Genomic DNA, 142,038 nt, shown 5'->3' with positions numbered 1-142,038 from the left:
GATTTTCTAATGGTAGTTGATCATGTCATGATAACTGCTGTCTTTCTCTCTTTGTTTGCATTTTTTAATCTAAGGGAAATAACTATCATTTAATTGTGCTCTTCATATATTCCAAATCTTCTTCCTTCAGATCCACTTTTAATTTGTGTTTGTAAAGATAAATTGAGCATGGTTATCTGATGCTCAAAATCATGGCAGTTGGAATCTGTATCTTTCGCTGGAAAAAGAGCAACTCCTCGTTAACACCTATTGTGGCCTGTGGATATTTTCTTTTGAAGCTTAAAATCTATGTATCCCATTTCTTCTTGTGAATTAAGTTACAGTTATTATTGGAGCTGATTTTTTCAGTTGGTCGAATGGCTAACCCAAAGGAAAGGCTGAACTTGATTATCTGATTCTCAAAATCTTAGAAGTTGGAACCAGTATCATTTACTGGAAAAATATCAGCTCCTCTTTAACACCCACTCTACGCGATGGGTATTCATATGGTTTTTTTTTTTTTTAAGCTCACAATCTTTGCATTTGGTACTTGTCATGAAATAAGCTACAATTTTTTTTTTCTTTTTTCTGATAGGCAAAGAAGAATATATATATATATATTAACAGCACCAATAAAAAAGTGTGGACACAGTACACAGGAAGGAGATAAGCTACAGTTATTGTGGTTAATTTTGTCAATTGGTCACATGGCTAACCCAAAATTCAGATTTAGCAAAGGCCTTCTGTTATTTGCTTCACCAGAAGTTCTTATTTGCTGGACTAGATGTTAAAATGTTGCTGTTAAAATGCTGCTGCCATGTGCTATAATCTATGTTTCTTCATTATTTATAATTTTTTAGCCATCATCATTTTAGTAGTTGAAGATCCTAAGGGCCTGTTGCCTTGCCAGATATCTCAGATGGAAGAGAGGTTGGAAGAGAAGCAACAACTTGTTTTGGACTTACAGAAAAAATCCTTGGTAATACATGTTCTGATTACATGGTACAGTTGTAGTCTCATTTGGGTTCATAAAATGTTCCATTTCTGTCCTGCATATCATTTCTCTCAGACCTCTTAACGTTCCTAGATTGAGCCTGCTTCACTTCCCTGCTGAGAATTTAATGACTGCAGAAACTGGAGGGCGCATTGACTGCTGCAAAGAAGCTATCTTCACAACGTCAGTTGCAGTTGACCAAGGTAATCCTTGTTTACCATTTTCTATACCTAAATTATGCTCAACAATGCTTTAATTAAGATAATGGTTGTGCTCTGTTAAAACTCTCAGCTGCATAGATGTTTTCTGCAAGTAAAAGAGAACACTGAAAGACTTAAAAGCTGTGAACAGGAACTCCAGGTTAATCTCTCCACTTTGTGTTTTTCATGATTCCTTACAGTTATGGAGCCAGGTTTACTAGATGATTTTTGGAATCAGATGCATGCTTTTGCATGATGTACACAATGTTGTAAAATTTGCTGCATGAAATGCCTTAGAACTGAACCTCATATGTGATAACTCATGCAATTGTGGGAATTTGGTTTTTCCTTTCTTTTCTATCATTTGCATAATAGGGCCTTTTGGTTCTTTAAATTGCTCCCAAGATCGATCATTCTATTTTGTAACATCTCTTTTGCAGAGTCACATAATTTCTTATTTTTATACACATTTTAATCTTTAAGAAGTTGGCATCATTTTTCATTCCATGTATTATATGTAAGTGGTTGGTAACTTGCATATTTATTCCAGTATCGGTGGTAGCACTCATATGTGAAGCAATATATAGTCCAAACAGGTTGAATTGTACAATCCTAATCTGTCATAACAGCATATGTACATAGTACTTGACATCCTCCTCAAAGTGCTTTATGTTATAATAAATTAACATGCAATACCCTTTGTGATCTTGATCACAATCAATATTCATTTTCTTAGGTAAGAAGGTCATTCATGATCAAAGGGTACAAAACTTCCAACTCTTAAGGTCTCATTGGATACTAGGGAAAAGTTGATGTCAAAATATTGGATTTGTTGTACTGCAGATTGTTGAAATGGGTAATCAGTCAAATTTCCCAAAATGTGTTAAACCAGGAAGCTTAATTTTGTTCATAATCCGTGAAGGCATGAATAGTTTGTCACTTTGAACTCTTTAATTTGCTGCATGGATGAGGAATTAAGGATGCCACAACAGTTCACTTATAAAACATTTTTTGCATGCAGACTGTTCTTGGTGCAGCAATGATGGAAATCGACATTGTTGATGATGTTGGCTTAAGAGATGGTATCCTAGAAAAAGGCAGAACATGATGTGGCAGTGAGCAGTTATGCAGGCTGTAAAGTATGCAGTTTTGCCTTTGGTAATGAGTATTCATATTTTCCTGCCAATGTTGGCACAAAATCTGCTGGCCTATCAAACTTATTATCAAATTCTAGATGCAGGCTGTAATGCATTTGATGGGGCATTTGTGTGCAGTTTTGCCCCCCGTTGTCAAAAGTCAGATTGTCCTGTAGATATCTGTTGTGAAATTGCCAGTATGGTAACTTACTATTACCAAACATGATCTAACATCGAATTTTATGGTTGACAAGTCTCTCCTGTTTTAATGTTGTTTTATGGAAGGCCCATTTGCTGAATGAAGGGTTTACACATGGATGTGATTAACGTTTCACTTTTTATTTTCAGGATAATGTTAGGCTACTTCGTTGGACCTTTTATACCCTATCTTCCAATATGAAGATGAGGTCACATGGAAGAAGGCTTAAGAGAGGAAAATTATATTCAGTAGGAAAATTAAATCTTTATCAAGCTCTCCCTTTAACTAGAAGTAAAACACTTTTTTTAAGTTTTAACACTAAGATTAGCCCATGGTGTGAATTCTAAGTGGGTGGGTGCTCAGCGTGTTGGTCAATTAAAAGAACTGTTTAAATAAAACAAGAAAAAGAAAAAATAAAGAAAAGGGAATGAGAAAGCAGTGGGAATGCTAATTCGTTATGTGCAAAGCTTCTGAATGAGATGTGGAAAGAAACCCAGTCCACCACTTTTGGGTGCCCTGCTCTGCGTTCCTTCTCTCTTTTTGTGGCCCAATTTCAACTTCCTCGGTCCTTGATATGTGGGAAAGAAAAGAAACACCATAGGATTTTATTTATTTATTTTTATTTTTAATAATAATTTCATATTAACACAGTGTTCTGTAAAATAAATTCTATGAAAATAAAAGGGCTTTTATGAATGAATCATCCACGAGAGTTCTAGGCTACAAATGGGATACAGACGAATGGTCCTTATCCATAAAGATATGGGCAAATCTGTCCATCTTCGCAAAAGACGAAGATCTCAGAAAAACGCCAAAATCCATATAATCCAATGTTCAATCTTTTTTAAAATAGGACATGAAGCATATTTGGAAAACAAAACAAACACCCACTTTTTCCTTATGCCCTCTTTACCCTCTCTCACATATTTAACATTATAAAGAGCGAGGGGAAAAAAAGAAAAAAAGAAAAAAAAAAATTAGAAACCCTACCTCTGCTCCTAATCCTGACCCTAAACCTAGCCGTAGAATGGTAGAAGCCTAGAAGGCTTAGAAGTTAGAAGTTGAAAGTAATCTTACTTCCATCGCTCTATTACTCTCTTCTCCATCATCTCTCAACGTAACCAACCCTTTTCTCTCTCCTCCATTCTCACCACTCTCACCCTTCCAGCTACTGCTCTCCGACTTCCCATCTTCAATGCTCTCCGAACGGTCGCCTGCCCCCCTCATGTCGGAGTCCGGAGAGCTCTGTGTCTGGGGAGAGGCCTTGTACATGTGGAGCTGGTGGTGGAGGCTGTGGTGGTGGGGCTGGGCGGGTGCTGCGTAGAAGTCTTGGGGCACTGGGGGACCGCAATAGTGTGGGGAAGTGTGGGACGGCGGGTGGGCACCGTAGAGGGTGGTGCCGCCGGTGTGAGCTGCGGTGGCGTACTCTGGTGGGACCCATATGCCTCCTAGTCCTACGACCACCAGCTGAGGGGCAGCGGCTCCGGTGGCTTGTGGGCTTGGGCTAGGTCGTCTAGTGTGGAGTCTGTACTTCTGCAGATGAAAGAAACAAAGCAATATCAGTCTATCGGTCTATCAGTATTGGTTACTGAAATATTTCATACGGACCCGTACCCACAACTTTGTCAGCTTCAACCCAGTACGAAGACGTTGCCATGTTTCACGCATGTCTACACATTTGATATGAGGATCAAAGAAATAGAAAAAGACAAGAGAAGAAGAGAGAGATTTTACCTGCAAATGGCTTTTAACTTCATCATTGGTCAAACCGTCAACTTTCATCAGCTCTCTGATTTGCTTTGGGGTGGCCACTGTTTCCATTATCACAACAAAAAAGAAAAATCAATAATAGCAACAATGATGATTCGCTGATGATTGTTTGACTGTCATTTTAGGTTTTTTTTCTCCTTTTTCTTTTCTAAGACCATAGTCACCATATCATAAAAACAAGCAAATTACCTTGAGAACCACCAAGCATCTGAAGGGCATTTACAAATCGCCGGTGCAAGTCCGGCGACCAACACCTCCTAGCTTTCCTGTGAGTTTGAGTATTGGCGGTGGGAGCTGCAGCTGTGGTCTGTGCTTCTGATGGAGTAATTGCTGCCTTTACTTGCTCCATTGTCGCACCTCCATTCACAACCTTACCGCAATTCTCCCTCCTTGAGAAGGCTATTCCGTTTTCCGTCTCAGAACATTTCTTATCTTCTACGTCCTTATGATCAGCAGAATTAGCAAGAGCCAAGTCCGGAAGAACCCGTAGATTTGGACTTGGGCACGAGTTCCGTTCTTTTGAGAATGGAAGGAAGGCTCCTCCATTTCTCTGTTTGTTATCGAAGCCCAGCTTTGGACTAACCGTGAAGCCAATATCGGGTTCCTTGGAAGATGTTAGCGTGGATTGCTGCTTGGTTTCATCGCCTGCTGGGCTCCATAGTTGAGCAGATGTCATCCAATTGGCCTTGTCGGACATGTTTGATGTTTTTTCCGAGCCTTTCGGGGTTGAATGCTTGAGGGGTATGAATTCTTCAAGAAATGGTCTTGCCCCTTGATTTGCTCTGTAGGACTGCAGCTGCTGCCTTGAAGCCTCCACAGCTATGGGAAAAACAATACAACTTCATCTTAATAACAAAAAATAACATCTACAATAATCAGCTACAAAGAGATGAACTCAAAAAATAAAGTTCCAAGTTCGCAGAAAGCTATTTCTCATTTCCCTTAGTGAAGAAAAGATAAAGAAAGAAAGAAGAAAAATATTAAAAGCTAGACAGGATTTGCGGAGGGAAGATGAATATCAACAGGTATGCATTAAAATAATTCTTCTTTTACGCTCTCTGAATCTTATAAGGTCGGGGATCATTCTAGGTCATATGCATCCATCATCAATAAGATTGTTACTAAGCTTCATATGATATCTCAAATTCCATAGGAGAAAAAAGGTTACCATCCGTGAGAAGTTGCATGCAGAGAGGTAGCTCGCGCTTGAAGACCTCGATCTTGAGGCGTTCTTCTTCGAGACGAGCAAGGAAGTCTTCAAGCTTTTGGGTCTGGTCAGGCTGGTCTCCAAAGGATTTTAGCAGCAAAGAATAGCTGTGGGGTTTGCAGTCAAGGCTTAGTTCGGAAGGGGATGCCATCATTTACGTGAAACTGTAGAGAATTGTATATATATTCTAGCAAATGCTCATGCTCATGTAGGAACAGGATGTGTGGGAACAAAGAAGAGCATAAGAGGGTTGGTGGCCTATTTCTTTATAGGTTCGAGTTCAAGTAGAGAGATATAGAAATGAAGAGGGAGAGAGAGAGAGAGAGAGAGAGAGAGGAGAGGATACGTTATTTGTGAACACAAGGAGGATCGAGGGAGGATCGTCTTCTTTTTAGGGGTGAGTTCGAGGGAGAATAAAGTAGGGTTTTGAGAGGGGAAAAGAAAAAGCAGGAGATAAAGCAGAGGGATGGTAACTTCTTGCAAAGAACAAAGGCAAAAGCTAAATGTGTGTGTGTGGGAGTGGTCAGAGAGAAGGGAATCAATTGGCATGACACACGAAGGGTCATGTGCTTAGACCCTGGTTTTAGAACCTTTGGACTACTCTTGGTACCATTATATTCAAAATCACCATTACAAAAGGTGATTCTTCTTCTCCTTCTCTTCCACATCTTGCCCCCCATTTTTTTTACCCTTCTCTTTCTTGCATTCTAATTTTTTTTTTCCCTTCTCCCCACCTCCCCCCCTTTTTTTCTCTTCTTACGCTTTGTTATACATGAGTCACCAGTTACCATCAATTTGAAAAGAAGTTTTTCATGGAAAGTTTCATTAGATCATTAACGGAAGAACTAATTGATGGCTAGGATCAAGTGATGATCATGTGAAGATCAACCAGCAAGAGGTGATCAGATGTTGGACAGGTACATCAAAAGTTGGGTGCATGGTACTTGGGTGGCATCCTTACCAAAGTATTCTTTCAACGTTGGAGATATAAAAATGTGTTAATGATTCTAGCATTGTTAATTAATCAAATGCATAGGAAAAAAAGGGCATATACCATATGTTTTACAACCATTATTCAAATGGTGTTTAGTATCAATGCACCATGAAACTTTCTTTTTTGGCTTCAAAAGTTGCACAATTGTGTTGTACATTTGAGTGCATTGAGAGAGAAGAGAATATCTAATCTAATTGAAACATTCACTGTAAAAGAATATAATATTTTTGGGCCTAAGGAAGGAATATCTTAGTTCCAATTCTACGACTCTAAATTAAGGGAACACACCCACAAAGCTTAAAGACAAAAAAAAAAAAAAAAAAAAAAAACCCCAACCCCAAAAGAATATTAAAGCACCCTAAGCGATGGGAATCTTCTTCTGCTACTCACTTTTGTGAAGTGGCTAGGAAGGTAAGAAGATTCTCCTCCATTTAATGCCACGACCTTCAATTCCCATTTTCCAACCTGGGCTCTGAATCTTTCCACATGAAATTCAGTCTATGTAAATTAATTTACTTTTGTGATTAATGAACACGTAGAAGATTAAAGTAGAATGAATTGTTTCTTTTAGCAATGATTGGGTGAAGATGGAGGAGGAAGCTGTGGGAAGGAGATTAAATGGACCCAGAGTGATGTTTGGGGTGACAGAAACCTTTTTATCTGGGGAAAACGAAAATTAAAGGGGAAAGAAAGACTGCATCGAATTCCCTGAAGGAGGAGGGAGGAAGGAGCAATAATGAAGGATGGTCGCTTTCTAAAATGAAAAATCAGTCGTCTCGTACAAGCCTCCAACCCACACCTTTTGTGCAGATTCTCTCCCTCCCTCTCTCTCTCTCTCTCTGCATGCCAAGAGATTCTCCTCGTGACACGTGTCTTGATATTCCCCCATATCGTCCTTCTGAATATCCCTTTTGTCTGGTGTAAAAACAGACGAATATTCCCCTCCCATTTCAATTAATATTTTTTGTGTATAATCGAAACCGACGCCTCCACCATTCTCCACTGCATTCAGATATTAGTATTAAGGAAGAAAGATTGGATAACAAGAATGGTGGGGCTGTGCTAACCTGAGCCACTTGCCCACAAACTCTTACGGTCTTACCCTGCGCCAATAAGATCAATCACTTGCATGCAATCAGAAAAGGCCCTTGTATTTAATCTCTTTCATATATTTTCTATGTGAAACTAAAAAAAAATTGTTGGAGGGTTCTAGACCCTGAGCTTTTTAGCTGTGCATGCATGCATGCATGCATGTCAATTTTTTTAAGGGTTTATACTCTTGCTTTACGGCTATTTACAAATACCATACATACTTTAACTTTATAACCTCATTTCTAGATTCTCTCTTTTCCTTTTGTTTTTCTTTTCTTTTTCAAAATGGAATACCAAAATTAACTCTTTATTATTTCAATACACCAAAGGTAAAATTTAGAGGCAGGAGGGTATCTTCAGTCCTCACAAAAGGTGGCAAAGCTACCCATGAAAATGCAAAATGATAAAAAATATCCATATTTTATTATGCCTTTTCTTTTGAGAGCTAGGGTTTCAAATGGGCCAAAAATATCCTCCCAATAGGCGGCCAATGAAATACTTTAACAAGCCCATCACATGCCTTTTATCACAAAAGCCCAAAGCCAGGACCACTCTCTCCTTCAAAAAATATTCTCTCACTCCCTCAAAGGCCAAACCATTTCCATGGTGCTCCCAATTCTGATGCATATGCAGTTGAAAAAGGGCCGTATTGGGAGAATATAGAACACCCACAAGCAAAAGTCTTCTGCAAATTCATCAATTTAAAATCATTATCATCAGAGTTGAGGTTATTTTAATTTTCTCAGTACTTGATCAGCAATCTCATGACTAAAGTGGATTCGTTTATTCCAAGTTGGTACTGTTTGGGTGAACATGAATCCTGCTCACTCATTCTCTGTCATGACTTGGACTAAAGCATGAAATTCCAAGAATCCTCTTTCTGCATTCCCTCTTTTCCTTCTTTCTTCTATCTCATTGTATACCACATTCACCCTGATCTTTTTGTTGATGTCCAAAGCCATATATTCTTTGGACATGGGACATGTGAAGTTCATCTAAATATTGCGACCTTACCTATTTTCCCACTCCACTTAATTGTGTCACCTACAGGGTATATCCTAGATTTTTCTTCAGAATTGGATGCTTCCCTTGACATTTTTATGCATTTCTTTTCTTAAATTTATTCATGGCTTCAAAATGTAAGGTCTAGTTCTTAAAAATCATCATTTTTATATTCAACCCAATACTCAAATCATTGATTTTTTTTCACTAACTTTTGTTCCTAAGATTCAATGGAAAGACCCTTTGGAGGAGTATGAGCTTTAATAATTCTAATCATTTTGTCATCTTGATTTGGGTTATGGCTAAATGGGGTTAAATTAGATAAAAGGGTTTCCCCTTAGAACATGACCATTGGTCTAGGTTTGGACATGCACCTTTAGGAAGGGTAAACCCTAGTATGGAGCCAAAAAGCATTAAAGGATGGTCCATTGTGATCAGTAGGCTTTTGTTTGAATAGACGGTAAGGATGCAACCTTTCCAACCATCAAAATAGTAGTATTCTAAACCCTAAAAGAGTTGGAATCACCAGACATCTCACCCAAAAGAAAAGTTTTAACCTTCAAAATGCCCATTAACAAGGGGTACCCATCATTCATGCCTCTTTATTTTTTTTATTTTTCCCCTTTTCTAACCAATAAAGATGGGCCACCTGGCACTAATCACGACGTGCCATGCCATTGATAAAATAAAAAAAATAAAAAAATAAAAAAACCCACATCAAATAAATAAATTATTGCTAAAAAAATTACAAAAGAATGTAAGCAAGCATCCATATGCTTTGAGAAAGGTTAAGATACTAAGAATAATCAATAAAGTTTGAAACAAAGATGAGAAATGTAAGATTCTATTCTTCTTCATCCAATTCAATTACCAAAAGGCTTCTTCATTTGATTATGAAATACACCAACAACTCCAAAATTCGAAATTCAAAATTCTAATTCAACTGGGTTTCAAAGAGAGAGAGAGAGAGAGAGAGAGAGAGAGATGGTCTTTATCTTGCATTATATGAAATATTCTCCAGCTTTGCGGAAAGCTAATGATGGATACATTTACGGGCTGTAAGGCTTCTTTATAAGAATCATCAACTAGGTAGGGTTGGTAATGAGAACCCAATTGTGCTATAAATTCCATAATTCATCGAGGATAGATTCGTGGCTTAGGCATCAAAACTTGAACATACCTATATATCATTGTTAGCTGTTTGGATTTGAATTATTTGGATGCTTATCTTAATGAAAAAGCTTTTTTTTTTCCTTGAGGACTTTTAGACTATTCTTCTACTTCTACGTCTCTTTTTGAAAAATAATGCAAAATCAAAAGCTTTCTTTTTTTTTTTTTTAATCCATATCAATAGCATATGCATGATAATATTGGATATCATTATTGATTTTTCACCATATATATATATCTCCTAGAAGCTCCCGTCAATCAAGCTCTAATACCATGTCGAATTACCAAGTGAAGTTTTGTAATAAATTATTTTAACATAAAGTTATTATTTTTATTTAACTTTAATATGAATAATAAAAAATAATGATATATAAAAATTATCATTGATAGGATTTTTTATAAACCACAAATAAAGTCTTCTTTGTGTTATGAATATATTAATGTTTTTTAAACTATGATCAATTGAAAATCGCTTCTTAAAAACACAATTTAAGCTTAAATATGAAAATTATTTTTTCAAAATACAATTTTAAATTTCAAAAAATAATTTTTAATTAAATTCCTTTAAAGTATCGTGGATTTGAAAATATTAATTTTTGAATAATCACATTTAAAAAAATATATATTTTTAAAAATTATTCAATATTTTTCAAAATCCAGGGTAGATAAGGTGTGACATGGAAGGTTCCGTATTGTGGTATTTGGCATGGCATCAGTCACATGAAATCATACCCCTCATACTGAAATATCCGATGGTACTTTGACCAGCGAAAGCATATAGCATCTGAGGATTGAGAGAGTGGAAAATGGAATTTGGAATCACTTTGGTCGGCCTCTTAACGAAAGAAATATATGACTTGTTGTAAAGCAGGCATATAGAGTGTTTTTGAAGACATAAGTTTGAGTAAATTCTAAGTTTATTTTTTGCCATACCAAATCATCAAAAACTTTCCTCTCAACAATTTCTTCCTATACATGGACTGTGTTGTCTAAATCCAAGATTGAAAAAACAATTCTAAAAATTAAATATAACATTAGCATTCAAAAAAATATCAACGATTCAATTCTGCCACTTCAATACGACTATAATTTAACTTTAATATGAAACTAATATTAGAATTAAACTAATAATTTAAATTATCTAAAATCATTCAAATTGTATTAATTAAGTGATTAATTTCAATTGAACTATAATTATAATTTATAATATTATTAATTTAGAACCATGCCTTAAGTAATAGTTGAGCCTTGGTTTGTAGTTAATTCATAACTCTAACTAAAATCCCAATTTATAGAATTTGGAGAGAAATCAAAAATAAAATTGGAGCAACATAAGATCAAACAGAGTTTCAATTGAATTGTGGATAAAATGGAATGAGAATAAAGTATTTTGTAAGAAAATTTTGGGCCAAAATAGTCGTTGGAGGGCTGTATAACCATTATAAATCATTTTCGACCATTGGATGGCATCTAGATTGAAATTTGGTGAAATCTAGTCATTGGATCATCCCTATAGATATTAAGAACCCCTTTCTAGCCATTGGATCACATCCAAATTTAATTTAGGCTCTTTGATCCTCAATATTATTGTTGGAAAGGCTTTAAAAAACAAAAGAAATCATAGTCGTTGGATCTCAACTTCAAATCAGGGTTGTTGATCAAAATTCTTATTATTAGAGTATACGAGAAAAATAACCAAAAAAATCACCAATTAGTCAACAATATATCCATGATATACTAATCAACAATTTTTTTGTTGATTCATATCTACCTAAGAGACCTCCACTTGTTTTGTTTTAAAACTCGTCAACACATGATATTTTGAGAAAATTTTATTTATGAATCATGATATTTTCATCTTTGGTAATGAACAAGGAAACTTTTTATTTTTTATGTACTTTGAAGAATTAACTCATCACCTCATTTTATTATAGAATTTATGTGGGTTGCACTTTATATTCATCTTTATTTTTATTTTACCTATAAAAATGGGTATGGATGGTTTGCTAAATTTGAAGCTTATTTGTACTAGGTTTAGGGCCAAGATCAAATGCTAAACTCTTAAGTGACCAATGGTTTCTTTTAAATATAGTTATATAAATTTGTTAACTCATACATACATAATGATTTACTAGAATTTTGTGGTTTTAATGTAATTAAATAAATTTACTTAGGTTACTATCGATGGAGTTAGATCTAGTTGACTATGTTAGTCTAAAATGTGTGCATGTTAGAGCAATTTAATACTTCGTAATGTATATTTAGACCCATTAGAGGTACTATTTATTATCCCCAAATATTTTAATTCCTCTAGATAAAGTGTGATGTACCTTGAAGAATGCTCACATATATTTTGTCCTTGAGTGATTGTGCATGTGTTAGAACCCTATGTGTGCACTAAGGCAATTTCTATATTGGAAGACAAAATTTAACCCATAAAAAATATTTAACCCATAGAATCTATGCCCACACTAAAATTAGCAAGATATATAAGAACAATTACCCAAAAATAAAAAAATAAAAAAACCCTAAACAAGAGAATAAGCCAATTAGTCAAGGATTCTACCAAGTATGACTTATTATAGACTTACAAAGCCTAATAACTAAATTGATGACTTTTTATTAAATTAATTAAGAGAATTAAATTACACTATGTAACATTGACCGATCTATGCCACATTGGTTGATGTTCCCTCAAATGAGTAGTCAATGAAAGACAATGTGTTGGATGCTACTTTATATAACACTCTAGTTATAGTTTGTCAATTATATAGTTTCATTGTAGCCTTAAAATCAACCTTTATAGCATTGATAAGTATGCACCTAATGACTAAAGAAAGTTTGCCTTAAGGCCGATCTATTGTCCATTCTTCGTTAATGTATGCATTGGATGCTACCACAATGGTAGTTTACTAGGCTCATGTGATATGGTCCATACTAGAGAACGCATCCTTGCATAATTCCCTAACAATGTGCCAAATTGACTGGTTGAGTATTAATCAAGAACCTTCCTCATGTTGATTTTGGAGTGGATGCTACACCTCCCTTTAGTTCATTGACTCACACGTAGGAAATAGGAGCATGAGCTGACATACTCCTTCATTAACACAACTATGACTTAACCTACTATTACTCCACTCCTACTAAAAAGATGGAAGGTTGATATAATTGACATGAAAAATATAATTATATTGAGTTGGTGTGATGTATGCTAGTTTTTCCTGATGGTTCTTTTATTCTTTTATACCTAGGTAGTAAAAAACTTCGGAAAAAATGCTTATGCACCCAACATGAACATGACACAAACTTCCCTCTTTAACTATTTTTTTTGGATATTAACTTCTTTTTCCAATTCAATATAATTCAAATAATGCAACCTACCAGCCCATCACAACTAATATCTTATCAATGAATCTTTATTATCACTAATAACTAACCTCATTTAAATTTCCAACTCATTCATTCAAAGCCTCTTTCTATTACCCTTAGTCATCTATTTTATCAACCAACAATGCAAGTATAATTGAGAAATCTTAACTTTGTCCCTTTACTTGCATTGCCTTTGACTTGTTATCTCTTAATTGAGAAAAGATGAAAAATCGGTTTGGTTCTTCATCCTGTTATCTATATATTAATTTTCATTGTCCCATTCTTTTCCCTTAATGGCTTGTAACTTTCCCATGCCTATAACTAAGTATTGGCTTGGAAAACTTATTAAGGTCCCGATAAGATGCCAAAAATAGGGTATTGAGCACAATCTCTTATCTCTTGATGAAGAGTGGCACTGAATCTAATTGAATGTGTTGATTTGATATGCAAGCATGTTAAAACAACTTAATACTCAGTAATACAATCTAAACTTGTCAACCGTATTAGTCATCATTCGCAAATATTATAATTCTTCAAAGCATAATGTAACTAAACAAAAGACTTTTTATTATATTAATTAAGAGAAATTATATCAAGAACATTATGTAACATTAATCAATACTCTACACCACATTGGTGTGAACCAAACTTTTTCAATGATTTAATTTTCCATTGACTTATTTTTGTAATTAAATCTAATTCAAATAATGTAACATGCAAAATATTATTTTCCCATCATAACCATTATTTCTTACGAATTAATTCTATAGTGACCAATAACTAATCCTATTTAAATTTCCTAGTTTTCCTATAATTTTTATGGGTTACCATGGCCCTTATTTCTGAAGTTTGTCGTTCTATATTGTTGTCAAAAATAATGTTTTATATTAGTTATTATTAATTCATTATTCTTCTAATTTTATTTTTTTCAATAGCATCACAGCATGCCTTGTGTTCTTATAAACACAACTCAATTTCTGAGGCCACGAAAGTACCATAACACCCAGCCCACCATAGTTGAGATTGAAAATCCTAGGGCTGGTAATGGGCCTGCAGAAACTTCTGGACCAAGTCTGAGGCAGGCTTAGCCATGTATGCAGGTCGAGGTACACGAGAAGTTCTAATTCACACTTGGGCTTCATCATTTTGCCGACAACCGAGTCTACAGCCTTCTGAGGGCAATTAAGCAAAAGTTGTGCTTAAATATTTCATCATTTCTCTGGTATGGTTCTATACGAAAAAAGTGGGGTTCGATCATGAAAGGCAACACTTAAGAATGAACTCTCCTTCTCCATTGGAGATTGGGAGCAGGAGTCTGACTACAAGAGCAATCCGTGGAGAAATGAGAATTTTAAATGAAGAAGGAAGCTCTAAATACTTCGATCAAGTTTACGTAACTTCTCATTTGGGTCGTAAGTCATTTTAGTACTAAAGGGCTTGAGTCAATAACTTGCGCTCCATATCCATATCGAGAAGAATTGATGGAAGATAGTGTCAACTTGTTAAATGGCTCTAAGTTTTGTACAATCCTTCAACAAGCCTCAATTGAAACTTTCCATCTTGCAAAAAAAATTGGAAGTTTCGTGGTAGAGAAGAATGTCTCGTTACATCTCATATTCCAAGAAGAACCGATCAAATTTACCCTGAAATCTTATAAAACCACGACTGCTTTGCTCTTGGAGGGTCTTTATGACCCCACTTGTTGGTGAGATGTATCTAATTGGTAGCATGAAGATCATGGTTGATAGCATCAGAATAGAACATGGTAGAGAAGTCTGTCCTTCCTGTTTGTTTATTTAGTTATTTTGGAGGGTGGGATGAAGCTGGGAATCATTAGTTTTTTATGATTCAATGGTGTGATCATTTCCAACTCATGATGGTAAAAATAAATAAATTAATAAATATATTTTGGAGGACCCTAAAGAAATCTACTAATCTTTGAACACCCTCAAGAATATGATACAGTCTTATCTCATGCATGTTCTCCCCAGTAGCCTCCACTCTTCCAGAACCCTTTCCCAATGCCCAAACCCACAGGACTATTGCAGTTGAAGTGCTCACTTTAGGGTCATTTTTTGGAGGCTACTGGTCCCAGCAATATGGGCATGATCTGAAAGTTGAGAAGCAAGTCCATTGTAATGCTGAAATGATTGAGATTTCAGGACACCTCACTATCCTTTGAAGGTTTACATGATCCAACTGTTGGGAAGATGTATCTGGTTGGGTGCAGAGACGTCCCAGGTTCTCAAAAGTTTACAGACATACATGTTTCAATAATGGTTAAGTCTTAAAATTAAACCCCAAATGAGCTATGTAGAAGGCAAATAAAAGATATCCTTTCCCTCTTGTCTGCTCTCTATAGCTTCCTTTAGGTAGTCTTATAGTTAAAAATATACGAAAGTATATACAAATTTCGAAGGATTATGACCCGGATAGTATTCGGACGCATCTTATTACGTATAATCATACATAGAGATTATGATAAAGATCATGTCTATGAGAACCAAGATAATGTTTTAAAAACATTTTGTCTTATAATAGGATGTACACATTAATTGTCTCCCATTTATACTCATGATCACGTTTTAAAACTATGGTCTTTCACAAAAAATTTCAGTGCTAATGTCTTTTTCAAATGGCTTCCGACGAGCTACATTTATAGACATTTAAGACATTTACGTCTTCTAATTAAAGTAGGATATTCCAATTCTGATTTTAATGGCTTCTGTGTCTCCTCTTAAAAGTCAAAACCAACTTTACTTTTCATAAAACAGCTTTGCCATGTTAAATGCGCACCATCGTTTCTCCTCATTTCAGTTCCAACCGCACAGTATGACTTGAGCACTTTTTCATTTATTAAAACAAAACACTTTTTTTGTTTTTAGAAAACAAAAGCATCAAAATCAAGAGAGAAGCACCATCTAAACTTTCTATAATACTAACGCAAAATACCATTGCTAAAGAGAGAGGGAAATATATGCCGAACCCATATATTAAATTCATTTTTATAGATGTCGTGAATCCCTTGTCATCTGATTTCTTTTAGAATTAATTGTTTAAAATGGATGAAATTATTCTTATATTTTTAAATTTATATTCTCTTGTGTGTTGTTTATTTGAAAAGTAACTCATTTTTTACATAAATGTTTTTTAATATTTCAAGTAGTTACAAGATATTTTTAAAAAAATTGTTATTTTTACAATAAAACAATAAGAGTATTTTTGTCAAAATAAAGACAAAAAATGATGAAGGGTTAGATTTTTAAAATTGGGTTTTCAATTAATCAAATAACCCTTTCTTTTATTTATATCAAAATAAAGTTTGAAAAAAAAAGTTGTTAAAGTGAATTTTTGTGTTTTGAATTTAACATTAGGATATAATTTAAATTATTTTATTTTGTTCTATTTTTATATTTTAGTACATATCAATAATAATATCACTTCTAATATTTATTAAATAAAATAAAAATTAAAAAAAAAAAACAAGTTTTTGGATACTAAAAATCAAGGGAAAAGTGTGTTTTTATATCTTCGTATAAAAAAAATCACAAAATAGGATTCTGATTTTATAAAATACAAATTTTAAGTAGTTAATCTAAAAATAATTAGCATTTCATACACTTTTTTGTCAAATATAATAACTTTGACCATTCAGGTACTATACTTTAATGATATAAGTATTACCTTTGATCATTTTAAATACTATATTTGATTAGTAAGTGCATGAAACTTGAATTATTTTTAGAGAATTCTTATTTTATGAATATTTTTACATGAGTGTATAGAAAATACTTTATTCTTAAAAAATTGTTTGTATCCATATATGTTACTTTTGTAGAAAATAAGACTTTCTTTCCTATCTCGAATCTAGGGGGAGTCGGTACTTAAAGACAAAGAGGATTTAGATTTGTTCCTTGATTTACCTACTCTTTAAGACGCCAATAACTTAGAATCCATAATACCAAGTCTTTTAATTAATTACTGTTTCAACTAGTGGCCCTCTACCAATAGTCAATATTCCTTTCAAAACAGCCATTGACTTACATCTTGAAAAAGAGGAAGAAAGGGTTTATGATACACTACTATTGTGAGTTTATTCAAGAAATAGATTGTTATCTTCCAATCCGATGCAAGTCCAACACTCAAAACCACCAATAGATACTAAAATTTACCCTTATTTTTCTCCATCGTCTTTTAAGAAACGAAACAAACACAATAAAAAAAATGACTGCAATTAATCTACTAGTCTCTAAGGATTTGTCTATACCTATTGCTCTTAGGAAAGGAATAAGAAAATGTACCTAAAATCCTATATCCAACTTCATTTCTTTTAATAAATTATTCTAATCACATCGAGCCTATGATTTTCAATTAAATCATGAGCAAATCCCTCAAGCAATATAAGAGGCACTTAGGAATAAGAATTGGAAGAAAGTTATGAGTGACGAGATAAGAGCTCCTGAAAAAAGCCAAAATTAGGGGATTCTTGAGCCTCCTAATGAAAAAAGACTAGTTTGATATAAATGGGTGTTCACAATAAAATATAAGACTGATGGAGTTTAGAGAGGTATAAAGCTACATTAATAGCCAAAGGATATAGTCAGACCTATAGAGTAAATTACTAAGAGATCTTTGTCCCTATAGCAAAAGCGAATACCATCTGTGTGTTAATATCTTTGTCAGCTAATCTTGATTAGCCTTTGTAGTAGTTTGACATTAAAAATGCTTTATAGCATGATGACTTAGAAGAAGAGGTAAATATAGAAGCTCCTATAAGATTTGATAAAGTTTTTAAGACAACAATATGAGTAGGTTGAAAAAAGTTATAGGTTGAAGCGATCCCCTAAAGTGTAATTTAGAAGATTTGCTAAAGTTATGCTTGATATTAAATTTCAGTAGAGCCAAGGAGATCACACTCTTTTTGTCAAACACTCGTCATTTGGCAAAGTAACAACTTTGATTATCAATGTAGATAATGTAATTGTGACAGGTGATGATCTTCAAGAAATAGACGAGTTTAAAAAATAAGTATCCAAAAAATTTGAGATCAAAGACTAGAGGAGACTCAAATATTTTTTAAATTAGGTATTGAAGTTGTTCATTTAAAAGATGGAATGTTCATCTCGCATAAAAAATATATCTTTGATTTTCTCAAAAAGACAAGGATGTTTGGTTGTTAACTTGCTAATACCCCCATTGCACCAAACCATAAGCTTAAAGAAGTGAATGAAGATATAATTGTAGATTGTAGTAGATATCAGTGTCTAATGGGTAAACTTATTTATTTGTGTCATACAAGACCAAAAGCCTATGCCATGAGTGTGGTAAGTCAATTCATGCATTCTCTAAGAGAGGTTCATCTAGAAGTTGTCAACAAAATTCTTTGTTATCTGAAATTCATCCTAGGAAAAGGAATTATGTTTGAAAGAAATGAAATGTTAAGTTTAGAGGCTTATTCAGATGCAGATTTGGTAAACTCTTTAGTTGATAGAAGATCAATGTCATGATATTGTACATTCCTAGGGAGGATTTGATGAAATGGAAAAGTAAGAAATAATCTTATTTCTAGATCAAATATAGAAGTTGAACTCAAAGTCATGCCACATGGGATTTGTGAGTTATTATGTTTAAAAATAATATTTGAAGACCTTATAATTCAATAAAAAGGAATTATGAAACTATATTGTGACAATGAGTCAACAATTAATATTGCTTACAATCCAATCCAACATGATCTCACCAAGCATATTGAGGTACACTTTATTAAGGAGAAATTAGATATTGGCCTAATTTGAACTTTATACATTTAACAAATGGGCAACTAACAAATATCTTGACTAAGGGCTTGGCCAATAAATCATTTCAAGATATCACTAGCAAGTTGAGATTGGATAATATCTTACTCTCTAATCTTTGATTGGTAATGGAATCAAATATTCAATGCTTTACTCTAGGGTGAAGGGGGAATTTCCTAATTGATACTCAATAGTGAGGTTTTATGATACTTAAAACATGATTTTTAAATGTGCTTGTAGTGTTAATAAATGTATCTTGACTTAAACATGTGTTAAGTCCATTTTGAGGACTAATAATTTAACTTAGTGAAGAATATAGCAAAAGGAGAGTAAAAAAATGTGATTTAAATGATTTCCATGGAATCATATTATTTCGTGGGGTTGATGGAATTGAGGCTAAAAGTAGTAAGAAAGATTTGGAGTTCAAGTGCAAGAGATGAGATCCAAAAAAGTCTTAATTAGAAGTTAAACCAAGGTCAAAAAGAGCTAAGCAACACAACCTATGCATGAATTCAGAATTTTGAACTCCAAACCTTCAAAACCAAAGTGAAGAAGACATGAGGGGAAGCAATGGCCTTCAAAATTTTCAAAAGCAAGGAAGCCACTTTGGATTTGCAACTTCAAAACAAAGCTTAATTAAGTTTCATTTACAAAATGAAGAGCCATATTTCATTTTGCAATATCAGAATCATTCTTATTTTTGTTCCAATTCAAAATTTTTGAACTTAGCACTCCTGTTTTGATTTCCTTGAGTGTGCTATTTTGAAAACTCTAAACTCAACATAGTGACTTCAAATCAGCAATTTGAGTTTTGGCTTTTTTCTTTTTTCTTTTTCTTTTTTTTTCTTTTTTTTTTTTTTTTTGAGTTTCATTCCCACCTTTCCATGATTAGTTTCATTTTGAAGGCACAAAAACATTAATTCTTTCATATTTAACATTAAACCATCGTACAAATTTAAAGTGTGTTTGATAGTATTTCTATTCAAAGTGTTTTTAGTGGAACCATTTTGTCTAAAATTATTTTTAAGAGAATCACCTATCAAGTGTTTTTCCAAAAAACACTATAAATGAATTTTTAACATTATAAGAGATTTTTTATATTTTAAAAAATGTTGCATAAATTTTATTAAATATTTAATTTTTTTTAAAATCACTATCAAACAGACTCTTAATGTTATTAACTTCTCCATCTACTTTGACACCCATTTATATAAGTTCCAACTATGACATGAACTTTCTTTATTTACCAAAGTAAAGACTTTAAGTTGTTTTTAGGAAATAAAAGCAACAGTCACAAAGAAGTGTCACTATAGAATTTCTACAACACAACACAAATTATAATTGTGAAAGAAATTGGGATGCTTTGTGGACCCCATGCATCAAATTTATTTTGATGGATGTCCTTAATTCCTTGTCTTGTAAGATCTCATGAAATTCAACTTTAAAAAAAAAAAAAAAATTACTACTTAAAACCATCCTCTGCAACATTAGACATCAAATAATGTATATTTGAAGTATAAAAAGAAGTTCTGAATTCTATAGAAAATGAACTTCTCACCACATAGCTTGTGTCTTACCTATGAAGTCAAATGAATGTGAGCATTTATATCTTGCTTGGAACTGTAAGAAGTGCTGATTTTCATTTCAATTACCAGTATTTTACTTTGAAATGAGAGAATAGAGGAGGGAAAATGAGTCAGTTGGCTTGAACTGTTCCTGTAACGTTAGGAAAATGCATGCAAAGGGAACATTCCCAATTTGAGGTCGAAGTCCATTTCCATAGTAAATGAAAATCCTCTGAGATTTTCTATCTATTTCTCATTGATTCTCTATATAAGCCCACATAGATTTTGAGTTTTGAGGTTCTGGTGGCCTGCTGTTAAGCGTTGAAATGGAGTTAGGACAGCTCAGAACAATTGACAATGTGGAAGAAAATGGTGATGAGGAAGCTCTCAAATGGGCTGCTCTTGAAAGACTCCCCACTTATGATCGAGCCCGGAAAGGGATCTTTAATGGAGATGCAGGAGAATCTAAAGGAGTTGATCTTCGGAAGCTTGGATTTCAGGAGAGGGAGGAGTTGTTGAACAGAGTCATTAGACATGCAGATGATAATGAAGAGTTCTTACGGAAGCTCAAGAACAGAATGGACAGGTGAGAGCTATATTCTTAACCTTTTGTTTGGTTTGCTGGAAATCTGAAGAAAAAGGGGATAACAATTCTTTTACTTCTATGTCATTTTTATATGATGGAATCTTTTCTTGCATGGAAACAATCTTGGTTGTTCTGTGTTTTCTTCTTTCTTGATTAATTCCAAGTTCCTGTGATGATTGGTCTTTTTGAAACAGGGTTTCTCTGGACTTACCTACAATTGAAGTTCGATTTGAGAATCTAAATGTTGAAGCCGAGGCCTATGTGGGAAGCAGAGCTTTGCCTACAATCCTCAACTCTTATTTTAATCAGATAGAGGTAGCTAAATCTCATACCAGAAGCAATAATTATCATTTTCTCATGAAGTTTTATTTGCTACTGACTTGTTATCTTTCAAAGGGTCTGTTAAACTTTCTCCATATTCTTCCAAGTAAGAAGAGGAAAATATCGGTACTTCACAATACTAGTGGAATTATCAAGCCTGGAAGGTTAGAATACTGGAATTCCTTTGAAATCTGGGAACTGGGTTTTCTCTTTGAGCTATGGTATCATGAAATTTTTTAAACAACTTTAATTTCAAATACATGTTTTGTAGAATGACTTTGCTTCTAGGACCACCAAGCTCGGGGAAAACCACCTTATTGTTAGCCCTGTCAGGTAAACTTGATTCAGAACTGAAGGTAAGAAATCAGACTTAAAAAATTTCTACTTTATGTTCTTGTAAATCATGATGTTTATCGAGTCTTCTAATTCAATTGTTGTTGGTTCTTTTTGAATCATCAGTTTTCTGGGAAAGTAACATACAATGGCTATGAAATGCATGAATTTGTCCCTCAGAGGACTTCAGCGTATATCAGCCAGGAAGATGTCCACATCAGTGAATTGACAGTGAGAGAAACACTAACTTTTGCTGCAAGATGCCAAGGAGTTGGTACTAATTATGGTATGCTACTGAAAAAGTGATTTTAACCGAATAAATCGTTGAGAACCTTTGAGCTAATTCAGGGGCTGGGATTATGTGATATTGCAAAAGTGACATTATCATAAAGTTTCTATCAATTTTCCACAGATGCACTCATGGAGTTGCTGAGAAGAGAGAAGGAAGCAAATGTCAAACCAGACAGCGACATAGATATGTATATGAAGGTAAAAAAGAAACAATTTGATGAAATCTCTCTTTTGATTTATGCATCTAATTGTTGTCAAGATACTACATGAAAATCTTTGTATATAGGCAGCAGTTTTAACAGGACATAAGGAAGACATAGTTACAAACTATATTCTTAAGGTATATGATCTACAAGTTTACATCTGAAAAATCTTGAACTTCCAATCAACAAACTTAGATTATCTTCTTTCTTCTCTTTTTCAGATTTTAGGACTTGAAGTTTGTGCTGATACCATAGTTGGAGATGTAATGAGAAGAGGTATTTCTGGTGGACAGAAGAAACGCGTTACAATAGGTAGAAAGACAGTCCTGAAAGCAATGAGCCTTGCAATTTTCACAAGGAAGTTAGCTATTGACATGAAAGATTCAACTAAGAGTTACTTGGATTGGTGCAGGGGAGATGCTGGTGGGACCTTCCATGGCATTCTTCATGGATAATATATCCACTGGTCTTGACAGTTCAACAACTTTTCAGATCATCAACTCTATCAAGCAGTCAATCCATATTCTCAACAAGACCACTCTTATCTCCCTCCTCCAGCCTGCACCAGAAACTTATGATCTCTTTGATGACATTATTCTGATCTCAGAAGGGCAGATTGTGTACCAGGGCCCATGTGAATATGTCCTTGAGTTCTTTGAATCTATGGGTTTCAGATGTCCTGAGAGGAAAGGCATTGCTGACTATTTACAGGAAGTAAGTCTGCACGTATTAATGATTCTTCGAAGCCAACCTATTTCCATGGCCTGAGCAATCTGATCTTTCCAATTTTGTAGGTAACATCAAGAAAGGATCAGAAACAGTACTGGGCTAATGAAGCCAAACCATATAGTTATGTTTCGATCAATGAGTTTACAGAGGCTTTTAAGGCATTCCATGTTGGCAGAGCCATCCAATGCGAGCTTGCAACCCCGTTCAACAGGGCAAGGAGCCATCCAGCAGCTTTGACAAAATCCAAATATGGAACTAGCAAGAAGGAACTATTGAAAGCTTGTTTATCAAGAGAATTTATTTTGATGAAGAGGAACTCATCTCTATATGCTTTCAAGCTACTTCAGGTGAGAAAAGATGGTTGTTTAATGACCCTTAACAGAATTGTAATCTTTCAAATGTAACGATTTGTACTGTGATTTCAGTTTGTATTTACGGCAATCATTGTGGCAACAATCTTCACAAGAAGCAATATGCATCACAAGGAATTAAAAGATGGAACCATCTATCTTGGTGCTCTCTATTTTGGGCTCACTGTAACTCTCTTCAGTGGATTTTTTGAACTTTCAATGACAATTGGGAAACTCCCCGTCTTCTATAAGCAAAGGGACCTCCTGTTTTATCCTTCATGGGCATACTCATTGCCTACACCGATGCTTGGGACTATTCTATCCATTCTTGAAGTTACCCTTTGGATAGCCATAACTTATTATGCAATAGGCTTTGATCCCGATCTCAAAAGGCAAGCAAGAATATATATACATATATTCATGTTAATGGCTTCTCTTAGTTTCTCCCCACTAACCCAGTTCATGTTTTCTTGCTTCAGGATGTCTAAACAATATCTTATTCTCGCAATGAATGGACAGATGTCTTATGGATTTTTCAGGTGCATTGCTGCATTAAGTAGGAACTTTGTTATTGCAAACACAAGCGCGCACGTTGCACTTATATGGCTACTAATATTCAGTGGATTTGTCTTAGCACGAGGTATGGATGTATCAGAACATCTCTTAAAGCTCACGACTTCTTATATAAAGTTGTAACTTCTGGTGTACTGACTGTGCTCCCAATTTCCCACCCAGAGAATATAACGAAATGGTTGAGCTGGGGGTACTGGACATCTCCCCTCATGTATGTTCAAAATGCACTTTCAGTGAATGAATTCCTTGGGGAGAAATGGAAGGCAAGGATACCTGTCAAAGAAAGCTAAATCTTCAATTTACTCAATATAAAACTGAATTTTCTGTGAAGTTTGAATGTGAAAATCCTATTGCAGGTGTCTACTGGATCAACAGCACCATCACTGGGAATATCTGTCTTGAAGTCACGTTGTTTGTTCACCAATCCAGATTGGTATTGGATTGGTTTTGGTGCACTAATCTGTTTCATCTTCTTATTCCATGGGATCTACAATTTGGCTCTTGCATATCTCAATGGTGAGCATCCTCATTTTTAACACCCAGTGGGGAGTTACTGATTGTTGTGTTCCTAGTCATTTTAAACTGAATTTCTCAAGTGATGATGTTATTGGATTCCTGCAGAATATGGGAAATCTCGAGCGGTCTTTTTATCTGAAGAAGCTTTGAAGGAGAAGCACATCAACAGGACAGGTGAGGAAAACAGGACCTCAGAGTATGGAGCACACTCAAATGGAAACAAAGCATCCAGAAGTAAGTTCAATGAGCCCCCAATTTATGGTCTATTTTGTATGATCGATACACATGGCTGGCCATTCCTTACAACTTCAGCTTGAAATGACAGAAGCTGGTGATGTTGGAAAATACCAGGAGAAAGGCATGCTTCTCCCATTTAGACCTCTTACCATTGCATTTGAGAATATCAGATATTCAGTTGATATGCCACAGGTAAATAACAGTAGGTGACTGATATTTTCCAAACTAACGACACATGAATGGAAGTTGTATTCTGAAAAGATACTGAATTTGTAGGCAATGAAAGCGCAAGGTGTTGAAGTCAATCGATTAGTACTTCTGAAGGGACTGAATGGAACTTTCAGGCCTGGAGTGCTTACAGCACTGATGGGTGTTAGTGGAGCTGGGAAGACCACTCTCCTAGACATGTTGTCGGGAAGGAAAAACATCGGATACATAGAGGGAAACATCACAGTCTCAGGCTACCCCAAGAAACAGGAAACCTTTGCTCGGGTTTCTGGATACTGTGAACAAAATGACATTCACTCCCCACTTGTTACAGTGTACGAGTCCCTATTATACTCAGCATGGCTAAGGTTACCTGCAGAGATCAACCCTGAGACTAGAGAGGTTTGTGGGGTAAACCAGAAAACTGTATTAAAGCCTTCCCTAGTGTTTCTTTTCATCTGAAATCTTTGTGGCTGCAGATTTTCATTCAGGAAGTTATGGAACTGATTGAACTGACACCATTAGGAGAAGCATTGGTTGGATATCCAAATGTGAATGGGCTCTCCGTTGAGCAGCGCAAAAGGCTAACCATTGCAGTTGAGCTTGTTGCAAACCCCTCAATAATATTCATGGACGAGCCGACATCAGGCCTTGATGCCAGAGCAGCATCCATTGTTATGAGAGCTGTCAGGAAGATCGTGGACACTGGAAGAACGGTAGTGTGCACAATCCATCAACCAAGTATTGACATATTCGAGTCTTTCGATGAGGCAAGTGACTGCTAGAATTGTTACTCATGATTTCTTTAGCGTATCCTCTTCTGGACTTTGGGCCTTAATATTTGTCCCCATTACAGCTTTTTCTACTGAAGAGAGGAGGTGAAGAAATATATGTGGGTCCTTTGGGACATCAGGCCGGCCATATGATCAAATACTTTGAGGTAGGCTTAAAAACAACTTGTTCGGTGGAATCAGTTCCATCAGTTCATCCTACAATATATATAATAAAATCTTTTTCATGCTTGAAGGAAATCAATGGAGTTGATAGGATTAAAGATGGTTATAACCCAGCAACATGGGTGTTGGAAGTGACTACTGATGCACAAGAAGAGTTTCTTGGAGTCAAATTTGCAGAAATATACAAAAAATCAGATCTTTTCCAGTACGTTAACTAATACCTGTTCTTGGATCAAAATTTCTACTTGTCAAGAAGTTAAAAGGGTTCATGGGAATTCCTACAGGAGAAACAAAGCTTTGATCAAGGAGTTGAGTACACCTCCTCCCAATTCACAAGACCTCAACTTCTCTTCTCAGTATCCAAGGTCCTTCCTTACCCAGTTCAAAGCCTGCCTATGGAGGTATTACAAGTCCTATTGGCGCAACACAGCATACAACTCCCTTAGATTTCTAGCCAGCACTATGGAGGCCTTCATGTTGGGCATTACATTTTGGGGCCTTGGGTCCAACAGGTAATATTGCAGGCACCATCTGCTCAAGGTCCATTCCATTTTGTTTCACTGAATTCAACAACAAAAAAATCCAAGATGTTGAAATTTGCAGGAGAACAGGACTGGATATTTTCAATGTCTTGGGTTCTTTACACACGGCGGTTATGTTCTTGGGCACACAGAATGCTTCAATTGCGCGGCCGGTTGTTATCATGGACAGGGCGGTTTTCTACAGAGAGAGGGCTGCTGGGTTCTACTCTGCCTTGCCTTGTGCAATTGCACAGGTATTCAGAGTTTGCTTTTGACTGATCCCATCTCTTTGCTTATGAATATATATTGCTTTTGACTTACCACTTGCATTTGAATAATTTTCATCAGAAAAAATCCATTTACTTGTGAATATAATGAAAATACCTGACAATTCCTCAAAATAATTCTCCTTTCCTTTTTCACATGCATTATCTAATTCAAAATCTTAATTAGTCACTGAATTCTACTGAGCCTTTTCATGATATTGTTCATGACTCTTGAACTCTCCCAGCCCATTGTTTGAATCTCAAAAACTTTCTTACTTTAACGTCAACATCCGACTTTCATATCGGGGTGTCAAAGTTTACTACGATTCATTAATACGACTTGAACCCAACAAAATTTTCATGAGTTTGAGTTTAATCCGATTTTGGTTAAATTTGTATTGGTCTACATAGCTATTTAATAACAGGGTAGTTTTTAGTCAATCAGCATAATAAAAATTTGATCCAAATTGATCTAATTATAATCCTATTTATTAGCTTAATTATAACTTTAATCTATTTGACTTGTTCTAAATTTATTTTTGAATAAACATGTCAATTAAATTATAAATATATTTGATTAAGACATTAATCATAATGACATATAAAACCTAACTCTTCTCAATTGTGGAAGGACCTAGTTACTAAATGGGTTTAAAAGATTATATGACGTATTACCTATTTAATAATTAGGTAATATTTAGGTTTATAATTTTACTATAATTATTAAACCGTGGTTGATCTATGTAATAAAAATATAAAATGCCTAAACTTTGACACAACAAAAATGACCTTGACACAACAAAAATGACCCTGCCACCTATACTTGCGGCTCATTCTCTAAATCATCTAGGAGCTTCTTACCGATCCCTTTGTTTTAATTTGACCTTGCTCATTTTCAGATTGCAATTGAGATCCCATACACTTTGACTCAGGCCATTATATATGGGATAATAGTGTATACCATGATGGGATTGGAACTGAAAGCTGCAAAGTTTCTCCTGTACCTATTATTTCAGATCCTCTCACTTCTGTACTTCACATACTACGGAATGATGATTATAGCAGTGAGTCCTAATCAAGAAATTGCAACCCTGTTGTCTGCTCTCTTCTACACACTTTGGAATATCTTCTCAGGCTTTATAATTCCCAGAAAGGTAAGTTTCCCGATTCAATTCCATCTTTCCAGCTTCCTGTTCAAAACAGAGCTAAGCTAGTACAAGGGTTTTGAATGATTGCAGAGAATCCCTGTGTGGTGGAGGTGGTATGCTTGGGTGTGCCCTGTTGCATGGAGTTTGTATGGATTTGCTGCATCACAATATGGAGACGTGCAGACGAAGATGGAAAGTAGTGAAACAGTGGCGGAGTACATGAGAAATTATTTTGGATACAGACACGACTTCTTAGGGGTTGTTTGTATGGTGCTGATTGGGTTTAATGTGCTCTTCGCTTCTGTGTTTGCTTACTCCATGAAGGCCTTGAACTTCCAGAAAAGATGAGGAAAGTTTAGTTGTCCAAAAGTGAAACAAAAATCATAGTCTTTATAGGATTAATTATGGGATTAATGTATGATACTTTTGTAAGGAACTTGACCGATATTACTTGAAAGGAGGGTTGTGGGCCTCTAGTCTTAGCTCAGTTATGATGAATGGTGAAGTATTTGCTTGTTCTTATCACTCACTAGAGGTGGAGCAAAGCCATGTTTGGGAACTCTTTTTAGTTTAAATTGTCTTCAAAAATTATTTCAAAGGATATATTTCCTTAGCAGGAAAATATTTCATATTTGTTGATGGACTCCGGATAAAATCATAATTATTTTCTTTTGATGACGGAAATGCCCTTCCCATTTTCTATGGCACCCACCACCACGCTATCTTCTCTCCCTCTGCTTGTGGTTGTACATGCATGGCTTCTCTTCCTATTACCACCACGCCAAACCCACATACATCTCATTTCAAACCTAGAAAATCTTCAAAATTTGCATCAACCCGTCTCGCAAAACTCCAAGAAAAAGACGAGAATCGTCGAAGTTTATACAAATCTTACTTCCACCACATCTCCTCGCTATGTAAAGATGGACACCTACAGGAATCCGTACACCTTCTTTCTGAAATGGAGTTTGAAGATTTCCAAATTGGGCCGGAAATTTACGGAGAGCTCCTTCAGGGATGCGTCTACGAGCGTGCCCTTCACACGGGTCAGCAAATTCACGCCCGAATTCTTAAGAACGGGGATTTCTTTGCTAAAAATGAGTATGTTGAAACGAAACTAGTGGTTTTCTATGCCAAATGCGACTTTCCGGAGGTGGCCGTACGTTTGTTTCACAGACTCCGTGTGCGGAACGTCTTCTCTTGGGCTGCCATTGTTGGGCTGCAGTGTAGAATGGGTTTTAGTGAAGATGCTTTACTGGGTTTCATTGAAATGCAAGAGAATGGGGTTTTTCCGGATAATTTTGTTCTTCCGAATGTACTGAAGGCTTGTGGTAGTTTGCAGTTGATTGGTTTGGGGAAAGGAGTTCATGGTTACGTATTGAAGATGGGTTTTGGAGCGTGTGTCTTTGTTTCAAGTAGCCTTGTTGATATGTATGGGAAGTGTGGGGTTTTGGAGGATGCAAGGAAGGTGTTTGATAGTATGGTCGAGAAAAACGTAGTGACTTGGAACTCGATGATTGTAGGATATGTTCAAAATGGGCTCAACCAGGAAGCTATTGATGTATTCTATGACATGAGAGTGGAAGGCATTGAACCAACAAGAGTCACTGTGGCAAGCTTCCTTTCGGCGTCTGCCAATTTAGATGCTCTTATAGAAGGTAAGCAGGGGCATGCAATTGCAATTTTAAACAGTTTAGATTTGGATAATATTTTGGGTAGTTCAATTATAAACTTCTATTCAAAGGTTGGTTTGATTGAGGATGCCGAGCTAGTTTTTAGTAGAATGCTTGAGAAAGATGTGGTGACATGGAATTTGCTCATTTCTAGTTATGTTCAACATCATCAGGTTGGTAAGGCATTGAATATGTGCCATCTGATGAGATCAGAAAACTTGAGATTCGACTCTGTAACTCTGTCATCCATATTGTCTGCCTCTGCTGTTACAAGCAATATAAAACTTGGCAAAGAGGGCCACTGTTATTGTATTAGGAGAAACCTTGAATCGGATGTGGTTGTTGCGAATAGCATCATTGATATGTATGCCAAATGTGAAAGAATTGATGATGCAAGAAAAGTATTTGACTCCACAACTGAAAGAGATCTTGTTTTGTGGAATACCCTACTGGCTGCTTATGCACAGGTGGGTCTAAGTGGTGAGGCCTTGAAATTGTTCTATCAGATGCAGTTTGACAGTGTACCACCAAATGTGATATCATGGAATTCGGTAATTTTGGGATTCCTGAGAAATGGTCAGGTTAATGAGGCAAAGGACATGTTCTCACAGATGCAGTCCCTTGGGTTCCAGCCTAACCTCATCACTTGGACTACCCTTATCTCTGGTTTAGCTCAAAGTGGATTTGGCTATGAAGCAATTCTGTTTTTCCAGAAAATGCAGGAAGCAGGAATCCGACCTAGTATTGCCAGCATTACCAGTGTACTTTTGGCTTGTACAGATATACCATCATTGTGGTATGGAAGAGCCATTCATGGCTTCATTACAAGGCATGAATTTTGCTTGTCTGTTCCAGTTGCAACTTCTTTAGTGGACATGTATGCTAAATGTGGAAGCATAGATGAAGCAAAGAAAGTGTTTCATATGATGTCAAGCAAAGAGTTGCCTATCTATAATGCAATGATTTCTGCTTATGCATTACATGGCCAAGCTGTAGAAGCTCTTGCACTATTTAAACATCTGCAGAAGGAAGGTATAGAACCAGATAGCATAACCTTCACCAGCATTTTATCAGCATGCAGTCATGCTGGGCTCGTGAATGAAGGTTTGAATCTTTTCGCTGATATGGTTTCTAAACACAATATGAATCCAATTATGGAGCATTATGGTTGTGTGGTTAGTCTTCTTTCACGATGTGGTAATTTGGATGAAGCTCTTAGGCTTATTCTCACAATGCCATTTCAACCTGATGCACATATATTAGGATCATTGCTTACTGCTTGCAGAGAACACCACGAAATTGAACTTGGGGAGTATTTATCCAAACACTTGTTTAAATTGGAACCCAGTAATTCAGGAAACTATGTAGCTCTTTCAAATGCATATGCCGCAGCAGGAAGGTGGGTTGAGGTATCCAACATGAGGGATTTGATGAAAGTAAGGGGCCTGAGGAAGAATCCTGGATGCAGCTGGATTCAAACTGGAGGCAAACTTAATGTTTTTGTTGCTGGGGATGGATCACACCCAAAAACCGAGGAAATTTATGCAATGCTGGCTATGCTGCTAAGTGAAATGCGATTTATGGGATATGTTCCTATTGCTAGTAATGAAGAAAATCTCTGCTCTAGAGCGCAAAAGTTCATCCATGGATTCAAATGAAGTGATTTGAGGAACTCCAAGAGATAGGCAAGTTATTGAGAGGAAAATAAGGGTACAACGATTGCTGCAGACAACTCCAGGGCATTCTGAGATATCTACATAGATAGGCTGCTTCTGGAAGAAAAATGTGTTACATTAATAGCCTGGAAGATGAATTCAAAGTTTCTAAGGATAAGGAAGAGTCTCGAAGACCTGAGTGGCAAAAAAAACATTTGTGTAACTCATGACATGGAGGTTACTTGTGAGAAGCTGAAAAGACTCTCATTCCTATCGACCAAGAGCCAAACATTATGAAAACCATATGGAAGCTGTTAGATGTGAATGGTGACTTAAAGTTCCATTTGGATTCTGCTCAAGGCGGTTCTTGTATATATGTAGTTGAGTTTAAAGGTGACTATCATTCTCAAGGTTGTTATGTAAATATGCAGTTGAGTTAGAACACACACCAATTAAAATTTCTTGGTTAGAATTGCTGTTCATCAGCTCTGACTGATCATGACTGGCTTTCCATGGAAGTGATGTGTCTTGTAGTAGACAACTTTTGAATAAAAAGGTGAAAAAAATAAAGTTGATCTACATGATTGCATTTTAAGCTTACACGTAATTTAAGTATAGATGAAATGTTATGCTCTCAAGTGTGCTATATTTTCATAAAATTTATGGTTGGAGACAAGAAATTCATGTTCAGTACTCTGCCTGAAATTGACAAGATATGCCAACAGTGAAAAGATCCAGACTAAATGTTTTGAATTGTACTCCAATTACAGGTTATTGCATAGGCCTGTCAGTTTTCAGAATGTCCTCTTAGTCTGCATGTAGCTTTTGTTAGGTTTGTTATCCGTATACCCCTCTTTGTACATTTTTTAACCCATCAATGAATTATGTACAGCCCTTACTTCAACATTATGTTACCAAATTTCTTTCTGTGTAGTGTGTGCATGTGTCAGGACCTCCTCATTCAGCAGTTTTTGCAGTTTTCCATTCATGACATGATATGATCATGACCTTTGAAGTTTTGCTTTATTAAATTACTTTCAGAAAAATTGGAGCACTTGACCATCATTCTAAGAAGTAAAATTGAACTGCTTACTTTCCATGTACAATAAAGTATTGTATGTGAGACCCACTGTTGTACTCTCCCTGGTTGAGATATCCTGAGCAATGAAAGTAATATTTTTGCAATTGATCTTCTTTATCAGAACTAATGGTTAGCAGCTTTGCGTTTGCAGTAAGTCAGGTATGGTCAACTCAACCCAAGTTTTTTTTTACCCTTTCTATTTCATTTGCTTGTATTCATTTCATTTTGCAATTGACAAGATGCAGAGTAGATCCTTTCATAGTAATCTTTTTTTTTTCTTTTTTTTTCAAAGGTAATTTTTAAGATCTATAATCTTAGAAATGAAGGAAGAAAACCACTAAAACTCACAAAATTTAGTTAAATCATTGCAGCTTTCTCCAAATTGAAAGCTTAGAATCCTTGAAGCGAGAATACTCAAAGCTAGATAAAAGCATGAAAACAGTTGATGGACCTAAGTGTCGTTTATCCATTACAAAAGAGATTTGTTTGATATTGAACAACTGTTGCTACCTGTTTCATCTAGCATAATTATCATTTTAGAATTAAACAGTAGTGAAAATTAGAATAGGCAGGCTATCCTAATCAGAGAAAAACTTTTTCAAGGATTTGTTGCAGCTCAGTGATGGCATGTGAAACTAGTGCCCCTTGTTTCAGGTACAAGCAAAGAACATAGAGGTTGGCGAAGTTCAATCAAAGGGAATTTCTTATCATGAATCATTGTATCTCCCTTCATATGTTCCATCAAGGATCAATCAACAAAAACATTCAAGGAGCGCTTCAGAAAGGTTAGTAACCGTTTGTTGGAATAAAGTTCAAATAGATAATATACTTCAGATGAGGGAGATTGTCACTTAACAAACTCCATTCCCTCAGTCTACAGTTTTAGGTTTATTTCTTTTTCATCCTCCTCAAACTTTGCTTTCTTGTGTTAAATATTATGCCTTCAATCATTTGGAGACTTCATTGTAACAAACTGTGACAGGTTCTTGCTGTCTTGAGTCTTGACCGATGTAACTAACACCAAATCGAGATGTAGGATGAAACTAACTGCTGCTAAAATGAATTATTGATTTGTTGAGTCTTGTAGGTAGGGTATGCCTCTAATCAGGTCAAGCCTTGGAGGACTTTACAACTCTAAGTAGGTCATAACCAATCTCAGATATCAAAGCTGAACTTCAAAGGAAAGGAAACTACTTGGTCCTAAGGTCCACCCTAAAACTAATCATTAATTTACTTTATCAGCTAACTAATTCTTCTGTGCTCTTTCTCTCTGTGGTGGAGAAGCACCAAAAAAAAAGGGGCTGTAGTTGTAGTTCGTTGAACAGTTGCTTGAGGGACACTTCACATACCAATTGGGTTTTTCCTCATAAATTTTTTTTTTTTTTTTTAAATATTAGTGGGTATGTCATTAAACCCACCAAAACATAGTAAATTAAGAAATCAGTATTAAAATCAAATACCATAGGCAGAGAGCTGTACACAAAGAGAAAAAACAGAGTCGTATGCAGTCTGCATTACCTTAAGAATATGAATTTAGGTGAACTGTATATGATAAAATAGAATTAGGTGAACTATGTTTGGGAACAAAATGAGTCCCAGAATTGTAGTGTAGTTTTAGAGAGTAAAAATTAAAATTAGGTGAACTGTGTGAAAGACTGTGATGCAGCCAAAAATGTATTTGAGCATCCAATGAGAAGAGCCATAAGCCCCCAGGACTTTTGAAAGAGAGAAACTTTCCTTGTAGGAGATCCCTTATCTATAATTGACCACAAAAAATAATTCAAGTAAACTGCCAGTACACATAATTCAAATGAGCAGCGATATAGTTGTTGTATTGAGAGAGTCCTAATCTCCCCTTTTGCTTCTGGGCTTTCTCAGTCACACAACCATTTTGAAAAATTTCTTTTTCTACTGGGTCCTTTGATCAGTATATGTTCTCCATGTTCCCTTCTCTGGTTCTCCCATATATCAATAGGCTTGATATGAATGGCAGAGCCCCTTATATACGTACATAGTGGGCCTTGTGTGTGATATGGCCCTACATAGGGGTGGCATCAGCCCCCATTTGCGGATTTATATATCCCAGAACCCTGGTCCACATCTTTAATCTTCCCTTTCTTTTTTTCCTCCTTTCTTTTGAAGATAACATTTTTCAAAGTCCATGGTTGCACCCACCTATAAAGGGGTTAATGAAAGGTGTAAAGCTGATGCCATCAATTAGGTCAAATAATTCTGGAATACTTAACTAATGAGATTCCATGTGTGACGAATGTGCTCTTTGTCAACAAGTTTTGCAAATTTTTTTTTGGTTAGCACAAAAAAATAAATAAATAATTTGATTTATTCGTAATCTGAAAAATGATGGGGATATTTCAGTAATTTACTATTTGAAAAAGTAAAGGAATACACGAGTGAGGTGGACAATAGGAGTGAGAGTGGTATTTGTGTGTGTATTATAACTGCAAATATTGACTGGTTTGTATGAAAAGATGGGAAAGTTGTGATAGAGAAGAGGGCATTCATCTGTGAATGGGACCTAGACCCCATTCCGATTAAGGGCGACTAACCCAGATTAGGATATCCTGAACCTGAAGTGTGCCTTATTTATTTTTACTTAATTTGTTTTCCGAAGTGGGCATTAGGGAAAGGGCAAAATAGTAAAATGTGGATAGGACCAAAAAGTGGATACTAACTCCCACTTTCGGTGCACCAAACCAGAAAATGTGTGTTTTCCCAATGAGTCACGTGCTTCGATGGCCCCCCGGGAAGCTTTGTCATTAACCCTATTGTGTGAGGGTAATTCCGTCATAAGAGGTTACAGAGCGCCTGTCGTGAGCGTGGGGGAAAATGGGAGTGGACTGGAGCTGTGCACGTTAGCAAAGCTGGAGTAGGACGATAGAGTGGCGCGTTGCGCACTTCTCGGAATCGGATGCTTGTTGGTATGGGTGGGGCCCACTTTAGTTTGATTTGTCGAGAAGATCTCCGAGCGGTATCTCCGTTCATTTTCAATTTTAAATTTTGAATTATAAATTAATTATATTTTTGAAGAGCAAGTATTTTGATTTAACAAATGTGGTATGTAATTATTTGTAATCTTACGTGGCACTGAAGTCACTGGAACAACAATTTATTTTATAGGAGTGAGAAAATTGAGCAGGAGGGGACAGCGGAGGAAGAGGACATAGTGAGAAACAGATGGGTGGGAGCGGATCCAGAGTGGCCTTGATCGACGGCTGTCCATGTCTCAAAGGTCAAAGACTGTGTCAGAGACTTTGCTTTTCTTTCGCCGGCCAGCCTGTAGCCCACCTCCCTTCCCATGGACCCATAAACAGACAAACACTATTACATTCTCTCTTCCACGTCCCACCATTCACATTCTGGGTCTGCGACACGTGGCTTTTCATGGCTCACCCTTTGGTCAACCCCACACCGCTGACTGCGCTCACTGTTCCGTGATTTTTGAATAATGTGTTGTGTCCGTAGAGGGACCCACCTACTGATCATTCTGCATGAGGGTCAAGTTCATTTATTACCATGATCTTGGGCGTACCATAGTCCGACTTTTCTTACCAAGCAAACAAGATCAACAGTGTTTTTTATGGTGTTTGTTTGGCTTTTGCACTTGCACTGGCTTTCGGACTAGAAACAACGAAAATTTTCAACTCTAAATAGTTTCTTACATATTTTCCTATAGTAACTTTAATTCAGAGCCATGTGTTAAATGTCAACACAGTGAGCTATAAAATATGGAAAAATAAACCAAATAAATCCACTTCCAAATAGTCAATTCCAATCAGTTCATGGAACTCCCTCCCAAACAATTCAAACCTCCCTGTAAAAATCATTGCACAGAAAAAATAAAAAGAAAAAGGAAAAAAAAATAAAACGTAAAAAGATTAAAAACACAGTGTTGGGTGGTGGGTCACCCTGAGCTCCAATCGGCTGCTGCGCAGTTCAACCCGCTTACTTACGCACCGAGCGCATTTTTTGGGAGGCCCACCGCCACAATTTTACTCCCCCATCTATTTACCGGGAATATTGCTAAGGTGTGACCGCCGCAGGTGGGGTCCGTGACTCCGGCGGAGGCGTGTGACCGCCCGATCCCTTGGATGGGTCATCGGACGATTGTCGTAAGCCGTCGTCCGTCTCGCCCCTGTTCATATCCTCAATCATTCGGACCACCTCCTGCATGGCGGGTCTCTGATCTGGTACGGTGGAGACGCAGGCCATCGCGATTTGCAGCAGCTGCACCATCTCCTCCTCGATGTTGTGGTATCGCATCAACTCCACGTCGAATACCTCAGCAGTCCATTCCTCACGGACCACCGACTGGACCCACCTTGGAAGATCAATCCCCTCCTCCCCCAACGACGCTTGATTTGGTGCCTTCCCCGTCAATAGCTCCAACAGCAACACGCCGAAACTGTATACGTCCGACTTGAACGTGACCTTTCGGGTTTCCATCACCTCGGGCGCCCGATATCCCGCGACCCGATTGGGCGGCGTGGAGTTTCCAAAGAGCGGGTTGAGCCCGAAATCGGAAACGCAAGCATCGTGGTCCGGGCGGAGCAGGATGTTGGAGGACTTGATGTTGCCATGGACCACCTTTCCCGACACGTGTAGGTGGGCTATCCCCCTTGCGGCGCTGAGCGCTATTCTCATCCGGTTGTCCCAGTCAAGTGGCGTACGGCCCGATCCTCTACTGCCTGCAAAAACAACCACCGGCTGTTGCGGTCACCTGTCCCCAATTTTCATCACAGTAAAAAGGAAAAGGTTTCTCATCCCCAAGGAAGGGCACAGAAGGGTAAAATGGGAAAGCAAAAAACATAAGGGATTATGGTTTTATCGGTTTTGGAAACATGAAATATACTTTACAATCATTATAAAAGATGGAAGCAAAAGCATGTCGGTGGCGAATCATGGTGGTCTGTGGCCATGTTGGTGGCATTTACGTAAATACCAACAACAGTATCAAACCTTGCGCATCATGCGCACTCTTGCCACTTGCCACTTGCGAATGCTGCAAGTAAGAGAGGTATACCATCTTCTGCACATCATGCGCAGGTTAGAATTTAGAATTTAGAATTTTAGGACCGATTTTATGCCGCCTTTTTAAATGTCCATAATACCCTCACGATATTAATTATTAAAAAAAAACTAGGATTTTAAAACAAAAATAAAAATAAAAAATATAGTGAATTTCCATAGCCGCAAGAAGTGGAGCTTCAGTCCTGGAAGAATGAAGGAGAAGAAACTAGAAACTGTACCGTGCAGAAGGGCAGACAAACTGCCGGCAGCCATGAAGTCGTAGACTAGCAATTTCTCATCCTTGGAGAAGTAAAAAGCTCTGAGAGGAACCACATTTTCGTGCTTAATCTTCCCTAGAACGTCAATTTGCATTTCGAACTCCTTCTTAGTGACTGTAACATCTTTCAATCTCTTCACAACCACCGTAGTACCTTCCTCCAACACTGCCTTGTACGAAGTCCCTACGCTTCCTTTGCCCAACACCTCTGCTGAAGCCCTCAGCAAATCTTCCAAATCAAAGCTGTAGACGCCGCCCTCGAAGAAAACCAACTTGTTTCTGTCTGCTTCAGCTGACCCGCCGGTGATGTCGTCCTTGGAAGAGGAGGTGGCGGTCTCAGCCACTATGGATCGGGTTGTTTCGGGCTTTGGTGGCTTCGGGGGCTGCCGGCGCTGGCGCCTGCGCAGGCAGAGGAGGAGGAAGAGTAAGAGGAGACAGAGAATTAGAGCGGACCCAACTGAGATTGCGATTATAGCTGCTGTCGAGAGCTTTTTCGACTTTTTCTGAACTGGGTTAGATGGAACAATTGAGGGAGATGGTGTTGGAGAGGGGAAAAATGGGTTGCATGGCGGCAACGGTCCGCCGCAGAGAGCTAGGTTTCCGGCGAATGAAGAAGACCCGAACTTGAATAATGTCTGGGGGATTGAACCATTGAGCCTGTTGTTGGAAACATTGAAATCATCCAATCCATCAGAGTTTATGCTGGGTATACTGCCAGAAAAGCCATTGTTCTGCAAGAACAGTCCAGTCAATTGGTTCAAATTGTTGATGGAAAATGGAAGCTCTCCGGTGAAGTTGTTGGACGAAAGATCCAACCGACCCAACCGAGTTAACTGAGTAATACTCCCCGGAAATCCGCCGGAAAAAAGATTATCCTGAAGGTAAAGGCTGCGCAACAACGTCAAGTTTGCAAAATCTCGGGGGATATCACCGGAGAGACGATTCGACCTAAGACTGAGCACCCGAAGTTGACTTAAACGGCCGATAGTATTCTCTGGGATCTGACCCACAAGCCCCACGCCTGGAAGACGAAGAGTGTAGACATTAGAGCGATTAGCATCACACCCCACCCCGACCCAATTGCAGGCGGAGTCTGAAGCGTTCCATTGGATGCGATTCTCATGAGGAATCTGAGAGAGAAAAGCAAGGAGGGTTTGCTTGTCCTGAGTCGGCTCGCTACTCACTCGTCCACTCAGTAACACCACCCAAGCCAACAACACAGTAAGAAAAACAAACCCAGCGTCAGAACCCACTGCCATTGTTGTTTCCTCAAACCCAAATAATAAAACCAACAATTTGTTTCTTTCTATCCACCGCTCCCCAACGGCGGTTTGTGGCGGCGAAAGGTTTTCCGGCGACACCTCATGAAAGAGAGGAAAAAAAAAAAGGGGGGGAGAGCACGGTGCGGGAATTGTGAAGTCAGGGGAACGACTTGGCTTTGTAAGGTATCACGAGGTCACAAAAGTGAGAGAGGCCAGAAAAAAAGAAAAAGGAAAAAAAAAGCTGAAAACACAGAAGCAGCTTCGCTGGCACCAGTAAAAACGTTTTTTTTTTATTAATCTTACCGTAAATCAAAATTAACGTTTTTCAACACACTCCCACGCGCTCTCGATACCCCTCCGACGTATGCGATTCATTGATCATTGATTGGAGAGTGTAATCCACGCGCCACCGCTGAGTAGGCTCCGATTGAGTGTCTTTTGTGTGTACAAAAACAACTTACAAGTTACAACTTACAAGTTTACAACTTACAACTAAAAACCTTATCCCGTGCACAGGAAAGGGACGGTGGCCCATCCTCATCCTACGGTCCAAATCACCCACACGATGGTTCACATCGTTGAGTGAAACGCGTCGTTTTGACGAGGTCTGTATTCTGTACGGCCCAAAAACCTTACATTTGGCCAAAACAAGCACAGCTGGAAGAGTAATGTGATTTGATTTATTTATTACTCATCACTCATGGAGCCAGCACTAGAGAGAAGAATGTCTAGTTTCTATATTTAATTCTGATTTTTTTATTTTGATTTATTCCATTTTATTTCCAATTTTCTGTTTTCTAAAAGCATTGCTCGGGGAAATGTCAAAAGCGTATTATCCAAAACCCAATGAAAAGTCAAAAGGAAAAGAAAACAAAAGTAGATTTTTTAAATTTAATTTTGCTTCAGTAAAGTAATAGAATTTAGTTTGAATATTATTGACAAGACCAGTAGCTACCTTCAGAGCATCCTGGCATATATACCGCCTTTTCCCTACCGTGTATAATTTTGACCAGTCCACTACCTATCCATACTCGACACGTTGGCTACATGTTTTCCAATAATTTCCTGGCTGCATGTACCTATCAAATTTATAATTTTGATAAAAAATATATATATTTATATATATAGGAGGAAATATAGATAGTTAAAGGGTATAAATAATAAAATTAAAATATAAAAAAAATGGGATTATGTATAAAAAGAAAGATTAAGATATAAAATAATGAGACAAAAATCTACATGATTGATCATATTTTTTTATAGATAGATTTATTTGATGTGATTGATCATATATTTTTATATATAGATTTATTTGATATGATATTTTATATCGAGAAAAAAATTCTTTTACCTTATATATGTATAAGTTCCTTTTAAATTTATAATTTTGTTTTAATACCATAATAATCAAGGTTTAGAGTGTAAGTGAAAGGGTATGTTTGGTTTGTAATAGGATGATAATAAGGCGTGTTATGGACAATTTGCCCCTATTCTAATTTTACCTTTTTTATTTAAAATAATTATCATTTTCATCCCATTAAAAAAATTAAACAAGATAGATTTGGAGCGAGATAATTTGTTCTCATTCTAACCTTACCTCATTTATTTAAAATAATTATCAATCCATTTCTATTGCATTAAAAAAATTAATCAAAGTGGGGTCAATGTGGGTACGAGAAATTCTTGTATCCGACGCCATTTAACTTTTTAACTTTTTTAGTTTTTTATAATTTTTAATTATATTAGAATCAATATATTTCATAAATAATAAAAATATTATAACTTATCTTATTAAAAATATTTATTATTATTATTATTATTATTATTATTATATATTAAAAAAAACATTTTAAATTAATTTATTTTTATATATAATCATGACAAAGCGTGATGAGATAAGACAATACTCACACCTACCTCGAACTCATTCAACTACTCATTTTCAAACCCATGAATATAAAAAAAATTCACCTTCATCTCTAATCTCTAATCATTTGAGATGGAAACACGTTTTTCTATAAAAGGTTATTAAGCTCAAAGCCCTATCAAAAAAGAAAAAGAAAAAAAACTTTTATTGCTCGAAATTTTAACATCAAATAAGTTATATTTGTGAACTAAAATTCTTTCCACACAATTTTGGGTTTTCTTTCCCTCTTGAAAACGAAGGTGCCGAAAGTGAACATGAAGACACGAGAGATGGGTAAGAGCGTTGCATTCATGGAAGTAGAACCGAGTTGAAGAGAGCCCAAAATTGGAAAAGATGAGAAAGTCGAATAAAAGGGTAATTGATTTGAGTTGCATTGGAAGGGGTGTGGATGTGGAATTTGGGCAGCATCCGTACGTGTTAGAAATGTCAATTTTTCGAAGTTTCCTTCCCTAATTTGTGTTGCATAAGCTTGTGGGTGTGGGTGTACACTTTTGTTTTGCCATTGAGCATAACAGATTCGTAGTGCTTGAGCAACACGAAAACAAATTTGAAAGAGGTTTTGTTTTGTGGCAGCATGGATGGAATCTCTGAGATGACGTTTTATGGCGTGTTTGCGTGTGCCTTCAAATATGAGTAGGAATGGCAATGGGGCGGGTGACCCATCTCAGCCTCGTTCCGTTTATTAAAAACAATTTTCATCTTCACCCTGTTCGTTTAGCTTTTTTTTTTTAAAAAAAAAAAAATTACTTTTAAATTTTTTAATTACATTTAAATAAATATATTTTATAAATAATAAAATTATTATATTTTTTAACTTATTTTATTAAATTTTTTATTATTAACTATATATTAAAAATAGTAAAATAAAATTTTAAATTAAATTAATTTTATATGTAATCGAAACGGGTGGGATGAGGCAATACCCGAACCTGCCCCCGATTTAAAAAAAAAAAAAAAAAAATCTCATACCCATCTTAAACCCGTTTATTAAATTTAAACCCCGTCCCATTAGGGACGAGGTGGGTACCCAAAAAAATCCGCCCCGTTGTCATCCCTAAATATGAGTAGAAATCAGAAATTCATATTTAATTAAATTACCAAAAATATTTCCCTTCGACCACATAAAATAATGAAAATATTTGAACTTATGTCTTTTATAATTTGATTGAATAAAACAATTAAAATATTTGATTTTTTTTTTAGTTAAAAGTAATTTATTGATGTCGACCAATATGACTAAGAATGCATTTGAGATTGATTATAAAAAATGTTTTTAACATTTTTAACGCTTAAATAATGAAAATTTTTAAGTATTAAAAATATTAAAAACGTTTTTTAAAATCACTGTCAAATGGGTTTTAAATTAAGAGCTCGTTTGGTAGTGATTATAGAAAACGCTTTTAATATTTCTAATACTTTAAAATTTTTATCATTCAAGTGTTAAAAATACTAAAAACGTTTTTTAAAATCACTCTCAAACGCATTATAAATTTATTAATGACAAATTTATTTTAATTATATTAGTTAATATTAATAAATTACTTTTAATGAATAAAAAAAATTAAATATTTTAACTTTTTCTATTAAGCTAAAAACCAAACATTACCTATTTATGACAGGGGTAGAACTAACTCATCATGCGGTTATGTAATTAGTGTCTTTCTTTTTTTTCCCTTCATTTCAACTTTTAACTATTACAAGTGGGTAAAAGATATAAAAAATGAGATAAACATCATGTATTAATGATAACAAATATATGAATAATTGCAAGTTGATTGATGGGAAAAAAATTTCAAAGATAAAGACATTGATAATTTGATATACAAAATTTAATAATAATAATAATGTTTGAAATAAAAGGAATACAAGTATCTACTTTTAAATTACAATATCAACAAATGAAATTTATGTAAATAATAATACAGTTCATTATCAATTTTATATTCATTTATAATACACGTTTACATCTCTAAAATATCGTATCATATTTAAAATATATTTGACAATGATTTTAAGAAGTATTTATAATATTTTCAATATTTAAAAGATAAATTTTAAAGAACTAAAAATATTATAAGCACTTTCTAAAATTACTACTAAACACGTTCTTAGTGTAATTAAAAGCTACTCATAAAAAGTAAAAATAGTGAAAAATTTTGACAAAACTAATAAAAGAATTTAAAATAATATCAATATAAACATAGTAAAAATAAGGAATATGCAAAGGCTTCATAACCCATCGAAGCTTAAAATTTTGAAGGAGCGAGAAGGACTAGTCCGTCTTATAAGGATCGCTCATAATAATAGAGGATGCATCAACATAATTGTTGTTTACTTGACTTATTAATTGTAGTTTTTTTATATAAGTAAGCCATATGGTGCATAATATGTTATTAATGCATGCCTTATAATCCAACTTAATTGAAACCTATAAATGTATTGTTAATGCATGCTTTATAAGTATAGTCCAAGAAACTATACATTTTCTGGAAATTCCTCCAATAGTTGGATTATAGGGCATTATTGAAAAATGAGGTGAAAACCAATATGTTTTGTTAAAAACATTATTAAAATTCTAACCATTCTTTCGTATTTCTTGATTTTATAAAATCAACCGATAGCTACTACATGTATTCTCCTACTACAAAAACTTCCTCAGGCCAACCAATTCTTTTGTATTTCTTGATTTTATAAAATCCTCATTTTTTAGCTCAAGAATATGAGGGGAAAACGACTAAACAAATGCCTTGAAATTAAAAAAAAAAAAATTACATAAAAAATTGCACTAGTTTTCTCATCATCCAAATTTTGAAGAGATTAAGTTAATTTAAAAAATGAGTTAATTTCACTCATCTCCCTTCAAGATTTGGTTAAATACACTTGACTTTTATTAGTTTAAAATTTTATCAAATACCTCATTTATTTTGAGTGAGAGTGGAGATGGTTGAAAATAACAAATAAAAATTATAAAAGAGGTATTTGATGAAATTTCAAACCAATAAGAGTCGGGTGTAAGATTGATAGATGAGTTTGTTGAAATTAACATTTTAAATAATTGATTGATGGATGAGTTTTAATTGGTCTTTGAATTGTTAGGTGCCTTAGAAAATGTTTTCATACATACCAAACATAGTGCATCTCAACCTCACAGTTTTGAGATCCTAAAGTCAATCTCAAAGAAATCCTTCTTTTGATGTCCTCTTTAGCTCATATCTTTGAGTTGCATAACTTTTTTCTTGAATTATCCAAGATGATCTTCTTTCATATCATACTTTAAATTAAATGTTAAAGATAAAATTTATTTTATCATCATCAAAACTTAGGTTTAGTTAAATTGTAGACTAACATTTTCTCTCTTTTTTTTTTTTTTTGGTTGTTGTGATGATAAAACCAAGATTGTTAAAATAGTTCAGTAATCATCTTAGAAAGGGATTGAAAAGGATGATGATTACTTTTTGTAAATTTTAAATTTAGAGAATCCAAATAACAATTATATACAGTTATATAACAAATATATGGAAAAATAATTTGTGTATAAACATATGCTTTTAAGTTAAAGAGTTCTTGAAACACATGCTTTTTTTTTAGTCTTTTTTTTTTAAACTTTGACATGATAGATCAAGTGACTTATATCATCCTTATCAACTTTTTTTTTTCTTTTTTCATATTAACTTTTTCTCATATTCTCTTATAAAACATTTTTATTTTTATTTTTATTCACTCTTTTATCTTTTCATAGGTATTCATTTTAATTATTTATGAAAAAATTAAACACAAAATAATAATATATCATAAATCATTAATGGAAACAAATTTAATATAAACATAAATGCATAATAAACAAATTTAGAAATTTAGGATATAATATTTTTTATATTCATATTAAATAAAATATTTATTTATTTATAAATCTTATGACATATAGATTGAATAAAAATATCTTTGTTATGTTATTTTATAGTTTATATTATTTTAAATTTTTATGTGAAAAATAGAGTCAATCATCATAATTTTAGTTTTTTGTTTATGGTTCTAATTGTTTGCTTAATTAAAATGTTTAATTTATTTTATTTATATAAAAATATTTTTTTTATAAAAAAATTATATTTTATATTTTATATTAATTTTTTCTTATATTTATTAGAAATTATAATTTTTGCAAACTAAAGTTATGCACCTTTCTAGTGCACAAAACAAAAATAGTGCACCCTCCTGAAATATTAAGTTGATGCATCTCAAAGTAATGTGTAACTTAAGTTGCACATCTAAGAACTCTTGATTGCTTACCTTAGAAGTTGTGCACTTCTAATATCATTTATTACATGCTTAACATCAATTATAATAAAGAAATAACGTAAAATGCATGAGTATTATTGTATTTAATCTAACCCTTGGAAATAAGGTACGTACCACTTTTATTTAAGAAAATATTACTGATATATAGGAAAAGTATTACCGATATTGATAGGATGTACCGCATGTAATGAAGTATATACCACCCTTCTTTGGGTTATGGATGAGGTTAATATTGTCCATTACATGCTCATGAACATTGACCATAAAAGTGAAAATAACATGAAATATGTGAGCATTATTGTATTTAAACATTATCTATTTAACGTACCCTTGGAAATAAGGTATCACTTTTGTTTAAGAAAGCATCACTATACAAATAAGGTATCATTGATATCTACATGATGTACCACATGCAATAAAGATGTGTTACCCTTTTTTAAGTTAGGGATAAGGTTAGTGTCGTCCATTATGTGCTCAACATCAACCTTACTAAAGAAATAAAGTGACATGCGTAAGCATTATTAAGTTTAAACATTGTGCATATAACCCTTACAAATGAGGTATCATTTTTATTTTAGAAAATATCATTAATGTATAAAGGAAGTATCATTAATGTCTACAAAATATACGATATGCAAAGAAAAATGTATTATCATTCTTTGGGTTAGGGATGTGGTTAGTACCGTCCATTATATGGTCAATGTCAACCATAAAAAACGTGAAATGCATAAGTATTATTGTACTTAAATACCGTGTATCTTATACTTACAAATGGAGTACTAGTTTTATAAAAGACGTACTACATGTGATGAAGGATGTATTGTCCTTATTGAGACATGAGCGATAATAAGCTTGATTTATGTCCCAATATGGGTGGTACATCATTCATTACATATGGTACATCTCATAATGATACTACTAGATCTTTAGTTAAAACCGATATTTATTTGGATATGGGTTAGTTTTATTGAAGGTGTGCTTCTTTAGTTGGAAAAGGATGACAATTTAAGTGAACTTAGAGTTGCACAACTAAAGTAACGTCAGGGATACATAATTTGATGCTCAATTTGAATAATGCACAACTAAGAGTCCTTGAGTGCACAATTTAAGTTATACATTGCTTTGAAGTATGCCAACTTAGTGATTTAGGAGGATGCATTATTTTTACCCGATGTTCTTGAAAGATGCACAACTTAAATTTATAAAAATTATAATTCTTGATAAAATTAGAAGAAAATTAATATAAAATATTAAATACATTTTTGTATGAACAAATATATTTTATAGTTTATATAAATAAAAAATTAAAAGTTTTAACCAAGCAAAAAATTAGAATCATGATCACTGACTCTTTTTTCCACATGAAAATTTAATATTTTAAAATAAAATAAATAATAAAATAACATGATAAAGATATTTTACATATTTAATCTATATGTAATAAGATTTATAAAATAAATAAACATTTTATTTAACATGAATATAGAAAATCTTATATCTTAAACCTATAAATTTGATCATTATATATTCATGTTTGTTTTCAATAATTATTTATTATATTTTATTATTTTGTGTTTAAAATATTCATAAATAACTAAAATTGATAAATATGAAAAGATTGAAAAAATAAAATTAAAAAAGTTTCATAAGAAAACAGGTAGTTGACAAATTTTAAAAATTAGAAAAAGAAAAAAAAAAAAAAAAAAAGAGGGGGTTTACTACCCCCAACTTGAAAAAAATTTTATAGATAATATTAAAAAAAAAAAAAAAAAAACAGTAATATGTGGTCACCTCATGTATATTCTTATTTTTTCCTATCTTCTCAGTTCTCTCTTTAATTAGTTGGCCGACTGGTACACTGTTGAAAAATCTGACAACCCCATCTCTTTCCAACTAGTCAGACCTCCTTCATTTGTTCTAAAAAAAAAAAGAAAGTGACGTTAAGTGGGCCTTTTTTTTTTCATTTTTTCCTCCTGAAAACTTCTTCTACGGGGCTTCAAGAAGCCCCTTTCCGAGCCTGACTTGCCAATCGCCCTCCAAACATTAAATTCTACGTCGGCCATTATTACTTGAAGATAACACGGAGAAAAAGGAAAAAAAAAAAAAGGGAGGACATGCATAATATGGGCCACTAGTTATGTTATATTTGGGGTGGTTGATTGGTCGATGTTAGGTGAGAAAATTTATGTCGTAATCTTAAAATTGTCGTTAGATTACGTTGGAGTTCATATGAAGAAACTTTTTCTCCAACTTGTGCTTCTTATAACTCATAAGTTAAAAGTTACAATTATTATTATTTTTTTTAATGGTATGTGATTGCATATTTTCCCTTCTGTTTTTCCTAAACAAATCCCGTACAAGTTCGATTTTCACCCATAGGATCAAAAAGAAGAAAATAATACAACTGAAGGAGAAACACTATAAAAATGGTGTGCCGGCGGCCCATACCATATCTGGACGGAGTCTGAGGAATTATAACCGGCAGCTCTATGCTTCTCATCATGTCTCCACTCTCTCTACAGACTCTACCCACATGCCCGTCTATGATGTGCTTCGCTTTTCCTTTTGGCCCCACCCTTCACATTTTTTTCTTCCCATTTTACCCCAACAAAAAAAAAAATAATAATAATAATTAACTGCTAATTTCTTCGTAAATCTGTGTCCCAATTTTTAAAACATGACAAAATATGATTGAAGAGGTCCCCGCTCAATCATTCATCAGACTCATAGATGAACACATGATGCTGATGGAGTACAACACGCTCCAGAATTGGGTATAAGTGTCTGGCATCACCAGCTCTATCTTCTTAATTTTTCTTTTCTATAATTACAATGGTGTGCCTTTTGGGCTTGATTATTTTATGTGGACCCAGTTGCATAGCTTTGGTTGCCCACGCCTACACGCAATGTGATGTGCTTGCGAGGTCAATGTAGTGTTTATTTTTTAATTGAATTTTTTTATTTAATTAAAAATAACTTATATCAATCAATGTAGTTAAATCAAATATATTGATAATAAATTTTTTTTAATCATGTTAATTAATGTCAACAAATCACTTTTAATTTAATAGAAAAAACTAATTTGGGACTAATATTAAAAAATAAATTTCTTTGATGAAAAAAATATAATTTTTTTTAAAAATAAAAAACCTACTTTGAACAATATAACTTATTTTATGTGTAAAATTAGTCAATTTGACCCAAATTTATAGCTAGAGGCCTGCAATGAATTTAATTTAAGGGGAAGAATTGGAAGGTCATGTCAGTCAACTTACAAAATTTGTTGGGTCTTGGTGGGCATGCTAATTTTTGTCTTCATCCCCCAAGTTAGGAAAATGGATTGTTTTTATGTTGTAATATTTTATGGAGTTTTACCCGAAATCAAATGGCTGTTCATCTACATCTAATAATTTATTGAAACAGTTGAAAGAAGGTTTATCATTCGGCTTCTTCTTCCAACCATTAATCAAATGACTTGTTCAATAAATTGGGGCAACTTATTACCATATAACATGCATGTTCAGAAAAATAACGAGTTAAAAATGCTTTAAAATTTTATTCTTTTTGTTAACAAAAATTTTAATACAAACAAAGTTAATTTAAGAATATAAAGATAAAACAATCATAGAAGATACATAATATTTTAACATGATTCGATCAATCATGTCTATATCTATAATAAGAGATAAATTTTTCGAATATTATACAAAATAAAACTAGATATAACTATTGAGTTTCTAAAACATCTCATATTTCCTCATTTATTATATTCATACTTTATCATGAATTTATGATTCCATCGGATGTCTTTCGTTCTCCCTCACATCTCTATTCGTTTTATACAATTTCTAACACATCTTTATCTTATACTTTTCCTCTTATAATTATAATTTTTTTAATAATTTTTCTTATTTTGTAAGAAAATATAATATTACATTCGAAATATTGTATATAATATTAAAAAAAAAAAATCTTTACTAGTAAGGAATTTAATCCACTTCCCAACATTTTTTTTCCTATCTGTCAGTCTCTTGCTGATCCATAGTGGAGAGGTCCACCAACCAGAATGCTTAGCTCCCTCCATGTGCCGGTCCACGTAGAGCCCAAACAAAGGTGCAGGTGCATCTAGCTGTCAAGCAAGCCTATCTTCCAATGGTAGCTTTTATATATACACTATTTGCCACGTACTTTGATCGCTTCCACCATCAATGGCCTGCAACAAAAAAAAAAAAAAAAAATGAAAAATAAGAGTGAAGGTCAAGGAAGATAATCAGCTAGCGAATATCTGTAGAAGCATGGTGATATATAGCAGCAGAATAATTTTTCCAAGTTCTGGCTGGTTGGTATTGGCTTTGGATTGACGCGGAGACTTGGAGTTGACTTACGGTGAGAGTCCGCTGATCATTAATGAGTTTCAGATTTAGGACTGGAATTGCATGGGAAACCTTGATTCAGTAGTGTATGGTATTTCATGGATGAATACGAAGATTGGACCTGCCAACTACCTTTCAGCAATCATTAGACAGAAATCATTGTTTAGCAATAAGTGAAGGAAACTCACCCTTAATAAATGATTATCCTCCAGCTAAAAAGGTGATAATAGGGAAATGACACTTTCTCCGACCAAACTCCCCCAGTCTGTTGGTGAAGGAGAGTCTTACCCTTTTTTTCTGTCATGGGCCTTCTATGGCCATTCTCCCATGAAAGAAGCAACATTTTCTTCTTCTTTTTTTATATCTTTTTCAATCTTCTCTCGCAAACTACCAAAAGCCATCGGAGATTTCTTTTGAGCATTAGGCAGGAAACGAGGTTAGCTCTACAGGTCTTTTCTTGGGGGGACCTTACTTACAAGTGCGGTGAATTTTGGCATCTTCAGTACCCCTTAGCCATGATCTCTTTCAAGAGTCTAGAGCTTATTTTTCTGATTCGGGTTACGGGCCCATAATGGCCTTGTGAGTGGTTTTTGCATTGACCGACGGTAGTTCACTGATTGCAATTTTTTACTTCTAAGACAATTGTGACAATGTTTCTCATGTCCTAAGGGTCAGACTGTGCCACATGGCGGTAATCAACTTCCTCCCAATAGAAAACACGTCTTTTTAATTTGGTTTAATTATGCTTTTTTCTCTCCTAGATTTTGCCTTAATGTCTTTCTGTAGAGGACTGATGAATTTTTTTATCTTTTATTTATTTCCTCCAATTATTTTTTCTACCTCCTCTTATACCTTTAATTTCTTCTTTTGCGATGACAAAGAAATGGAAAAGGATTAAAATTTCTAATTTGTTACGCATTGAGTATTCTTCATGAGTGGTACTTAGTCATCTTGCTTGGGTATGGGCGGTTTTATTACCAATGCACCTTTGACTAATAAGGATCTCTACCATGGCATTGTCATCATGTTAGGCAAGTGTCAAGCTTTAAGGTCTTTTGAGCATTCCTAGGCTTCACGAAGCACAAGGTTCTTTTCCTTTTCCTGGACATTGACGTTCTTGAGATTGAAGACTCTTATTGAGAGAAAATCTCATACTAGTTTAAGATTGACAGTATTCTTTGTAACCAAAAGATCCTGTTGAAGCCCTCATAGCTGTATGCCACGTTCATTTCTCTAGGCTTGATATTGTCAACTCCTTGCCTTTCTTTTATCAAGTTTGAAGGGTGACCACCTTTGGATAAGTTCTCATTGCCCCCTTTGCTATGAGCAGCTAATCACTAGAAGAGGAAATGCGAGCAATTTCCCTACAAGCTAGTCTCTTTGAATAGGAAATCTTAGAATATTGGTTCAGGTACAGATGGTTTCATCGATCAAGTCCCTCATTTTTTAGTGTATTCATAGTAAGATCCACTTAAGTAGTAAGGTGACTATATCTTCTTCTGGGGTATATTTAAAAGTAAGTGGATGTTATCCTTGTCCCTGATTAATCTCATTGAAGGTTTTGCGGTTCTAAAAAAGGGCTTTGGAAAGTTTGAGACCCCTGGATCGACAACTAATCAAGTTAAGGTTACCATTGCAGGTGACCATCCCTACCTAGAAAAGTCCCTAATTAGGTTGCCTTCACTTTCCAATATGGGCATGGAGAAGGGGAAGGTTATAATGGCAAAGGTTGTTGCCATGAGTAAGGATTTTTTACCTAGTATTGAAGTTACGAGACAATCATCCCTTCAAACAAACTCTAAATTTATCTCTAATTTGTGCAACTCATCTACTATGACGGATAAATCCATCAAATTATGAAAATAAACATAATTCAACCTATCTTTAGAGATAAGCCAAAACAAAGTAGTTTAGAAGAATCACATAACATTTTGAAATTTAGGTACCAACTAAAATGAGGAGAAGGAAGAGGTACCAATACTACTTGAAAAAAGTAAACCAATAATGGTATATTGTGACAAGTACTACCTAACAAAGATAACCCAAAGATAAAATGCAATAAGTTAGAATGTAGAAAGACAAGTCGAACTTTAATCTACGTTGATAAAGAAACTTAAAACTAGCAAAGGATAAGTTAGATCACAAGAACCACTTAAAAAGATACCATAAAAGTCAAAAGTGTATATCCAAAAATAGCGTACGACATGTTATTATGAGCAGTATGACATGAAAGGCCGAAAATCAATCATTAATCACACATAACACCTATTTCAAAATAAACTATAGATACCCAAGGAATGAACAGAGAGGGGACCTATCCTTTTTTATTTCTCGCTGATCTTTACAAAAGAAAATTTTTTCCCCTTCAACTGGAGAGACATTCAGAAAAAGTAGCATTATTCAGAGTGATACCTCAATGAACATAGCAGTGAACTCTCCCTAAACCTAACGCTAGCTGTTGATTGAATGTCCGGATAGCAGGAGGCAATGAAATTTTGCTAGAGCAGCAAAAATATAATTTTCAGTACCTACCAATCTGCATGCTGGAGTTACATTCCTTCTAAACTATTCCAGCATGGATGTTCTGCAGAAAATAAATCTCTTGTCTGGAAAAGCATCACCATCATTTCATTGATGATGTCTGTTCTAACTTCTAAACAAATCCTTTTGGGATTAGCTGCAAAAAGTTTTTTTTTCCCACCATTCTGCTAAAATCCAGCAGGCTCATACTTAGGGCTCGTGTCTTCTACTAAATCGCAGGGCAATATGGAAAAATCCCCCAGCACAAGGTTCAATGCTCCTTTCTCCAGGCTTGGGACGGATTCTGTGAGGAAGAAAAGGCCTTAACCCCACATAGAGTTAAGCCAACTAAATGAAGAATAAGTCAAGCTCTGTGAGCAACTATAACCACACAAGAAGATAAAGGCACAAGTTTCTTCTGCACGCTTGAAACAAAACAAAGGGTCCAAGAACCATAATTATGAAGCTGAATACAAATATTATGGCCAACTAATAACAACTAATCCAACTCAAAGGGGTCTCCCCATCTACTTTTTTGCAGTGGACCCACCCCTATCAAAGACTAACATTAACCTCCAAACATCTCAACTTCAAGGTACAAATAAAGAGGCATGCTGGTCATTTCACTGCAAATAAAGAATAAAAACAGCATACAAAGGCACTGTTGTCCATGGCCCAGGCTTATAATGGAGACAACTCCATTGTAGAGGACCCCCAACCCATCAAGCAAAATAAACTAAACTGGAAACTTTAGCTATCAATTGATCGATTATCAACTCAAGCATCAGTTATCAAAAGCAGTTAAGAGTATGTGGACCATTATAGAAAATTCTTGACTAGCAGCCAGACTCTCTAGTCCACAAGAGTAGTCACAGACTCGCAGCCAAGGAAGAGGTCGAACTATATAAAGTCCATTACTTGGAAGTTAGCATTCAACGGGATAGGGACATGTAAGGGGATTCCCATTTAATTGAAAGGAGTAAGAGACAGCACAGAATGTCCAAAAACAAAGGAAAAAGCTTCAACCAATAGGATATAGAAGGAGATGGAACACAGCTTTAAAAAGGCATAGATGAAAATGGTGGCTCAGGGGAAAGACAAATAAATAATTGAAGGTGGAACCACAGAGCATCACAGCCATAGCATGCTTGGGAGAATGAGATATGAAGGATATACACAACGGTTTGATCATTCAGTAGCCTCAATTTCTAGGCCATGCATCCAGTAAAGTGACAACACCCCAACACAAATTAAGCTTGACAATGTGCAGACACCTTCACTGAAATAATGGGAAAGACAATATTTCCAAAGCTGTTGTGATCTCTTACATATATTCTTTCACATAAAATGTCTTATTATTTGCTTGAAATAGTCGTGAAAGCAACCAAATATCGTTAGCAATAAAGCTGTTCTTATACTTTTCGTAAAGTATACTTGGGTCTGCTGGCCACAATATATTGAACTCCATACCACAGAGTTCTGGTGTGGAGCCCTGCAATCTTGCCTCCAACCCAATGTTTAGATCCCCAGTTCCCCACAACGTGCTAAACCCAACCTGAAGCACATGGTCATAAAGCTATTGAGCAACTCCTTTTGGCAAAATTTCATCTGGCAGCTGATCATGTTCAGTATGGGACAGTTCTAATTGCAATACAGCTCCCCTTATGCATTCCCAATACATTCTCGTTAGGGAGGGAAAATGCAAATAGAAAGAAAAAAATAAAAAATAAATTTTAACTTAATAAATAATTTTTATATGATATTTTAAATTTATTCATTTATTTTAATTCGATTAAATAATTTAAAAATATATGTGTCTAACTAATTTAAAATATATTTTATTTATTTTTTATATTTTCTATAATACAACTAATATAAGAAAATTATTTTTCTTAATGATGATAATATTAATCCGACCATATACCTAAGTGGAAATTCAATGGAAAGCGAGCATAAATATAGGATGAAGTGCTGTGAATTTTGCCTGGACTTTTATATAAAAATTAAATAATATAAGTTCTTAATTAAATAATTTAGCTTATTATAAAAAAATTAAATATAATTAAAATTAGTTAGAAATTATATATTTTTAAATTATTTAATCTTTATATAAAAATAATAAAAATAAAAATAAATTTTAAAAAAAAAGTATAAAAAAATAATTTATTGATTTTTTTTTTTTTTCTAGTTAATTCTAAGATCTTTTTGTTCATCAACTTTATCACTAGGTGAAAAGTAACAGGACTTGAGTACATAGCAATAGCAACTGCACTACCAATAAAACAAGGCAAGGTAGGGTCAGATGAGGCTCTTCTGGCCTGATTCTGGCTTGTAAAATTATTTCCTATCCTTACCTCATTCCTTGTTTGGTTGTTTTAGACTTGACAAGATAAGGATGGGGAATCCTTATTGGTAGAATAAATTCTCTGTCCTCAATGATGAATCCTTTTATTTTTTAATTTTTAAATATATATATATATATATAAAAAAATTAATATATTAAATATAAATATCTATTCTCTAAGATTTTAAATATAGTCGGGCCAGTCCACACCATTAGGGTGGATCCACCATTGGTTTTTTTATCTCTTTCTAAGGTTATGTTAGATTCTTATAAAGTTTTAAGAAAATAAAAAATGTTTTTAAAAAAATTATTTTATTATTTTTAGTTATTTTATGAAAAATATTAAAAAATCAAATATAATTAAAAATCATTAATTCAAAAATGAATTTTTACTTGTTAATTTGAAAAAAATATGAAAAAAAACCCTTAAATTTTTTAAATCAATATTATTTTCATCAATTTAAAATACACGTACTTTTTTATGAGTCAAATAATTGTTTACTTAAATAACTTTTTACTTTCCTTTTCTTTTAGATCTCTTTATTGTTATTATTAAAAAATTTCTTCACAAACAAACATGAAAAGTTAAGATTTTATTTTTTCCATGAACGAACATTAATAATAATAATAAGTAAGAATTTTGTTGTTAATTAGTTTTATTGATATGATAAGTTAAATGGTGATTTTAGAGAATAATTATCTTACTCATAATTTAAATTACTTTTAAATGGTTGAAAATATTATTAATTTCAAAAATTGTAAAATTAGATTCTTTTTTTCATATTTTTTTGAAATTATAAAATTAAAACCTATTTTTCCCTTAATTAAAATTTTATAAATTTTAAAATTATTTATTTTTCGTTTATATTTATTTTCTTTCTCACCCAAACTTAGCTTAAGTAAAAGTGGGAAGAACAGCTTTGGTGGAGAAGCCGCACCCCTTGCTAATATTCAAGACAGCTGCCAAAGGACCATGCCAATGTCTGACAATATGGCCATGGGCAATTCACTATTTCTTGGCCCAAAGCTAAGCCTTGACCTCAGATTCCAAAGTAGCCCATGTGAGACACATACTAGGGATGATTTTGGGCATGTGCTCTAGTCCACTCAGGGGAGTTTCAAATTTGGCCCAATATCATAGGACATCATCCACTACCAATATCTTCATGAGAAATAAGAATGTAGCAATTATAATGTAACAACAATCGAGCAACATTGAAGACCAATTTGGAATAAATGTTCATCTCTAATTTATATTATATAGTATGATTAAGTTGATACTGCCAATTTTCCTCATTTATTAGTGTCAAATTTGTAATATTCCTTTTCTTTTGCATATTATATGGTTTCTTATACTTTTTTGAAAATTAAATGTAGGCTTAATGCACATTAATTCCACAGTCATATCATAGCTTCGAATTAAAATCTCAAGTACGACAAAAGTACAAAAAGGTTCAACCAAAGGACCATGCACAAATTTTTTTACCACCTCATGCTTATCATTAAGCCACGTAGGCAACTGTTTTTAAATTTTTGAGAATAAAAAAACACATGTTTTAAAACCAAAAAAAATTATTGTTGCACAATATATTTTATTTATTTTTAATCATGTTTTTAAGGATTATTGTGAAAAAATAATTAAAAATTAAAATATTGAAAACAAATTAAAAATATTATAAGTTTTTAAACAAACTTTTTATCCTAAATTTTGTTATTATCAAAATTTAGATTTAATTATGCGGTTTCACCTTTCATGATTATTTTTATATGAAAAAATTAAAAAAAATTGTTGATCTAGAGAGACTTGAAGGTTGTTATTATCCACAAATTATTTTTATTTTTATTTTTGACTTTCAAGATTAAAATTAAACGTTTTAATTTTTATTCTTCTTAAAGTTTCAAGTATATTATAAGAAAACTTTTAAGCACTTAAAAACAAATAAATAAATAAAAATTTGTGAATAAAACCAAAGTTTTATGGAAAAATTAAAGAAATTAGATTTTAATTAGAAAAATTCTAAGTAATCAATTTGGTAGTTATCGAATTAATAGACGATGACACAAATAAATAAAGTCAAAATATAAAATAATTAAAATAAATTAATTAACATATAATGGATCGTATCAATTACAAAATAATGACTTCTTATTACGTATATGAATGAAATTTAGATATAAAAGGTATAAAAAAAGTACAAGGTGTTATTATATTAAAATCGCTTAATTATAAAGTCTATTTATAATATCAATTTATACTTTTTTTTCGTAAGTACAAAAAATAATCATTAATTAAAAGTAGTGTTACATATATATTTTGAAATCTTGTTATTTATACCATAATATTATTTATTTATATATTATACCATAATGTCATTTGTTTGTATTTTTATTGAATGATATAAATCTTTTTGTACACGTTTCATGTTACAAATATGAAGTTGGATAGCGACCATATAGTAACTTAGTATTTTCCTTAATTATACTAGAATTATTTGCTTCTTAATTACACTTTTCATATAATAATAATAATAATAAGTAAATAAATAAATAAAAATGGAAAAGCAAGGGTAAAATCCCAATTATCAATCAACCCGCAAAGACCTAAACGACGACGTTTCTTTCCTTTTCGATTTCGTTCTTTCCCCGTTGTTGGGTGACGGTTAGAGCTGACGAGATGAGTGAGCTCCATACCTATGGACTCAAGGTTGCGAAAAGGACAACAAAGGAGACTTTATTTATGGAATTCACCAGGAATTGGTTACAAACAGCCATCGAATTTGGATATTAGCAATTAAGCATTGTGTTTGTGTGTGTTTCATCGGGTTCCACGACTCCCTTATATATCCACAGCTGCTGTCTTGGGACCCTCCCCTCTCTCCCTTTCTCAGCCTTCGCTTTTCAATTGTCAATATCAAACTCAATCCATTATTCCTCTTTGATCCTCTTCTTCTGGGTTCATTGGTTTTTTCAATGGCGTCCATGTCTAGATTTGTGCTCAAAGACTGCAAATTGCAGCCATTTGATGCTCTTTATGGACCAAGTTCATGTTCTCTTGCAAGGAGGATTCACACCCGTGTGGGTATGCTTGATTTCTGCTTCTTTACCATTTTCTGCTTTCTGGGTGCTTGTTGTATGATTATTGGAGAAATGGGTCGTTTCTATTTGTGTTTCCTATCTGCAGTTTCTGGTGTTTCAAGGACATTTTTTATTTGTTGAGAGTATTTGAGTTCATTTTAGGTTGTTTCTAATAGTTGCTGTGAGTAGCCACTCATCTATTACTAATTCTTTTTCTTTTTTCTATTTTTATTTTGTTTATCTGTAGAAGTAAGGGGTGGATGTTCATTACCTGAAAAGGGTAGAAATTTGGCAATCCAAAACAAGCAGCACAGTTCAATTGTTGCTCTTTCGGGCCCTTCCTCGATTATTCAAGCTTCAAGGTATAGTTTGAAAGCCTTCAGGGTTTTGTGTGTGTGTTATTAGATTTAACTTCATTTTCATTTGCCAATTGAGAATACACGTTTTTAGTGAATTTACCATTCTATCAATATTATTGCATCAAAGCAGCATAGAGACATTTTTTACTTGTATGATGATTTAATTATATATATATATGCATTCACTTGAATGTTGGAGGCAGGAATTTACTATATCCACATATGTTTTTTGTGTAGTTCTAAAGGAAGAGCAATGAGCATGTATTGATACTGCTCACAGGAAGGGCAATAGTTAGCTAGTTTATAATATTTGAATTATTTGATTAAAAGGGATGGAATGATGAAATCTAACCCCTCCTACTTGTGACATAAATGCCTTTCAACATTTCGATTATATTCATGTAAATTTTAAAAGAGAAGGTTACTTTTATTTATAAAAAAAAAAAGGTCATTTTATACCGTGAAAAATGTAGAGGATTAGATTTACAAATTTGGGATTATTTCATCCATTTTAATCAAACAACCCTTTATATTTTCAGAACAAGTCCCTAGGTATTCTAATGGTATTGCATGATTGCATGATCTTTTGTAGTCATCATTTGGTGATATTGGTCCATGGTATTATTTGTTTCACTTTCATACATAGGTAGGTGAACTCTTGTTATTACTATTTTTTCCTATGTATAGCTAAATTCTCTCTGACAATTTAGGACTCTACCATTTTTCCTTTTTTGGTTCCTCAAAGGGAAGTACCTGCCAGTGGCACTATTTGCTGGTATAGCATCCTCATTTCCTGTCAAGTGTCACTGAAGCAGATCACTCTTGTAGATGTGTTTTGTTTTATATTTCAGATGTGTTCATCTAAAAGAGTTCTGCACATCAACATCCGTTTTTTACATTTTTGAGATCCAGTGTATTAATTTATTTGGTTGACTGCTACCTTTAGGAACTCCCATATTTTGTGCAAGGCAGCAGCAAATGTGTCTGGAGATGTCCCTGGTAACACTCCTGCTGGAATGAGCCAATATGAGAGAATAATTGAAACATTAACAACTCTTTTTCCTGTGTGGGTATGCTTTTCATTCATCAGATCATTCAAATGTAGTTCTTGTTCATTTCTTTTCTTTTTTATAAACAATGTCTGTGTAAAATGCTCGAGTTTGCCTTAAGAATATGTTCTTGTCAAGGTCAAGTTTCATATTTTGAATCTAATTGCATTGGCAGGTCATATTAGGCACCGTTATTGGCATCTACAAGCCTGCTGCGGTAATTTCATCAGTTAGATTCTGCTTCTTTGATAGATGACAATTCCTCTTTGCTTAACTGATTCACTTTTGGGGTCTTCCTACAGGTAACTTGGCTAGAAACAGACCTTTTCACAATTTGCTTGGGCTTTCTAATGCTCTCAATGGGATTGACATTGACATTCGAGGATTTTAGACGATGTCTGCGGAACCCATGGACTGTAAGAACTAACCCTCACACACCTAAACTTAAAAGTACTACTGATTGAGACAATATGATTTCCTATTTGTTTTACATATTGAAGTTGTTAACTTTCATTTTTGTAGGTGGGTGTAGGATTTCTTGCTCAATACTTAATCAAACCCATGTTAGGCTTCTTTATTGTGATGGTATGTTTTCATCAATATCTGTAGCACTTTTGTTTGATTTCCTAGTTGCGGAGTCTATTTATGCTTGAAATGTATGCCCTACTGATTGAGTATAGGATTGTGCTATTTTTGGAAGATGCTATATCAGATATGTGCCATCTTTTTGACATCTTGAAAGAAATTAATTTCTTACTTGACCTTTTGTCCAGGAGTGTCCACTGGGGGAAGTCCAATAGATTTTGCTTTACATTTAGTTAAAGGGTGGTTTTGTACTGATTTTGGGGATCTATCAATGACAATTGCTCAGTTCCAACCCAACAACTTGCAGTCTGCTGCATACTCATGTTTCACTCTCAGTATTAGTGTTCTTATATGTTGACAGGACGCGACCCTTCCTTGGCCATTCAAGGGACTATTAATACGACTGCCAGAGTTAAATGTTGGAGATTAGTAGCAGTGGAGTTCTTTTTGTTTTTTTTTTCAACATAAAAAAGAACAGAAATAGAACCAGGGAGATTCATTTTAAATTCCATGTAGTATATAGTTATTGATTTGGGAGCTTGGGCTCTGTCAACCTGATATCAAGAGTTACCTCCATTGACATATCATAATAGCTACCTTAATTTCCTTTCCATTGCTTGGTTGATACACTAATTCTGATGATTTCATTTGGAAGGTATCCATCTACCGTGACTGATCAAATGATTCAGGCTTCTTTGCTAATATACCGTTCTATCATTGCATTGTCTTAGAATGATTCGATGGAATTCTATTCCTTTTGGGATCCCCATGAATCATGGCATTGAAGTTTGCCTAAAACATACAATTCTATCTCCTGCTCCAAATATTATTAAATGACCCATCCTAATCCATATCTCATTTGACCATCTACTATAAGCATAGTATATTTATCTACACTTAATTATACCTATATCTATATATACATACTTAATTATGGGGCATTTCTTTGAATTATGGTCAGTGTTGCTTAGAATATGGATCCTTATGACAAGAGATGAGAAAGCTGAAGGATGCTGCATATCACTAAATACTATGGAACTTGTTATATCACTAACTACAAGCAGAAGGAGGGCAAGGTTTCCTGTTTACATTTGCTATTGATGTACTATGAATATTACTCTTTTGGTCCTGGAGCTCTCTAAATTACAAACTGGGGATAAGAATTTTTTTACTTCTAAATTTCTAAATCGAGCTTTTGAAATGATAACCAGGTATTGGATAATATGATTAATGATACAAATTTCCTGCATTTTGTGCTTTATGGCAACTGTGGTTGAACCTATAATTGCTAATTCTTATCTCTATGATTTTCAGACTCTAAAACTGTCTGCGCCTCTTGCAACTGGTCTTATTTTGGTCTCATGCTGCCCTGGAGGCCAGGCATCCAATGTTGCAACCTATATATCTAAAGGGAATGTAGCACTCTCTGTCCTCATGACAACGTAAGATCAATTTATTGTGACCTTTGCTGCAGATTGATATTTTGCACTCTAACTTTGTTTTACCTTGACTTGGTTGGGCTGCTGATCCCTTCTCTTATATTTAGAATGTTTTATTTAGGAAGAAAAGTTTTAAGATCCTTGCATGTGAAACTAATCTGCCTACATTTTCTACTTCATTTTTCAATGTAGAAAATACATTTTGTGTAGAAATACATTTTATGGAAGTCTTTATGTAGAAATACATTTTGTGTAAGTTGGGCCTTGATTTGCAAGATCCATATGATGTATCAAGTAATCTGTAATGCATGAACTTGAGTACTGTTTTCGGTGGTTGGTGTGTGCCTATGTGCTAGACTCATTTAATTCCCTGATCTTAGAATGAATGTTATACCTAAGTAACCCAATTTCCATTTAATGGCAAATTGAGGAGTAACATAGGATATGTGGCATAGGTACTTCACTAATATCCATGCAACAAAGAAACAGATTATGAGAGTCTTAAGGTAACTTACAATGAACGAGGAAGTAAAATTTTCCTTTTCTTCATCTGACACACCTGTTGTTTCATATCTGACTAATAGGTATGTTTGACTTTGTATTTCACATACTATGGAGTGTTGTACCAATTAATAAATTTCTGGGAAAGGTTAGATGCATTATTAGTCTTTTATTTGGAGATTTCAATTTTCATTTCTGCACTACAGTCAAACCCACCAAGTTTACACTCTTTTCTTGGAATTTGTACTAATAAACTAATTACAGTAATTTGCAGTGTAAATTCCTATGTACTGTGGAGACTGCAATATGTCTGTGTATATAATTTACAAATGTTAATTAACAAAACATTCTGTATGCACTTTGGTGTTATACATGTGAAGTATGAAGATATAACTTTCAAGGCTCCATAATTTTTCTGTTGAATTTTCTAGTTGTTCAACTATTGGAGCTATTGTTATGACACCACTCCTTACAAAGCTTCTTGCTGGTCAGCTTGTACCAGTTGATGCAGCGGTAAGTACACACATGCTTAATACTAATCACTTCCTAAATAATTATTGATTTGAGTCAAACGAAACATAATACTTAAGAAACCAATGTACTTTCTCCCTAGGCTACATGGCAGAAGTGTGCAATCCACAGATTACCAACAAGTATAGATATTTGTTGAGTAGGCTAAGACACCCAACCAACTTGTACATGATCTTATATGTTGCTTAGGCAGTTAATGGGTTCACTTTGGAGTTTTCCATCCCTAAAATAGATGATCAAATGGGTTGGTGTCCAATTATTCAGGTACACTGGGAAAAAAAGTGGTGTAGGATTTATGCAGAAAAAAAAACACACACACACACAAAATGATTCACAATAACCCTAATCAGCTCAACTTTAGTGTCAGAAATTTATGAGTTGAAATTATTTAAAGGCTGTATGTAGGGGTCAAAGATTTCTTAATAATATCTTGTTTGCTTAATTTGATTTTTGTATTCATTTTTTGTGTTCCCTTTCCAGGGCCTGGCGATCAGCACTTTCCAGGTTGTTTTAGTGCCAACCGTTATTGGAGGTGATAATTTATTTATAAAATAATTTTCCATTAGAGTCAGTGCAGAAATTTGATATTTTCTCTGGTACAGATCATAGCTTATCATAAAGGGTCATGTATCCTGACTTATATGTTTGACTCTAAGTTGCTTTTTGTGCAGTGTTGTCAAATGAGTTCTTCCCCAAATTCACATCAAAAATTGTCACTGTAACACCTTTAGTTGGAGTTATTCTTACTACTCTACTTTGTGCAAGCCCTGTAAGTTATCAAGATTCTCAGTGAAGTATATCTCATGTTTAGCTGCAGAAGTCCATTTAAATGTTTTCGTAACAGTTGTTCCACAGAGAAAGAGCTGATCTTAGTAATTTATGTCTCTTAAGATTGGAAAAGTTTCAGATGTCTTGAAAACTCAAGGGGCACAACTAATTTTGCCTGTGGCCATCCTACATGCTGCTGCATTTGCACTTGGTTATTGGGTTTCAAAAATATCATTTGGGGAATCCACTTCACGTACCATTTCCATCGAATGTGGGATGCAGGTAATTATCTTCTTCACAATCCCTTTATTGTGAAATTGTTTGACAAGATTTAATAGGTGCATAAACATTCATATCATTTGAATCAGACCATTCTATTCACAATCACAAGGTATTTTGTCATACCTAAAATGGTATCTATTTTAAACACTAAGCAGGCATCTTGCTCTAGATTCCTATTATTTTCTCTATGTTTTGGTGTTTGAACTTTCAATAGTAAAGAGACCCCTAGGCCTGGCTCAGGTGGCATGGGTTTGGGTGACCATGGGGATGAGGTTCTATTTTTCAATTACATGTAACACCAAAAAATAAAGGGAAATGGAAAAAAGATACCTATTAAAAATATTAAATAGTAAAGAAATATGGAATTAAGACAAAGGAACATATAATTTGATTCTTTTAGATGCTTACCAATCATGGTGGACTGGAATCGGTACAATAGCACCATGACAGGCGTGAGCTGAGATGGTGGTTATAAGATACTAAGCTAATACAGATTATGTAGGTTTAGTACATAACCTCAATGTTTAACTTGGTCTTCCTTTGATGGTCTCACTATCATTGTAAGTCATAACAATGTGCCTTGAGACTGTCAATACATGTAAATTTATTAGTTCAATTGTAGTGCATAGCCAAGTCCCCAAGAAACAGTTGGCATGGTAGAACCTTGGGTTTTGATGTCTAATACCTAACATTTTCCTTGATCGATCCTGTTCTCTCTGTAATGCCTAGAGGGTTCTTGGATCATCCTAGCAATGGAAGTAAAACGAGGATATCTCCTGGCCCAAAAAACAAACCTAAAGGAATGGCCTCAACTTTCTATTAAATGGCTTGTTCTTTTCTTTCCTTTTATCCTTAAATAATAAATAAACAGAAAGAACGCAGAGAGAAAGGCTTAGAATGGTCCCTTTCTTTTGAGACTGAATGTTTACCTAACCATGAAGTTGCTGGTTCATGTATGTTATTGCAATGAAGTTGGTGATTTAACTTAATTGAAAGCCTGAATTCATGTTCATCAAAACAAGAGTCCAGAAAAACAAAGACAATCAGCAACTTGTAATCCCGAATTTGCATTTTTTGATAGATAATTAGTGTGGTCAATTCTTTATCATTCATCTGTTGCCTATATAAAAAAAATAAAAATTTCATTCATCTATATCTGCAGAGTTCTGCGCTTGGATTTCTACTTGCCCAGAAACATTTCACAAATCCTCTTGTGGCCGTTCCTTCTGCTGTAAGCGTAGTCTGCATGGCGGTAGGATTGCTTCTGCATTGACACTCTCATGAATTTTCTATCCAACAGTACTTTCTGTTCAGGGGCCTTATACTCACAATCTTCCTCTCATTGTCTCTGTTACAGCTTGGTGGCAGTGCTCTTGCCGTCTTCTGGAGGAACCAGCCAATTCCTGTCGATGACAAAGATGACTTTAAAGAATGAATGTTTTACCCCTTCTTTTCTTTTGTCAATTGTCTTCTCAGAGCTGCTGTTAGTTCCTGGTTTAGCTTAGTATCTCAGTTTGCTCTACATCAACTAGAATTTGCCATCCCCTTATCTTTTGAGTTAAGTTTCAGGGAACTAAACAAAACAAAAAAAAAAAAACAGGCAGTTGTGTAGTATTAGGGTCATAAATATTAGAACTGAAAATGTTACTCTTGAATTTCTCAGTTTTTTAATTGAAAGGAAAAGAATAAAAGGACTGATGAGTAATAAACCCAATGTTTGGTTTGATGCCCTGTTCCATTTGGAAGCTTTTCGAGGGAAGAAGGGAATGAAAATTAAAGGGTTGTAACACCTACCTGTGTAATTGTAGGCTAAAGTCAGTGCAGGAACAATGAGGGGAAACGTGATCCGGGTACCTTCAAATATGACCCAACATCTCTCCAATTATGAATTGAAGGAAAAATGCGTCTCCTCCACCTCCAATGATCCCTCTCTCACATGTTCCACATTTCTACCCCATTGAAAAAGAGTAAATGCCCCTAACTCATCACAGTGCTTCCTTCCCATATGTGGCATACGAAACTGGCGCCTGTTTGGGACCCTGACTGTATGAACGAATGGATTTACTATCAAAATTAGTAACATGTACAATGGCACTGTTGAACCCACAGGGATGAAGTGACATATTCACACCCTTCCTATTACATCGTTGACAACATTTCCTTCACCGTTCTAGTAGTTCACACAACGTTTAACACAAGTAGTTGATTTGGATTTGGAAGTCATTTCTGGATTATTAAAAGCAATCCTTTTTCGTCTACAAGAAGGAAACTTGATTCCCTTGCAAATAATGCGAGTAAAAAACAAACAGTTTGTTGTGGGATAATTTCTGAATAAGAAAATTGGAAGACATTAATGTTAAAAGAATCGAAGTGGTCAAAACATGATGGAAGCCATTGCCGGCTGCACATCCATGTTAAGGTTTGAAACATGTGTTTTGACCCATTCAACTACGAACATTACTTGATTTGTAAAGTGGAATGATTGAGCTCAAGTTTTCTAGACATTGATTTTCCTTACCAAATTACTCAGATCACGTGAATGGGTGAACATACTTCAATTTGCTTTAGAAAAAAACCATATTACAAAAGTTCTACCGACTTTGTATTTTTTAATAAATATTGAAAAAGCATCTTCTAGATGATGGTATTTTGGGTATTTTTTTTTTTCATATTTAAACTCTTGTTCAATTATCAAAATATTTTCCTACATATTTAACGATCTAAATTTTAACTTTGATACATGTTATTACAGTATCTTAATATTCTATCTTGTAGAAGTATTGAATTATTGCACAACTTTTTATCCAAGATGCTTCTCTTGTATTCTTTTACAATTATTTATTATTATTAAGAAAATAATCTTATTTTAGCTTATAATTCATTTTAGGGATAGTTTTCTTTTTTTTATTTTTCATTTGGTTTCTTTACAATAAAGGATACCATTAAAATAAAAGCCCGTGGTGATATTTATTTTATATTACATAAATAAAATTATGTAAATATGCACTATTTACAAAATATGAATGAAAATGAATCACAAAAAAGTTATATTCATGTAGAAAGTATTTTGAAAAAAATAATTCTCATTTTATGCACTCAAACAGTATCTACCTTACGTTACCCGAAAAATGTCCTTATACGCATTCATGGGTTGCCACCCATACTAACCCAATTCACATGAAAATAACATATCATTCAACTAATAAAGATATTTTAAGTTTAAAATAGTATTACTTTAAGACTGAAACATATGTAAGGATATTTCAAAATAAGGTGAGGTATATGCTATTTTAGTATATAAAATGAGAATTGCTTTTCTCCAAATACATTTCCCGTGAAAAATGACCTTTTTAGGTTTTTTTTCCTCCATATTTTATAAATATTGCATGTTAATATAATTTATCCTAAAGAAATAAATATGTAACTTACCATGATGGTATTATTTATTATTGTTAATTAAATGCATTGTTTTGTAAGTAAAAAATAATAAAGAAAATGGAAGGAAAATTCAATGATAGAATTTCAATCATGCATAAAAGGATTAATTAAATAAAAAATATAATTTTCCAAATTTGTTTAAAATTAAATTTTATAAATAAAGGTGGGAGAAATGAATTATGAAATATTAGATGATTTGAGGGGAATGGGATGCAAGGGAACTGGAAGGAAAAAAGTGGAGCCAATCTAGAACATTGTGTGGAAAAATGGCATTAAATAAGGAAAAAAAACTAGGAAGGAAGACTGAGAATATTTATTTATTTATTTATTTTAATTTAGGAATTAATAAATAGGACAGGTTCTCATCTTCAAAAGGCGTGAAAAGAAGAGAATATAATAGTACTTTTCTCAAAGCTCCGGAGTCATGTTCTCAGTATCTCACTGAACAACTTTTCAGACAAATTTCTCCGCAGTTTTCTTCGACATTCCGGAGTTTTTTATCATGTCCCAAACCAACTGGGAAGCCGATAAAATGTGGGTACAATGAAATTTTCGAAATTTGTTTATTTGATTTCGTTTTTTGGCTCGTTATTTGTGGGATTTGCTTAGGGTTTTTTTTTTTTTTTGGTGGCTAACTTATGGGACTAGGGTTTTGATTTTGATTGTGGTTCCTTGATGGGTTTTACTGATTTTTGTTGTTTTTTAATGGGTATATCCCAATTTCTTGAAAGGTTTAAGTTCTTTGCATGTTTTCACGTTTGGGTTTGGCGCGGTTTTTGTTGTTTTTGACGGAATTATCCTGTTTTAGTTCTACCCGCCGTTTGGTTTCTGTGAAAACGGCGGGGTTGGATTGGGTTAAGCAAAGTTTGCTTTCTCTGGTCCGGAATTATGAAAAGTCTATCCAAGGTTCAAGACTTCAATTTTTTTTTTCCTTCAACCTTCCCCTTTTGCCATACAAGACACTCAAGCATGCCGAGGGCGAGGGGTTTTCTTTTTCTTATTTTAGATGTTCGATATTTGGGACTTGGGGTTTAAATTTTTCTCCCCTCTTTCACTGCTAGTTTTCTTGTATTTTACTAGATTCTCCCCATTGTTTACTTATAACCTGTTTGTCCTCTGAGTTTTTTTTTTTTTTTTTTCTTTTTCTTTTTGGTTCTGTCTCCTCGGTTGGTATCCTAAATATGGAAAAAACTGGACTTAACTAAGCCATTTTATTTGTATTAGATTCTGTTGATTGGAGTTTTCTGTTTTCTCTAAGTCCCCAAAAATGAAAGTTATTTTTCTTGATGATTGATTTGGACTTTATGCTTTCCATTCTTAAACTTGTTCATCACTGTTGTTTTTCAATTTATGCTTAAAAATTAAGCTTTCCACTTTCCAAATTTGATGTTTTTTGTGATTTTGCTTTTCTTTTGTCTATTTAGAATCATTGAATCGGAAAAAACAATTTGATTCGTTAAACTCTCTATTTTCAGCTCACTTGGTTTAACTATATGTTTTCATTTGCTAAGAAAAGAATGAAAACAAAAACATCAAAAATTTATGTCGAAGCATTTAACAGAAATACCTATAAGTTGAAGATTCTATTTTCTTTGATTTTCCTTGGTATTCTTGAAAACTAAATGGAGGTTATGGATTTTTTTTGGGTTCTAGGCATTGGGTTGGGTTTTCTATTTATTTTGTGACTAGTTTATCTTATTCCCTTCAATAAAGCTCAAAGAATTTGCAAATTTTTAACTAGTAGTATCTTGTTATTTTGTTGGATGACAGGTTGGATGTGTACATACATGATTATTTTCTGAAGAGGAAATTACATGCTTCTGCAAAGGCCTTTCAAGCGGAAGCTAAAGTATCCACTGAACCTGTCGGTAAGATTATTGGGAGAATGCAGAGGAAAACATATTCAATGAACTGTGTGAATTTTTTTGTGTAGCTTTCTAGAGCTTGTTAGGGCCACATGGTAAAAATCCAGTGTCCTCATTTTGTTTTACATTGCACTGAAAGAGGGAACCACATCTCGAAGGAATGGGGTGATTTCAGATTGTCTTGAAATGACAACGTATCAAACTTTCACCATTATCCTAATATGGGTGTATGGGTGTATAGGTGCCATTTTCTTTAACATCCCCCATTAAGATGACAGATTCTTGAATACCATGCAAAAGAATGTATCGAGGAATCATTAAATTTTCATGAGATGTCCAAATGAGCTCTTATCATTTGATTGGTATTGATTTTATGTCTGAATTGAATTTCAGCCATCGATGCACCTGGTGGCTTTCTCTTTGAATGGTGGTCTGTTTTTTGGGATATATTTATAGCTAGGACAAATGAGAAACACTCGGAGGCTGCTGCATCTTACATTGAGGTGGGTTTCTGTTTAAAGCTTTGAATTGTTATTTTCTTGTGTAGTCAACTTCTTAGAGAATTCTATTTGTTTCCTGTCTGGATCTTACAGATTTTTCTTTTAAAATACTACTTTTGGCTTAAGTGTTGTGTTTTCAATTGCTTCCACCTCCATATTGTAACAGCTAAACCTTCATGTTATAGAAGCTGTATTGGAGCAAGAGAAATTTAGTTCTTTTTTCTGCAATTCAGGAAAAACATCTCTCTATTGATGCTATTTCGTTGGCTATCTGTTGTTCACCCTAGTTTGCATTAAGGGTATGCTAAGCTTATGAACTTTTTGGAGGGTTGTGATATTGTATTGATATAGTTTTTTAAACTTTGGGGCTTGTGATTTAATTAATATTTTTGCCTTGGGGTTTTGGAGTTTCTCAATTGCTGGTTTTCTGAAATGTGTGAGGTTCCTGGTCATGTACAATATTAGGTTTTCTATTGGAATTGGGGACTTCTTGCCAGGAAGCATCCCCAGTGACTGTGTTGGTCTGAGAGCCTAGACATTGAAACTTAGTTTTCTCAAGAGCAGACAGTGATTTTCATTTAGGCTTTGAATTTATTGGTTTTTTTTCTTCCTTTTGGTATGATTCAAACATACATTGCTTAGCCTTGTTTCATTTTCTACTAAAGTTTATATCCATAAAAAGTATTGTTGTGCAATTGATTAATAAAACAGTATCATGTATAATAAGTTTTAACAAATATACATGTAATGTGGCTGAGTTTCAATGAAAGTGGAAACCCTCTAAGCTTCCAGCCATTATATTTAAATAGTTTTGATGCCTTTTGCTGTAATAGCTATTTTTGGAGAAATTTTTTAATAATCTTACTGTTAAAAGCATGTTGAAATGTCAGACTCAATTAATCAAGGCACGGGAACTGCAGCAGCAGCAGCAGCAGCAACAACAACAACAACAGCAGCAGCAGCAGCATCAGAAACCTCAGCAACAGCAGCAGCAGCAGCAGCAGCAGATGCAAATGCAGCAGCTTTTATTGCAGAGGCATGTTCAGCAACAACAACAGCAGCAGCAACAGCGGAGAGATGGGACCCAGATTCTAAATGGCTCTGGCAATGGGCTTGTTAGCAATGATGCTCTTATGAGGCAGAACCCTGCAACTGCAAATACCTTGGCAACAAAGATGTATGAGGAAAGATTAAAGCTTCCACTTCAGAGGGATCCCTTGGACGATGCAGCTATGAAGGTGCTAAGTATTATATTTTATTTGAAGACAAGCTCTTTTACCTTCTTATATTCTCTAATATGTCTTGAGAAATTTATACAGCAGAGGTTTGGTGACAATATGGGCCAGCTTCTTGAACCAAACCATGCCTCACTGTTGAAATCAGCTGCAGTCAGTGGCCAACCAGGGTACGCTTTGTGATCTGACCGTCATTGCTATGTTCCAGTCCTTTTATTTTTTAGAGTCCATCTTGGTTAGCAATGTGATAGCGTATGAATCCTTGTATTACAGGCAGACACTGCATGGTGCACCTGGAGGCATTTCTGGGAATCTTCAGCAAGTTCAAAGTCGGAATCAACAACTTCAAGTTTCCTCGGCATGTGTCTCTTTCTATTGTTTATTATGTATATATGGTGAATGTTACAGTTTTATATTTCTTATTTTAGTTTCTGCATGCCTTGTGTGCTGAAACAGGACATAAAGAGTGAGATGAATCCAATGATGAATCCCAGGGCTGCTGGTCCAGAAGGATCATTGATTGGAGTTCATGGTATTGGTTGCGAACTTCCTTATATTTTTGCAAGAAAATTATTAATTCTCTATTCTTGTTTTCATTTCAATATTAGGATTTAGGCCTGACAATTGAGCACTTGGAATAGAAACTTTTCTTAAATTGAATTGGGCTTGTAAATAGGTTTGGAGTTTATAGTTGGTGGGTTATTTTTGACAAAATTAAACCTGGACAAAACTAAACCAGTGGGTTATTTTTCCCTTTATGTTGCATTTAATTTTTCCAGTTATAGTTGTCAAAATCAAACGGAAATTTATGATCCAATCAAATCACAGGTAAAATCTAGCATTGTGCACATTCATTGCTATGAATCAAATGGAAAAGCCACTTCCAACCTTTTCTTTTGATAGGCAAATGGAGCATAACCCACTTCCAACTTTAGAATGATGAAAACTTGTCATATAATTTTCATTTATTTTTGTCACTAGTTGCAAGAAAATCTTTTGTGTTGGACATAGGAAACATAAATAATAATATCAAGTTCCATTATATTTTGTAAACAAAATAAAATTTGATTTTCTTACTCGAGGAATTGTTGTTGAAAGAATCTTGAAATTTGTTGTACATAGGAGACATGAATGCTATCAAGTAATGTTATTATGTATTATTAACAAAATAAAATTTGATTTAGCTTGCAGAGGTTTGACTGATGACTGAGCCAAATTTTTAATATTGCTTGTGTTGGGATGGTTTCTTTTGTTGGATCCCTCAAGCAACTACCCATGTGACAGTTATGTTAACAAAATGAGTAGCCACTCAGTTGATATCTTTTGTAGGGGATTTTCTACTCCCCTAAGGTTTTAAGTTCATATTTATAACTTTTAGTTGTACACTTCCATTGATACCTATAATAGATATCAGAGTTATATGGTGGTTATGTTTGGGGGAGGGATTTCTGATCCTTCTTTGTATCTACTTCTTTCACAATAATAAAATGTTTGTTTCTGATAGTAAATAAATTAATAAAATTTGATTTTCTTACATTAGTATTTCTTGAAGGAAATCTCAAATTTTCCAAATCCCTTGAAAGAACTATTACGAGCACGGAAACTACCCTTATTAATTATTTATATGCAAAAAATCTAACTTAATTTTCAAATCTCATGTGAATTGCATTAGTTATTGTAAAATCTGCAGTTTAATTGGATCATAATTTTGGATTGTGATTTGGACCATGTCGGATTTAAATACAGGGCCATAAGTCAGAAGCTTTGGAATTTGACATGAGTTGCAGGAAATTTTATCATAGGATTTAACAACTATCTTATGTTGTTTCAGGATCAAATCAAGGTGGTAACAATCTAACTCTGAAAGGATGGCCACTAACCGTAAGTCCTCTACAAATGCTTGATTTACTATTGGTGTTCCCTTCATATTCGCAATAATGAACCTTTTTCGATATTGATATTCTTTGATATATTTCAATTGGTTAATATGTAATTCAGCATCCACATGCTAATTGAGCTACAGAGTGAAAAGAGTAATGGATTGTTTAACTGGTCAAGTATTGAGAGGGTACTAATATTTTAGTAAAGAAGTTTATTCCCATTTGGGCAGACCTTAGGTTTTTTATCACTACACTAGTTTGCACAGTTTTTTTTTTGATAGATAAACAACAATATATAAAAAGGGCCAAAAAGCCACAAAGTATACAAGGGGCATACACAGAAGCCTAAGACGAGAAACAAAAAGAAAGCGAGCAACCTCACCAACCCTTAAGTGGTTGAGAGCCACTCCAAAAAGCCTAAGAGTAAAGAGGACTCCTCTCCGATGTACACTAGTTTGTACAGTTGATCTCATATTTCAGAAGGGCATACACATTTAGCCCCTCATTAATCCCTACCCTTTTCAGAGCCACTCTAGTTGGTTATTTTCACTTTCACAAGTCATGTTCATTTGTCACAGGTTAATCTTAAGTGGGGAAAAGTTAAATGTATTAGAAAAAATGTACTGTTAAGAATCTAATATGTGTATTTGACATTGATCGTCTTTTAATGTTTGTCTGGACACCTCCTCTCCACCACCCCATTCCTTCTCTCTCTACCAGGTGGACATTGCTCTTTTTAAAGATTAGTCTTTCTTTTATTAGATATGGATTATTTTCCGGGTGCTGAGATGATGCAATCTTATTTTTAGGACTGTTTGACGTTGATACAGGCGCTATAACACAATTTTATTGGTTGTTGAATCATATTGGATATGGTAGCGCCATAGATAATCTAGGCTTAGACTTGATTTGTTAAATGAGATCTATCATATGGTAGGTTTGGATCCTATTGATGCTGATATGGCATAATCATTTTTCCTGCTAATGTACGATTTTATTGGTTATTTCTGGTAATGCTGACATGGCATGATTTTGATTATTGAACTTTTTTGGTCTGACAAGCCACACTTGCTGAAAGAACCAGCCTGATAGGTATTAGGATGTGTTAGAGAGGATCCAAACTCAATAGGTACTGGCTTGTTGTTGCATATGTAGATTGAACACTGAACCAAGTCTTGTCTTCATTCATATGTGATGTATGTCCTGTGGCTCAAGTGCTCACCATTTGCCATGAAATGACTCAGGTGTCAAATTCATTATATTTGTTTAACCAATTTCTTTTGCATATTGTGGTATATGAGAATTACCATTTCCATTTAGATGGATTTTTTATTTTTGATCTTTAAGTAATCATTTATGCATGCACCTCTTTCCCTTCTCTCACTCATGCATGCAAACACATTAACCAATATTGAAGGTTGCTAATGTACAACTTAATTAGTATTTAGTTGTCTGTCATAAGCTATTTTTGGTCATATGCTAGAATGATGATTGCTAGAGAGCAAATGCTTGGTTCTCTAGGGTCCAAAATTACTGCTTGTGTGCATGCAATACTGGCCTGGGATGTTTCTCATTTTACTGATTGCATCTTTCACCTTAGGGACTGGACCAGCTTCGATCTGGGATTCTTCAGCAGCACAAGTCTTTGATACAGCCTTCTCAGCCCTTTCATCAACTTCAATTACAGCAACAACTTCTTCTTCAAGCACAGCAAAACTTGGCATCCCCATCTGCCAGTGATTTGGAATGCAGAAAATTGAGAATGCTTCTTAATAGTCGGAATTCACTTGGGAAGGATGGCCAATTAAATACTGTTGGTGATGTAGTTGCAAATGTTGGATCACCAATGCAAGTCGGTTGCCCTGTTTTGCCTCGTGGAGACACAGATATGCTGATCAAGGTGTCATTTTCTTTTCCCCAATTAGATCTATCACGTCTTATCATCGTCTTGTGCCTGTTCTTTCTACTAGATTTTAATCTCTTCTGGCTTCCTGGGAATACTTGTTTACATAGAGATTAAATGTTTCTCAGTTACAGCAGCAACAACTGCAAAACAGCAATCAACAGCAGCAACAATATCTGCAGCATCCACTTTCTAGTCAGCAGTCTCAGAGTTCAAATCATCACCTCCTCCATCAGCAAGATAAAATGATTGGTTCTGGAAGCATTGGGTTGGATGGTAGCATGTCAAATACGTTCCGAGGAAATGATCAGGTGTGTACTTTATGTGGCTGCATGATCATATGATATCCAAGTCATCAATTTCTCTGTTCTAAAGTTTTATACCAGCAATTCTTCAATTTTTAAATATAATGAAATTTCCATACACTCATTTCTGATAGTATCTGACCAAATTTTTTATGTAAGTGACAAATTCACTCATATACCAACTGTTTTTAGTCATTCCAAAATTCCTTGCACTTTGCTTCTGAACCACCATAATTTCCTAAGCTACTATTTAATTTAGGGTGGATTGCTTATGATTTTATTTATAGTATGCATTGCTTTTCCTTTCTTCTACTTCATCCTTGTATTCTTTAAATCCTATATTTCAATTTATGCCTTGCATCTGATTGTTTCCCAACCCTGAATTTGACACTTCAACTTGATAACATCTTACACTTGTGGTTTCGTTTATGTTCTCCTTTGTTTATGTAAGACTTCAAAAGGTCAAATTGGGCGAAAGAGAAAGCAGCCAGTGTCATCTTCAGGTCCTGCCAATAGCTCAGGAACTGGAAACACAGCTGGACCATCCCCAAGTTCAGCACCATCAACACCTTCAACTCACACACCAGGAGATGTAATCTCAATGCCGACTTTGTCGCATAATGGTGGTTCCTCTAAGTCTTTACTTATGTATGGATCTGATGGTATGGGCACACATACCTCAGCACCAAATCAACTGGTGAGGAACCTTTTTTTTTAATATGCTTTTCATTTTGGGGTGGCCTATCAATATATATAAAATTTTAGCGATCTGCGAGGGGGATTCTCTTTTTGTTCAAGGAAAGAAATGAAGGGATATAGGGAAGGGTTTGTCTCTTAACATCCTAACAAGTTGCATGTAGAGATGTTGATACCATGCATAGAGAATGATGCTAAATGAAAACTTTTTCCACCCCAATATATGAATGGATAGGTAGCCAATATGGTTGAATCAGATGATCTTCCTAATTTGAACTCCTAGGTTGCCTAGGGGGTCCCATTACCCCACCCCCTTTTCTCTCAAAAAGAAACATAGTAGGTTAAAGAAGTCAAGGGTGGAGATGTTTATCTCCTCTAAGGTGAAAGACACATGTGAAACAAAATTAAAAGGATATAAAGGTTGATCAGGAAGGAGATCCCGAAATAAGTTAGGAAGGGTATAGCTAATCCACTTCCAAGTTGAGTAATAATAGAATTAATGAATTAGAATCCATAGAAGATGACAAATGTAAAATCCCCATTATCATGTGTGTTTATCTCATGGATCATTAGACTTACCATTAGGCCATCTACTCCAACAATCCAACAATCCAACAATTTCCTCCATAATAAAATCTGTAATAACTATTTGAATCATCGATAGTTTTTATTTATCTTTTACTTGATTTTTCATAAGAAGAAATTCTACAAAATATTTGTTTGCTTGTAATATTTCTCATTAGCATTCCGTTGGGCAGTGGAATAATAGATATAATAACTTGCAGGCTGATGTGGATCGATTTGTTGATGATGGATCTCTTGATGATAATGTTGAGTCATTTTTAGCTCATGATGATGGAGACCCTAGAGATACGGTTGGTCGAAGTGTGGATGGCAGCAAAGGTACAATTAGTATCTGTTTCTTATTTTGGCATGAACATCAAGAGAAATTGAGCCCAGGTTTTAAAGTTTTAATTGTGATATAGGTTTTTCATTTTCGGAAGTCCGGTGTATTACTGCAAGTACAAGTAAAGTTGAATGTTGTCACTTCTCTTCAGATGGAAAACTGCTTGCCACTGGTGGGCAGGATAAAAAGGTGAGGATGGATATACCAAAAAAGTTTTGTGATATTGATTCAGGAGACAAGCTTTTGCCACTTGAATTGAATAACATTGTTTTTGGGACATTTCATGAAAGATAACATCAATCTCTTTGCTTCTTGATTTTATAATGCAGGCTGTATTATGGTGCACAGAGTCTTTTACGGCTAAGTCTAGACTTGAAGAACATTCTCAAATGATTACGGATATCCGTTTCAGTCCAAGCATGCCGCGACTTGCAACATCTTCAGCTGACAAAACTGTCAGGGTTTGGGATGTTGATAACGTTAGTAAACATGCTGCCTTTTTCATGGTTCAACTTGATATTGTTTTCACTAGTACTCATTTCTTTAAATTAGTCAATGGATTGGATCATGCACTGGGTCTGACCTAGTTATTCATATGCATGTTGATATTTGTATGATCTTATTTTGTATATGCATGCTTGAAGATTGTCCTATATCAGATGCATGATTATGTACTTGATTTGTTTGAATAGAGCAATTTTTAAACTTTCAAATGATTTGGATTCCAATTGTCCATTGGAATGATTTGAGATTTGCCTACCTTTTAGAGTGATTTGGATTCTGGTTGTCTATTGAAGTAGTTTGAGATTTGCCTATCTCTGGCATGAATGTATTCCAGTCAGACTTATTAAATTACTGACCTTTGAATGAGCAGTGACTTTACTTGCTTTTGAGCCTTTTTTTCTTCTAAAGATTCTGTATGCTACAAACCCATAACAAATGTGCTTCCTGTTGATCTTAGAAAAAATGTACATGATTCTACCTGCTCTTTTAATCAAATTAGTGGAAATTGAGCTTGTAGCTATTGGCTGCTGGTTGAGCAGAATGGCCAAGGACGTTTTCTGCTGATTTCCTTAATCAAAAGACAAGGCTTTGCTGTACTGAGTTGCATTTGAAATTGACCTTGTAACTTAATTTTGGTATTATTTCAATGTTTGTTCTCTTTGAAGTTTGAATTGGTAATCTATGGTTGTCAGATTTATCTTAGTTGACTTTATTAAATCATGCTTTCATTCTTGAGGCTATATTCCTGTGAGAATCAATTCTGCTATATCCCGTAGGTGATGTTATTTCGATGCACCCATCTCTTTAAAACATTTTTCTTAACTGGATGTGTTGCCCCATTTTGCAGCCAGTCTACTCACTACGTACTTTTACTGGACATTCCACCAATGTTACATCGCTAGACTTCCACCCTAATAAAGATGACCTTATCTGCTCTTGTGATGGTAATGGTGAGATACGATATTGGAGTATCCCCAATGGTAGTTGTACTAGGGTCTTCAAGGTATATAACAGTGGAACTATCTATTTGTTCAACTCTACAAAGAAACTTTACATTGCAGAATGCTATTTCTTTTGATCATCCAGCTTCCATTAAGTTGATGATTCTAATCTTCCTTATCTTTTCAGGGTGGAACGAACCATATGAGGTTTCAACCACGCCATGGAAGGTATCTGGCTGCTGCTGCAGAGGGTGTGGTTTCCATACTTGATGTGGAAACCCAGGCCTGCAGACAAAAATTACAGGTTAGTTACGAGTTTTTCCTTACCCTCTTTAATTAGTCCCTGTTAGGATTTATGGTTAAGTTTCGTAAGTATGGGAAATTATTATGGTAAGCACTGCTTCCTGAGCGAATTAAGAGCTTTTGAGTTGCACTACATCCATTTTTTTTCCTGAGAAGGATATGAAAGGAAGTCCAAATTTTGAGTCATCACATGTTAGGGTTGGGATGGCTGTTTTGACTGTCTTTGACGCCTTTCCAACAATGAAATAGAACAAGATGGTTTTTAGCCTCCATCAGATCTGTTCCTCTCCCATTTACCCTGGGATTTATCTTCAATTGTTTCCCCTTTAACAACACCTCCCCAGACTGTTGTTGGAGCCAGCAAAGTGCTTCTGGGGGTTTGGGGTTGGGGGCAGCTGGCCCCCTCCCTCTCTTCAAAAACAAAAACAAGGAATAACCTTATTAGGGATTTGCAGAAATAATTATAAAACTCTTGTCAAATTTCAAGAGTAAAAATCTGAAGTAGGGCTTTTTTTTTCTTTATTAAAAGAAAAAACAATACCCTTCACAAAGTTCTTAACTAAGGAATCATTGGTTAAGCCTTTGATAAAACACTTCACCAAGTCTGTACTCTTTTGGAAAAGAGTGTGGTATGCTAATGCTAAAAGCACACAATAGGAACTTAAGAGCATCCATTACTTACGACATACTAGTAGTATTCAGTCATTTGAAAGAAAAACCCTGAAATTTTTTCTTATTGATTTTTCTAAACTACTAAAACATATATTTGTGACTTGACTAGAATTTTTTTTCATAAAACTTAAAGTTTCTTGATATTTTGGTTGTTTATAATTTACCCATGTACACAAACGGTAAATTCTGCATTTCTTTTTTGAAACTCTTTAACATATATTATTTTCTTAATTGATTTATTATGTTTTTCTACTTGAATTTTTTTTTTTATTACATTTAGAAATTTTGGTTGGATGGTTGATAATGAAGTTATGATTTAACACTTTCCAGTATTTATTGTTATTTGAGGAATTTTTTCATTTATTTTATTATTGTCAAAGGTTTCTGGCCCCATGACCGAGCCCCTTATATTTCTGGCTTCACCATTGCCCCCCCTTAACTAGTTATTGCCTTCATGGACTAGATAAATTTGGTCTTTTGACATCTGATGGGACAAGACAGATTGCATGGACCAATGTGTTGAATAAGATCTGCTAGAGGAATTTTAGGCATGCATGTAAAAAACTGGATTTTACTTGATACATTTCCCATAGCTTGCACTATTTACTTTGGTTTATGAGTAAATGTTATGCATAATAATCGATGAATTATGCTACATGGTTGTGCTGTATGTTAGCCACAGATATCTCCTACCCCATAAGTGTTTCTTCACTGCTGATTGGTCACAGTGCTTACTTGTGTCATTTGATCTATCACTGCAGGGCCATAAAAACCATGTTTCTGTGTGTTGGGATTCTTCTGGCAGCTATCTGGCAACTGTCAGTGAGGACTTGGTTAAAGTTTGGACAGTTGGTTCTGGGGGCAAAGCAGCGGAATGCATTCATGAGTTGCACTATAGTGGCAACAAATTCAATTCCTGTGCTTTCCATCCCACTTATACCTCTTTGTTGGTCATTGGCTGTTACCAGGCAAGTTATAGCTGTTCCATTATTTCATGCAATTTCATTTGTTAATCAGCTACCCTGTATCGTAAGCTTTGGATTTTGGTTCGATATAATGTGTTACGACATTTTTGTTTTTTTAAAACCCAAGGGTTTCACCTTGGTAGTGTTATGCCTGTTTAAAATTAGGTCTTAACAGCATGAAAAGGCCAATGCTTCATAATAATTGTAGGATCATTCCACACACAAATGCTGGTTCTTATTTACATTTTAGCAACACCATGCCAAGGTAGGCATTCTATTAGTTGCATGTTTTGCTGACACGACGCCTTTTTGTTTCCAATGTGGAAATTTTTTGGGGGGTTCTAGTCTCTGGAGCTTTGGAACATGACAGAGAACAAGACAATGACACTACCAGCGCACGACAAACTAATTTCTTCATTAGCAGTATCAAACGTCACTGGTTTAGTAGCTTCAGCTAGTCATGACAACTGTGTCAAGTTGTGGAAGTGACTTTTGACTCAATTCTCTTTTCCATTTCTCCTTGACATAGCTTGAGGCAGGTATAGCTTCTCCAACCCTATGTATCCTGGAACGAGCATTCTGCAGAGTTTTTAACATTTGGTTTTGTAGGGTTTGTTTATATTGCTTGTCAGGGAAAAGGGTTTCTAGATTTTGTTCATTATGGTTTTGGTTTTTTAGCTGGAACCCATCCCAAGTTCACCCTTTGTAGAGGAAGCGCCAACTTTGTTGAATTGCTCAGCCAGTGATATGTTTATTTGGGCTCATAGACTGCTTGTACAATGTATATTAAATTGCCAATTTAACTGGATCAGTCTCTGTTACATGGAAGTTGAGAAATGTATCTTGTTTCCCATGGCTCTATATGATTACCAACTACTTGTTATTTTGCTTTCTCTTATTCAATTGGCAGTTGAATTTTAAGTACATAAAATTGAAGGTAAGGTAAAAAATATTAGGGGTGTGAAGAGGTACAATGCTGAAGCCCTTTCTAGAAGTATAATGTCAAATGCCTCCATCAAAACTCTCTTTGCATCCACCCTGTTTACATATTTATCTAAAAATTAAAAACTTATTAATATATCCTATTACAATTTTTTTTAAAAATACCCTTTCCGATTATTCTCTCCCTAAACCCCTTCTCTTCTTGTTTTTTCTCTCAACTTATTTCTTCCTAACCACAAACCCTAGGTTACAAATAACATGGAACATGGAAATCTTTTAGGACTTAATCATGTCTAATTTTTGACAAAAAAAATTATAAAAATAATTGAAAAAAACAATTACGAAGAATGTAGACGTGATTTAGAAGTGAGAAATAATGAATAGTTGTAATATAAATGAAGGGGAAAAAAATATTGAAACCCGGCCAAACATTACTACGAGGTTTGAAGGTATAAGGGAGGGAGGATGCTCTTAAGAGTATCTAAAGGTATAAACACCATGATTGGAAGTATAGGGCTGAACACTATTAAGAGTATTTGGAGGTATAGGTCGGATAACTACAAAATGTTCAGTCTTGGAACTCCAAACAAGAACTGTGAGACCTTCTAATTCAAAAAATGCAATAAGAAATACAAAAAAAAATGTATAAAAATCATACTTATATTCTTGAAACATGATTCTTTACTTGTCCATGAGCAAGAAACACAACTTTTTAACTAAATGTTGTTAGAGTTATGAAGATATTAGAAGAGAATAGATGAAGGAAAAAGGAGAGGGAAATGAATACATTTTTGTCCTCAAGAGTATTTTAGAGATTTCAAATGGGGGTATTTATGTCTTAAATTTTTTTATTAAAAGGTTGAATGCAAAGAGAGTTTTGATAGATACATTTATAATTTCCCATATAGATGTGAATCGTGATTGAATGCATACATAATTTTTATTATTTGCTTTTTAATTTATTATTATGATTATTATTATTTAAAGACATTTGTGTCTTCATAGAAAAGGCGAAATTTTTAAAATTTTATTTTAATGAAAAAAGTTATTCTTTATTTCTTTTTGCAACCTTTCTAATTTTATTTTTTTTATCATAACACTTAAACTCAATTTCTCATATAAAATGAAATAGAATTTATCATTAAAATTTTGGATAACTTTTGTTTTAAAAATAAATTAAACTATCTTAGTTTTGTGCAATCTTAATAAGAAACGAATTTATAAATTTCCAAATTAAAAAAAAACCCCACTAAAATCATAAAATTTGGATTAGAAATTGATTTACTACAAAATTTTAAAATTATATAACAAAACCAAAATAAATTATCACAATTATAATGAAATTTTTTAATTATAACTCCAGGATATAATCCACACTTATTTAAATATTTACTAGAAGCAATTGTACACATAAATATGCAAAACAATTTTTTTTTATTAAAATTAATAATTGTGGGGATACAATTTTTGTGGTAGCATTATTTTACAAAAAAATATTTTCCTCTTATTCTTCCATCTTAATCACAATTTGAAAAAGAGAAAAAAGTTTTTTATTTTATTTTATTTCAAAGATCAATCGAGAGCTACAAATGACTTATTTTCTAATAAACTCATTAAAAGACGAAGATTTTGTGAAACTTTTTTTTTTTTTGGTCAAACCTCTTTTCCTCTTGTAGAGTCGTTTTGCTGATTCAATAAGTCCCCTCATTCAAGAAAGTCACCGGTGAAATTAGGGAATTAAAATTTGAAATTCCTCAAGATTTAATTGTTTAATTCAAAGAATTTGGTTCATCGATTTTAGCAACTCATTAAGAAAATTTGTCCATAAAAGAATATTTATATACTTATTTTTTTTTTTTAATTTCAATTGAAAGATTTGATTTTATTTACAAAACTAAATTTTGTAACCTGTCAAATTTTATCATAAATCACCTCTTATATGCAATTTGTTAAACACATGAACGACCTATCACTTATCAAGTCCAAATTTTTATTGAATTGAGAAGTCATAATTTTAAAGCCCCATTGAATAATAATTTGATTCTCTAAAAATTTTGACCTCTATAGAATAATTTTGATACCTTTTCCTAAATTGAAAATTGGAAAATTATTCTTAATAAAAAAAATATTTTTCAACCACAAATTCAAGATATAGAAATAAATGTTAACTTAGAACACTTCCTATCATTGTCTTAGAAATAAAATATAATTAAAAACATTAATTATTATCTATTAATTACATAATTAATCATTATAAAATTTTTGTTATGGTAATAAATTCTAACATTTTTGGGATATTTAAAAATATGTTAAATTGCCATTTTTAACTATCATTTTTAAAATTAAAATTAAAAATATAATAACTAATTTTATAGATTCTTTAACATGTAAATAAAAATATTTAACATTCAAACATCAATAAAAACAAATAATTTACAACTTAAAAAAAAACAAACACCACTAAGTTTTTTTTTTACAATATAGAAAAAAATCAAAATATTTTACTTTTCCTATAAAGCTAAAAGTAACTTTTTGGTCAACAGATATGAAGCTAAAGTTTTTGATATCAACCATGGCTTGACAGTAATATAAACATACAACATTCTAACATGTTGAATCCTGCAGAAGAAGACAACAATGAAGTATGTAAATATAATTATTAATTCATGCACAAGAATGAGAAATTACATGAAGGTGTCATCTTCACTCTACATACAATCATGCTGGCTATACAAAGCTCAAAATTTAACATTCTCTTATGAGAAACAAACAAAATTCTTATACCCTGTAACCCTTCAATTCTAGTGGCATGCAAACCCTCTTTACCTCTTTTGGAAGTTGAATGATTTTATAGCATAGGCAAAAATCACCGCGAACATCAAACAAAAACTAACCACCATGAAACCGGAGATGACCAGGAAATCATGCCTGAATCCAAACACTTCCCTGAGTAACCGGTTTATAGGCACTGTGTTAATTCCATCTGACAGCTTCACCAGGTTGTCATTGTCACCATACTGTGAAGTTAGAAGGCCATAGAGACTCCAGGCTACGGGGTTTGCCCAGTAATACCACCTCCACCATATGGGAATCCACTGAAAAGAGGGAAATTGGAATTTGAGGTATAGCAGCACAAAAATGAGAAAAATTAAAGAAACCATGTATGAGAGAGGAGAGGATAAACTATAGGGAAATTGACTTAATGAATGGATTCTTTGAATATCATTGAAAGTTAACTAAAGTGTTTGTACTCATCCTCCATAATCCCATGTTACATGTGACTAAGTGCATGGGGGAAAAGGATTGAGGATAGGATCAAAGAAACTGTTGACCCGGGTTTCAAGTTGTTTCAAAATTCTATGGAGACGTCGATTAATCAATTCCTAATTCATGTGACACAGAATGAATGTCATATCAAGCAACAATGGATTCTAAAGGACCAGAAAATGACAATTCATTACCTTGTGAGGAATCATGAAGCCACTGAAGAGATTCCAGAGCATATAGAACGGAGCAGCGATAATGGCAGCCACATTATGGTTGGGTGTGACAGCAGTAGTCATCATTCCAAAGAAGGTGAAGTATAGCAAAGTGAAATACATAAAGAAGATGTACCAAGTAAACTTCAAAGCTGTCCACTCAAATGAAGCCAGGGAGTAAAAAATTACGCTGTAAATAAGTGTCTGTGCAAAAACATAAGGAAACTCAATTGCAACCTGCATGAGAAACAAGACATCAGCTACCTCAATGGAAATCCAGGGCTTGTGAAGAAATAAATGTAAGAAACTGGAAAAGGTCAGTAGGTAAGACCTGAGCAAATGCAAATGGTAAAGCTGAATACAACCCAGCAGCTCTCTCTCGATATGAAACAAATCTTTCAACAGAAACAACAGGTTGAACCGCTGTGGCATTGGTAATTCCAATGAACAGGACTGCTGCATACATGGATCCCATGGCATTAAAGATATCCTGCTGGCGTTCCCTGTAGGATGGGGGAGAAGATAACAGTGTTATAGAGTCTGGTGATATAGACATTTGGGCTCAAAAGAAGATTTTGCATGCAAGAAAACAAAAGGAAGAAACTATTGAACATCAACATTAAAACAATTTGAAACAAAAAATGGATCCAGCGTTTTTGTGCTCCACTTTTGCCCACAGTGAATTCGGCAATCATCCATCAATCTTCTCTCAGATAGGGGGAGCAGAAGAAACAAAAATAGGAGCAAATGGGACCGCAAATTCTTTTCATCACCACACTCTATCCAGGACCCTTCCACTGCTGCCTACACCACTACTCATAGAACCGGTAATTGGAACCAAATAGTTGATCTTCAAGTATGTGCTACTATAGATGTAAGATGCAAAGTGAGAAAAAGCTTTTCAATAAAGATTCATCTTATGGATGAGACGGTAAACCTATTGAAAATTTTGAGGAAAAATATAAGAAAAAGAAAATAGAGAGGAAAAATAGAAAAAAATAAAAAGTAAAGGAAAATGAAAATAGATTTGAAGTCAATTTATTTTTAAGCGCTTCTTTAAACTCATGTCACTTATTTTTCTTCTTTTATATAAAGATTAAATAAATTGAAAATGTATAAAATTTTAAAGTAATTTTAATTATATTTTATTTCCTTCCATATTTTTCATTGTAAACCAAACATAAGAAAATCATTTTTCTTAACTCTTTTTTTCTTAGAATTTTTTTGGAAACCAAGCATAGCATGAAGGAAAAGAAGGGTAAAAAGAGCTTTAAAACAGACCTTTTTGAACCAAATCCCCAACATATTGTCCCAAACATCAACGAGATGATAACAGTGTAGAAGAAGCGGACTGCAGTGTATTGTGGGTTTCTCCAATAAGATAGATTTTGCTTCCAAAGACAAGCGAGAAACTGGTCCAAAAATGATTGAGAATACTTTGTTGGGAAGTTTAACTCTTTTGAATCACTGCTTGGTTTGCTTAAACGTTCCACTATCAGTTTGTTACGTCTGTTAAAAGAAAGGACAAAATGGTTAAACAAAGAAAAGGATAGTTGGACTAGGACGGAAATGTAAAATCGATCGATGGAATTCCAGGGGAACTGCACATACTGAAATAAATTTGATCTTCGGTATACGTCTGCAAAATCCACACCAAGACGGGTTTCTTCTGCTGAAGAAGCAACCTCTAGCATCCATGCAGCAGGATTGTATCCAGGCCTGATCTTGGGCACCCCTTCAACTGCCTAGAAAATGAATATATTTGGTACTAAAATAACAAGGATGAATTTAAAAACAACAAATAAGACCAGTAAATCAAACATCTAGGGATTTGTAAACGGGCACAATCAAACCTCAAAAAACTGAATGAGCTCACAAGACTTGGGGCCAAGTCGACCTGCATAAATGAGCTCTCCTCCGCGTTTCATAAATAAAAGCTGCAATGAACACATAAGAAGAAGGGAAGATCAACAAAAAAATCAGTACAAATGAATATCAATGCATATATGCTAGGAAAAATATGAGTAGTTTAGCTGTCCCTAACATTCTTCTTATGCAGAAATATGGGCATATCACCCAGAGAAAGAAAGAAGGGTGCCACCAACAAAAGCTATGGAAGTCCTAACAACAAGATCCATGGGGCACACACGCAAACATGGGGGGTGGATTATATATAGATGGATAAATGGAGAGATTAAATTGTGATTCTGTCAACCATATCCTGCAACTCATAATTTTTTATTTTTTATTTTTTCAGGAAAGAAAATTCTCTTATAGAAGCATTCTATGAAAACAAAAAGAGGGAAAGACCTCATCAAAGGATTCAAAAATGTCTATGCTGGGCTGGTGGATTGTACACACAATTGTTCTCCCAGTATTTACAATATTCCTCACAGTCCTCATCACAATGGCTGCAGCCCTTGCATCCAAACCTGATGTGGGCTCATCCATGAACACTATGGAAGGATTAGCGACCAGTTCAACAGCGATTGTTAATCTTTTCCGCTGCTCAGTGGACAAACCATCAATCCCTGGTAGACCAACCAGTGCCCCACTTAATTGAGTAAGCTCCACAAGTTCCATCACCTCCTCAACAAAGGCCTGAAATTCCAATACTCCAGATGTCATTTCTTACTTGAGTTATAATAAACGGAAAAACACTTTTAATAATTACCCTTTGAGTCTCCAAGTCAACATCTGACGGTAACCGGAGCCAAGCAGAGAATAGAAGTGATTCAAGAACAGTCAAACAAGGGGAATGAATATCACTTTGCTCACAGTAACCAGAAATCCTTGCAAAAGTTTCTTGCTTTTTGGGATAACCAGATATATGTATGCTCCCTTCTATGACCCCACCAGTTTTTCTACCAGCTAATACGTCCATGAGAGTGGTTTTACCAGCACCACTGACTCCAACCAATGCTGTAAGCACACCAGGCCTAAATGCTCCAGTAACATTAACCAACAACTGCAATCTATCTTCTACTATTCCTTGTTGCTTCAATTCCTGAAGCCATATTTCAATGAGGAAAATACGAAGTCAAATAATTCCCAAAATAAATGGCATAAAGAGAAGGAGCAAAATACACACCAGAGGCACATCAACAAAGTAATTGATATTCTTGAAACACATGGAAAGTGGTTGAAATGGAAGAACCATGCCTTTCTGCTGCTTAAATTTTTTTTCTGCCCAGAATTTAAGATGAGATAAGCAGGAATTTTGGAATTTTGTCATTCTCTTGAAAAATAATATGATAAAATCAGAAAAGTCAATATAGAATCTATTCTACAGACCAGCTACTGAGTCTGAGTGCTGCAAGTATTGTCTCAGCTCAATGACAACAGTTTCACCATTTCTTCTCATGTCCTTGTCTTTTAGTTCTTCCTTCGAAACAACAGCTTGTCGCTTCCCCAAGGCTGAAGGATATAGAAAAACAAGAAGACAATTGGTTATCATTTTTTAATTTTCATTTACATATGATTCTAGAAGTTGTGTTTTAAAAAGCATTCTACAGAGGGATGACTTACGATTAAGGTATGTTAAGAAGACAGTGAAAAGGATATTGAAGAGAACTGTATATCCGAACAAAGCACCAACTCCAATCCAATACCAGTAACTCTCTGGGAACAAACTGCGTGCTCGCAATACTTCCTCACCTAACGAAAAATTAGTATCGTTCCTAGGTCTCTACATGAACAAATGATAGAACAAAGAACCATGAGTGTCCACATAGAAGGAAGAACATTAAAATAGTCATTTGTGTCAGCTAGTGAATATAAGGAAAATGTATTGAAACATGTGAAAATGACTCTCAATACTTGAAAAAACCCTCCTGACAAAATGCTTGTTTACTAAGTTTGTGAAATGAGAAATAGATAGAAGTCAGACCACAATAACAATAATATATATATATAGCGGAATAAATAAGGCTCCTAACTTGCTAATGCAATATTTGTACAATATAGGGTAGCTCCATTAGGTTATAGTTGATTTATGCAAAATATGTTAAGTTTCCAAACTCAATTAAGAGGATAACAAATCCACTGGAAGGTTTTTCATGCATTTCAACTCTCCTCAAGCATCATCTAACAGTACATTTGTAAATGCTCCAAATACCCCCAAAATATTTTTACTGTAATAACTCCATGCTAGATCAAGCTAAAGGAAATATATCTACTCAAAGCTGAAACTGAGAAAAGAACAGTCAGTCAATGACATAAACAAATTACCTTATCCCAAGAATGCCCAAGAAATTCATTCACAGAAGCTGCATTTTGAGCATACATTAAAGGAGAAAACCAGAAACCCCAGACCCACCAACTTGGAATACTATCTGTTTCAATGAAGAGAGAAAATGAATGAATGTTATATGTTAGTAATAATATAAATGTTGAGAGAAGTTTTAATCTTACCTCTTGAAATAATGTATCCTCCAAGAGCCATGACAACCAACATAGCAAAAGATCCAAAGGTGTTGGCAACTATCATATTTCTCCCCAAGGATCCCATCACGCGAAAAAGAGCAATTGACATTTGGTGGAGAAAGAAAAATATCAGGAACTGCTGAAAGAATCTGCAGATTTAAAAATTAAAATGAGAAGCCCCATCCCAAATCAACCATTACATTTCAAGGAAAATTCCAATTGACCATAAGCTTTACCTAGTAATCGCGGGATCATATCCAACCACATAATATGTAACTGCCACCCAGAAACCAGACTCTATGAGTGAAGTCGGAATGCTCAAGACCCAAGAAGGAAGTGTATAAACCCAGCATGGGTAGAAGTGCAGGTCCCTATGCTTGTAAAGAACCGGAAGCTTGGCTACTAGCATGGAAACCTCCGTAAATCCATTAAACAGAATAATGACCATGGAAAAATACATTGCCCCAAGATATAAGCCTCCATCATCTACTGTGTGGTGGTGCATTGTTGTGCGGAAGAAAACAGTCATCGTGATTAAAGCAACAAACAGAAGCTGTAAAATAGTACACAGTAGGCATGCATAAGTACAAGAATTTTGTAAGCACTTTTCCTTCAGATAATTAGCACACAACAAAAAATGGTAAGATCAGATCACATCTTTTTACATTTATTAGAAAGCTGGTCTGATGCCAAGAAATTAGTATCAATTCATTTGATGTATCTCAATACATGAGGTTCTTAATTTCAATGGAGATAAAATGTTAATGAATGATGAATGCATCTGAAAGCATGGATAAATGATTGGCACATAACCAAAATGGTAGAGCCAAAATCATAGATTTATTTATAGTTCATTAATAACCTGGTTGGTGCCAAGAAGCTAATGTTGACTTGTTCAACAGTTCAGAGAAAAGTAGCTTAGAATTTCTACACACAGAATTGCAATGATACCTGAATGAATTTGAAAACATAGATAAATGAATTTCGTTTCATCAATAGTTTCTGCCAGTAAAAGCTGGTCTTGAGAAGTTCACTCCTCTTTACACCATAGCTGGAAGTTGACAAAGCTGCTGGATGATTATAACGTCTATCAAAAGGAACTTCAAGTTCTTCATACAAATTCCTCCCAGCACGATATGAGCGAAAAGCTTCAGCAAACTTTGCTACAGGTATGTAGCGATATGGGCGATCCAAAACAGACCAATACTGCTCCTGGTCCTTCTTTGATACAACCTGTGGACAGAAATTTGAACAAAGATGTATCATGCAATAAAAAGAAATTGACATTCCAAGCCCAGTGCCACTTACTTCTTGCAAGAAGTCTGCCACATTTTTCCGTTCAGGACAACTAAATCCCATGTATGCAAAGAAATCAAGAGCAGCATCACGGGGTCCCTGGTAAACAATTTGACCCTCACACAAAAGCATAACATCATCAAACAACTCATATGTCTCAGGGGCAGGTTGAAGCAGAGAAACTATTGTGGTACCACCCAGTGCACAAGTTGAATGCCTAAGATACTTGATGATTTGGTAAGTAGTTGAACTATCAAGCCCAGTTGATATCTCATCCATGAAAAGCACTTTAGCTGGACCCACTAGCAATTCTCCTGCCACACATATCAACCACATCAGCATGCATGAATTTGTCTGCTTTTTTCATACCCAAAAGACAGAAGAATCAAACCTGTAGTTAGCCGTTTTTTTTGCCCCCCAGAGATCCCCTTAAGCATTTCATCTCCCACCAGCGTGTCCGCACATATATCTAACCCTAAAATCTTTGTCAGATAAATTTTAGTACTTAAGGAGAAGTTAAAAGACTTTTGAATCACTCTTTAAATCTTATTTTTCCAAACATTGATTTTGCTCTATACACTAATTTTATATACAAAACAATACATGCACAGGAATTATGGCAAAGGACTAGAAATATGTTATCATAAAATGGACGAATAAAGATTAGTCACAAAGGGAGTGCCAACATTTTTGCAGCATGTTCAACCGATGCCCATGCTGAAAGAAGTTCTCCACAACAAGAACTAATTGAAGAAATAAAGAAAGCTAGAGGCAGCTATAACATTCTCCATAAAGCTTTCACTTTAAAATGGAAAGGTATCACTACCATTAAGTTTCCATAGGATTGAATTTATTAGTGGAGAGAGATTATCAGATGATATGTCTTTAAACCCAACATGGTTGTTAGACCCCATAGAAAGCAAACAGAAGTGAAGAGCTGGTAGGACTGGCACAGAGAAGTTAAAAATGCATCAGTACTATATGCATCCAACAGTAACCAGAATCTAGAGAATACCTTTAAAATGTACTCCACCACAAGGCTTGTCTCCTGGCCCCCAAGAGCTAATGCCTAGAGAAAAAACTCATAATAGCATAAAGATGGTATCAATTCTAAAGCCTTGATGTTATCAGGCAAGGAGAGAAAAAAAAAAAAAAGTTATAATGGATGCATGCACCTTGATGAATATATCAAGATCTTCATCAGGTATGATCCCAGCGGCCTTTTCTCTTCTTGCAAGTTCCAAAAGCATATCTGTCAAAATGATCAATACTCCGATATCTAAGTGAGACTTACTTCTACAAACTCAAAGCAAAACATGAGACTTCCACAGCTTACCATATTTGAATCCAACACCTTGACAACGTCCTGAGAACTCGAGAGTTTCCCTCACGGTCATCTCTGCAACATGCCAATCATATTGACTGACATAAGCAGATGTCCTTTGAGGAACAAACTCATTTAGATTGTGTCCATTATATGTAATTCTCCCTGACACCTTCAGAGCAATCAAGGTATTAAATCTAAATAGTAATAGCAAATCAATGTTAATCATTGAGGACTAGAACTTAACCATAATATCATATTTAAATCTTAATTGCCTTAGTCATCTCCATCTTATCATTATCAGTATTTTCATTATTTATGTTCAGCAGCAATGCTATGTATCATAGCTAAACACATCTACTTTTCTTCACTCCTGAAACAGGCAGCTAGTGTGGCAATACCAAAATGTGTCCATGAGCTGACTTGTCTCAGTAGTGATCAATTGTGATGTCTGGCTTGTCATAAGAAGCTGTAAGCAAATTTGTGTATTGGCAATTCCAGGTCAAAATTCCCATTGTGTCTCTCAGCTCATACTCTTCAAATCCTCCCTTGGACACTGACCTTTTCCAAATTGTTCGTGTTTGAAAACGGCTAGAGGAGATGGTAAGTGCTTTTGAGATGTTGGATGATGGCAAACATTGATCAACCATGTTTTAAAACTCCTATCATTTTATTGAAAAATGGAGTGGTTGCTTAAGGAGTGTAAAACATAATACTTAATTCTTTGGATCGATTTTTTATTAATCAAACTTAAGGGTAACAGTCTCTGTTGTATCCAGTTTTTTTATTCTTGTCTGATCGATCAAACTGCGATCACATCTGCATTCCTTCAGCCTTTTCCAAATCACTCTTGACCATTGGCCTAATACTTAAGTCTTCTTTTCGGAAGTGGAGAAGACGGTTGTGAGGGTGAGAACTGTTTTGAGCTTCAAGTTTTTTCTTACCAAATTGGGGAAGTATTTGTCTTGAGAGAAAATCACTTGGGTTTGAGTTGAAAATCAATTTTTGAGTGAGAAATTTTTGTTCCAAATGGGTTAATTCATTGTGTTATTCATCCTTACTCTTATATTCATCATTTTGGGGTAAAACCAAAATTTCTTCTTGTATGGATTCAAGAAGAGGTCAAGATCAAGCTTGGTGTGGATTCCAAGTGTGCTTCGAAAGAAGAAAATGGGTAACTGAAGTTTAAAGGTTCTAAGCAAGTAGTCCAAGAGAGGATTGAAGCTTGAGCTAGTTAAATCCTTTGTACTCAATTGATTTTTTTTATAATGGATGAATTGATCGCTTGAGGTTAGTGGTTTTTTATCTCTTCGAAGGTTTTCCACATTAAAATATTGGTGTCATTTTCTCCTTATTCCATTTCATCCTTTGATTCATTATTCATTAGCTTATATGATATTTCCATTGTGATATTTTGGATGATTAATTGCAAAATGAGCTGAAATTAGATCATTGAAATTTTGAAAGAATATAGTGCATTTCAGTTTTTGGTGTTGATATCAAAGACATGTAAAAATGCATTTTTGTGTTGATTCAATGTCTTACATAACATGATTGGGGAGTGTTGATTCATATGTATGTGACTTGCATTCACTAATTTGTTGAAAGTGTATTGGTGCATCCATTGTTACTTGTGATTTGCTTGTTGGTTGATACGATTGAAAAAGAAACTCAAAACATTTGAGAAAAACAGGGAATTTGTCAGCATTTGTAAGATACCGTCTCAAATTGTTTTAAAAACATCTATTCACAACCCCCCCAACACCTCTCTAGGTGTTATCCATGGGTCAGATTCATCTTTAGAAGCATTTCCCAATTTTCACATGATTACCCAAGTTCATGGCAAAAATGCATTTAGAATAGCTCCTCATTCTTAGGTCAGTACCACAATCAAGCAAACCCCTTACAATGATCTAGGAGAGGGATCATAATTTGAATGATTTCCCCAGTAGAATATTGCACACAATACCAATACCAAATAGTATAATAAGACAGATTCAATGCATCATTACTGTATCAGACAAAATAAATCTCAGTACCTTCAAATCAGATCCAAGGCGTCCAGCAAGGGCCAACAGTAGTGTTGTCTTTCCAGAGCTTGGTGGGCCCAATAGCAGAGTCAACCTAAATCAAACCACCAAATCTTGTCAACCACAAACACTGATCAAACGTTCGCTAACCGTGTTTCGTTAATAACTCAAAAAATATACCTTGAAGGTCTAATTATCCCACTAATATCATCTAAAATTGTCAGCTTCTTTTGCATGCCTTTGTATATCCGCAATTTCCTTAACAAGGCCTTGAAGACATTTACAGTAGGTGAATTTTAAAAAAATAAAAATTGATTCAGAAAAAATATTTAAAAAAATCAGCAAGGGAGGGAAATTGTGTTCATGAATGGTAATTAATAGCGGAAACTACCTCACTCATGTTGAAAATGAAATTGGGAATGGTTGGCAATGCCCTGCTTCCAACATGGACAAATGAATCAACTACTAGGTGCTGAAATCGGACCTCAATCTCTGGAAATTCCAAATCTACCCTGCAATATCATATGCAGTCGAAAGAGATAATTAAACAGCTGGTCAAAATTAGCTAAGGAACAATAAAGACAAAAGAGAACGACAGCTCCTGAGTAAATTTTCACAATTCATGCATCAAACAATCTCCTAAAATTCAGAAGTAAATAACCAATCAAGAACGTATATAAACAGAACCTGCAAGACCTATCCCTACCATTTGAGCATAGGTTTATGGAACCAGGTTAGAAATTGTAAAGCTTGGATTATTTTGCAAGCACTTCTCAATTTGATATGAATCCTCCACAAATAGATGTCAAATGCCTGGGACCCTAGTTGGTGACAGAAGAGGGTCTGGCATGAACCTTGACCTTCACTCTCGACCTGACACCAGGAGTGTTACAAAACCTATCATAGTGAAAAGTGTCCACACAATTCACTTAGACTATAAGACCCATTTTGATAAAGGGAATTGCATTAATCTCTTAGATATCGGGCCACCTAACCGAGCAAAATGTGGTTCACATCATAATTAAAAGGTCCCAAATAATTAAGATCACCATTCCCAACAACAACAGCAACACAAAAATGCATGTAGGCTGTGATGAAAGGGATTTTAGAAAATGTTGCAATTTCTCCTAACAGGAAGAAGACAGCGATATTACAACCAGATTCACAATCCCAAACCCTACTTTCTCTTTCTGTTGCTGAGAAAACAGAGAAAAGAAAAAAAAAATTAACTTTAATATTGTTTTCTAATCTGGCCAGCTTCCAAAACGAGAGAAAAGCAACTCTAACTTAGCTCAACAGTGACCTTAGCAACCTAAACTAAAAATTTCAGTCCCTTGTCTTTTCCCCACCATTTTCTAAACAACCAAAACCGCCAAATCAGCATCAAACTCAGAGACTTACGCATCGAATCTCCTTCTTATCCTACCAAAGAAGCGCTCCGCGTCTTCCTCTATCGAATTCACCAACCGGTCCAAGACAACCTTCCGCTCTTCGAGCTCTAACTCATTCAAATCCACCTCCTTCTTATCTCCAACAATGTTGGTGAAAATGCCTCTCCGCACCCTATCGTAGGTTGGCAGCCTCTCCAGCGCCGCCCATCTCAGAGCCTCCTCGTCGTCACCGTCCTCACGGAAGGACTCCGATCTCGCGAACACGTTCTCCACCGAGTTCCACATTGAGATCAGATCAAGAAAGCATCAAGGCCACACAAACCCCGGATGAGAGGGAAAACAGAGAGATAAGGTTTGCACTACAATGCTGGTGGTGGTAGTTGTCTGCCGCTGCGCCTGCTTTGAGGGTTTCTTCTATTATTCAACAAATGGGTAGTTGAGCTCTGCATTAATGCCGCCCTTCCTCCTTTCTCTCTCTGGACGTCTCCACTGTAAATATTCTTTCGCTTTCTCTCTCTAAGCTGGTGTCCGTTGGGTGAGGTACACTTATTTGCAGAGAGATGTGCATTTAATGGCCGCGGGAAATGACAAAGATGGCGGGGAAAATTCACGGATGGATACTCGCTGGTGTGGGTTATTTTCTGTACTCGCTCTTCAAAGTCGATATCTACTAATAGAGGGTAGTTCCGTCATTTAGTAGGCGGCTGTAGCAGTCCGATTACGGTGTGGCTGATTTTTTTCGAAAGGTGTTGGTTGAACGCAGCGAGTATCACATTTTTATATCGACGTGGCGATTGAGAGTAGCAATTACGGGGACATTTGAATTAAACGGTTGGGAACAGCGTGTTCATTAGCATTAGGGAAAGCCCAAAAGTAAAACGTAGAGCTATGTTTGGGTATAGGTATATTTGGGGGAGAACGATGGATGGAAATTAAAAAGAAAAATAAAAAAATAAAAAATAGAATAAAAGTTATTTATGATGTGAAATTCATTTTATTTATTTTAATTTATTAATATAAAGATTAAATAATTTGAATATATATTAATTTTAATTATACTTCATTTTAAAAAAAAATTATAAAACATGAGAAAAATTGTGAATTGGAAGACTAGCCACACGTTCCGAACGGGACATTGCCCTGTTTAATTTTTGGAAGAAAATGAACAGAGGCTCTGGTTTTAATTTTTGCTTGTTTTGGTACCGAAATTTAATATTTCTTAACTTTCGTCCTTTTTTCAGCAATTGCACTGTTTAATTAAAAAACAAACGTGCCAAAATTAATGGGAATTCAGAAAATAAATGTTCAAGAAAGTTGTGCTTATAAATAAATCGGGGAATAAAATAATGATATATTTTGGAAAGTATTTTCAACTTGAAAGCTTGAAATATTTTTAATCTAAATTTTTTTATATTTTTACAAAATAATTTTATTTATAATACTTTATTTATCATCATTTTTTATATTGGTATAATTATTTTTTTAAATAATTATTAAAAAATAAGTGAAAAAATTAATTTTCTATATTTATAAGAAAACATTATGTTTTATATTTTTAGGAAAAAAAATTTGTACTTTTAACATGAAAAAAAATTATTTTTGAAGAGAAATTAAACATTTAGTAAAATTTAGAAAATAATTTTAAAATATTAAAAAACATATTTATAAGACCAAATAAAAAATATTTTGATAAGTGATCATCAGAGAACACTTTAAATAAAAATACTATCAAACGCGTTCTTTCTTTCTTATTTTTCTTCTAGTTTAATTTATCGAAAATTTAAACAAAAGGTAATATTACTAAAGTATATAAATTATGTGTTTTCCAAAAAAAATCCTTACGTGATAGAAATTCTCATTTTATAATAAAAATATCTATGCAATAAATAAATTCATATTCCCGCCTCAAAATGGCATCATACATGAAATTATTTTTTTCCCAAAATTTAAATGAAAATCAATAACTAAATCAATTCATATGTACATGATATTAAGATAGACTGTGTGAGTAATCAATCCTCCTCCATAGCCGGTTGTTGACCTTAGACTACAAGAGGATCATTCTAGAAGCCCACCTCCTATTAAACGCTTGGGCCGGCAAAGCAAAACTACTCATTTGGACCAAAATCAAAGTCGATTTTCATAAGGAAACGATCTCTATGCCATGGAAAAGCATACCATTCCAACCAACAATGTGGACTTTGTAGAGTAAAGGGCATCAACGCTACAAAGACTTGGGGCCAATGTTTTAAATTTTCGAACGATATTTGCATGCCAGTCATATATGACACATGTTTCATAGTTTGTTGACCCTTTTGTTGAAGGGGTATGATTCATTTTTCCACACCTTCATGTCGAGCTTCTTTATTACCATTATTTGCCTTCACCTTCCCCACACCCAACTTCCCAATTTCCTTGTATTTTTTTTTACCTATGCCCATTCACCCCTACACTATTTCCATATTTCCTACTCTTAGATCATTATATTGGAACTTGTATGATGATGATGCTTTTCTATTTATTTAAAGAAATGATAAAATTATATATCCTGTTGATGACCGGAGTTGCCAAGGTCACTACAATTTCCTAACGTACTCGTCTCATCAACTGAAGATGATGCTTCCTTCTTTTGTCCTGTAAAAGATGTTCGGACAGCCCGATGTCTTTGTTAGTTTTGCTTTTTAGTATATTGATATTTTTTTGGGGCCCCTCTCCTTAGGAATGCTTACCTCCCCCTCTGGTTGGGTCATCGAGGGCATCTTATAGTGCTAAGAGCTTTGTCCCTTTGAATGGTGGGGAGACTCTTTGACTTTTGCGGTCATGATGGTATTTAGAGGGTGGCAGAGTCATCATTATCCTGCGAGCGGTTGACAAAGATTGTTGGGGTGATAATTTGTCATCACCCTTGTCTTTTCGCTCTGCAGGTGACACGGGACAAGTCGCCTGTAGAGATCTAGGAAGGTCCTGTCGAGTATGCTTTTGGCGAAATAAATAATGATTACCCGTGAAATACGGTCAAGAATCTTGTTTGAGACGCTAGCCACTAGGTCTGGACTGGACATCAGGATAGGGGATGGGCGTGCCACGTGTCAGTCTATGTGATCGTCCGGACAGAGGGTTGGACGTACCACGTGTCAGTCCATGCGATTGTTTGAACAGATGATTGGCGTGCCACATGTCCAATGGATGAGTGCCTTGTGAGGCCGCCATATGTACACTTAGGGATGGTTCTTACATATCCCAGAAGTAACTATCAAACTCGATCTTCACCATTGGAAGTATTTGAAAAAATTTAAGTTATTAAATAAAATTACAAATAATGGAATTAAGGTATAAATGAATGGGATCAACTCTAAATGCGAGATGATCTAATTGGCCGTATATTTTGGTGGGCATCTCTTTAATATTGTAACCAAACCTGGCCGGCCATCTGTTCCGGTCTGAATGTGCAATTTCTTGAATTAATACCAAAACATGTCTAGGACATGTTCAACACCAAACTGATTCGAGTGGTCTATTTCAAAATGGTGCTCTGCCGCTAACATTGTAGACTTGTGTTGCTTCAAAATGGAGTTCATTGAATGGATCACAGTCCATCAAAGAGTTTTTTATCCAAGTGATAAAAATCTTCTGTTTCACACGTTTGTTTTGTGAAATCAGTAGCTACACAACCAACCAGAAATGTCCACAATGGGATAGAGGTTGAACCTTGATACATAGAGTTTGAAAATATGGTGTGAAAAATAAATATACATTTATTGAGTTGCTGCCCTTGTTTGGGTCCATGTGATGTGAAATCTGAGGGTTTGCTTTTAATTGGTACACTTGAATTGTCCATTTGTATGCCAATTTGCTTGATTCTATAATTCTTACTGCAGTCACCGACTCACCATGCTTCGTGTCCGTATCCCATGGCCTTGTCAAATGAATAGGTTTATTTTAAGTTGGGGGTACAAAATAAAGTTCCCAACAATTAATGGACTTTGATATCGACCTTTATTTGTCCGGTTCGTAAAAGATATTTATCCATTTGATTCTACAATATTACAAGACACAATAAATTAAATAAATAAAAAATAAACATTATATATGTATGTATAAGATCATCTTAATCACATTGACATATTTTTAATCCAGTTTATTAAATCACCAAAATATCTATAAATATATATATATATATATATATATATATATATATATATATATATATATATATATATATATATATATATATGTGTGTGTTTATTTGACTATCAAAAATAAAATTTTATTTTTTATTTTTAAAAATAAAAAATAATATATTTTTAAATAACATTTTTAGTTTTTTTTTATTTTTTTTTTAATTATTTTAAAAAATAATGTTATAAATATATAGAATGATTAAATATAAAATTATTTTAAAAATATTAAAAATAAGTTAAAATGATTTCAAATTTTCAAACAAACGTTTTGTTTACAAAAAATTAGCAAATAATTTTCAAAACCCGTTTTCAAAAATAAATAATGAATAGTTATCCATGAGCATATTATATCAGAAAATAAATAAATTATCCTAAGGTTTTAACACTTATTAATGACGAAGATATTATGTTACCAATATGATCCAAAAGTTTAAATAGCATTGGAGTTGGTAATAATAAAGACATTATCATTCGCCTTTAGTAACAATAACAATATTATCATCAAATTGAAAGAAGTGAAGGAATAATATAATAATATAAGCTGACAGCCCACTTTCCATGTATACACACTGTTGATTGGAAATCGAGGCCAACCCTAATAAATGCGTCTAACGCCCCACTTTAATTTCATACCCGCCTTGTGAAAACCGCAATGGTCAAAGTACATTTCAGGGGTTTGGTTTGATTCTTCTTCGTTCCTTTTTCCCCTTTTTTGGAGTGAAAGCTTTTTGAACCACTTGAGTCTTCATCCAAGTTCCACGTCATTTGGGGCTTGTTTGGAAGGTGATCTACATAATTAATTAATTACAGTGACTTTTGCTATCCATATAATTTTTTTTCTTCGTAATTTTAGTAATTTTTTTAGCGAAAAAACTTGAGAATTTTTTTTTATTTTTTATTTATAAATAATTTAATATAAATTTTGAAGGGTGGCATGTCACATGTGGTCCTAGCCTTAATTGCTCTGTCACTGTTCCAATATAATATATTCATCCAATCTATTTTATCATTTAATATTTATACTAGATAAGACACGTAATACATTTTTGAAATGGTAGATGCAACTATATCTTCAATAAATGCAAACATATAACATATGCCATTTTCTTTTTATTTTATTTTTAAAATACACATATTAGACTTTGTTTGTCTTATGATTTTAAAAAAAGTTTCTTTTGTTTTTAAAAACAGAAAACTATTTTTAAAAATTTTTACTACTGTTTGACTGTTATTTCTAAAAATAAAGTGAAATAAAAAAAAAAATTAAAAATAAGAGTTGTTTTCATCCATTTTTAAAAATAGAGAGAATTTTTTATTTTTTAACTTAAAAATAAATCTAATATTTTGTCACATCCCACCGGTATTTTGTGCTTTAATTGAATGAAAAGAATGGTTCAAAAATAAGCCATGTGATGGGTATAGCTGGATCTTGGTGTGCTTTAATACCCAATCAAAACAAGGACCACGTCATAATTTGATTGATAATGATAATGTCATGTGTTTAACTCCATTCCGACAAACATAAGATCATGTTTGGTAAAGTTAGTATTTTGTTTGTATTTCTATTTCTAAATATAAATGAATTTGATCATTTCAATTTTTGTATTTGGATGCTCTTAGAAATGTAAGATTAAAATAATTATTGGATCATATTTCAATATTAGGTTGTATTAGCCCAAGGGTTCTCCTAATCAGATTTTAATGATAACAAACAATGGTTAAGTGACTCATTGGTTTGAATTGTAAAAAATCTCATGTATAAATTTAGAAATTCACCAAATGATTAAATGGATATAAGATTAAGACATTTGAAATATTTTTAATCATAGGAAACAAATGTAAGATGAATGCATGGGTGCACTTAGGTTTTACATATCTTTTCATACATCTTTGAAAAACTCGGTTTATTATTTAAAGTTATAATTTTATTAAAACCCGAATTTTATCAAATGTACCTTAGGCATAACGTTTTAAAATTGACATATTAATTTACCTAAAGACATTGCCTAAGTGTTAAAAATGAAAAGAAGTGAAAAAGATAGGTTTTCGAGGCCAAAATGCTGAACCAGTCGAGGCACAGGCCAACTGGCTCAACCAGCCAAAGAACCGGTCGACCGATTGCCCTTATCCGATCGAGGTTCAGTCGATGAGTGTCAAAAATACTCTCTCTCATCTAGTAGCCTTCCCTTCCCGGTTGAGGTACCCTCATTCCCGATCGACCTCCGATGGAGACAACGGTAACCTGCCAAAGCATTAAATGCTCAAACGGCTAGTGAACCGGTCGACCCCTAACTCAACTGGTTGAGACTGCTTTATGTTTTTCTTGGCACCCGATGTTAGAAACCTATAAATTGAGAGCTTTACTTCATTTATGACATAGAGAACACTTGCAATCAATTGTCTACTTACTTGTTATTGCCTTAAAAACTCTTTTTTATTTCTTGGTGCATTAAATCTTCACTTACATATTTTTTAGTGCACCATTGTGAGTCATCATAGCTTTGATTTGTATTTGAGCCATTATTGAGCTAGGTTGAGAGAAGATCATTCTTGTAAATTGAGTATTAGAGCCTTCAAGTATGTTAAATCTTGAAGAGATTGTGTAAGAGCCCATTGGAGTCAGGATCCAAGTGTAAAGAAGATTAAAAGCTTGGTTGAAGCTTCAAGTTAGTGGAACCCCCACTCGGTTAGGAACTTGAGGAGAGTGGATGTAGGCAAGGAAGTGTCGAACCACTATAAAATATGAGTTTGAATTCTCTAACTCTATTTCATTATATTTTGCTTATATTATGTTTAAATTAGTTGTGTTAAAAAAGTTTTTGAAAAACCCAATTTACCCCCCTATTGGGTGTTTTTCTTATTAGCATTTATTTTTTTAAGTTGTAATGAACCATACATATAGTTTAAAATAAATTTTTATTTTTATTAAAAAAAAATCCCAAACTACACAGTTTTAAATATATATTTTTTTAAATTCCAATTTTAAAAATATTTTTGAGATTTTTTTTTAACTAAATAGTAAAAGTCTGTTTAGTGTGTGATTTAAAAGCAATATTTTTTTAAACATATTTTAAAATTTTATAACACTATTGCATTTTTAAATTAATTTAAAAGATTTATAACACTGTTGGGTCATTATTCCCTAAAAACAAAAAAGAATTATTTTTTAAATAACAAGTATAAGTGTTTTTTTCAATTTTTAAAAATAAAAGAAAGACAGAGAAATAAAAAATTTCAAGAATAACTAAGTGGATGTAATTAATAATTTAAACTATTTAATGTGTCTTTTAATTTTAAAAATAATTTGGAATTCAAAACAAGACTTGGATGTGTTCTATTTATTAGTGAATCTAATAATTTTTTAAAATAACTTGAAACTCGAATATCGATCCAACTAATAAATAAAAACCGGTCAATAATGATTTTATTGATTCTCTTATACACAAACCGATTTTTATTTTTATTTTTTATTTTTTTACTAGATAAATAAACCTCAAATAAAACAAAACTTAATATATTAGATTCATTAAAGAGTTTAAATTTTTTTTAAAAATAATTTGAAATTCAAATAACGATTCAATTAATACTAGAATTTATGGGCAAAATAACTATTTTTTATCTTATACATAAAACTACAATTTTCTGAATTTTTTCGGTAGACAAATAAAGTCTAAATTAAATAAGACTTAATAGTTAATACATTCGATTTATTAAGGAGTTTAATATATTTTTTGTAATTACTCAAAACTCAATCAATACAAAAAATTTATGGATAAAAATTGGTTTATAATGACTCTATTATTTATTTTATGCACATTATTATACTTTTATAAATTTTATGACTTTATAAATAAACTTCAAATCAAATAATACTTTGAATTCAATTTATTAATAAGCTTAACAATTTTTAAAAATGATATAAAAATTTCAAAAAAATAAACAAAAACAGATACATTATGAGTCCCGACTTTATTATTTTCTTGTAAACATAACTATATTACTTTGAATTTTCTCACTAGGTGAATAGATTATAAATTAAGTGAAACATAATTAATAATTTAAATTATTTAATGAATCCACTTATTTTTAATAATAATTTGAAATTTAAAAAATAATCCACTTAATTGTGTATTAAGTTGGGGTATTCAAAAATATTATATGCATACTTGAATATTAAATGTGAAAAACTTGAGTAATTTACATGTTAAAAAGTTAAACTTTATTAATTTTAAAATTTATTTTCAATAAAAATATTATTAACAATTATTATTTTTAAACTATTATGAATATTCATTTTTAACAAAAAAAAGAAAGAAAGAATGATGCTTTGTGAGATGTTAATATTTATATTTTTATAACATATACTGAAATAGTATATATATATTTTATAAAATAATATAATTTATTATTTTATTACAATAATAATATTATTCATATTTTACTAAAAACTAATTATTTTTTAATTTATTTATAATTACAAAACTACTTTCCTTTTAATAAGACTTGAATTGAATTGAATTAATATTATATAAATTGAATTTACCATGTTTTTAAAAAATAAAAATAAAAATTTTTAAAAACAACTTATTTAAACATTTTTTTTATGTAAAATACTAAACACCCTTATTTTTATAAAATATTAAACATTTTTAACATTTGAAAAATTTTATCATTCAAGTGTTAAAAAGATTAAAAATATTTTTTTGAATCAATATCAAACACATTCTAATGATTTGTTTGATAATGATTATAAAAACATTTTTATCTTAAAAAGTATTTCTTAAAACAAAAATTTGATAAAATTTAAGAAACATCTTTAAAAATCTAAAAAATCATTATGGAAAATCACTTATAATGTCCTTTTTTTTTTTTTCAAAAAAAAAAAAACATTTGAAAAATAATTCACGAAAAAACATTTCAACTAAAAAATTATAAACGTTGCCCAACGCATTGTAAGCCCGGATCAACTCAATACCATCGAGTCCATGTCATATTAGAGCCTATTTAGGCCCAAGAGACTTCAGACCGTCTTTTAGGTCAGAGAAGAGGTTCCTAAAGCGTAAAGTATAAAGGAGCATCAAAATCAAATAACAGCAACCTGAACAGAGCTGAAATGGAGAGCTCGGTTCCAACAGAGGAGATGTTAGAAACCCTAACGAAGAGAGGATGGTGTTTTGGGAACGTAGAAGAAGTGAAAGCAGTGATCATGATCAATTCAGCTTTGCACGACGAAGGCTGTACTGTCGATTCCGTTGAATCGGAACTTGCAAACATGGACTTGAGATCCATCGGAGCCAAGTCCTTGCCCGATCCATCTCTTCTCCGCAAATCTTCTTATCTCCACGGCCCCAAAGTTCTTCAGGCAACACCTTTTTATCTTATCTTTCTCTTTTAATTTTGCTTTTTACGCTATTTGGTTGCCGAGAAAATTGTGGAGAGGGAAAGAAAAAGATTGGAAATTTTAACTTTCTTGTTTTGTTTTAAAAGTTTGAATTCCTTGGTTTTATTTTGTTTTGGCTTCTGAAAAGTGAAAAGCTCAACTCATCTGAGCCAAATAGTTGCGTTAGGTGGTAAGGTACCAAATTTTGCCCTTTTCTTTTCATTCGTTTCCTGAGAACCAAATGGAGAATTATTTCTTGGAAATTGAACACTCAAATTAACTCAGTCAAGTAATCGTGCAATACTTAATTTGTGATTTTTTTTTTTTTTTTTTTTTTTTTTTTTTTTTGGTGAAATGGAACGGCAGAATGGAAATTTCGATTTTCCTCTTGCCTTCTGTTTCCTTCTGCTTTACAGCAACCAGACAGAGTGTTTTCATACGTTTTATTTTCTTTTTCTGCGATCTACTGCTTAATTTTCTTTAGTTTTTATGTTTTATTTTATTTAATCAGATATCTTCTGTGAGGGACATATCCCAAAGTAGCATTGCCGATTCTTCCGGAAATTCAAGTAGCCGGAGGCTCCTAAGGTTGAATCTCACTGATGGTTGCACTGAGATGACTGCTATAGAGTATTCTCCCATACCAGCGATTCCTGATAATGTTGTTCCTGGTACTAAGGTATTCTCAGTTAGTTAGGGTCTAATATGCTATTCAACTTTGTTTATTTGGTTGATTTCTATTTTCTATTGAGCTTTCTGTAATAGTTCTATTGTTGCTTATACAACTTTCCTTTTATCTGGGTTCTTCAAAATAGTGTTAAAGAAAATTTGATGAATGTGTTGATCATGGTTGTAAAATTGAGTGACTATTAGGTGAGCGTCAGATGGACCATCACTCTGGATCAAATTGGGGCAGAATTGAGATAGGCTTAAGTTTAGGTTAGAGTTGGAAATTTGGTGTGGGCTTTTGGCGCCCTTGTATACGTTGTGTATACTTTAACGTGCTCGTTTGGTAGGCGCTGTTTGTTTATTTGCCTATCAAAAAGAAAAAAAAAACAAAAAAAAATCTAAGAATAGGAAGAACATAAATTTGATTCAGGTAAAACAGAAATTCATGTATCTTATACAAATTTAGAATCATGGTGGTGATGGCATATAATTTCATATGCATGACAATGAAGGTTATGTGATTTGTAATTACACTATGTGAACAAGTGAGGATGACATGAGAGATTTTGCCTGGAGACAAGATGTGTAAAAGGGCATTTGCAGCATGGAGTTTTATTCATATATGCGTGAGGAAAATTTCAATTTTGTGAAAGTAGTGTTGGCAGGGAAAACTTAAAATTTAATTGGATTTTACCTGATCAAAATGAACTGGGAGGTATAACAATCCTTTTAGTCATTAATACAGAATGTTGCATCTGGCATTTTCAAAAGAATCTATGATGACTTTTATTTGCTTATAAAAAAAAGGGAATTATGATAACACTTCTTTGCTGTGTCTCTTTACCTCCTCTATCTTTTTTTTGGTTCATATTGTACTGACACAATGTACATGACTCCTCTTAATTTCTGTTGCTGCTTTCTGTTTGGCAGGTTCGTTTGGAAAAAAAAGCTGCAATACATAATGGTATAATATGTTTGAATCCTAAAGTAATAACTGTTTTAGGAGGTGTTGTCAAATCCCTTTATGAAGAATGGCAGATGAACCAAAAGTATTCAGGTTTTTCACGTTCATCCTTAAGGCTATCACAGGAAAGTGGCACTGGTGGCCCTCCACCTTTTGAGAAGCTGCAAATTGGGGCACCCACACGTCGGTCTTCTGAGCAAGGGAGAATTTCTTGTCAGAGTTCTAAACCTTTCCATTCTTATCATTTTTTTTGTCTTTTTTTCTTTTTGGCACTCCTACTTCTAACTGTTTTCAAATATTCTTATTAGGTTTTGTTCTAGAATACACAAAACTTTTGTTGGACTCAGATTTATGTTGTTAGCTAAAACATTGATGACATTAACTGTTCTAAGGACAAACTTAAGAATGCTTTTAACTTTTTCATTGAAGTCATCCTCAGAAGAGATCAAGAGGCTCAAATTTTTGTTACATGGGGTTAGTTATGACATTTTTTTTTTTAGGTTTTTAACTTATTGGAACTAGTCACAGTTAAAGCTTACAATATAGTTCATGTTCTGTTGGTCAGCACCTTGGTGTTTGGGTCCCCATGGGGAGTGTGAAGGGTTTTTCCATGGAAGGTTCCTTGGTTCAAAAAAAAAAAGTCCGTGTTCTGTTGGTTAAACCAGTTGCATAGGCATGTTAACAATTTTTTGTCCTGGTGCTTATATAATTGTGTTTTTGCCCATATTACCTGCTGATGCACTGGAATCCCCTTCTTCCTCATTGTGTTAATTATGCCATCTAATAAAAAACTAAGATATAGTTAAAAGATTTTTTTGGATTTGGGAATTCCCTTTTATCTGAATTTTTTGAATGCTCTTTATTGCGGCTAGCCTTGCTCTATTCTAGGCTTCTTCTTTCTTTGCTGGTGCTTGGGATGGTTTTTTTGTGCATACTGCCTGTATATGTTGTGTGTGCCCCTTTTTTTTGGTGTCTCTTAATACAAGCTTTTGTCTATCAAAGAGAAAAAAAAGAAAAGAATTAAGCTCTATACCTTTTCTATAGGTATTCTAGATGAAACATGCACAAATGAAGAATATTGCATGACTAAAAGTTGGAAAGTTCCCTTTACCTATTTTTTTGGTTATCTTTTGGCAGCCGTTGTATACGTCCTGTGTACTTTGGTGGGCTCTTTTTGACACTTTTCGTGCATTTCTTGTTTACCTATCAAAGAAAAAAAAAAAAGATTAGAAAGGAAAAGAATGCTTTACATGTTTATTGATGACTTTGAGTTTACTTTATTGGTACTAATCCAGGGACTAGATTGGGAAAAAAAACATAAATTGATATGTCAGCAGTTGTAGTAGGGACAAAAGTTTCAATGATAATTGCAATCTAGTGCTGGCTTATTTCCAAAGGCAGGTACACATGTAATTTATAAAGGGAAGGTGATGATTTGCAGCTTGCTATGGATCAACATCCAAGAACATGAGACCAACTGTTGCGGAAACTAGACAAATGGGAAGAGATCATAACCTTCATTTGAAAGCAGAAAATACAGAGGATGATCTCAAAGCAGCCTCCCTTATTGAAAGAACTGAAGAAAAACCAAGTAGCTCAGAAATGAGACCAAAAGAAGGTGCCCATTTAGTTGTGTTCTAACTAAACTTCCTTTTTACTTTTGTTATCTTATGGTGCATTTGGAATTCAGAGGAAAGAGAACATTTCATGTTCAGTTCTATAGCAGATGGTGCTTGCTACATGGATTGAATTTTCTCTTTAGTGAGGAAAAAAAACCGTTGAAATGAATATTTCCAGGACTCAATAAGAGCATTTAACAAATGAAGGGGATAATTTTGGAAATTTGAGTGTAGGGACCCAAATCTTTGTTTTGTTTAGTATAATAGCGTTTCTGTAGAACATGTAGTCATGTAAAATGGAGTGACCACCTTTTCCGAGGCTAATAATATAAACTAGAAATGAGATCATTTCTTGAATTCCTAATGTGAACTTGGTAACTTATTGAGAGTAAGTTTTGAAATTCATAGCCTATAAAAAAAGTGTCAAGAGATTCATCATCAATGCTGGTAGAAAAATAAAAGGACATCTAAACTACTCTGAGACAAAAATAATGGGTTTTGTAAGAATGTGGTTTCAAATGGTTGCATATTTTTATTTATTTATTTAATGTCAGAACTTCTTCAATTTTGAGTTTCAATTTCTGCACTGACGTTAATATGTGTAACTTTGATAGTGGCTGAATCTGTACCTGTTCAGAATCAAGCAGCTGCTCAAAAACTTCTCCAGAAGATGAATAATCCAAATCGGGATGATCGGCATTCCAAAGGTCGAAAACATAGGGGAAAGGGGAAGCAAGAAGAGGCGCCAGTCTACACTCTAGATGAATGGGAAAAGAGAAAAGCTGGGCCAAAAACTTCAATAAAAGATGAGCTTACAGATGTTAGCCGGGATGAGGATCTTGCATGGCAGCTTCAAAATCAACTTGATGTGGAAGATAATGTCAGCTTCTACCCATCTTTTATCATCATCAAAATCCTAGAAGCTCCTTAAAAAGTCTACAAGCAGATCAGAAATGATAATAAACGGGTGCAATATAAAAGAGATACTCGTATATTTTTTGAATGAGCCATTGTCACTGACCATCCATTTTTTCCTACTAGATGTAGTTTTTGAAATTTTGAGAAAATGTTGAAATTTTTCAAAAAAAATGCTGACAAACTATCTGGTCATGATGGTTTTTTGCTTGGAGTATCTCTATGGTAGGACCCTTTTAGAAATCAAGTGATGCATCAAAGAATATGTGCTAGAGTGCCCTTTTTTCTTGTTACATACTATTGTTGTTACGATAAATTGATTATAGTTGTGGTAGTGTTTGATGCCATTGATTTCCAATTTGTTCAGGTGCTGAGGGATACTCACAAGGCAGAAGCAGAGAATATAAGAATGAGCATGTTCAATTATGAAAGAGATGAGGATAGGAACCAGGGAACTCGTCATAGAGGAAGGGGAAGAGGCAGGGGAAGAGGTAGAGGAAGAGGCAAAGGGAGATTTGGTTGATCATTTGGCCCACTTCTCATTATTATTTCGCCCATATTACCAAATTTTGTCTGGTAACTACTTTTTCCTCAACTTGTGTTCATTTGAATGCCATTTTGAAGGTGCTGACTCCTAAATTTGTAAAGAATTCTCTTGTCTATCTGTGCTTTTTCTGAGTTGTGTAACAAAAAGGTTCCATTTTTTCCTCCTGAAGGTTTTGATTGTCAGCAGAGATCGGGACCCAGTTTCAACAACCCTGCATTATGATCTCACGGCTCCCATATCATAGAGACGAGTTTGTATTTAAGCAACACAGGCTGCTTCTTTTACCTCACATTTTAATGAGTCCATTTTTACAGGTCCCAAGTTTTGCCTTCATTTTAGCCTCTTTTTCCCTTTTCCAATGGTTTCTAAGCTGTTGTGCTTCCACATAAACATCGGCCTCTTTCCTTTGTGTATGCCTTTCTAGTTGGGGGATTGTGAACTAATATGTGGATTCCCTGTGATATATTTGGATTTAATGTTTTTAGATAATCTTTTAATTGTTTTTAAGTTATTTTTATTTATTTTTTGAGAATTGTTTTAAAAAATAATCATACAAATATGGAAAATGATTAAAAATATAGCAATATATATAAAAGTTATTTTAAATATATATTTAAAAGCATAAAAAGCAAGTTAAAAATATTTTAAGTTTTCAAATAAATTTATATTTTGCAAAATATCATAAAATAATTTAAAAAAAATAGTTATTAGAAACTGCTTTGTAAGACGAAAACAATCCTCAAACATAACATTGTAGATTTTCCATTTTATCATAATGGTGATTTTAATACAAAGATGATGATAAAGGTAATACACAAAATAATGATAAGAATCTATTTCAATTAATATTTTCATAAATCAATAATAATTAAATATTAATAATATTTGATTCTCTAAGTTTAGGAAATAATATTTATTTTTCTTAATTTTAAAATATTTATTATTTATTTATTTCTATAATTTAGAATACATTCTTGCATAAATTTTTGAAAAAAAAATTAACAAGATTGATCACTTTCATTGTCAAATTATCAAACTATTTATAATATAAGAGTTAGGAGAGGAGGCTCGAAACCTTCTCTAGATGTGATCGAATTTCATAAAAATGATTGATCTACTTTCACAAATCATGTCTTACTCTTAAAAATGAAAAATAAAAAATTATACTATTTATTTTCCTTAATTTTAAAATATTTATTATTTCCTTCTTTTTATAATTTACAATACATTTTTGTCATAGCCAAATTATCAACTCACATGGAGAATTCAAACATATAATGAATTCCAGTATTGTAATTTAGCCCAACCGACTGTTTTAAAGCAAAGTGAATTGCATATCGAAGATTTAGACCAATAAGATTTCTTGAGTTCCACCATTGGCCACTAGGCCCACCACCTGAACGTTTCTATCGCACATATTTGGTATGTTGGAGGGTTACCACATTTATGGTGCATGTGGTTTGGGACACTGTTAGGTACATGTATATTCTGACCCAACAATTTTCTGGTTCTACGGATTTGGGAAGGACAGGGGTGGAAAAATAAAATAACCAAGAATTTATTGAATTATTTTTAACAATATGGTATGTAATTTATATTTAGTTATTTAGTGTTAAAATAAGACTTTCAGATATAATTTTTTTTTATAAAAAAGTTATGGGTCCAATTTTAATCCAAATAAATAAATCGAATCTAATAATAATAATAATAACAAAATATAATTTAATATAAAAATAAAAAAATATTACCCCTTATAAAAATCATATTTTAAATATTAGGATGGTTTAATATAGCGGAATTAAAAAAATTATATCTTTTTATCTAATTTTATGAATTCTAAAATTTCTTTTTTATTTTCTTTTCTTTTATTTTTTAATTATTTAAATTCAAAAAAATGTGACAAATATGAATAGAAATACTTATTAGGAAAATTTTATTTTATGTGTTCAAGTGTGGAGTAGAAAGGCAGATTAAGGCAGAAGGCAGCAAACAGCAGAGCAGAAGGACCGTGCCGGAGTTCTCATAGAACCCGAGTCAAACGTCTCGTGGAACCGCCGAGAAAATGGAGAATTTTCCGATCCAACCAATCATAGCTATTCTCTTTTCAGCTGCAATCGCTATTAGATCATTCAGAAGAAAATCTCTCGACCTTTCTGGAGCGTTCGCCGGCTTCGCTGTCTTGACTATTCATTTTGGAGTCGGATACAGGTTCACTTTGATTCTTTAGTACAAGTTTTTTCATTTTTCTTTTCTCCGTTTGGTTGCTGAGAATTTTTCAATCCTTTTTTTTTTTTTTTTTGAAACGGGTATTATGGTAGCAAAACATTTGTGGGGTTTCTAGTTTGAATGTGTTCTCTTGTGGTTTTGTGTCAGCGACCAAACGGATTGCTGTTGGAGTTTTTGCTTAGATTTTTGGGTGTTCTGATGATTTATTTAGGTATGGAGCTATGTTGCTTGCGTTCTTTCTTACTTCGTCTAAGCTTACCAAGTTTGGAGAGGAAAAGAAGCGACTCGTTGATGCTGATTTCAAGGAGGGTGGTCAAAGGAATTGGTATTACTTCGTTTCCATTGGATTGATTTAAGTTTTAAAAGCTTAATTTGGTCAGAATTTTGAAGGGTTGTTGCTTCTATGGGGACTTTTAATTTGTTCTTCTCCATAACTATAATGGTGGTTTTCTGCTTGATGCCCAAGACTCTTGTTGAGATTTCATTTGTTATTCTTAACCAATGAAAAATTTTCTCTTTTGGTTTTTTTTATTACTATTCTCAAAGACTTTTAGATGATTCATTTAGTATTTTCTGGGACATGGGTTTGATATTGAATTGCCAGGACATTCTATGTTCATTGAATCTTTTTACATTCATCTTCTTAAAGCAGACCATTCATTGCAGACGGATAAAATTGTTTAGTCATTACAGTAACTTGTAATGTTTATTAATCAATCCAAGTGGGCTGTGCTGCCGTACTGCATACTGAAGATAGGGATAATTAATGAATCCTGAAAGGAATTTGGGTTATCCTATGCTGCTGAGAGATTGCAGCATCTTCATGTGTACATCCACCCTTCACTGGACTCCTGAATCTCCTTGTATGCCCACAACATTGGTTGTTGGAGGCCTCAATGGTACTCAAGGCAGAGCTCCTTGATGCTGCTCACCTGCCCAAGCCAGAAGCAGGACTCAACGAGTTCAATAAGACCTTAGCATACATCGACAACATACTTCAGCACCTTACACTAGCCTGGTTATGATAGTTTGAGGTCTTGTCTTGGTGCTCAAAGATAGTCACTCTCGAGAGAATCGTGACTGTATGTGCTCCCCTTCTGATATGATTTGTAGAATCGATAAAGATATTCTTAATTATCTAAAGATAAAATACTAGATGATAAACTAATACGTCCTTAGCAAACTTATTTAGGTGGGAATTTAAATCACTTAAACCCAATATTTATGATAAAACTGAATCATCTGACTTGCAAACACTAATACTTAGTGCCCTTTTCAGATAGGATTAAAATATGCCAAGCCTTTTGGATGACAAAGCTAGAAGAAAGGAACATTGATAGCCCCATTTCTTCTTTTCAGGAAGCAAGTTCTCTTCAATAGTGGCATCAGTGCAGTTTTGGCTTTGATTCTTTGGAGATTGACTGGATGGCAGGACAAGTGTTTGGACTCAAAAGAATCAAGTCTTATCACTTCTCTGATTGGTGGAATTATTGGTCACTACTCCTGCTGCAATGGAGACACTTGGTCCTCAGAGCTTGGGATACTCAGTGATTCACAGCCTCGATTAATCACAACCTTCAAGGTTAATATTCTCCCCTTCATATCATCTGCAATGAATTTTTTATTCTTGTCACATTACTAATCCCACATTCACTTCTATTTATGATGAGAAAGCACTAGTCTTTGATTGCCTGCTGCCACCATTTAATATAGCTAAGGGAGTGAAGGAGGTGGCATATGATGGTCACCTTGCTTGAGGGATTCAATTTTTTGCTCTAGTTGCTGCTTAACTTTCTCATCTGACAGAACTTATTGAAGCACTTCCCCACCCTTTAAATTTGCACTTGTTGCAAGCTTTTAATGCATGACACTTGTGCTCACAGTTTTATCCATATAAGCCGCTGGAGCATAACATAATTAGTTCATGAGAATTAAGCCTTGAGTATCTCTAGGTGGAGAGAAGGATGTGTCTACCACTTTTAATGGATTTTCCAATGTACCCTGCAACATACTGCAAATTATTTTCCCATAAGACCTTGTGTGTCATGTTGAAAGCCTCTCTGGATGATTTACAAATTGCCTTGTACCTTTATTAAAAATTATGCAGACAAAAGGATATTAACTTGCTTCTCAAACTCAATAGAGATTCTGAATCCTGACGTCTTCCCACATGGTTATCAGCCTGTTCGAAAGGGTACAAATGGTGGTGTGACAAAAACAGGCCTCCTAGCAGCTACTGCAGCTGGTGGTGTCATTGGGCTTACATTTGTCCTCATTGGATTTTTCACAACAAAATGTGCTTCTGATGTAGCTTTGAAGCAGCTATTGGTAATACCACTTTCTGCAGTTGCCGGATTATGTGGAAGTCTAATAGATTCTCTATTGGGAGCAACACTTCAATACAGTGGATTCTGCAGTGTTCGTAATAAGGTAACTTCAGCAATTTACTTTGATATATTATTTGTGATCATGATAAAGTTCAACCTTGGTAAATTATATTGGGAGTACCTCCTTTAGTCAATATTAGCCATTGGATATGGGTGTACTGTCATAATCACATGGGCGAACTATCAGATCGATTTATCATAAATGACTTAAAATTCGGTGGGCTTCTATTCTGTCAAATTTTAATTACCACCATTTTGGCTTCCATTATCCATTTATACCAAAATAAGTATATGTTTACCTACCTATGTACACGCTTAAACATATTCAAATTTCTTTGCAAATATACAACATACTATCTAGTAGGCTGTTGTTGCCCAAAAAAGGGAGAGGGTGGGTTCCATTCGTATATAAGAATGCAAACTATTGAAATATCCTGTAGGATGAATGGAGCATTTTAGTACCTACTTCCAAACCATTTATGACCACAAATTAGAGTCTTATTTTAAACTTTCTAGAAAACAGATTATGGGTACGTGAATTAGATTTACTTTTATTTACTTTTGTGGTTTATGATGCATTTAACCATGTTAGGTAATGTAAAAGGGTAAAATGCCTCGTAACATGAGCCATTATTTATGGGCCTAATGGCGTTGTGGCTGCATGTATTGACCACAAGATCAGTTGTCACAAACAGCTATTTAGTTCCCTCCATTTTGTGTAGAACTACTGTTTATTTTTTACCATCCATGCTCTTCTTCTTCCCTTCAACTTGCAGCTTCTTGGTGATTAATTTACAAAATTATTTATTTAGTAATGTTTATTTTGTTGCTACTTCGGTATTGTTTTGAATATTCTTAGAAAATCAATGCTCAAATTAGGTTTTCTGATCATCTTTGAAGGTTGTTGGGAAACCGGGACCAACAGTGAGGAAGATTTCAGGAATCAGCATCCTTGACAACAATGGTGTGAACCTCGTGTCTATATTGTTGACCTCAATGCTGACTTCCATTGCCTGCTTGTACATTTTCTGAAACCATCAGTTATACTGAATTATCAACTTTTGAGATCTCAAGTTCCAGAATGATTATTCATAACTGATAAGAAGTTGCATGATGCAAAGTTGTCAAAATTTTGATTATGTGTTGAATTTGGCTGAACAATGCTTTAAAATAATTTTTTGCCTTTCGACTCTTTTCTTGGTCATATTTTCCATTAAAATTGTTGATAACCTCTTGCGAGTGTAGTGATGGAACCAAATCAGTTTCTTTATATCCTCGTTTCATGTTTTTATCTGTCTTATCACATTCTTCCTCTGTTTCAAAGCGGCTTAAGAGTTTTATAACATCATGATTAATAAAGAAGAGCTCAAAAATGTTATATTTGGTCTCGCAGGTAGGTTCCTCTGTTATTTCATCAATTTGGCCTTTTGCTAAGGCTTAAGGCTCTTTTTGAACTAGTTAACCAGATGAAATTGTTGTCATTCATGCATCTGGATCAAAATGAATAATGCTTCTGTTTACCTTTGTTCAATAGCCGTTGCACATAAAAATGCTAAACCTTACAGAGTCAAATACACCAGAGTTGAAATAGTGGGAGGTTGGGGCTACAGTTTGTTTAAATAGGTATTCATTAACCCATCAATTCCTTGACTCATCCTGGATCTTGTTTACTTGACTTTGGAAACAAAAAAAGATGAGAAGTGCGAGAAGAGAAGCATTAGGTAATCCACATTGAAAATTTGATATGAATAGGACTTTATTGGAGCTCTCCTTAGTATTGCTTTTCAATGGCCCAAAGGGTATTAATGTTTCAAATTTAATGCTAATACATAGAGCAAGTGCATGGATCCATTGATCTTCTAATCGCAGCCACAGCAAAGTGCATCTAAGCAACACTCGCAACTCTCAAAGCAGCAGAAGCAGCAACACAACGCGAACAATCTACACATGATGCAACACTCGTAAGACTTTATGAGTTTATGTTACTACATCCAAAAGATTGAAGCAGAAATAATGCAAAGATTAAATACAAATAGAAAAAGAAGAAATTAGGATTTGGTAGAGGAAGATCATATAATAACAACCAACCCTGCATAGAGGCAGCCTCTATCTTGGTGCCTTCTTTGGATGTGATCATAGTATGACATTTCTTGATATCCTGGTGGTGCGTACATGATCTCTTTCTATCTAATAATTCTCCCTACAATTCACAAGATTGATTCCAAGACTGACTAAGCATGTGAATATATAAGGCTCTGAGTGGTAAGATGATATATATGCAAAGACACAGGACGAAACTTCACGGTGGCTGCTTCTTTCTTAACCTGTAAGCATGGGATGATAAGGTCCCATTCTCTTTCATTCTTGACACTTGAGTACAAGGAGTTTAGCCCCATGGGTCCATGAAGGGTCCAATGGTGTCCCAGTATGAATTCTTATGCACGTGAAGACGACAGAACAATCAGTGTTTATTTGACCATTATTCGGGCAATGGGGTCCCATTGGGAGTCCTGTGACGCACACAGCTCATGACACTGCAATTATCCATTTACCAGCAGGTCTAGTAGGGAGTGCCTTGAGATTAATGGTGTGGCCATGTCCTTTATCTCTATGGCATTGCTCAAGCAGGGAATATATTGTTTTGGTGGTCTGCTCTAGGCTAGCCAAGGAGTTAAAGTTGAGAGTAAATAAGGGCTTGGCTATTGCCAATTTGCCACATCACATTACAGAAAACAACTTTCTTCTATCGGAGTATTGCTGTAATTCAAGCCACTACCAGCTATTAAACTATGGAAGTATGCAACATTAAAAGGGAGAATTTGGAATCAGCAAACATCTTTGATATCCCCAAAAGCAAACTGCCTGAATGTTCTCTTGACATGATTCAGGGGAAGATTGACAACCCATATTCTTAACGATGAGCAAAATAGAACTTACTAATACATAATGCCTGAGCAGAAGCAAACAGCCCTTGGATAAGGATTACAAGAGATGTTAGTACAAATGAAATGATTTGCAAGCAAAACAGCTCTTCTCCCTGGGTTGGGTATGGATTTGGAAAAGCTTCAAGGCAGTAGAGGGAGGGTGCTGGACATGGTAACTGGTGAAACATCACAGCACTGGCCTCACCCCTATTGGCATTCCAAATTTACCAAATTCAAGAACCAAATTTTAATACTGCAAGCAGAACTGCTACATCTATGCTTGTTTCAGCTTCCCAAGTACATAAAACTACTGGGTCACTACCTGAGCAATCAGCAGGTAACAGAGCATGTGGCTGGATTTACCAGAAATGAAATATTACCACCACCTACAGGCTGGAAGCTAGCAGCAGTTTCCAGGCGCTCCCATGTCAATCTCCGCTTCTCAGCTGCCATACTTGACTTTGAATCTTCCTCCTCCAATTTACCTTGGCAGGCAAGTACCAGTTCTTCATCCATCTCGCAGAACATCTTTCGCACATTTAGAGTCAGGTTGAGCACCGCTTGATTCCAGTGGTTCCGAGTGTTCCGCTCTAGGGCTGGGAAGACAAGAGGCAGAATTACCTGCCGGTTTTGTGTTATATGGTTGAGGACATGCTCATTGTTCCACAAAAAGTGTGCTCGTTCAGCCACCTGAAAATGACCAGAACAAAAGAACATGAAAACAATCTTAAAATTTTCTGTAGAGCAACACCTAATACCAGCTGGATGCCTAATTAAACAGGAAATGCATAGAAAAAATTGATAAGTCAAGAACTACTGCTCCATTTGCCCAAGCATAGATGCTCCTGTTTGCAGTACAGAAAATGGTACAGAAGCACATCCCTGAGAATATGGGTTACAGACCATTTTATGTTATCTGTTCTCCTGCATGGTTATAACTAAGGACAGGTGTATTTCATAATTTTGTTCTATAGACTGAACACCATCCACCAGTGCCATTGTCACATTCCTTTAGCAGCATAAGTTTATAGCAAAAAGAAGAAAGTAAAGGAATGGGAAGCAAGAATTCCATGGTTGACCCATCTTTTTCATTCCACAACTGAATCCCCCCCACCCTCACCCTGTTTGCTTCCCAGTGCAAGGGGAAAATAACCCTGGACTGGCCTGACAATAAGATAGTCATCAGACCATCTGAAAGGCAAATAAACCCAAATAAAAAGCTAACTAATAAAGCATATAAATGCAAGCATGTAAAGCAAGTATAGAATGCTCATCAAGCAGATTGGAACCCCAAGTGAAATTTCTCTGACAAACACCAGGAATGCAAGCCTCATTAGTACAAGGGCAGTACTAGGATAGAAGTAGATGTCAACTTCTGGGATTGAATTGTCACATGAAATTCAAGATGGAAGGAAAACAGAACAATGGAAAGATTACACATCTTAAGACTTGGCTCGATGAACACTGCTGAAAGGATTAAATATTTATTTTCATTGTTTGACCAGAAATGTGGGTTACTCATGTATATTTCTCCCTAGCATATATTTGGGATTTGGATTTGGACAAAGAAGTTGTAAAGTTGGTGAAAATATGGAAAGATGCGGTAAGACCATTATTACGAGGAAAAAATTGACAAGATATAGACGAACTATGTTGTAGTTTTGGTGCTGACAGTCGTTTTGTGGCATATTATACCCTAAAGTTTAACTTCCAGAAGATAAAGTATCACAATTCCTTTCTATTCGGACAGGAAATATGCAATAGTCAAAAGCTCTCTGAATAAAAAATCAAAAAAGAACAAATACAAACCACATTATGAAAAAGGAAGGAATGGAGTGATAAATAATCTACTGGAATTCTTCATTAACCAAGATTGAATAATGCTTCTCTAAATTCACAGAAGAAGATAAATTACCCAAGGAAATTTGAAACCAGACTACAGCAAAATAAAAGAAAAATTACCTGGAAATGGGAGCTATTGAGGCAGCATCCTATACGCCGAAATAATGGGACCATGATCTTTTGAAATTCCACCACGCCAGTCATCTCCAAGATCTCTTCCAACTCACTCAAGAACATCAACTCCTTCTGGCTATTTGTTACGGGCCAGTATTTTAGCAGTCCCTTTATTACAACACTGGCCAATTTTGGCTCCTTTTCTATAAACTGTACAACACAATATGTCAATTGTTGATGGTAAATACCAACTGATTTTGGTTTGTGCAAAGGAATCAGAGCCCTTGATAGAAACATCTTGTGTTCCTCCTTCAATGGCAAAGCAAACCCACTAATTACACTTCCAAATATTTCCAAAAGCTCAGCAATCCCATTATGCCGCTCAGTTTCAAAAACAAAGCGATAAATTATGTTGCTCACAGCCTTTCGAACAAAAGGCCTGTGAACCATAAACTTCCCATAAATCCGATGGAGAATTGTTTTCAAACAGTCTCTTTCCCTTGGATCCTCAGAATCAAAGAGCTCAAGTAGTCTCAAAATAAAAGAATGATCAACATACTTCTTTGCTACCTTTACGTCAAGAGAACTATAACTGACAAATCGGAGGAGTAGATCATACACAATTTGTAAATGTGACCAAGCAGGATCAAACATTGGTTCTTCATCTTCTGTTTCTCCACCAGTAGAATTAGAGCGATACTTTGGTGGAAAATCCCTAAAAAGGTTAATTGCACACATTTTGCATGTTGCAGCAATTGCTGCTTCACTAAACTTTGCAGATCCAGAAGCAACAAAATCAACAAGCTCTATCAAGGCTTGGCGTTTAGAATCTTTCTCTGCTTGATCCTTGTCTGGATCATTGAAATGGTAAACCACACAACAGAGGTTCAACTTACTGACAAACAATTTCTGCTTCTCTGTATTTGGAACATCTTTGAAGGATAGATGGGGCTCCACTGCCTCCGCTCCAGCTGCAACCATTGATGGGAAAACAGCTGAAGACATCCGTCTAACAACATTCAACCCATTGCTACATTGGATACTACTGCCCAAGTTAGTATTGTTGTTCGAATCACTCCCAGCAGAAGCCAATGTGTCAGATTTTGATGATTTCCGAGGGAGTTTGCTAAGAATTTGCTTAATCATGGTAGCAATGCCCCAATGTTGAACAGAAGGAAAACCTAGATTAAGGTTATGGTGATTAATGCAATACATAAAATATTCGAAAAACAAGACAAAAAGGAATGACAACTGATGCAACCTAGAATTTTTCTAAGATTCCCTTTGCTCAAATCCCCAACCCTAGTTGAGCAAGAAACTGATTGAATTATATCAAAAAAAGGAAAAACAAAATCGAATTGCTATCACAAGACTGTACAAGGAAATTCTTAATATGCAAGCAAACTATTTATGAGACAAAGTCTTAACATGTAAGACAATTTCTGCACATAAGTTTCCATTGAAAATTAACCTAGAGATAGAGAAAGAGAAGGGTAAGATACTCTGAATAGAACAATTTCATAACTAAAGCTAATGGGTAATATGCCTCCAACAGTAAAGTGTATAAATCACGGATGCCCCATGATACAAAAGAGAAAATTGATGAAATCCATGTAAAACTGCCAAAAGAATCAATGGGTTAACAGCTAGGTTGAAAGGAATTTTTCTAAATCATTGCCCAAGCTAGTAGTAGTGTCATCCAAATCACTGCCATTAATTCCAAATCCATAATCTAATTTAGGAAATTAGTAGAAAACAATAAGAATGAGTATGATAGCTACTGAATGATTTTATTTCTTAATAAAAAGAAAAATCACTTGGGATCTAAGTTTAAGTGGATTCTACAAGAATAGTATTGCATACGCTGTTTGGTTAGGCAGAAAATGGCTCCTGGAAAAATTTCTCTCTCCACTGGAATTCTACCCTGAAGCATGAGGAAGATCCATCATTTATCTTCAATTACACCTGAATAGAGAAAATTTCCATCAAAACAAACAAATTTAAAGAATATTTATGACTTAAAAGGACAGTTAAAACCTTTTTCAAAGCATTATAGCAGTGCCACATTTCCCAGCATAGAACACCCAGATCAAAGTCATAACAAGCTATATCCCATAGATGAAAATTTCCCCCAAAAAAAAAGCACGATGATGGACTAGAAAAAATCCAACCATGCCTGTTTTTACCAAAACATCAAGCAAAGAAAAACCCAAAAGGATTTAGGTCATAGCATTAGCATTAAATTGATGGGTAAAACCCCAGATCTGAGAATATCACATGATCCTACACAAAGATCTACCACATCACAGACGCTACACCCACTAAATACTGCAACCCAACACTTTCAAAATAAAAGAGAAAAATGAAAATGATCCAGCCACTTACCCCAAAAGAAAAAAAAAAAAAAAAAAAAAACTTTGAAATGGGCAGAGGTTCAACTGATAAACCCACAAAAAGAAAAGAAGAAATGGAGAGAAGATGGTTGTTGGAAGCTTGGGGGGCGAGTTGTGGGAGGAGAGTGGAGTGGAAGCTGAGCAAAGAAGATGAGTAATGGCAGTGATAAAAATGAAAGGGATGAATTTTACTTTAGGTGGAAGAGGTAATAATAATAATAAGAATGAAGAGAATTGAGGGGGCAGTGATGGGTGGTGGATGGCCCCATTTCCATGAGAGTTTGCTTTTGATATTTGGCCCTCCCTTTCGTTGTCTATATGTTTTTACACATTCCTCGATTCTTGAGTCGTCTCTCCCCTGAACTATGCAGTTGCTACCCTCTCACTGTGTATCCAGTACCATCACACCACTCATCACTCTCCTCCATTCTTTTTTTTTCTTTTTTCTTTTTTAAATTATTATTACTAGTATTATTACTGTTTTTATTATTATCATTCATGATGGTGAAACCCATTTAGAAAACTTCATCACTGGATTCATTTCACCATGCTAATCCTGCCATTATTGCCTTGAAAGGGTGATGGCATGTGATGATGTTCATGTCATCAATTATGTGGATCCATTTCTACACCCACAAAACATAAAAATAAAATAAAAATAGGGGTTGGGAGGAATCTGATATCACAAATATCTTTCAAAGGCATGAAGGCTAATTAATTTGGTAAAATTTTTACATGCACTGAAGAGTGAAGACTTTGGGATGGATTCCCATTTTCATTGAACTCAGAGAAGAAAGTGCTTTTGTTTGAGGTGTTTTCATATTTTTTGTTTTTCTTATTTTTTTGAAAATACATGAGAGAAAGTAGCATAAATGCTGAAGCCTTTAAGGTACTAAACAAAGGGAATAGTTCCATTTGTAGAAATTAAGAAAGCATATATAAGAAAGAGGCACCAGGAAAATGGATGATGTTTGGGGTAAGGGAGAGAGATAACATTGTGGAATTCAGCAAAAGCAACTGACAGAACCTTGAAACCACCATGAATTTGAGGTTCAAGGTTGGGTTGATGGGCCCTGTCCTTAAGGAAGGTAAAAGAATGGGACATTTGGTTAGCTGATTGAAGCAACAGCAGTCAGTGACATGATCAAGTTCGGGAACGAAATAACTCAATTAATGTCTTGTTTCTGAAAGCAACACCATGAAAGTAATGGAAGCTGTTAAACAAAGCAATATACCAATATCCAGAAATTCATTACACTTGACACGCCCATTCGATAAAAATCGGAAAATAGTCCTAAAATTCAATGATTATAGTCCTGAATTTTCTATTTAGCAATAAGCTTCAGTCATGAAAAGAACAAAAACAGTCACAAGAAACAGGGCCCTTAAAAGCTTAAAGGAAAAGCAGTTAGGTTTCAGCACCCAATCACATTATAAGTAGCTGCCAATTTAGCTGCTTCTTGGGCACGGTTGAGGAGAAATATCCCTTGTGCTCATTGTCCTATTGATGTGAATACAAGTATTCAATTATACTTTATATTACGAAAGCCCGAAAAAGGGTCTTCTCATCTTTTGGTAGGACAATGATATTGGACAGAGACCATGAATTCTGATAAAATAGACCCCAGCTCTCAGAGGGTGGCAGCCACACACCGGAGATGGAGGCAAATGGCCAGCTGCAATCAACATGCTCTACACTTAACTTGAGGCTTTGTTTATTACTAGCCAATTATAAGCATGACAATATATGGATTCCAAATCAAAACCGTATCTGTATCTGTATCTGAAACAATACTTTTATTAGGATAATTACAAGCAGGCTTCTTCTATTTTTCAGGTGTAGCTCCCATATGTATACTCATTCCTCCCCAACTGGGAAAATAGGGGTTGACCTCTGTGCATTTACATATATATATATATATACGTGCCCTTTGTAATTCCTGGACTCTGTAATTTGGTTCTGAATCAAGTCGTGCTTGTGCAGGAAGGGGTCCTTGGTGCTGCATGAACATCCATAATGTAGAAATTGTCAATGAAAAGATCCATATAAATTGGATTAGGAAAAATTAGATTAATCTAAATCCCAATTAAAAAAGACATTATTACCTAACCCAATAGCCTCTGAGCTTTTCATCAACCGTACCCGCTTGCATGATTCCACAAACATACTGCCATTTGAAAAAGTTGGAGGAAGATTATTAATACAAGGTACAATGACTATGTTGATTTCCAAATCCTTCATACGACCATGTTTTAGCATTTGTGTGACTAATGAAATGAACTGGCACATGGGTTTTTTTTTTATTTGTTAAATAATGATTATTAAAATATATTAGATTTAACTTTCATAATTTTAAGATGTACAAGTGAATTGTGTGTGGTGAGTGCCTGTCAAAAGGAATCCAAAGCACCACCTCTCAATGCTCTTTATGCATAAACCCAATCATAATAAAGCCCAAGTACCAATTTCATCAAACAAAAAAAGGAAAAAAAACCAATAACAACAACCCAAAGTGTTAATTGATCCTATTGGTTAAACTTTCAAACTTAAGTAGGCAAGATGTGAATTTCTGAGATGATTAAGAATTAGAAAACAAAGATGCCATGGATCTCCTTAGAAAGCAAGCGTACTACTCAAATACCAAGTGCAGGAAACTTACTTCCAAGGAACGTCTCCAACTAACATCCAGTCCCCGTCTTTGTCTTCGTATGTTGGCACGTATTCTGCTCCATTTACAGGATTCATGATCTTGCTTTCTTCCAAATCGTTGCCTAAACCACAATTTACATCAAAATAATTACTACAAAATTAGTTCCCATTTGCTTAGGACTAATCATATAACAGGTCTCACAGAGCATCTATGCAATGCATAATTCTACTCTTTCCTCGGGACTCTCAACTCAACCCTTGAAGGGGAATTAACATGTCATGACATCTGTTTAGAGAAAAAAAGAGAGATTATTGTTTCAAATGATGAAGCCTATCCCTAATTGTTTCCCTAAATTGATACAATTGATAATCAAATCTCATTTTTCAAAAAGAATTACTTCATAGCTGTGTGTCTTCTCAGTCAAAACATCTATAATTATAAAAATGGCAAGTCTGCAAATTTTATTAGCTCGATTAGTCTCCCTTTACAACCTTTTTAACATTCTTTATAATTAAAAAGTCTTAAAATTTAAGACCAATGATAAAGATACATGATCATATATAAATCTCAAATTTAATAACATTTTTAGGACACTTTTGAAATGCTATGATGGGATGTGAAAATGAGAAATCTATCTATTTCATTTCTTATTTTCAGCTGGAATAATTATTTATTTTCGTAAAAATCAAATCTAGTTGTTGTCAAGATTTGATTCTTTTCTTCTATTTAGTATTTAAATTCGCCCTGTTTTTGTAACACACTTTTTAATAAAAAAGTTTTTATCTAAGTTTGAGAATTATTTTTCAAACTCGAAAACAATTCAACAATTTTAATAGAAAGCGGTTTTTTAAAAACTTATTCTGAAGACAAGGAATTTTTATTGTAACATATTTTAATTCTTGACAATTGTTTTTGTTTGATTTTACAAGTAGTACGAACATAAATAATGATTGAAAATAAAATATTAAATATAAAAATTATTTTTAAGAAATATTTGGAAACATAGAAAACAATTAAGAACATTTTAAGTTCTAATACATACTTTTATTCCAAAAAAGAATATTTTAAAAAAAAATTCCAAACAAACCCTTACTTGATATGTATGGATCTCATTCAAACTTTTCTTTCCAAATTTCCAAGATTTTCTTTTTTTAAATTTAGTAAAAAGCCAAAATTGTTATACATGGAACATAAGCACATTTCAAGTATCAAGAAATAATAATCATTAGAAATTTTGGGTTTTTCTTCCCTAAATAAGGGAAAATCTACCGTGATAATTTGGTATATATTAATTAAAATTTAGAATCATTTTGATTCTTTTGGTGAATTTTTTGATAAAATATAATGTATAAGCTTACTTGTTTGTTTGTAACATATTTTATAAGAAGAAGAGACAATGAAGAGAAAAAATGCTTACTACTGATGGTGAAGCAATCGAACATCGTCTCCAAGGCCATCAACAGCTGCTGGTAGCTACGGTGCACCTCCAAATCCACTTTCCGCAGGTACGGTGCTCCATCCACCGCCACCTTCACGTACTTGCAACTCTTCAACGCCTTCTTCCTTACCGATCTCACTGGTGGCCACCCTACCACTTGTGCCCTAATTCACAATCCAACAACAATTATTCACACTATGATTCAATATTCTCATGTACCTACCCTAAAATGCCAAAAAATAAATAAAATGTTCCACGGCTCTCACTTTGAGTCCGGAGCTTTCCCGGGGCCGGAGATCTCCTTTCCCGGCCAATCAACCTTCTCAGCCTTTGCGCTCGACTCGCCGCTGCAGCAACGGAACCTGAAATCAACGGTGTCGGAGTATCCACGTTTGGAGCAGCTCTTCCCTCCGACGATGACCACCTGAGCCTCTCCAGGCAAGCCCAAGGTCAACTCAGTATCCTTCAAACTCATGCCGGTGGTGCCAGAGTCCGGCGATTGGTCCGCGGTGTTGGACGGCATCGTGTCAAACTTGAAGTCTTGCATCCTTCTTGTGCGGTAGTGTGAGCGTGTGGACTTCTTCCCAGTTCCCTCTATATATAGAGCGCTGGTGAAGTTGGAAAGGAGAACCAATAGAAAAGTGCCACGTGAGAAGAAAAAGAATCAGTTGAGAGTGGTGGGGAAGCAGCTTAGAAGTTTGGAAAGCCCATCCCCCGTGTTTCAACATGAGTCTGGAGAGGGCGACAGCGGACAGCCACCACTTGTGCCCCGCTGATGTGGCAGCATACTGTTTAAATATTGTTTTTTCCGAGTTATAACTTGAAATTGTAATTAGTCAAAAAAGTTGATCTTTTTTTTTCCTTTTTGCTACTCATTTAAAGCAAATGCTATTAAATTAAATAAATATAAAATCATCACGTACCACGTACTTTTTCCCTCTTGACTCCGATCATGCTTGCTCGCCATTTTTCACACATGACCAAGCACGCGAAATGAGGCCTGTCGAGTGGCAAAACGATGTCGTTTCACCGGACGAGGAGAGGTGTGTTCCAGCCTTCCAGGCTTCGAGTCTTCTAGAGTATGAGCCGAAAATTTTGAAACAAAATTAAGAGTTAAAAGAGGGAAAAGGAGGGTGGGGTCACTGGGACGGGCGACAGGCACGTGACTATGTCGGAATGTCGTCTACGTGTCGCTTTCTCATCACGTCGCGGCTTCCACTTACACACGTTGTTTTGAATACCAGTTGCCGCACGCGGCTTTTGATGGTCTCAAGGCTACTTTCGTCTTTTCATGTATAATTTTCAAACCAAAGGGTGTGGTACAAACAATTTAGAAAGGAGACAGGAGATAGGAACAGAAAAATGGGTTGGATTCAAACTTAAAAGGTTGTACGGACCTTCACATTAATCACATACTGATACGGGTGGGTAGATAATCGGTACAGGATGTATCATCGACAGCCCTTGTTTCCAGGGGCTTCCTGCACTGTCAACCTCTGACTAATTCAATGCGAGAAATAGCAAATTCAATGGAACAAAGGCACAAACGTACCTTATTACTTACCGCCGAATAAATGCAGGGTTGACCCTAATTTCAATATCCAAAAATAAAAAATAATAAAAAACAGTACTAATAACTTGAAATTTTTCGTAACACCTTTCTAATTGTGTGATAAAATGGACGAAAGATCATGGTATAAAAGAATGAGATTGAATTCAGTATAGAGAATGAAACCTTTTAGTATACATGTGATATAATATGATTAATCACATTTTTCAATATGTTAATAATGTAGTTCAACCTTGTGAATATGGTAATTGACAGTGAACACTGAACAAATAAAGAATGGTTTTAGCATTTAGGGATGGACGCCAACTCATGTGAAGTCTCACGGTGGCCATGCCTACTCCTTCACGTACATGCACAAGTTTACAGGAGAACATGGAGTTTGGATTAGTATATATAAGTGCTTATATGGATGCACTGCACTTACCTTAGCCCTAAACAATATACATAGACCGAGGATAAGGATTAGGTTATATATGTATATATATAGAGGCGTAGGGAATTGTAATTCTCAATTCTATGTGCATGAACTGGGTCGACAGTCAAAAGAGTATACATGCACTGGATGCTCCACATTTCACATCTAAATGGAGCCCAAGTGAAAAATCATAGAGGGATCAAGGCTGTATAGGAACTGATTTCTCCTGCTGTTTTGAAATAGTGAGATTAGAATTGTGAAATTTGGTCACAATGCCCTCCAACTGGTTTTCTTTATCTTAGGCACCGCCAATATTAGACGCGCAAACTGAAAACAAGAAAATGACGGGGAAAACGTGGTTTTGTTATGCGGCTGGGGTTGGCAAAAGTGAGACCGACGTGGTTATGGAGTGCAATATAACAATTACACCGCAATAAAAGTGAAAAGCAAGCCCAAGGTTCACCTTTCAGAGGGGCCTAATAGGCCAACCAACCTTCTTTCAGGATGTACTGGTGCCACATATAATCTTCTTGTAAATCAGGTGGGTGTCCATGGTTTTGGCACTGACCTATTGTTGTTTTAAGAGAATGTGAAAAACACAGACACGGCCTCTGCTGCATGTCTTCATCTATTAGACTATGACTCATCACCCGCACTCTTTTTTGTCCTTACATGCACATGCACATTGCCTTGCACCTGAATTTCTGATTCATTTATAGCTACATGTAATGAGCTTTTTCCATCTTTCACAATTACAATTCACCATTTATAAAGCAAAGAGATCCTGAAAAGAGAAAAAATAAATATTCCACAATACGAAAAAATAAATATGAATGTATAGTTCCAACATGTTTTGCACAGCCAAGGGCTTGGGTAGGTACCTCAAGCATATCGCATACGGTTCTCTGGCCCCCCATCCACCGACCAACTCAACCCTTTTTACCCCCACTATACAATTTGAGAATCCAACTTAAAAGAGAGAATAAAGATGCTAAGTCCACGAAGAGCTAATTACAATGGGCTTCCGATTCTTTTTCTTCTTTTTCCAATGGAAGACTAATCAGAAGGAACATATACGTTATATATATATAAAGAAAAAAAAAACATATATATAAATCCCAAAAAAAAAAAAAAAAACCCACAAGCAAGATTCTACAGAAACAATGTGACAGCAATAGGGCCTACTGCAACTCCAGCTGCAAGGAGATCAAGCACTTTCTGCTGGGATCTGGCCCACACCCCCCATGCTGTGGGCATACTTTGGCCTCCACTCAGTCCTTCCCTTAACAATCTCAGCTCCTTCCTCAAGTCGAAGAAGGTGCTGGCACTCAACATTTCCACAATCCAGCAAATTACCAACACCAGTTCCGCAGACAGCAGTGAGGGACTGCAGCACACTGTCCCTTCCACACTCCCTCCTGTACTCCAGAGTCATGGAAGAAAGCTCGTGACTCTCCAAGATTGGCAGTGGAGCACTCTGCAACAACCATCATGAGACCTTTCAATCAAATTGTGTGTAAATTATAAATAAAAGAAATGCAGAGTACTCTTAGACTTGGAAGATACAAGAAAATCACAACCAAGGAAAAAAGTATAAACAGATGAAAGAAACATGGCCATAGTTTGAGGCGAATAAGGTGCACAGTTAAAACATTGCATACTAGCAGGAGTAACCCCAACTATTTCCTTTTATATTTTCCTATTTCTTCCAGATTTCAAACAACTATTTTCTTCCAATTTTATTTAGTTATTATTATTATTATTTTTTTTTTTGGGTCAATAACATGAATGCACATTAATACACATCACACACACCAGTGGGCAAGGCGACGTGCAGACATCACTACCAATGGTCATTGAATTTGTAAAAATGCTCTATTTCAACTAGTTTGAAGAAACAACCAAGCTTGTCTAAATGCTATCAAAACCATAGTAAATTCATTTCTTATGTGGGAGGACTATAATTCAATTCCCATGGGACATCCAACTGCCCCACAACTTAATATACTTCAAGTCATTTGAAGATAGAACAAAATGAACTGTGGATGTCCTTGAGTATTCAAAGGACTTTGCAAAAAATCTAGGCCAAGGAATACCCAATTAAATATTAAACAGCCATGTGCTTTGGAAAATAGGAAGTGTCCCTTCTAGCAATAAGTCCAAAGAGGACAGATATCACAAGCATAAAAGAAACATTTGGATTATTGTTATGTTACATTACCAGAAAGCAAGCAAGTGTTTTTGCACATGGACAGCTACACACAGAGACCTACCCAAACTGTTGTGGTTGAAATGAACTTCATAAAAACCAAAACATTTATTGAAATGGGAAGGCATCATTGTTGTCTTATTAAGTTCGACAACTAATAGCAGCTATTTAATCACAAAGCTGAATTTTTAAGGAAAGCTGTGAAAAAAAAAATAATAATAGTACAAAATAAAAAATTTCTTGGTTGCATGATTCAAGGAATTTTAAACTACTGTTCAATCATCATAAGGTTTAACTTATAAATTAAATCTGACAAACTAGCAAATCAACAGGCATGATCAGTCAAACCAGCTTTTAGTGAATTTTCTGATCAGTACATTATCTGGTTCAATCAAAATAGAAAGAGCAATAGTCCTGGTTGAACCCAGTCCAATTTGCAATTCTGATGAACTGTTTTATCTGGTTAGCCATTTAGAAGTTTATAAGCAGCTGCACTAAAAAACTCAAAGATACCAGGCATTTCCAATCCATTTCTCTTGCTCCAACTGGGTGAAGCAGGGGTTTAGCACTTGTAAATAAAAATAATTTGCTTGGCCACAAAACCTACCTCAAGGATCCAACCGATGTACTTAACATTGTTAACATGCTGATTGACATCTAAATCACTCCATCTAGGCTGTAAATTGAAAATATAATATCAGAATGAGAAACCAAAAATCAGCAATAGAAAAAAAACTACTACACATAAAACATGTCAATAACCTTCATAATTCAACAACATTTGACTTACAGTTAGTCCTGTGCGGATATAATCCGCAGTGCTGTCATCAAGTTTGGGCAGTTTTCTGCCATCCTCATCCACAATAGGAGCAGAATCCATAAAATAAGGCTCTATTTCAGCTCGAACTGCATCTGGAATTTTTGATAATCTCCTGGTCTGCTTATTCATCATCACCCACACACTGCAAATGATTCACAAAAATCATTCAGTTTTCATAAATGTGGCTATGGAACAAAAATTTATAACTTACTCTTCCCAATGCCAAAATCAGGAATTTTTTAACAAAAACAAAAATGCAATTGCATGTGATTTTCATGTTTCATTCTTTTAGCCTACTGTACATAGAACAAGATAGATAAAAGGTAAATATAAGTTTGTGTTAAAACAAAACAATCTAATATCTTGCCCCTTCCAATACTGATAAAAATACACCTACACCAAATTCAAAAAAGGCAGAACGGTTCCAAAATGTTTGTCATAAGCATTGAGAAAAAAAACAATTGAACAACACTGGAAAATCATGAGTTTCTACAAAACAACTTCCAACCTGGAGGCTCTGGTTAGAGTTTCCCCAGTTTTGCAATCACGGATTATCCAATCACGACGCATGCCATTCTTCCCAGATGCACATACCCAAGTATCCACTTGAACAACATCACCCCTGCAAGATGGAAATCAGTTCAATCCATCAATTTCTATCAGTTTCTAAATATTCCAAAGAAGTTTATGAATAATCATTTGTAGCTTTCTACAGATAATGTTTCTGTCATGGGGCAAACAGAAGGCCAATAAAAATAGGTTTTAGGACAGTAATATGAAGTTGAATATCAAGACAGGTTAAATTTATAATTGAGATAGACTCTCCAGCTACAGCCTTCATAATTCTGTTAGGCATTCCAATGAGTAGTCTGTATTGAGCTACTTTCCTTTCCAAGCAAACTACATACGCTCAGAAGTTACAATGCAACTCACTCTGACACCATTCTGTCAAAACGAATGAGGCACTAGCCTTCATAATCCACCAAATATTAAGAACATTGCAGGATGCTAGTGGCCGGACATATTCATTGGGTCAACCACCAAAACCAAAGTAGAAAAGTGGTTCTCCTCATATCATATATACATGTGTCACTTATCAGATTCTTGTGGGAAAGTAGAGGACATTCCAGGATTAAAGTAAATAAAAGACGAAATTTAAAAAAAAAATCCAATCTTCAAACAAATTTGATGTATATCACTCTTATGTGGCACTGCAGTGTCTACAGTAGTAAATGTTATTTATTCATTTGTATTAATGCATAGAGCATGCAAAATGAATCATTCCTTTTTTTTTACTAGGATTTTCCATGAATGTGGTCAAGAAATTTTGTGGACATGGCTTGCACATCAGGATAAATAGAAGAACTTTGTTGCACACATATGTAATATGCAATAAACTTTGTCCCAAGTGTCAGAACTTTCACTTTCATCCATTTTAAGTTATCTAATAATTCAAAATTTCAAATTCTGCAATTAAATGTTAAAGACTTTTTTTCAATATTATAGTCTTCATCCCAATATGGTAGTCCAAAACTTACAGACAAAAGTAAAACTTTAACCATACTTTATTTTAGTACTTTTTTTATGGGTATACCTTATTGTAGTACTCTAATCAATGGATTGCACTTAGGCCTTGATGTGGGTACTAAAATTTGGTTTTGTGTAAATAGAACTACAAAGCATTCTCAAATATATTCCCAAGAAAACCAGGATGCTATTTTGTTAGAACATTAGCCTTTCTTACCTAACTTAAATTTCATATTTGGCATCAACAATCACCATATGCACACGCATCTACATTAACCAAACCACCACTACAGGACCAACTAAAGAAATTCTCTAGAAGTCGAGCAAGTAAGCATCACATCAACATTAATGACCCTCTTTTCTATTTTTTTTCAGTAGGGCCCTAAGGATAGGGCATAAGCACTAAGCTACCATTAGAAAGAAAGAAAGCCTCACAAGTTTCTTAATTTGCACTATATGAAGAATTTCGCAAATTTGAACATGAACAAAGCACACATGAAAATTCCTATCAATGATGTTGAACCATCATTACCACTAAAGAAAACTCATGTAATTAAATGAGAAAACCATGTTTACCTAGGTTCTGGCTGGCTTATGATGTGGAACCACCATGACCACAAAAAAAAAAAAAAAAAAATCATATGGTTAATTGGGAAAGCTTTGCTAGCTAGGCTTTGGATGGCTTACCAAGTAGGGTACCGATCTACCACAACCTGCATTCGAGTGACCACCCATATTAGGTTCCTTATGCTCATCTCTGGCGTTGAACCAAAACCATCACCCAGAAGACCAGCAGTCCTAACATGGTTAAGTGCAGTTTCCTGCGATACAAGGAGAGAAACTTCAAGCTTGTGAAGGAGCAAGCAGGCTTACACACACCAATCAAGATGATAAACAACCAGATGCCTTATGAGTGTTCATTTTTAAACAGGGGTATTCTCTTTCTTTTGGCCACATAAATGTGATGAATTAATTGTTCATACCTGTAAATGATTCATCAACGTTTCTATGGATGCGGTTCGATCAGCACCTATTTCATATGATCTAATCGAGAAGTTTTGCCTGAAAACAAGACCATCTTGGACAATTTTCCCTAAGCCAAATGGGTCGATTAGCATGTCAGACCTCCTTGGTTTCCAGTCAAGCATCATCCACTGCTTCTCAGCTGCCAAGAAGATGGTTGTAATAGCAGCAAGAAGCATGCTCCAGTCTGGCAATTGGTTGATGAAAGTCCTAGGTGGAGGCGACGACATGTCATCCTCAATCTTCACGCCTTCCGCCGAGGAGGTATAACCAACTGTGGTACCATTTATCTTAGGAGGGGCTTGGGCATTTGCCTTAACTTGCAAACTGCCTGAAGGAGCATTTCTTGACTTGATTCCCCTCAAAATTGCAGACCCAACCCCCGGCTTGGTGGAAGGTTTGGCATCTGGATCAGAAGATGGAGAAGCAACTGCAAAGAATGCAGAAGTGGCTGCAGTGGCAACCATGATGAGAATGTAAAACAGATGTGCACTTAGTTGTCTGAATCAAGGCTCTCAGAGAAAGGAGGGACAGAAAATTGTTGGTCTTCACCAGAATGAGGTTGGCTGTGACATGTTCCTGCATGCCGTGTTATCACCAAATCAGAATCTCTCAAAATTAAAACAGAACAGAAAAATATACCAAAGGAACCACATTTTCATTTCTTTCAATAGCTTCAAAAACGAAAAACCAACAAAGATTTGTGCCTAGAAATTTTCCAAATTTTTCTAGAAATAGACACCAAAAAATAACAAAATGCAGGGTAAATTTATACATCAAGAAAATCGAGAGAAAATATGCCGGAAAATTCCATTCAGTTCCAGAGAATCAGAGGATACAAAAGGCTTTTCTGTTTTCGATTGCTTTGGCTTGTTCTAAATGATAGCTTCAAGTCATCTAATCAAATTAGTTAGCATGTATTTAAATTAAAATAATCAATCCTCTAAAATTCAAATTTCTCATTTTTCTTCATTTCCTAAATTTTCTCAGCAACCAGACCCAAATAAAATTGAATGGAAGGCAGAGGAATTCAGCACTCCTCTAAATAATCCAGAAATAAATAAATAAACAAGTTATCACCGTCACGTCTAAAAATCAGGGGAAATATCGTAAAAGAGGTGTGGACAAAACATCATAGAACCAACAAGGCCAGAAACTGCAGATAATTTATAAATGTTGCATATAATCTGCAACTAAAAATCACATCAGATCTGGCATTCTAACCAGAAAAGACCAAAAGAGAAATCAGAAAACATTTCATCTGTTCTTCGAGCAATATCACAATAGCTCGCAAATAATCCCAAATTTTCCCATTTTGCCCCTCCACCCCATCACAATTAACAATCCGAACAATTCTTCTGAAAAAACCAACAACAGGGAGACACTTCGATTGATGAGAAAATGCAGTCAAGCAAAACAAGACCCCAGACTTCAAATCTCAGATCTTCCATTGCACATAAAAAAAACCATACATTTAAAACAAAAACACCTTCTCTCCTTTCTCAGAGCTTCGCAGCCACCAAACAAGCTTGCGAGACGAGAAACCAGATCAGATGAGAAAATGAGGTAAAAACAAAAACAAATGAATGAAAGGTCCGTACCTCCAACGAGAGATAGCAAAACGAAAGAAAAGAGCTAAGTGTGAATGAGGGAAGGAGGAAAATGGGGGAAAATATCAGTGGTTAGAGAGAAAACGACCACAAATTCGATCTGCAAAGCCCTAGAGATGGTGGTGGATTGGTTTCTAGGGTTTGCGATCTTTCTCGTAATTTTGTTCCGAGGCTTCGTTCAACTTTCGAAAAGCGCAAGAAAAAAAAAAACACAACTCAGGAGAGAGAGTGGGGTTGAATTGGGGCCAGCGGTTCAGTGGATGGTAGAGGATTGGCCTCCATCTCCGGCCTTTTATAGTATCCACCTGGCTGTCCCGCCTCCCTCCTTTATTTTATTATATTATATTATTTTTTTGGTTAATTTTTTATAGTCTCCCCTCGACAAATTTCTCCAATGCTACCACAAATTCCCCGATGCCCCCTGAATTTATCATAAAAAAATTTCTGAATTTTCTTAAAATATGATCCCAATTTTCATACCACCCTTTCAAATTTCAAAAATTTAGTAAAGGTGATGATTAAACATTGGGTAAGATAACAAGCTATGGACGAAAAGGTGTTTTAAGTCATGGAGACACGTACCCACCTTTGCCACCAATGTGAGCTTGCCACCTGGCCTAAATCCCATGGCTTCTATGTTTCACTTCCCGAATATCAATGATCTTGACAAGAGTAAAAGGTGGTGGAAACAAATTTGTGTACTTGAATCCATCAATTCACATAAGATATTAATATCAATATAATTAAATTAAATTAAAATAAACGGTCAAAAATAAATTTTTATGTAAACATTCGAATAAAGTTATATTTAACTTAAATTTATAAAATAAAATATATCAAAATAAATCGTATCAAATTTTGTCATTCTTAATCTAAAAATAATAATATATTTTCTAAAATAGGTTAATTTTTGCTTATTTTCCAAAATTTGCGGCTCGAGCAAGAAATCTTCCCTCCGCTGAATTTGAACAATATAAAACTCTTCATGTAAGTAAAAAAAATTGGACTCTTTGACATTTTCCAAAAATTATTTTATAAAAATTATGAAACCTACATCTCACCCATTCTCTCTTAGGTGGGGTCGGCTTAAACGAATTTATGACATACGCGTATTAAATTCACATGAAAAAGAGCTTAAAACGTAAAAGCAAAAAATTCCAAAGTAATATACTCCGAAAAAAGGAGAAAGAATAGTAAAAGATTATATTAGGTCAACCGCATGTTGAAGTGGGAGTGGCTGCTTGACCAATTGGACCGGAGGTTTTGTTGACCTCTCAAATAGTGGGGAAAAAAATTATCTATTTTTTCAGGAATTTTTTTATTAATTAGTAATTATTTTTTATTTTATTTTTTGGGATGTTGTGGTGGCATGGTGGTAAACCAAATAAAAAAGTAGTGTGTGTTTGACCATCAATGTCCATTGGCTTTCCTAGAAGCTTAGATAACCTACTCGGGTACGTTTCTTGTGAGGTAGAAATCAGAGGGATCGAGGGGGAGGTGCTAAGTGGCAATCTTGTTGTTTTTGGTGTTTGGTAAGGGTACTATTGGAAACATGAAAGCATTTGGAATTGAGCCGTTAATGCGTATACGTTAAATTGGCGACTGGCGTGGTCCCACCCGGGAAATTTCAAATTTCCAACCTGTAAATGAAACTTGAATTAATGCTCAATTAAGGAACTGCTAACCACTTATGTCAATCAATTATTTTTTCTTTTTTCTTTTCTTAATACGATTTTGAATATTCTCTTTCCTTTTTTTCCTTCTTTTTTTTCCCATGTTTTAATTACCGGTAGTGTTAGATTCGTCATCAAGAATTGATTGAAAGTCGTGTGTGTGTGTTTTTTTGGGGATCTTTTATTCAAAATTAATTAATTTCTTATCCCGAATTTTCTCATAAGATTAAAAAAAAATTATGATTCAAAGTGATTCATGATATCTTAACACTTTTGACTTAACGGGTGGTACTAGAGTTATTTCGGGATTTTTCAGGTAAATCGTTATTTATTGGTATAATTAAATTTTCAAACTTCGTCTCTAATTCTTAAAAAGAGATTTTAAAAATAAAAAAAATCGAGCTAAAAATACATAATAATTATTTTATAGAGATAATAATACTAGATTAGTAATTTAAAATTTTGTATTTAAAACATCTAAAAATATGGTGTATTACTATTTTTTTTTAATTATTAATTTTTAAACGCCTTATCTTGATTAATTATATAATATAAGAACAAATATAAATTAGTTGAATCTAATCATCATTCATAAATCATTTTTAATATCTAATTTCTTTATGAATAATTCATAATGATTTTGATTAATTTTTCATGCAATGATTATGAAGCTCTCTATGAATTTGTAATTTTAATATTGTTTGCTTATGTAATTTATGGTAGCAAGCAAAAAGTTAAGGAAAAATAAAGGAAGAGGTAGGCATAGATAAGTTATGGATTTTATTTATTTATTTATTTATTCAATTAAGAAATTTAGCTTACAAAAATAAAAAATGATATGGATTGGGAAAGAAAGTAGGGTTGAGAGAAGTTTTTATGAGCTATGGTGACGGATTATGGTCACGTCCCACCCATATGAATGGCAATCAATTGGTAGGTTAAAGTAACTTCATTTTATTCATTGATAATAATTATATTTTTTTCGGTGACTTCGCTTACCAGCTACGATTGAGGCTCCATTTACATGCTATTTATTTCCCTATAATAAGTGTTAAATATATTTTTTTTTCTAAAAATATTTCTATAATTGTCATGAATTATGGTAAATGAAATCATGTAAAGGTCAAGATTTTATCTTTCATCTTTTAAAAAATGGATTCGATGTTTTGATGTAGTAAATTACTTCGGTAAACAACTCATCTTTTAAGTTTCGTAAAATTCTTAAAGTGTGTTTCACAATATTTTTAATCAAAGTATTTTTAGTACAAGTCTTTTTCTAAAAATCACCTATAAATTTTTTTTTTAAAAAAAAGCATTATAAATGATTTTTCAATCCTAAAAGTGATTTTTAATATTTTTAAAAATATTTCATAAATTTTCATCCTTTTTTTTTTAAACATTTTTTAAAACTAAGATATTTCCTAAAATTATTGTCAAATTGATTTTTAAATTACAATTGATTGATAGTATTTTTACTATAAATGTTTTTAAGATTATCACTTCTCAAATATTTTTTTTAAGAACACTAAAAATGATTTTTTTTAGATTTTTAAAAGTGTTTATTAAATTTTATCTAATACCTAATTTGTTTTCAAAAATATTTTTTTAGATTAAAAACGTTTTTCAAATCATTGTCAGACCAATAATTAATTATTCTATTTAAAAATGTATTTTTTAAAAAATAATTTTATTTTTTAAATAAAAATAAAAATCCACTGAAGATTCAGAAGAGAAAAGAGGTACTCCTTTTTCATTTATTGCTCTGTACGTGTAAATTACAGTGAGAAATAAGGCATGGAAGATCTATCGTTCGCCTACAATTACAACGCAATCTAGTAGAATTTATTGATGAAAAGGGATCCAATTCAATGTTGGATATTTGTATAAAATAAAAATTATATTATATTCAAAATAAATAATACATATATTAGTATTAATTTTCAGTTTCTTTTACAGATATTTTTTTAGTTTTTATTTTTTAACTATAAGTTTAATTTTTAATTAAAAACTTTTAGTTTGTAAAATAATTAAAATAAAAAATACTCATAAATTCAAATCTCAACTACTAAATACATTTTAAAAATTAAATAAAAATATGATAAACTCATTACTCTAATATAATTAAAATGTAGCAAATATCATTATTTTTTCTTATAATTTTTATCTTCTTTTACATTTGAATAAAACAATGTGATATAATCAATAATAAATAAATAAATAATAATGTCGCAAAAAAAATATAAGGGCATGTTTGGTTTATGTTTTTAATAACTGTTTTCTATTCTTGAAAACAAAAAATACAAAAAACTTGTTTGGGGAAGGGGGTGTGTTTTTGTTTTTTGTGTTTTTGTGTTTTCGAAAACTATTTTTTTTTATAATAATAAAAAGACGTTTTCATTGTTTTTTCACTATTTAAATAATAAATTATTTTTTGTGTTTTTTCTTCCTTTTTGTGTTTTCTTAGCTGCTTTTTGTGTTTCCATAAAAGTGAGCTCCACCCAACCACCACACCTCCACCCGTAAACCCTTTCTTCGTCTTTAAATTATTGAAATTAATATACTTATACATAGTTATAAAGTCATCATTTGTTTAAGAAAATTATAACTGATGTAAAAATTTTAAAATAAAATAATTTATTTAAATTTAAATGAATTATACATATGAAAATTATTTATATATTGATAATATCAAATTAATGGAAGAAAACATTTTATTAATTAAAAAAAAACTTTTAAACATGTTTTGTTTTATTTATTCTAAATATTTTTTTATTAACTCAACCAAACATTTTTTTTTTTTGAAAATACAAAAAATCGTTCTCAAAACCCATTTTTCAGAACAATTTCTTAAAACAGCGATCAAACATACCCCAATACTCGCCCAAAAAAAAATATATTCAAATGAAAATTTGATTTCGTACACAACACCTTGGTTCAAGGTATTGAGCAAAGATGATAAAAAAAAGACAAACTAGCCATCAAAATCAATCCATGAGACTGACCGCTGTTGCAATCGAGATTCAAGATTCAAGATTCAAGATAAGAAAACTACTTGCCAACTTCCCACTACTTGAAAGTTCAAACTTTAATTGGCGTTCCGTAAAAAAATAAAAATATTTGGATTTGGGAGAAGTGGGATATGGACTCCCATTTTCTAATAATTGAAAATATGGTTGCATTAACTCTCACAGTTGGGCTATCACATCATATGACGCTTCCATGCAGTGTGAAAAAAGGAAGACTAGCATTCCCTCTTTCATACAAAAATTGAATTTTGGTCTCATGTTTAGAGCAGCCAAAGGTAGCTAGGGTTTGTTGAGCTACAACTTAAGGCCTCGTTACTGCCCACCTTGTTGGTCCATTTATTTTCTTTTTGTATTTTCTGATTGGCGGTCGGTGGTGGCGGTGGTGTACCGGCCTGGTGGACGATGGCATGGGCAGGTTTTAATTGGTTATGGCTGTATTTGGTTCCGCAGAGGTCGGAGGATAATAAATATTAAGAAAAAATATTTATATTTTTTCATATTTGATTTAATAAGAAATATTAAAAGTGATTATAGTTATGTTTGAATCTTTGATTGTCATACCATTTTAAGCTCTCATAAATATTTGAGGAAAAAAATGAAAATAATAAGAGAAAAATAAAATTTAAATTTAAATTAATAAATTATTTTTATATACTTTGTTAACCGATTTAACCTTTTTTTTTCCTAATTAATTTGAAAATATATAGACTTTTATTTCATTTTTCATATTTTAGAGTTTGTGTTGAACCAAACATGAAAGAATTTTTTTTTTTTTAATAATTTCTTTTTCATTTCACAACCAACTATAACATTAATCTAAGTTTTTTTTTTTTTTTTTTTTTATCCATTTTCTCTTTTTTATTATTTTTCTTCCTTGACACCTTCACTCAGATTTTCTTAGAACCAAATATAGGAGAAATCAACTCGAACTAAAAAAAAATGATAATTTACCATCTTTATTTTAATTTCATAAAAAAAAATTACATATATCTTCTTGAGTTGATATGATATATTGGATTAAGTTGGATTTGAATCCCTTTCTATCAATAAATTCAACTAGATTACATTTAATTTTGTTAGTTGTAAAAGTATTTCTTAATTTCTTGCGTATAGTGAACAACATACGAATTTGTGACGATAAATTATAAAACAATTATGTGAACCTTGACTATAGATTCTATATTCCATAAAAATAATTAATAAGAAAATGACGTATAATTGTAATGATATGACATATAAGATAATCTTAATCACAATCACTTGAAGTAGACGGTGAAATTTCGCACATTTAAGAGTTTTTAAACACAACGTTTAAAAGTCAAATAGAATTTAAAAAATGGACAATTGTGTTTTCAACCCATATAGGGTTAATAATTAAGATAAGGTGTTCCAACTACCTATAATTGATGATAAGAATATGAGATAGTAATTAACAAAAATACCTATTTAACTCGTTTTTGTCTTTATTCTACTATTTGCCACTATTATTTCTTATTTAACCATTTTTGGATTTTTTTTTTTAAAAACTCTTTTATAAATAATTGAAAAATTAACATTATTTTTTATTTTTAAATTATAAATAAACAAAAATTATATTAATAATTCAAATACTATTTTGGAAAATACTTTCTAAAAAAATATTAATTTAAATAAATAAAAATTATATTTTACATTTATTTTTATCTTTTACATTTTAGAAGTAAATAATTTAATGATTAAAATACCATTTGAAATAAATATATTTACTATTTTAATTTTTTTATACACTAAAAAGTATTTTAAAGTTTTTTTTTACTATCATAAAATAAAAAGTTTATTTTTTTTTTAATATTCTTTCTTCCTTATTTTAATAACTTTTTGAATATGACTTTTAGTAATAAGTTATGTGAAATGTTACAAATTTGTTTATTAATTTTTTTTAATGATTTTAATTAATTAAAAATTTATTAAAATAGGAAAAAGAAAAAGAAATAAAGAGGATGAATGAAGAGTTTTTATTTTAAGTACTCAATTAATATATTTTCATATGACCTAATTTTAGAAGTGAATTATTTCAATACATAGTAGAAATTGAATTTGTCTTATATAAAAGGGTTGAAATGTATATTTACTTATTTTAAATGAAAACAAGTAACTAAAAATTATATAGATTATATTTGAGTTTGGTTTTAAAATATTTTTATAGTTTTTATTATTTATTTATTATTTATTTTTAAAAATAATTTTTATTTTCTATATTGTCTCTTTTTGAAAATACGTTTAATTAAAAAATGAAATCTATTTTTAAAAATGAAAATTGAAAACCTTATTTAGTACTATTTTTTTTTACATTTATTGCACCATTGTACAATTGTATTATACTAACTGTAAAAGGAAAATGTACTAAATGTACAAAGGCGTACAAGACTACCATTTGTGAAAGATTATAATAGATTAAGAGTCATTCCTTTATTTTTCTTATCACTCGTGAATTGTGCATATATGTCATCCACTATCTCCCACATGGAAATTCCAATACTTTCTCCAATAATTATATTTGGGGAATTTTTTTTTGACATTAAGTCATCCACTATCTTCTTAACTAAATCATTGGAAATATGGTTAAACACTCCTACGTGGACATGGACACATAACTTAGGAGGGATATAAAATTTGTATCATTGTACAACAGTATTACACCAACTGTACAAGGGAAATATACTAATTGTACAAAAGTATACAAGATTACCCTTTGTAAATTATTTTAATCAATTCTAAACCACTTTTTTATTTTCCTTGTCACTCAAGGATTGTACGCCTATGTCATGCATTTTATTTAACTATCACATGGAAATTCTAATATTTTCCCCAATAATGACATTTAGGGAAAAAAAATTAATCATAAGTCATCCACCATTTTCTTAACCAAACTATTGAAAATATGATTAATACACTTACATGAACATATAACTTATGAGAAATATAAAATTTATGTTATTGTACAAGGGTATTACATTTACTGTACAAAGAAAATGTGCTAAGTGTACAAGGGTATACAAGGTTCCTAATAAGTTTTGTACAATTTTCAAACAACTTGAATTTGACATTAAGACGATTATTGATAGTTTTTTTTTTTTTTTTACCAAACTATGTCAATAAGACATTCCCTAGAAAAATTAATACATAGAAAATAAAATTAAAATCAATCATGTTTGAATTGTTCATTACAAGTAAACTAAATGAAATATATATTTTTACTATTTTATCTTTATAAACATAATTTCACTGTTATCAATAGAGATTAAAAAAATCATATTTAAATGGAATTAAAAATATTGGAAGATTGGTAAATTAGTATTAAAAATATTGGAATAGAGAAATTTTGAATATTTTGAAGACTTTAATTTGACGAATTACCCTATTTATACTTTCAAAATTTCTAACACTCAATCATCTCCCATATATATCAACTCTTACTAAAATTTCTCCTTAAAAAATTAATTCATTAAGATTTAGAAGTTCTACCTCTTGTTATTATGGGTTTTAACTTTCTAACATCCTTTGTGATAAATGTTTTTCCATTTTCAAGTCCAAATATGTTTGAATTAATCTATAATTTGAATATATGTATAAAAGTGTAATTCACGCTTTATATTTCAAATAAAAATTAAGAGCATTTTGTTTATATTACCTTTTGTTTATATTTTTTAAAAAACATAAAATAAGTTTAATTAAAAGGATGTTTGGTAAAACTTAATACTTATTATTTAATAACTTAAGTTAACTTATATTTAATTTATTGATTTCAAATTTATTATTTAATTTTTACTTTAAGTGTTAATGTTGTTTGATAAAATTAATTTAAAATTAATTTTAAACCATTAAAGTGATACACTTATCATTATAAATTATAGTTAGGGCAAAGGGGTTAAGTAACAATGGAGGTCGTGGAGTAGCAAAAAAGATTGTAAAGGTAATTAGGATAAATAAGAGCAAAAAGATAAAATAAAAATATGAATTTAAAAATAAATAAATTATTTTTATTTATTACTTTACTTTACCAATCATACTTAATTTACTTAATGAATTAAATTAAATTATTAAGTCCCCCACTAGATATTTGGATTAAATTTTTTATTTGCGTATTATGAATAATTGAGTTAAAAAAAGGAAAAATTTAAAACACATCCAAATTTTTTTT

The 142,038-nt window shown here is 33.9% G+C and overlaps 13 protein-coding genes across 18 annotated transcripts in view; 7 read left to right on the top strand and 6 right to left on the bottom strand.

The window, feature by feature from the left end:
- The window catches only part of LOC100245744 (uncharacterized), an 11,274-nt gene extending 8,666 nt beyond the window's left edge, over positions 1–2,608 (top strand). Inside the window, exons 6-9 of the mRNA XM_002281642.5 lie at positions 890–958; positions 1,111–1,176; positions 1,265–1,333; positions 2,195–2,608. Of these exons, the coding sequence (XP_002281678.3) occupies positions 890–958; positions 1,111–1,176; positions 1,265–1,333; positions 2,195–2,281 (291 nt within the window). The 3' untranslated portion in view covers positions 2,282–2,608. The remainder of the gene's footprint in view (positions 1–889; positions 959–1,110; positions 1,177–1,264; positions 1,334–2,194) is intronic.
- Positions 2,609–3,232: 624 nt separating this feature from the next.
- Positions 3,233–5,965, bottom strand: LOC100250892 (myb family transcription factor EFM). Its single transcript, XM_010658084.3, has 4 exons — positions 5,447–5,965; positions 4,468–5,097; positions 4,243–4,319; positions 3,233–4,041 (listed from the first exon to the last, which is right to left on the bottom strand). The coding sequence occupies exons 1-4, from the start codon at positions 5,637–5,639 to the stop codon at positions 3,556–3,558; spliced, it is 1,386 nt and encodes a 461-aa protein (XP_010656386.1). The 5' UTR covers positions 5,640–5,965; the 3' UTR covers positions 3,233–3,555.
- A 14,455-nt stretch (positions 5,966–20,420) lies between these two features.
- LOC100256034 (pleiotropic drug resistance protein TUR2) lies at positions 20,421–28,238 on the top strand. 2 transcript variants are annotated; one of them, XM_010658083.3, is made up of 24 exons: positions 20,421–21,058; positions 21,253–21,373; positions 21,455–21,543; positions 21,651–21,735; positions 21,839–21,998; positions 22,125–22,201; positions 22,290–22,343; positions 22,428–22,518; positions 22,619–22,920; positions 23,001–23,282; positions 23,361–23,677; positions 23,765–23,925; positions 24,021–24,121; positions 24,215–24,374; positions 24,480–24,608; positions 24,700–24,803; positions 24,888–25,220; positions 25,298–25,588; positions 25,675–25,758; positions 25,846–25,979; positions 26,059–26,286; positions 26,378–26,549; positions 27,461–27,715; positions 27,800–28,238. In XM_010658083.3, exons 1-24 carry the CDS (start codon positions 20,799–20,801, stop codon positions 28,055–28,057), a joined length of 4,248 nt encoding a protein of 1,415 aa, XP_010656385.1. In that variant the 5' UTR covers positions 20,421–20,798; the 3' UTR covers positions 28,058–28,238. The 2 variants fall into 2 exon arrangements, with proteins under 2 accessions (XP_010656385.1, XP_019078624.1); XM_019223079.2 differs by lacking the exon at positions 22,290–22,343.
- A 115-nt stretch (positions 28,239–28,353) lies between these two features.
- Positions 28,354–31,616, top strand: LOC100261119 (pentatricopeptide repeat-containing protein At5g55740, chloroplastic). Its single transcript, XM_002281609.4, has one exon. The coding sequence runs from the start codon at positions 28,464–28,466 to the stop codon at positions 31,038–31,040; it is 2,577 nt and encodes an 858-aa protein (XP_002281645.1). The 5' UTR covers positions 28,354–28,463; the 3' UTR covers positions 31,041–31,616.
- Positions 31,617–35,865: 4,249 nt separating this feature from the next.
- Positions 35,866–38,886, bottom strand: LOC100266327 (probable inactive receptor kinase At2g26730). Its single transcript, XM_002281599.5, has 2 exons — positions 37,386–38,886; positions 35,866–36,824 (listed from the first exon to the last, which is right to left on the bottom strand). Exons 1-2 carry the CDS (start codon positions 38,680–38,682, stop codon positions 36,160–36,162), a joined length of 1,962 nt encoding a protein of 653 aa, XP_002281635.1. The 5' UTR covers positions 38,683–38,886; the 3' UTR covers positions 35,866–36,159.
- Positions 38,887–56,738: 17,852 nt separating this feature from the next.
- LOC100254194 (sodium/pyruvate cotransporter BASS2, chloroplastic) lies at positions 56,739–64,460 on the top strand. The gene is made up of 13 exons (XM_002284884.5): positions 56,739–57,224; positions 57,468–57,582; positions 58,526–58,649; positions 58,804–58,845; positions 58,931–59,044; positions 59,151–59,213; positions 60,528–60,655; positions 61,585–61,666; positions 62,165–62,216; positions 62,356–62,453; positions 62,576–62,734; positions 63,897–63,986; positions 64,092–64,460. Exons 1-13 carry the CDS (start codon positions 57,116–57,118, stop codon positions 64,167–64,169), a joined length of 1,254 nt encoding a protein of 417 aa, XP_002284920.3. The 5' UTR covers positions 56,739–57,115; the 3' UTR covers positions 64,170–64,460.
- Positions 64,461–66,366: 1,906 nt separating this feature from the next.
- LOC100259308 (transcriptional corepressor LEUNIG) lies at positions 66,367–79,669 on the top strand. Of its 2 annotated transcripts, none has more exons than XM_010658080.3 (18): positions 66,367–66,706; positions 67,943–68,040; positions 68,431–68,540; positions 69,428–69,775; positions 69,857–69,942; positions 70,046–70,130; positions 70,229–70,304; positions 71,604–71,653; positions 73,253–73,552; positions 73,684–73,866; positions 74,312–74,557; positions 75,342–75,459; positions 75,543–75,652; positions 75,793–75,942; positions 76,815–76,970; positions 77,096–77,212; positions 78,645–78,851; positions 79,194–79,669. In XM_010658080.3, exons 1-18 carry the CDS (start codon positions 66,675–66,677, stop codon positions 79,335–79,337), a joined length of 2,616 nt encoding a protein of 871 aa, XP_010656382.1. In that variant the 5' UTR covers positions 66,367–66,674; the 3' UTR covers positions 79,338–79,669. The 2 variants fall into 2 exon arrangements, with proteins under 2 accessions (XP_010656382.1, XP_010656383.1); XM_010658081.3 differs by having other exon boundaries at positions 66,529–66,706; positions 69,860–69,942.
- A 2,764-nt stretch (positions 79,670–82,433) lies between these two features.
- On the bottom strand, positions 82,434–94,258 carry LOC100264482 (ABC transporter G family member 32-like). Its single transcript, XM_002284849.4, has 24 exons — positions 93,746–94,258; positions 92,736–92,856; positions 92,525–92,613; positions 92,354–92,438; positions 90,327–90,486; positions 90,166–90,242; positions 90,006–90,059; positions 89,382–89,472; positions 89,003–89,304; positions 88,646–88,927; positions 87,931–88,247; positions 87,683–87,843; positions 87,500–87,603; positions 86,798–86,957; positions 86,564–86,686; positions 86,361–86,455; positions 85,944–86,276; positions 85,580–85,870; positions 85,123–85,206; positions 84,881–85,014; positions 84,551–84,778; positions 83,601–83,772; positions 83,252–83,506; positions 82,434–82,885 (listed from the first exon to the last, which is right to left on the bottom strand). The coding sequence occupies exons 1-24, from the start codon at positions 94,018–94,020 to the stop codon at positions 82,613–82,615; spliced, it is 4,266 nt and encodes a 1,421-aa protein (XP_002284885.1). The 5' UTR covers positions 94,021–94,258; the 3' UTR covers positions 82,434–82,612.
- Positions 94,259–102,881: 8,623 nt separating this feature from the next.
- LOC100243995 (uncharacterized) lies at positions 102,882–108,499 on the top strand. Of its 2 annotated transcripts, XR_009466950.1 has the most exons (7): positions 102,882–103,278; positions 103,808–103,975; positions 104,896–105,142; positions 106,371–106,547; positions 107,163–107,428; positions 107,831–108,039; positions 108,180–108,499. XR_009466950.1 is itself a non-coding variant. In XM_059740811.1 (6 exons), the coding sequence occupies exons 1-6, from the start codon at positions 103,030–103,032 to the stop codon at positions 107,984–107,986; spliced, it is 1,263 nt and encodes a 420-aa protein (XP_059596794.1). In that variant the 5' UTR covers positions 102,955–103,029; the 3' UTR covers positions 107,987–108,499. The 2 variants fall into 2 exon arrangements, 1 of the variants encoding a protein (XP_059596794.1); XM_059740811.1 differs by having other exon boundaries at positions 102,955–103,278; positions 107,831–108,499.
- A 1,442-nt stretch (positions 108,500–109,941) lies between these two features.
- On the top strand, positions 109,942–113,816 carry LOC100242201 (protein PGR). Its single transcript, XM_002284840.4, has 5 exons — positions 109,942–110,218; positions 110,448–110,561; positions 111,596–111,818; positions 112,418–112,666; positions 113,524–113,816. The coding sequence occupies exons 1-5, from the start codon at positions 110,073–110,075 to the stop codon at positions 113,653–113,655; spliced, it is 864 nt and encodes a 287-aa protein (XP_002284876.1). The 5' UTR covers positions 109,942–110,072; the 3' UTR covers positions 113,656–113,816.
- Positions 113,817–114,361: 545 nt separating this feature from the next.
- Positions 114,362–120,267, bottom strand: LOC100252451 (serine/threonine protein phosphatase 2A 57 kDa regulatory subunit B' kappa isoform). Of its 2 annotated transcripts, none has more exons than XM_019223001.2 (5): positions 119,541–120,267; positions 119,367–119,468; positions 117,510–118,684; positions 114,712–116,237; positions 114,362–114,564 (listed from the first exon to the last, which is right to left on the bottom strand). In XM_019223001.2, exons 2-4 carry the CDS (start codon positions 119,434–119,436, stop codon positions 115,878–115,880), a joined length of 1,605 nt encoding a protein of 534 aa, XP_019078546.1. In that variant the 5' UTR covers positions 119,437–119,468; positions 119,541–120,267; the 3' UTR covers positions 114,362–114,564; positions 114,712–115,877. The 2 variants fall into 2 exon arrangements, with proteins under 2 accessions (XP_019078546.1, XP_059596793.1); XM_059740810.1 differs by having other exon boundaries at positions 119,889–120,267.
- A 1,322-nt stretch (positions 120,268–121,589) lies between these two features.
- Positions 121,590–124,578, bottom strand: LOC100247336 (auxin-responsive protein IAA1). Its single transcript, XM_002284825.5, has 5 exons — positions 124,252–124,578; positions 123,965–124,149; positions 122,557–122,668; positions 122,003–122,064; positions 121,590–121,896 (listed from the first exon to the last, which is right to left on the bottom strand). Exons 1-5 carry the CDS (start codon positions 124,530–124,532, stop codon positions 121,862–121,864), a joined length of 675 nt encoding a protein of 224 aa, XP_002284861.3. The 5' UTR covers positions 124,533–124,578; the 3' UTR covers positions 121,590–121,861.
- Positions 124,579–126,752: 2,174 nt separating this feature from the next.
- LOC100257579 (palmitoyl-acyl carrier protein thioesterase, chloroplastic) lies at positions 126,753–133,493 on the bottom strand. 2 transcript variants are annotated; one of them, XM_019223124.2, is made up of 7 exons: positions 133,151–133,493; positions 131,510–132,128; positions 131,214–131,347; positions 129,508–129,621; positions 128,970–129,141; positions 128,787–128,855; positions 126,753–127,447 (listed from the first exon to the last, which is right to left on the bottom strand). In XM_019223124.2, exons 2-7 carry the CDS (start codon positions 132,014–132,016, stop codon positions 127,178–127,180), a joined length of 1,266 nt encoding a protein of 421 aa, XP_019078669.1. In that variant the 5' UTR covers positions 132,017–132,128; positions 133,151–133,493; the 3' UTR covers positions 126,753–127,177. The 2 variants fall into 2 exon arrangements, with proteins under 2 accessions (XP_019078669.1, XP_059596594.1); XM_059740611.1 differs by lacking the exon at positions 133,151–133,493 and adding an exon at positions 133,022–133,125.
- Between the last annotated feature and the right edge of the window lie 8,545 nt (positions 133,494–142,038).

The sequence above is a fragment of the Vitis vinifera genome, chromosome 11, assembly GCF_030704535.1.
Source record: "Vitis vinifera cultivar Pinot Noir 40024 chromosome 11, ASM3070453v1".
Classification (NCBI taxonomy): domain Eukaryota; kingdom Viridiplantae; phylum Streptophyta; class Magnoliopsida; order Vitales; family Vitaceae; genus Vitis; species Vitis vinifera.
The sequence above is the reverse complement of the archived record's forward strand: the minus strand, read 5'-3'. Positions and strand labels throughout refer to the sequence as shown.

Excerpts from the sequence above, each read along its gene's own strand:
- LOC100259308 (XM_010658080.3), top strand. The coding sequence starts at position 66,675 with ATGTCCCAAACCAACTGGGAAGCCGATAAAAT. Across the intron at positions 70,131-70,228 it reads AACAACTTCAAGTTTCCTCG|GACATAAAGAGTGAGATGAA; the intron begins GCATGTGTCTCT and ends GTGCTGAAACAG. Across the intron at positions 73,553-73,683 it reads ACACAGATATGCTGATCAAG|TTACAGCAGCAACAACTGCA; the intron begins GTGTCATTTTCT and ends AATGTTTCTCAG.
- LOC100264482 (XM_002284849.4), bottom strand. The coding sequence starts at position 94,020 with ATGTGGAACTCGGTGGAGAACGTGTTCGCGAGATCGGAGTCCTTCCGT. Across the intron at positions 84,779-84,880 it reads CGAAGATCAAATTTATTTCA|ACGTAACAAACTGATAGTGG; the intron begins GTATGTGCAGTT and ends TTCTTTTAACAG. Across the intron at positions 83,507-83,600 it reads TACCATTTGCATTTGCTCAG|GTTGCAATTGAGTTTCCTTA; the intron begins GTCTTACCTACT and ends TTTCTCATGCAG.
- LOC100254194 (XM_002284884.5), top strand. The coding sequence starts at position 57,116 with ATGGCGTCCATGTCTAGATTTGTGCTCAAAGACTGCAAATTGCAGCCA. Across the intron at positions 57,583-58,525 it reads TCGATTATTCAAGCTTCAAG|GAACTCCCATATTTTGTGCA; the intron begins GTATAGTTTGAA and ends TGCTACCTTTAG. Across the intron at positions 58,650-58,803 it reads CAACTCTTTTTCCTGTGTGG|GTCATATTAGGCACCGTTAT; the intron begins GTATGCTTTTCA and ends TTGCATTGGCAG.
- LOC100247336 (XM_002284825.5), bottom strand. The coding sequence starts at position 124,532 with ATGCAAGACTTCAAGTTTGACACGATGCCGTCCAACACCGCGGACCAA. Across the intron at positions 122,669-123,964 it reads CGATTGCTTCACCATCAGTA|GCAACGATTTGGAAGAAAGC; the intron begins GTAAGCATTTTT and ends ATTGTGGTTTAG. Across the intron at positions 121,897-122,002 it reads CTCAGAGGCTATTGGGTTAG|CACCAAGGACCCCTTCCTGC; the intron begins GTAATAATGTCT and ends ATGTTCATGCAG.
- LOC100261119 (XM_002281609.4), top strand. The coding sequence starts at position 28,464 with ATGGCTTCTCTTCCTATTACCACCACGCCAAACCCACATACATCTCAT.
- LOC100250892 (XM_010658084.3), bottom strand. The coding sequence starts at position 5,639 with ATGATGGCATCCCCTTCCGAACTAAGCCTTGACTGCAAACCCCACAGC. Across the intron at positions 5,098-5,446 it reads CATGCAACTTCTCACGGATG|CTGTGGAGGCTTCAAGGCAG; the intron begins GTAACCTTTTTT and ends TTTTTCCCATAG. Across the intron at positions 4,042-4,242 it reads AAGTTAAAAGCCATTTGCAG|AAGTACAGACTCCACACTAG; the intron begins GTAAAATCTCTC and ends TTTCATCTGCAG.
- LOC100256034 (XM_010658083.3), top strand. The coding sequence starts at position 20,799 with ATGGAGTTAGGACAGCTCAGAACAATTGACAATGTGGAAGAAAATGGT. Across the intron at positions 21,374-21,454 it reads CTTATTTTAATCAGATAGAG|GGTCTGTTAAACTTTCTCCA; the intron begins GTAGCTAAATCT and ends TATCTTTCAAAG. Across the intron at positions 22,202-22,289 it reads ACATAGATATGTATATGAAG|GCAGCAGTTTTAACAGGACA; the intron begins GTAAAAAAGAAA and ends CTTTGTATATAG.
- LOC100252451 (XM_019223001.2), bottom strand. The coding sequence starts at position 119,436 with ATGCTTCAGGGTAGAATTCCAGTGGAGAGAGAAATTTTTCCAGGAGCC. Across the intron at positions 118,685-119,366 it reads TTTCTGCCTAACCAAACAGC|GTTTTCCTTCTGTTCAACAT; the intron begins GTATGCAATACT and ends ACCTTAATCTAG. Across the intron at positions 116,238-117,509 it reads TCAATAGCTCCCATTTCCAG|GTGGCTGAACGAGCACACTT; the intron begins GTAATTTTTCTT and ends GGTCATTTTCAG.
- LOC100266327 (XM_002281599.5), bottom strand. The coding sequence starts at position 38,682 with ATGGCAGTGGGTTCTGACGCTGGGTTTGTTTTTCTTACTGTGTTGTTG. Across the intron at positions 36,825-37,385 it reads TTTGTCTGCCCTTCTGCACG|GCAGTAGAGGATCGGGCCGT; the intron begins GTACAGTTTCTA and ends TTGTTTTTGCAG.
- LOC100257579 (XM_019223124.2), bottom strand. The coding sequence starts at position 132,016 with ATGGTTGCCACTGCAGCCACTTCTGCATTCTTTGCAGTTGCTTCTCCA. Across the intron at positions 129,622-131,213 it reads GTAGATCGGTACCCTACTTG|GGGTGATGTTGTTCAAGTGG; the intron begins GTAAGCCATCCA and ends TCCATCTTGCAG. Across the intron at positions 129,142-129,507 it reads ACTCTAACCAGAGCCTCCAG|TGTGTGGGTGATGATGAATA; the intron begins GTTGGAAGTTGT and ends AATCATTTGCAG.
- LOC100243995 (XM_059740811.1), top strand. The coding sequence starts at position 103,030 with ATGGAGAGCTCGGTTCCAACAGAGGAGATGTTAGAAACCCTAACGAAG. Across the intron at positions 103,279-103,807 it reads ACGGCCCCAAAGTTCTTCAG|ATATCTTCTGTGAGGGACAT; the intron begins GCAACACCTTTT and ends TTATTTAATCAG. Across the intron at positions 107,429-107,830 it reads AACTTGATGTGGAAGATAAT|GTGCTGAGGGATACTCACAA; the intron begins GTCAGCTTCTAC and ends CAATTTGTTCAG.
- LOC100242201 (XM_002284840.4), top strand. The coding sequence starts at position 110,073 with ATGGAGAATTTTCCGATCCAACCAATCATAGCTATTCTCTTTTCAGCT. Across the intron at positions 110,219-110,447 it reads CATTTTGGAGTCGGATACAG|GTATGGAGCTATGTTGCTTG; the intron begins GTTCACTTTGAT and ends TGATTTATTTAG. Across the intron at positions 111,819-112,417 it reads GATTAATCACAACCTTCAAG|CCTGTTCGAAAGGGTACAAA; the intron begins GTTAATATTCTC and ends CATGGTTATCAG.